The sequence below is a fragment of the Diaporthe citri genome (genome assembly GCF_014595645.1).
Source record: "Diaporthe citri strain NFHF-8-4 chromosome Unknown scaffold_8, whole genome shotgun sequence".
Taxonomy (NCBI): domain Eukaryota; kingdom Fungi; phylum Ascomycota; class Sordariomycetes; order Diaporthales; family Diaporthaceae; genus Diaporthe; species Diaporthe citri.
The window spans coordinates 5,001-117,143 of record NW_025064853.1 but is presented as its reverse complement, the minus strand read 5'-3'; the positions used below and the strand labels follow the sequence as shown (position 1 = coordinate 117,143).

Below are 112,143 nucleotides of genomic sequence, written 5' to 3'. Positions count from 1 at the left end.
GCCTATATTATAAGGTGGCTAGCTATAATTAAGATGTATAATTTTACTATTTATTATATTAAAGGTTTTAAGAATACCATTATAAACGTACTTTTTAAAAAGCTATTAAGGTTATTAAATAAGGTAAACTATAAATTTAAAGAAGATATTAAGAATTAATATAATACTTTTCTTAATTAATTATCTTAACCTTAATTATTTAATTAAGAATCATTATTGTTTAATAATTATTTTTAGTTAAAAGAATTACTTAAAATTGCTTAATATTTCCGTTATAAAACTTATTTTAAAAACTTAATACTATAGCAGTAATTATTTTTTTATAAAAAGGCTTATTATTTCTTTATTTATAAAGAAACTCTTTAAAAATAACTTAAAAAGGATTTGCTATAATAGCAAGTTATTAATAATTTTAATTAAAAATAGGAAATTATTAAAAATTACTATGCTCCTTTTAAGCATTATAAAAGGGATATTACTTATTTCTAGATTTAAGCTAACGTGGTTTACCAGGAAGTGGCGAATATTAGGAAGTGGCGGATTTTTATAACTTTAGCTAACTTCAGCCAGCCATAGCACTTACCCAGTGCAAAAAGATTTATAAGATTTAGCACCAATTAATGCCAATTGCAATTAAACCCTTATTTTTAATTAATTTCATTAATTTAAAGGCGTTAATATAGTTGCAATGCTAATTTAAATTAATTAACTTTTAATAGGAAATATGCATTTAGCACCATTTAATGCTAATTATACCCTTAAAAAGTCGATTCATTATAAATTATTAATACCTATATATTTACATTAATTAATGCTAACTAAGCTGGATTTGCTATAATATAGTTAAAATTTAATTAAATAAATTCTTTTTTATCTTTTTTATAAATTCTTACATTATATTTAATCTTATTATAATTACCATACTATCTTTTAATTAATCCGCTATAAACCAACTCCTTGGCATTATCACTAATTTTATTAATTAATTGCTTTTCCTTTTATTTTTCTTAAATAAAAACATGGGATTTCTTAATAGTAAATACTCCTTTAAGCTATACTTAAGTTCTTTTGGCCCTTTAGCATTTTATAAGCGTTATATTAGCCTTTTAAAGTATATGAATTTGCTTGCTTATTATAATAAGTAAGTGCATTATTACTTATGCATTCTTTATTAATTAATTAATAACGTTTATAATTAATATAGGGAAGCTTTCTTAATAAGTAGAGATCCTGCTCTTAATAAAACTTAATTGCTAAATAATTTATTAAGTATTTAATAATATTTAAGACTTTTATTTTTAAAGGGAAATAGGAAGGGATTATATAAGAGTTTGCAAGCAAATATTAAGCTTAGAAATTATAAAATTAAGGTCTTAAGGGGAAATTTTAGCTTTTTTAAATATAAACTTAATGTTTTTTATTATAAAAGTCTTATTATAAGCTGCCTTAAATATAAGAAAGAACTTAAACTTAGTAATATAGTTAATAAAGGCTTAAATAAAAAGGTTAATTTAATCACCATATATGCGCTTTAAAGATAAATATAATGCAATATTTAATAGCTAAAGTAAATAAGATAAATGTAGCGATATGCTAATAGTAATAATCTTATTATCCTTGTAATATTAATTAAACTTAGCTAATATATAGCTTTTATAACTATTTATAATTAACATTTAATAATTAGCATTTTTCTTTAGTTTAATATACTTATTAAAATACTGAATTTATTTTAAATTAATCTTATTATTTATTTATTTATTAAAAGTAGGCTTAATAACCTAATTATTTAAAAAACCTAACTTTATTGCTTAGCTAGTAAGGTAATAAGTACCTTAAATAATTATTAATGATAGAATTTATAACTTGCTTATATTAATGCATTTAATAGCAATTACTTATTTTTAATTATTAAGCTAAATTAATTTAGCCTTTTTATATTTATTAATATATATAATAATTATTAATATAGTAATTATGCTTATTATAAAGCCAATCTTATTAAAGTTATAAAGGTTGTTATTAATAATCCAGTATTTAGCTATTATATTGCAAAGTAGTTTAAATTAATTCCTAATAATCTTTAAATTTTTATAAAAGGCCCTTTAATAGTTATAGGGATAATTAAACTTAATTTTAAGGCTAAGTTATTAATTTATAAAGCATTAAGCTTAATACTTATTAATAAGTTTAGCATTTTATAATGCTAGCAAAAGGTTAGCCATATCCTTTATATTAAAAAGTTGCAAAAGAAATCCTTAAATATCTTAATTAATAATGTATTAAATAAGTATTTGCTCTTTAATTTGGTTAAGTTTATGCTTATTAATGCATAATTTCTTTATATAAATATTATTGGTTTATTTTACGGCATAGTGTAGTTTTAGGGATGTTAAAGATGCTAATAGCTTAAATTATAGGCATAAATTTTGCATTATTTTTCTTTAAGTTTTTAATTATTTATATAGCTAAAAAGATTTTATTTTCTTTAAATAAAGAATATATTAATGGTTATTAATTTTTAATGTATTAAATATTTAATTAGGCGGATTAAAGCAAGATTAATATGAAAAACTAGGATGTGATTTATATTAAAATAAGTTCCCCTTATTAAAAGTTAATTATTTTAAACTTAAATGCAACTATATTAATCCCTTTAAATTAATTAAATTAATTAAAAATAAGGTTATTAAAATAGTTAGTATTAATTAATGCTAAATTTAATTAAATTATTTATATTAGGTAGGTGCTATGGCTAGCTAAAGTTAGCTAAAGTTGCAAAAATCCGCCACTTCCTAATATCCGCTACTTCTTAGTAAACCACGTTATATATTATTAAAAAGGAATGTATGCTAATATTAAAAAGGCTATTATTAGCTATCTTTATTATAATAAGTAAAATACCTAAATTTATAATAATGAAATTATTTTAACTATGCTAAATTAATTATTTATTAAAATTTATATTAATATTTAATATTTACCTTTTAATTAAGAATATAATAAGTTAATTAAAGGATAATATAACTTAATAAAATAAGTTAAAGCTATGCCTTTTAAAATAGCTAACTTAAAAAGAATTAAAAAGTTCTTTATTTAAAAATTCCTTCTTAAATAAGGGCTTTTAATAAAGGTAATAATAAATAGGGGATAAGAGAATATAGGTTAATTTACTTAATATTTCTTAATAATTAAAATTAAGAAAATTATAATTTTAACATATAACCCTTATGCTAATAATATTATTAAATATAAATACTTTACCATTATTATTATTATTAAGAAAATGCTTAATAAAGGGATTAAAGGCTAAGTATAAATCTTACCCTATGCCCTTTTTGCTAATTAAACTTTATTTAAGAAATCTTATAAAAAGAATTCTTTTTATCTTTTTTATAGCTTTAAACCAATCATTTTAATTAAGACTATTATTCTTATATAGCGTATTTAAATTTAAACTTTAAATATATTTACTTAAAATGCTTTTAATTCCTAGCTTTAATTACTTCTTAATCTTTTATAAAATATAAAGGCAGTAATTAAATTAATTTTAAACTATAAAAAGAAAGCTATATAATAAGATATATATTATAGTTTCCCTTAATTTATTCCTTTAAAAAAGGATAATTTAATTTTACTTATTAATAAGCAAAGGAAAGCTAATTATTTCTTATTTTAAAAACTAACCTATTATTAGTTTAATCCTTTTATTATTTATAAAATTTATTATAATAACATTTATAAACTTTAAATACTTAATAATATTTACCTTTTAAGCATATTTTCATTAAAATAATTAAAAAGATTTATTAATTATTTTAAGATATAGGAACTTAAACCTTATTTACTTTAGGAAACTAACTTTATAAGTATTATAAATAATAACTCCTTTTTAAATATTTTAATGGATTTTAATTTATTTAACCTTATCTTAAATAACCTTAACTTTAATTATTATTAAGATTAATTAAATATATCTTTATTTACTATTTAAGCATATTAATTATTTATAACCTTAAACTTATTAAATTCTTTAAACTTTAATATTTAAAATGCTGGATTTATAATATGCTTATATATAAAATAAAGGAACTTAAGAAATAAGCCTTTATGGTTTATTAACATTCCTTTGCTTTAATTAAATAACTCTTAATATTTTTAATATAATTAGCTTAGCAATACTTTTAAATCTTAGCTTAGGTATTTATTTAAGGGGGGGGTTTATCTTTTCTTGCATATATATACACACACATTCATTATAATATGGAATTTTTTTTTTTTTTTTTTTTTTTACATGCATTTATTTACCTAATTAAATTTAGCCTTAAGTTTAAATATAAAATATTATATTTTTAAAAAACGCATTGCAAAATTTATTATATACTTATTTATTATTTTTTTACTAAGATTAAAAACTTTCTTTTTTTTTAATAACTTAATTTACTTTTCCCTTTTTTCTTTTATCTTAATTACTATTTATACCTTGCTAAAAGCTTACTTTTATAATTAATATAATGAGAATTTTGCATTATAAAGTTATAATTATTAACCTTAAATAATGCTAATCTCCTTATTTTAAATAATGTTAAAGCTAATTATTCCTTTAAGTTATATTATCTTGCTAATAGTAATTATAAAGCTAGGCATACCTTTAAACTTTACCTACTTAGCTATTATAACCTCTTATACCTCCTTTATATTACTATATTTATTAAAGATATAATTAAATCCCTTAATATAATAAATATAATTAATATAAGCGTTATTATAAAAATTATATAAGGAGCAATAATTAAAGAAGGGAATTATAATAAGGATATTCCCATTTATAATTAAGGAAAAGTTATAATTTATATGCTTTAGGTAATACTTGCAAGGGAAAGTATTTTAATAGTTATAAAAAGCTATAAGTAAAGCTATTTAATAATAATAATTAAAGTAATTATATATTGCTATTATATACTTTTTATAAAGAGCTTTATTACTTTCCTTAATGATAATAATATTTATATAGCTTTTAATTAAATTCTTAATATTATTTAAAAATTATTCTTTTTATAGCTTATTAAGAAATCCATTAAATAATTCCTTAACTACCTTTTTAAAGGTAGGATTAATAAATTGCTAAATAAGGTATTAATTTTATTTAATATTAATAATTTTATATATATAAATACCTTTTATAAAAGTATTATAAAGGATAGTTTTAATAAATTAACTTTTATTAAGGATGCCTTTTAGCTTAAAGGAGGTATAAATGCCCTTAATTAAAACTTGCTTAGCTTATAGGTTATAATAAATAGCTTAAAAAGGGAAAGGGGAATCCTCTTGCATTAAATTCCTTAATTTTAATTAAGGAGGGTTTAATAATAAAAATATTATTATAAAAAGATATTTAAAGATAAGAAAATTATAATATTTTACTTTAATTTTAACTTAACTTAAAAGCTAATTAAAGTTAAGAAAATATTAAAAAAAAAAAGGAAGAAGAAAAAACTTAAGGGAGGAAAGGAAATTTATATATATAAAGTTGCTATAATAAAAAAAAACAGGTAATGCTAATAATAAGCTACCTTATTATTAAAAGAAGTAATTTATTACTTTACTTTTAATTAAGATTAGTTTATTATTAAGAAGAAGTTACTTACCTTTAATTCCTTACTTATAAAGAAATTATTTATCTTTTTGTTATAAAGAAATTTTAATTAAGTAATTTATTTTAATTTATGCTTAATAAACTTATAAATTAAAAGGAGAGTACTTTATAATTAGCTATTATTTAAGAAAAATAGGAAATTATATACCTTTTTACTTTAATTATTAATAAAATAATAAATTAATAGCTTTTAATAATAACTTATATGCCTTCTTATTATTTCTTTTTTTTAATTAATGCAATTATTTAACTTAAGGGTAGTAAGTTATTAGCTTTTATTACTTTAGCTTATATATATTACTATATTTATTTATTTACAGCTAAGCCCTTTTCTTTTCTCTTTCTTCTTCTTTTTCTTCTTACCTTTATATTATTATTAATTAAAGATTAAAGGTTAACTATTATTTAGTTATTTTAATAATAATATGCTTTTAATATATTAATTTTTTCCCTTATTTAATTTTTATTTAGGAATAAGCAATAATTATTTATAAAAGCTGCCTTAAGCTATAATTAAATATTAATTATATTTCTTTTTTATTTCCAACCTTTTTTATTTTAATTACTTATATAATAATTCTTAAAAGTATAAAGCTTTTTTTATTATTATACTTTCCTTTTTTATTACTTAACTTTTATTACTTACTTTTTACTTTACTACTTATTTTCTTTACCTTCTTTCTTTATAATTAAAAGCTAAGATATCTTTTAATTAAAAAGGTAAAATAAAAAAATACTTTTAATTACTCTTATATTATAAAATACCTTAAGACCTTAATGCCTTAATTTTAATAATTAAGCCTATTAATTTAAGAAAGAATAATTTAATGTTAATAATTTTAAAACTTCCTTACTTTAATAACTTTAAAGATTTATTTAGCAAAGTATTATAATTTTTAAATATTATAAATATTTAAAATTAATAAAACTTTACTTAAGAAGTAAATATTAACTTTTTTAAAAATCCCTTTAAAATAAGAATTATTATAAATAAAGTTTACTTAAATAATATTTAACAATCCTAAACTCTTAATTAGCTATTATTCTTTAATATAAAATAAATAGCATTTAATAATAAGTTTATAAAGATAATGCAAGAATATTTTTTAAGTATTAACCTTTACCTTAAGCTAAGAAAACTAATTAAGTTAATAAATTTAATGAAATAATATTAAGCCTTCCTTATCTTTAATTTCTTTAATATAAAAGGGATACTTTATAAATGCAAAGAATTAAGAACTTAGTATATTATGGCCCTTATAACTTAGCAGCTTTTTAATTTTTAAAATATTATATTTTTGCTTAAAAAACCTTTGCATTATAATTATATCTTACTTAAAAAATATTAATAATATAAATTAATAAAGGATTATAAATTTATTATTATACTTATTTATATACTTAATTATTAAATAATAGCAATTTTTAATAAGATAGAAAATTATTGCTTGCTATAAAATAATCTTATATTAAGAAATAAAAAGAGTAAGATAAATAAGGATGCTAAAGTGCTTATTTATAAATATTTAATGGCTGCCTTAAAAAATAAAATATAAGATTTTAGCAAAGAGTTTGCATTAAGATTAAGATAAATTAATAAAGTGTTTTATAAATGGTATATTACTAAGTTTATTAAAAATTACTTTAAGGAGAATTAAAAAAAAATAATTAAAAGGTATAAAATTAGGCTAAGGCTTTTTTAATTAAAATTATATATTATAAAATACTTAAAGCTATTATTAGCATTATTATTTAAATATTTATTATTTAATTAAAGCTTAATAGAATTAATAAAGCCATTTAAATATTTATATTAATTCCCTTTATTAAGATTAACGGCATAAAAGTAATTAAAGCAAGAAGTAAGCTTTTATTATAAAGGAATATTATTTAGTAATAGCTATTTAAATTGTAATATGCTAAGATTGCTATTAATTATAAAAAGGGCATAAGGGAAATAATACCTTTAATATAAATTAATTTAATAACTTAATTTTAAATATTTAATATATAATAAGGCATAAATTTTTAAATAGCTTAAAATTAGCTAAATATAACTTTAATTAAATAAGCCTTTAGCTTAAGCATTATGCTATAAGATATTTTAAAGCTAGCAAGAAATGCTTACCTTAATATATATAAAAATCTTTCTTACTTGCTTATTTTAATAATAAATATAAATAAAACTTAAAGTATATTAATTAATTTAAAATAATTAAAATAATAATAAAGTTTGCTTAAGGATGATTTAAAAGGCTTATAAGTAAGCTAGCTAAGTAATTAAATATAAGGCATAAATATTAAAAGTAAAAGTGTTATAAAAAGTAAAAGTAAAAGCAGAAGCTTTATAAGAAATAAAAGCAAAAGTTAGCAAAGCTAGCATATTATACTTAATATAATAATTAAAAAAAAGAATAAATTTACTTTTTATTTTATAAAGGTATTTAAATTTTTAATAATTATATTAATGCTAATTATTAAAGTAAACTTTAATAATTAAAAAGATATAATTAATAAATATATTATTAAGTAAATTTTAAAAATATTTAAAGCTTTTATAAAAAAGTAAAAGTTATAATAAAATAAGTAAGTAAGGAATTAAAAATAATAATAATAATTAAGATTAAAGCGAAATAAATTTTAAAATTTATAAGCTTAATTAAAGATAATAAAGTTTTATTTTAACGGTTTTTGTAATACTTATTATAAAGTACTTAAAGAGGGGTATATTAATAAGTATAAGGAATTATATAAGAAATAATATTATATTAAATTTCAGCTAGCTATAAAAAGCTAGCTTTTATGTTTATTTTAAATATTCTTTTAAGAAATTAACTCTTTTCTTTTTATATATATTTAGTGCTTTAATTAAGCTTTTCTTATTTTTAAGAATTTTTAAAATATTTATCTTTTCTCTTTCTTTAATTCCTTTTTATTCCTATCTTCCCTCTTTATCACATTAAAGCTCTTCCTTAAGTTACCCTTAAGAGGGTTTAGCAAAACCTATTCCCTATTGTTTGGGTGGCTTGTTTTCACTATGCAAGTTTATAATATAAATTATAATAATATTTATAGCCCTATAGCACGCTATGATAGTTTAAAACTAATTATTGCCATTACCGCTATAATAAGCTAGTAGCTTTAATAATTTAATATTAAAACGGCATACTTATATAGCTATTTAAAATATAACGTTTATATATAATTACCGCAAGGGTATTAAATATTATTTAATAATTAATAAGTTATTTTAAAACTTCTTAATGCCTTATATAAATTTAAATAATTAAGCTGTAAATAATTTAATACTTTTAAAAAGGAATTAATTAAATATTTAATAAAAATAATATTTAATCCTTATATTTTCATTAAAGATTAAATTATTATTACTATTTATATTAATAATATTCTTATTATTAAGAGTCCCTCTTAAGTTAATAAATTTTATACTAAGCTTATATAATATTTTAAATACAAGGATTTTAATCTTTATAAATACCTACTTAAATTAAAAATTATATAAATTAATAATAAAATTTGCATTTCCCAAAAGGAATATGCTTAACGGATTTTAAAACGCTTTAATATATTTAATTATAATTAAAAATAAACTCCTATGGATTTAAATTCATTTTCATAATAAAAGGAACCTAATAACGTTATAATAAATGCAATAATATATTAATTATTTATTAAATTTATTAATTTTCTTATTATTAAAATAAAACTTAATTTTACGTTTCTATATATAATACTCTTAATATTTAATATAAAACCTATAATTTATTATTTAAGCATTATAAAGGAAGTACTTTAATATATTTAGCATATATTAAACTATACCTTATAATTTTTAAAATAAATATTATTATTTTAATTTATTATACTTAATATATATATTAACGCCTCTTATAATACTAATTTAAATAATTTAAAAGCATTTAATAAATATATATAACTCCTTAATAGCAGCTTAATTACTTAATTATTAAAGCGTTAATTTATTATTATAAAATCCACTTATAAGGCAAAATATATAGCATATTTATTAGCATTATTATATCTTTATTAAATAATTTAAATACTAAAAGATTTAAACATTAAGCACATTAAATATCTACTTATTTTATATATTAATAATTAACTAGCATTAAACCTTGTTTAAAATCATAAAGTTAACGCTTAATTAAAATATATTACTATTTACTATTACTTTATTTATAAAGAAATTAAAGAAATATATAATATTTATTACATTGCATTTAAAGATAATCTCGCTAATATTTACATAAAAGCATTACCTCGCCCTATCCTTAAAAAGGCTTATATAAAATTAAAATTAAGATAAATATAAAATTTATATTATTAAAAGGGCATTTAAATAATTAACTAAAAATAATATAAGTAGAATATATAAATATTAAATAATATTTATATAGTAATCTTAATATAAATTATAGCGGAATATTTAAATTATATTTTTAACTATTAAAACGAAATATTTCTTATTATCATTAAGGCAATGATACTTACGATAAGGGGTGTATTAAAAGGTACGAGGGTTATATGCCCATACGCTAGCGCTAACCTATAAATAGGCTCCTTCTAAGCGTTTAATAGCGGGGAGATTTCTCTCCTTAACAACCACAATTAACTATCATTTGCTTCATTGCTTCATCACTTGCATCTCTATATGTCTGTGACAAGTGTGTTCTAATACCACATACATGGGCAGGATGTGTTGACTCTTCGACAGCCATGCATACCAGCCGTCACGCATGACGCTCTTGCACTTGAACCAGACGTTCAGATCACTAAATCTGCTTACATTTTATCACCCGTCCTTATCTTGAGAGCCAAGTCTGGGGTTATTCCAACCTCTCGCGACGCTGTCATCAAGATAATAGTCGAAACAAGCAGGCCATATCTATACATACAATATTAGACACGGGAGTACTGTGATCCTTTCTCACAAAACCAATGGCACTCCTCATGAGGTATTCACAGATGTGGACTTTTTTTATGAATTAAGTCCATAGGCAAAATGTACAACATGCTACATCCATCGCTTGATGTCCAACAAAACCTCCTATCCCTGCTCCGAACACCGGGTGAACCCCTTTTCAGCCGCGTCCCAGCCGCGTGTCGACTCGGACAGCACCGTAGTGCTTTAAGAAACGGCCCCAAATAGGCCCCATCCTGTTCTTCTCCCTCTCACCTCCATTGCTACCCTCGCCCATAGCAATCGGCCACAGGACCCTTCCTGCTCCATCCTCCCAGCCAAGCGGCCTCTCGCCGCCGTAGGCTTTCTCGTATTCAGGTGCCGCACTCATGTATCCAGGGTCGACCGTGTTCATGCAGACTCTGTACTTCTGCCATGCGGTGGATGCTTCCGTCTCCGTTATCATGTTCAGACCAGCCTTCGACATGTTGGTATGGACGTGTTTGCCTTTCTTGGCCCCGTGCTTAGGGCTAGCTTCGAAAATGCCCTCGCGAGAGGATACATTGACGACGTGGCCAGTGTTTGGCTGCTCAGGGTCGTCATGTTTTCGGTGGCCAATGATCGGCAGGAGCTCTCGGATGAGGATGAGTGGCACAAAAGTGTTGATACTATGCGCGGTTATCACATCCTCGTATGGGATGTCTGACAGTGCCTGCACCCATGAAGACGGCTCTGGTCGTTTGATGATTTCTCCAGTTCCGACCCCTTCCTCTCCCCCGGATTTCTGCCCTAGAGTCAAATCTTCGAGGCCGAACGTTTCTGAAGTCGCCTCTTTTGCAGGAAATGCCCCAGTGGGGCTCTTGGCTTTGGCTTGAATGTTTTCCTCGCGGACGGCATCTTTCAGCACGTTGTTTGGCGACGCACCACGCCAGACCCTTGCTTCATAACTGCCCTCAGCTAGCATAGGCATCACTCTGCCTTTTAGAGCAGTCTCACGCGTGACTGCTGCCTCTTCCGTCTCCACGCTGTCGGTCAATGTCTGCGCAGCATTATTGATGAGGATGTCCAGGCCCCTTCCCCATTCCTTAAGAATGGATCTCGTTTGACCAACCAACGCAAATGCGTCATTGGCAGTGCGAAAGTTAGCTCCCACCACCCTCAGACGACCCATCCAGTCCGCGGAATCCGGCTGTTCCTGATATCGCGCAACTGCGTCCCTGGGATACCTTGTCGAGGCGATGACAGAGGCGCCGCAGTGAAGAAGGCGCAGGACGACATGGAATCCCAAATTCACCCGAGCTCCCGTGACGAGAGCTGTCCTGCCCTCAAGCCTCAGGTTATGAGGCAAGGAGGCGCTAGAGCCTGCGAGGTTGAACTCGCCACAGGGCTCACACATTGCCGAGAAAATCTTGTGCGGCTTGTGGATTCGCAGACGGCAGATGTAGCAGGTCTTCTGCACCCCAGTCTTGGGCTTGTTCAACGCGGTAGCTGCGACGTACTTCTCGGTAGCTTCATCAAGCCCGTCCTGACCAAGCGAAGCGTCACATGCTAAGACATTGCCGTCCTCATGTTCTGCCACCTGTGGTGCTTTCGCGAGATGAAGCTTGAGCTTGTGAACCGCGTCTTCCCAGTAGATCTTCCTGAGTTCCTCGTCCACCATTTCGGGCCATATGTATGAAGCTACTTCACGCGTTCGCGTCGACGAATAGGATGGCATGTATAGCGCGGTCAAGCTGGGGAAGACGGTTCTGATGCACGAATCGTTTTTTGAAATTCCGAAGTCCGCCAAAAGTTGCTTGCCGATAACCTTCGGGTCCTCGGCCTCGATGTATCGGCGGTAGTCAGCGGGCTCCAGCAGAAGCTTGGGAGCATTTCGTCGATAAGGGGCATAGGCCCATCTGACGCACTTCAGAAAAGACTCCAACCGGTCCAGTTCTGCCACGGGGCTTGCGTCGGCGCGTCTGTCCTTGTTGTGTGTGGCGTGGCGTACTTGCATTGTCTTCCTGTCTCGGGCGCATCGAACCTCATCGCCCATCTTCCCGTCATGCCCGTACACGTACCACAAACACTCCACCGCCCGTCTTGCATCATGGAGTAGATATGACGGAAACGGCGAAGACTTGCCCATAGTAAAGAGCTGCAGTGCTTTATCCGTGGGTATCAGGGTTGGATGCGTGAAGCGGAAACGGTACCAATCCATGGCTCTGCTAGTGCTGCGAACTTGGCGACATAGGGGCATTTTAGAACGAACCCGACGGGCGTCGTTTCGTAGACTCTCGCTGATATGCCGCAGATTGTCTCTCGGGGCTGGCTCTTGAGGTCCAAGAGGGACCTTCAGCCAGGCGGGATAATTATCGTAAAGTGCAGCCAGCCGCAGAAGCTGCTCGGACTTGACTTCATTGAGTCTATCAAATGCGCGTATGAAAAATGGTAGGAAGGCCTGAAGCTGCGCTGCGTCCCAAGCCCCGGCGTACCATGTAGTGTTGAGGAGGTATATGTGTGTTTGCCAGAGGAACCATCTTGCAGTAAGGAAGCATCGGGAAGCTCCCCGAGGTTGTGGGCGTCGATCGATGTCAAAACGTCGACCGGAATGGAACGACAAATGCCATCCAAAAGCGCCGTTGTCAGACCCAAAGCACGCCCATCGTGCAGACCAGGGTGCTGACCAGGGATCCGCAAGAGCTGTGCGAAACCCTGCATGAAGGTTTTCTCCAGGTCTCTGACCACTGAAAGACCAAATTCCGACCCACAGGCACGCACAAGCTCACCAGGAGAGAGACTCAGCCTGGAGTGGTTGAGAAAAGCTACTTGCTGGACATTCTGACGGTTCCAGGCCCATGCGAGCTGGCTGAGCGACCTCCAGATGCGCTGCGGCTGGTCGTTGCCGGTATAAAAGACGGTCCTCCAGGACAGACTCTTCTCGATAATGCCCCTCAGCCGCGACTCGGACGGAGTGGCCGAGGGCGTGGTGGCGAGCTGGAGAACACGATGGAGGCTGAGATCCTTGAGAACGGGCTCGACAAGCTCCACAGGCAAGTCGGCCAGCCGGGCCGCAACTCGGACGATTCGCTGAGGAGGGGACGGCGGCAGGTCCATATTCGTGGAATTTGTGGGAAATTGAGCTGGAAAACAGAATCGGTAGGTATAGGTAGTTGGTGTTGTTTGAGGCCAGGGGTCTGCCACTAATATATACTGGCCTGGCTCAGCCTCGTAAGCATGGGTACGAAACTCAGATGTGCCATAGGTGCAAGGAAAGAAGAAATGAAAGCAGCCTGTGAATTATCCACACGGCGCATGCCACGATCGCCTTGAAAGTGGTGGTTGTGGCCCAGCCACTGAACCGTTGTGACGCATGGTCGTTTGCCTGCCTAAACAACCAACGCGCAATTGAGCACCGCCCTCCACTCACCTACGAATCCTTTCCTACAAGCCTTGAGATTCTTGCACGTCAGTAGACAAGTCATTAATTGTTTTCTGGAATCCAGTGCTTCATTCGCATCTTCAACAATAACCCAGGCAGCCGTGTGGAACTCATTAACAAGCCTCGTGATCCCTACAAGAGGGATAAAAACGTGGAGCATCCAATCCATGAATGCGAATGCCTTTCTCATCGTGAAATTGTTCAGCGACCACCTTTTACTTCCCGGTCTGTGGTAAGCCTCTTACTCCCCGTCATCCTCCTAGCGAGTGGTGTTGCAGTCAGTCTTGGCTCGGCCTGACCAACGGTCTATGTGAAATGAACAGAGAAATGGCAAGGCTTGTCTAAGTAATGAAAGGAAATGCAACAATTTGTAGACAGTTGGCCTGAGACCCTCGCCCAATGCGTCCTACGCTCACGCCAGCTCATTTTGGCCGCAGAGGCAAGCTGCCGAAAGCCCTGTCCAGCTGGGCTCCCTGATCGTCCGGCGCAGCCATCTCGCTCAGCCCATCTGGCCCCGCGTGGCCCTGCTGCGCAGCCAGGCTCATCCCTCTCAGCTGGTCACTCGCACTGCCACCGGCAACGTCCCCCGTCATGAGATCCATAGCACCCTCCCCGTTGCCACCGTTGCCACCCGTCCTCTCCGGCTCCAGTAGTCTCGCATCGCTATCCAGCCAGCCGGGAGCGACCCTCCGCTTCTCCGCCAGTTCCCTCGCCTTGATCCTGTCGTCGAGCTCTCGGAGTTCCTGCTCCGCGTCGCCCTGCAGTTTGGTGAGATGTGCCTGCAGGGCCCGACAACTGGCAATGATGTCGTCTGGGTGAGCAGCGTGCCCGGACTGCGAGACGACGTAGCGGGGCTTGTCGCTTGACTCTGGATCGGTGGCGGATGTGACTCCCGTGGCCGAGGGGGGTAGCGTAGATGGCATGGCCTTGTACGTGTAGGGGAGGGTGATGGATGTGGGCAGGTTGGTGAAAGGGGATACTGTCAGAGGCACTTGGGCCAGGAGCGGGTGGGTTCCTGGAATAGATAAGTGAGTGCTAAGACGAGTGAGTGATGAGGCTGTCCACTTACGGTTGTCGTGCATCTTGACGAGCAGTCTCGTTTGGTGTGCTGCTTTGAAACTGGACCGAGAGCAAGAGGGCGGGCGATGACTTGTTATATTTGTGCAAGAGGGACCCGTGATGATGAGGAGACAACGCTATGAGAACCAGATGGATGAGGTGACAAAACAGGGTGATGACATGGGTGTTGAGACGTTGGGTGGTCTGTATCACGGTGGTCACATGCCGATAAGGATCCCGGACACAGCAGCTCCTGGCGGTGCCTGGGACCTGCCTGGGACCTGCGTCTTATCGGAGCTCCCCTCCAAGGCCAAAAAGTTGCCTTGATCGTGACAACACCCAAGCTTCCTCAGGTTGCCCAGTACCCCTCCACCGATCAATTCGAGGCGCGCGAGAAGACCCGAGATGTTGCCCACCACGATTCACGCGTCGCCGTCTCTGAGCGACTTCACGCCCCTCTCAGAGTACCAATCCACGACCCCAGAGACTTTCCACGGCGGAAAGCCCGTCCTCCACTACCACGCGACCGGCGCGAAAGCATGGCTCCCAAAAGACCAACAGAGCACACTGCCCATCTTTCCTGCCGACTCCCCGGTGTCCGAAGGAGATTTGGGTGAGATCATCTCGCAAGATGACGTCGAGCTGTTTGTCAACTCAGAGTAGGTCTGACCTGTTACACCCGGCGTCTGTTACATCGAGTTGCTGACTGCTTTCTAGGACTTTTACCATCTTCAACCGCAAGTCGGGCTCTGGCGTGCAAATACCATTTCCTTCGATAGCGCTACATGCAATGCAACACAAGGCCGAGCCTGCCTCTACCGGAAACGGAACCAGCGAGAGCGAATCGACCAAGGCCCCGTGCATCCTCCTGCAACTGGACCTGTCTGACGGCGGCGCAGACGATGAAACTTTTGACACTGTACAACTCACGATCGTCCCGCCACCCACGTCCACAGACCTATCCTCTGCTGCCCAGGCAGGCTCGAGCCCGAGGTCTGAGCAGGAAAAGCTGTTCGATGCCATAACCGCGTGCCAGAATCTCCATCCCGACCCGGATGAGGACGATGACGAGGAGGACGGAGAGGACTACGCAGACAGGATCATCTTTGAGAGCAATGTGGATGCTAGCGGTGAGGCTATCGAGGGCCTCCCAGGTGCATTCCGGGGGAACGCGAGCGGCGGACTGCCGCCGCCCATGCCGGGCAGCAGCGGGTGGATCACGGCGGAGAATGTCAACGAATACTTTGACGAGGACGGGAACTGGATTGGCGATGGTGGCGAGAACGGGGATGCGGAGGGTGAGGAGTTGGGAGACGGCGCGGGCACGGTCAGGACTCGCGACCATGGTGGCGTCGAGGAGGGCGAGAACAAGCGCCCACGGACAGAGTGATCCGCAGGACTGTTGGTGCGATCATCATCGTTAAAATCCACTTTCCATGCTACAGCTGTCAGAATCCTCTGTGGGAGTCCTTGACGGTCATACAGGGCTCTGGCTGCGACCGAAAGTGTTGTGTCCAGCCCAATGAGAGTGGTCATGCTCCCTTCAGCGGCTTCGGTAAGGCTTCCCAAAACATTCTTGGACCAGGCTGGAGCTAACCGCAATCATTTTCGTCAAGATGTCCTAATCCATTCTCTCACATGTATTTCTGGATGGTACCTGGCTAGTGGCACAGCCCTTGCAGGACCGCAGCCTCTGGACCCGAACACCCGCTTGGGACTCGAGATCAGGACACAATATAACGTGAATACTTATGGTCCAAATGGCTTCATGAAAACAAAGAGCTCTGTGTCCCAAACTCTGCGAACTGTCCTAAACTTCTTCCACCGTGACTGTCTCTCAATGATATTATCAGTGTCCTATTTCACCAGCTGAATACTACAGTTGGCCACGACAATCAAACCATCAAACTATCGTGGCAGAATTACGTGGCTCAGGGCGTAATCAAGGCCGGGTGCCCCATTCTTTGTAGCCTGGCGATGGGTGACCTTTCAGCTGAACTACCCTTGTCAGATGTATCGAAATTGTTGCCATTGAATTGTCTTCATCATTCTCGTGTTCAATGACGGCTATCCAGTATTGTCGACGTAACTCCTAAACACCCTGCCTTGCCCTTGTAATAGAGGGGAAATGAAAAGCATGCAGACGCCAATGAGTCCCAGTCCAACACACCCGCAAACAGTATTCTCAAGGCGCGCAATAAACTCAGACATTATCGCGTTCACCTAATGGCCTTCTTGCGTCGCCCTCTTCCTCGACCCACCTCCCCTTGTCATCTCCAATCTTCCTTCTAAACAAGCCCAAGTCTTTGAGCAGTGCCTGCATATGCTCCTGCATCTCATTGTGTCGTTCCTCGTGGTCATCCGAGTTGTATGCCTCATCTTCGTCGCTGTCCTCGTAGAACGTTTGGTCATCTTCCGGTGCGTTCTCGGCCTCAACTTCACCCTCATCATTCTCCTCATCTTGCTTGCTATCCGGCGTCCCCGGCCGGCTGTTGAGTGTGACGGGTGGGATTGGATTCTTCAGACTGTCCAAGGCAAGTTTCAAATGTAACCTGAGCGCCTCGTTCTCAGTCTGTAGAGACCGGATCTTGGTCTCGTACACCTGTCCCCTCTCTTCCATCATGCGCTGCATGCTGCCGACACGATCCTGGTACTCCTCCAGGCGCTCCTCTTGGTCCTTTGCATTCTTCTCCCTCGACCGACTCTCGGAAACAGAAAGCTGCAGGGCGCGGATCTCCTCCGCCATGGCAGCAATCTGCGCATCTCTCTCTGCACTTGAAATTTGGTCCTGGTTGACCACGGCGCGTGTGCGGATCCGCTTGGCCTGGTCTGCGTACCGCAGAGTGGATAGCGTCTCTTCATAGTCCGAGGGCGCGATACATGCTATCATGGCGGTCTTGGAGTTCCCGCCCAAGGAATCTTTGAGGAGCCATGTGAGAATCGAGTCACGGTAAGGGACAACAGCGTCCTTCCCACGGCCACCCTTGCCGGAACGCTGGGACTTGGGGTCCGCAAGTGCGGCGATGACGCGGCCGAGGGTCGTCAGAGACTTGTTGATATTACTACCTTCACGAAGCCGCTGTCCAGTTGCCTCTGTTGCTTTGGCGCGCTCACTGCCGGCCAGATCGACGAGTCGGATGCGGCTGCTCCGCTCAGTGGTCTCGTCTGTCTCTACGTCGTGGTGGATTTGTTTCAACATAATGGTGAAGACTGCGTGGCTGCGGCTAGATGTGTCGTTCATCTTTGTCGACGCTGTCGTCCGGGAGTTGTCACCCGTCTTCATGTACCGCAGGATCTCGTCAATGCTGCGGACCGGTACCTCTGTCAGATCCTTGACATAGGGGCCCTCTGTTGGTGATTCTCGGATCTTGAGATAATAAGGTGCTTGGTTTGGGATGACAGGAACGAGCAGGTCGCGGACGTGCTCATTGTATACCTCGAAATAAGACACCCGCACATTGTAGCTGATGTTTGGCGTCTCGTTCTGCGCAGCCTCGATACGCTCGAAGAGATCTTGACAGGTCCGGGGGATGAGTCCAGGGTGATCTGGCGAGCCCATCATTGTGTAGCTCTTCCCCGAGCCGGTCTGGCCGTAGGCGAAGATGCAGGTGTGATAGCCTTCGAAGTTGTGGTCCAGGAACTCCTCGCCAAGACTGTTGTAGACATCCTCCTGCGTGGCATAGTGAGGGTCCTTGGTGTCATGGCTCCAGAACGAGCTGTCAAAGGTGAAGGTCTTCTCCTCGGTGATCTTGCGTGTCTTCGTCCGCTGGTTTGCCGGGTCATGATCATTAGGCACGAGCAGAGTTGTGGCCTGGCTGATCGGGTTCATGTCAATTAGGCATTCGGCCCCACGCTCCGTTTCTAAACGTCGTCGCGACGATCATTAGCAACCGATCGGACCCGTGGCACCGCCGAGGTGCAAGATGAGAGGCTGGAATACCTCGAGGCAGGAATGCGCGCACGCGCACGACGACGCGCACGTTTCCACCGTTGTCCATCCTAGCGTGCAGCGGCACTGTGCCATCACGAGAGCGCAGCGACGGCGTGGAAGCCGATGAGCGGATGGTCCGCGGGTCGATGGCGGGGGACGGCATGAGTCGCGGTTCGAAAGAGATCCCGAGCAGTGTCTCCGAGATGTCGTCCACAACTTCACGATATCGCTGCCTTCTTGAGGAATGCATCTGTCTGACAGCGCATTGCGCCTGCCAACGCGCGTGCTGCAAGTCGCTGGTGTTGACACGGATTCCGATTGGGGAAGGTGGGTCGGACCCGTTTCCCTGGCAATTCAATACGTCAGCCACCCTTTTTTTCCCGCCAGCCTCTCAATTCAGTTCCTTATCGACGTCCGATAAGCAGTCAGTCCTTCGCCGAATCTTACTGACAAACAGGCGGGTATGGTTGTGATCGACACTTCAGTGTCCGCCCAGCGATGATTCTTTCCTGCTGTGGCAATGCTCAAATCGGACTATGAGATTTGATGGGTGGAGTTTACCTGAGAATTTACTTTACTACATTGTGGTCGATTACGCTCAAATAGATGACATTAGCAATCTCACGAGCCCGCCGTAGCCTTGCCCTGTCAAATGTAAGTGTGGCATTTTTACTATTACACAAGCTGTACCACCACCGCTTGATAGTGAGCTCGAGTCAATACAAAAGGATGAGAGAAAGGAGTCTACACAAATGTACTGCAGAAAGATCAGGAGGGCACAAGATTACGAAATGAAGCAGTGCTTGTGGCCGACATAGTGGTGTTAATTGAAAACGGCTAACCTATCTACCCGAGAGTGCAAAGTAGCAAGAATTTGTATGCCCAGACTTCTAAGACATATTTTCCTACCGTATCTAGACTTGCCTCAAGATTCCACGGAGACTTGGTAGTCAGCGTCATACTTGGACCTACGATCTTCGTCGCAGAGGATGTACTCGATCTCTCGTAGAAGGATGCACTGATTGTACACAGCGGAGTCTTCGGAGTCTGTATCGAGTAGAAAATCGATCCTTTCATGGACTGTCCTTCGGATTTCATCAATGGATGCCGTTGATGGAAGCCCAAGGACAGCGTAGTAGTCCACAAATTCGGTAAGGGTCGACATGTTGGTTTTGTGTGTAAAAAGTGGAGTATTGAGATAGAATAGTGTTTGATGGATCGGGAGGCTTGAGATGTTGATTTGTAGATGCAAGAATGATTGGCCATTTCTGTCTGAGGCATGGAGTCATTATGTATGTTTTCAAATGTTGCAAGTACTCCACAAGACTTTGTTGAAGCGGCCCCGATTCAACAAATGCCCTTGTGAACAGTGATTGTCTTAGAAGGTATTGTCTGCTTCAGCACAACAATTATCGAAAGAACTTGCGAATTACATACCCACGCTGAACAAAGCCGTTTACTCACTGCCTTGTCTGTACTCTTACGGTCAAGTACGGACTGGCTCGAGTGGCTACCGACCGACTGAATTGTGCAGTCACAATTGCGGATCCACATGTTCTCTTGCTGTTGTGAAAATGTGGTAGCTCATTCGGTTTGACATCTCTCAACAGCATTGATTTCGCAAAATATGCGGGATGTTATGTCTCAAGAGAGGAGGAGTCTATAAGTCCACCATTTCAAATGAAATCTCTACAGGTGCCCATGTCATTTGAATCTGACAGGGCCAAGGAAGGAGGTTGAGGTCTGTCCTTGTACGTTCTCGTGCCATTGAGATCGTAAGCGCCGAAGACAGACAAGTAAGGGTCGATATATGTATGCAACAATCTCCCGTGTTTGCTGGCAGGTAGGCAGGTGGTGATTTTGAAAGGAAGGCTCGACACTCTACCGTTCTGTTCCGTGCTCGCTCGTTGCCGCCGCTTTGGGCCTGGTCAAGTTCCTGAGAAGGCACAGTCTGCCCCAAGCGAGGGACTCCCGCTCGACGCTGCCCAGGTAGATGCATGACATTGAGTAGTATGGCTGCAACCCGACGAAGTGAGCTGGAGAATGTGCAGGCGATGATGAGATATTACGGTGACGTTTGGCTGGTTAATAAAGCTTGCCTGCCACAGGGCTCCGAAGGTTTTAGGCACGAAAGGGGGGCTCTGGGCTGCTTGCGGCCTAGCTCGCGGTCCGGCGGAACGAAATTCAGTGCCAGGGATCGTCCGTCTGTCACTGGATTGACGCCTTCGTCTTGACGCCATGCTTGAAATTTTCATCACGTCCCCCGTCAACATCCACCTCCACCAACCCCAAAGCTCCCCTCCAGCCTCACTCACCCCCGATCGTGCTACATTTGCTCGATCATCTTCGTTTGTCGACACCTTCGACAAATCCACCCTTCAATGCTGGCCCGCCTCTTCCCGACTACAACGCGTATCATTGCTCGCATGGCTGAATCCGCCCCCTCCCCCACCGCCGGTGCTCCTGCATCCAGGTAAATCTATCTCTCATGCTCATTGAGGCTCCCGTCGCGCATCCCAAATCTTGATGCCCAGCACTTTTCCGTGCTCGTGCGACAACCGCGCTCCGCGTCTCAACATGCTTGGGGCCTTTGCTGCCACGTTCAGGCACAGCGCAATCCTTCCTGCCCAGATGTACTTCTATGGCCAAATCTGCGCCATCCCATCGCATTTTGGGCGCATGAGTAGAACTGTTCGATCATCACACACTAATACAATCACTTCCAACTCCAATCTCCTTCCTGCCATCTCTACTGCTCTACTACGTGATGCTAGCGCCCCCGGCCTTGCCGGATGTCCACATCTTCTGCCGCTGTGAACAATGAGAGTTAAATTTTGTCGCCAGGTCATTTTCGGGTACCCCTGCCGCCAGGACGACCACCATCTATGTCGGGTGAGTCGAGCTCCAGGCATCTCGCACGGGAGCACCCACTAACCGATACCAGCAACCTGTCATGGTCCACCGACGACCAGGCCCTTGCGCAGACCTTTGAGCGGTTTGGCGACATTGAGAAGGCTGTCAGTGTTTCACTGCACCATGAGGGGAATTGAAGCGACAAGTGCTGACCCAACGCCACAGACCGTTGTCATGAGAGACGGCAGGAGCGCTGGCTTCGGCTTCGTTGACTTCAGCGATGACCAGGCCGCCAAGACTGCCATCGATGAGATGAACAACTCTGAGTACGTCCATATAACACCAATGGCTGTTGATCTCTCAAGAGACCTCTCCCATCGTACTTTCCGGGCCGTATGCTAATACGTCTTGTGGCTAGACTTGATGGACGTACCATTACCGTCCAGGAGCGGATCCAAAGGTCCGGTGGCTTCGGCGGTGGCCGGGGACGTGGTGGCGGCTTCAGCCGAGGCGGACGTGGTGGTTTCAACCGTGACGGTGGTGGTGGTTACGGCCGCGACGGTGGCTACGGCGGCCGCGACGGTGGCTACGGCCGCGACAACGGATACAGCCGTGGAGATTCGTACCGCGGCGGCGGACGTGGTGGCGGCTGGGGACGTGACAGTGGCCGTGACAACGGCTACTCTGGTGGCAATGGCAGCCGGGAGGAGCCTTACTAAGGTGCCTACGAGGGAACGAGGAAACGATGTGGCCCTCAAGACCGACGAGCTGTTTAGGAATGCGCTGCTGATGTTGTCTTTGGGGCGACAATTGTTCTGATACATTCAACTGCCGAGTCTTATTTGGGCTGATACACTCTGGCCACAACACAACTTGTTATCATTGTCTTCTAACGTTGGGTGGAAGACTTGTGCTCCTTTACTCATGACACATACATTGTCACTCGACCTGCTTCATCTGATACTATGCAGGATGAGGAGGAACATGTTCTACGCTGGAATGCCGGTTGTCATGCTCAGAGGAGCACAAGGCTGCGTGCAAGGAATTCCTGGCTGGATGGTCTGCCGGGACGGTAGGCCTGGCAATGCCACTAATGCTGTTGGGCATTGATCTATCCTATGGGACACTGCCTTGAGGAAGCGAACACGCCTAGCTATTACTAGGTGGACGAGTAGCTGGCTGGCTCTAGACATAACTGTATGACAACAGACCGTCTTTGGCCATCTGGCATACATTGGAACTGAGAACTGCTGTTGTATGTCAACATGGACGGTAGCTTTATCATCGCTAACTTTGCAAACATCTACTTCTTGTATTCATCTTCAATGTGGGAAGGCATTCCATCATATCACCTTGGTCCTTTTGGGGTTTCACCAACCCGAGTATCACATCAAAGATGACCTAGGCTGTCAAAGGTACTTGGGTGCCCCACTCTCTGCATTTTAGCGCCATTCCCTGTTTAGTGGGTCTCAGCATGTGAGATGGCAGGCAGTAGATGACTACACTGTAATTTGGTAGTCTATCTGCAATGTACGCTCGCTGGCAGGCTGACCAGGGCATCCAGGTACGGCTGCCACACCCTTGCAGCTGCTTTCCTCGCCCCCAATTCATGGATTCATGCCTGTCACTGGCTCGAGACTGGCTACTGGAAGTGCTGCAGCAGTAGCGAGCAGGAGCTGAGCAGTGCTGAGCAGGGCCGACTGGGCAGAGAGGCATCGCAATCCAGATCCCAATTCGCATCCCTGGGCTAGGAGGTCCGGCCTGGGTTTGGGTCTGTTCGCGCGCCGCCAACTGAGCCGAGCACTGAATCCCTTTCTTCCACCTTTTTGACTTTTACCCCATCCACGAAACCACCTTGCGTCTTGCGGCAGGGCTCCTTGACGTTCTCAGCTTTGTTACGTGCCCATTATTCTTTTTCATTTTCTACACCCAGAAAGGGGGCGACACTCGGTCTGCTGCCTGACCTGCCGTGCAGCCCTGGTTGCTGAGTTTTCTCAGCTCCCGACCCTTCATCAGCTAGCCATCCAGGCAGCCAGCCTGTCTTCGCACCGCAGAAGTCAGATTTCTCCAACGTCACTGGAAACTGGGCCCAAGCAATTTCCCATTCGCCAGCCGCCAGTCCCCAGCCGCCGGGCCAATACTCTCCCAAGCCTCCCTCCCTGCCTCCCTCGCTCCCAGCCGTCGCGTACCCCGACGCTTGACGCGCGACACCATCGCGACATTGCCTTCCCTTCATCGATCCACCCATGAAAGGTGTCATTTGCTGCATCAGGAAAGCGAGTTATGATGGTTGGAGGGCGGTGGAAGTGGTGAAGATATAGCTGTCGGCTTTGGACACGATGACTCGCCCCTCGAGTGCGAGCTTCGCGCAGTTCTTCCCCGCGGCTCCAAAGGCGGCCAGGGAGAGGGCGATGGAGCGCGAGAAGGCGAAACAGGAAGCTACAGAGTCGCCGTCGTCTGCCCATCTGGACAAGGCCATAAATGGTCACCAAACCCCCAGCGCGCGACAAGACGATCCTGCCACCTCGAGATCCCGCCGGGACACCTCAGTATCAGATCCATCGCGAACACCCGCTGATGATATCGACAACATACCAAGGGACATCCCCAACACAGTTGGCTCGGAGACCTCGAACACAAGCATGGCGTCCTCAATGACGAACGGTTCATTGCGACCCAACGGTATTACCGCCCCCAAGAGCTCATCCTACTCTCATCTCACCCCTTTGACGACCATCGACTCGCCGTCAACGGCCATAAACTCGCAACCTTCAAAGTCAACCTCACGCAACATCTCATATTCCGACAAGACCAACGGATCCACGATGAACCTTGATGGCGCCTGTGAGAAGAACCCCACGGTGGACCAGGCCGGCCTCGTACATCGCGTACCGGCTCGAGATCCTTCACTTCGCATTCAAGTAATCAAGTCTATACATGAGCCTTCCACCGATCGATCGTCGCGGGACAAGAAGAAGCCAAAATACAAGGAGTTTGGGTTGGTACGTACACATCATACACTCGACCCGGCAAAGGGGAGCGTCATCTTCTGAGTTTTGAACAATCTGGCTAATAAGTTACTGTGTGAACAGGAAGATGACGCTCCCCCTCCAGCCGACCCGCGACTTGCCAAGGGCAGTCGCCTCGACTACATCAACGTCGACTACCACCTTCCCAAGTCTCGCTTGCGGCAGTCGCCCTACAACGTGAAGCCGTACCCATGGGACTCCAGGACGTCTGTTGGGCCTGGGCCGCCGACCCAACTGGTGGTCTCTGGTTTTAATCCCCTGATCACCTTCTCCAAGGTTGCAGCCATTTTTGCCTCATTTGGCGACGTCGCAGAAAGCAGCAACAAGATGCACCCTGAAACCGGCAGCTTTCTGGGGTTTGCTACTTTTCGGTACAAGGATTCGAAGCCAAACCGCTCACGGCCTCACCCAGTCATGGCCATTGACGCTGCAAAACGCGCTGTTCGAGCCATGAATGGGAAGAAAATAGAGTCTAGCGTCGTTCGGGTGGAATTTGACCCCGAGGGCAAGAAGAGCCGGCGCATGTTGGAAGAGGTCTTGCACAAGGAGCGGGAGAGGTCGCAGCCCCTGATCACGAAACCCATACCCACGGCCCCCAGGACGACGGGAATCATTCCAGGACCGCCTCCGACGGCGCCTAAAGGCCCTGCTGCGTATCGACCGACACCCGAAGTGCGGCCCTTGCCCGTCGCGCCGCGGGTATCGACCCTGATCGAACAAGTACCGGTTGCCACCCAACTCAAGAGCGAACCGTACATCTTCGTCGCCCACGAATTCGTTCCAGTCATGCCGACGACAATTGCGCACATGAAGAAGCGGCTGAAAAACTACCGGTGGGAGGATATTCGCGCCGACAGGCTTGGATACTATATTGTCTTTCGAGATTCCTCATTCGGACGCACCGAAGCTGAGAAATGCCAGGCGTCAGCAGACGGTACCGCATTCTTCACTTACAACCTCAATATGAAGCTGCACTTGTTTGGGGCCGAGGGCAAACCGGCGGTGAACTCGACGTCGCTGACATACAAGCGGCGAAGTCGCAGCCCGCCCCGCCGCCCGGTCGCAATCGAGCCCCCGAAGCGAGATGACAAGGAGCGCGCAAGGAGGGAAGACTTGAGGGACTTGGAAGATGAGAAGCGCGAGCGAGCCAACAATTTTGACCCGGTCAAGGAAGCTGCTGAGGTCGTGCGACGAGAGATGGTCGAGCACCTCATAAAGCATATTCGCCAGAAAGTTGCTGCGCCGAGTCTGTTCACGTTCCTGGACCCTGCTAATCATGCTGCCAAACGTCGAAAATTTGGAATCGAGGATCCAGCCGGGGCTAAAACACCTGCCTTCCTTTTCGAGGACACGGAAGAAAAGTCTCCTGCGAGCACGCCCAACTCACGGGCGGACCCGATCGAACGGCGTACAAAACACCTCGATGTCACTGCGCTCCCCCGGATTCGCAAGGCAAAGAAAGGCAGCCTCATTCGGAGACCTGGGTTTACGGACCCATTTGCTCGAGAGCGACCGAACTCGCATCGGCCAGCGTTTCGTTCTCTGCACCATCGCCTGCAACACGCCGAAAGTGATGCGGAATCTGAGGACGAAGTGGAGAATCGTGACTCTCTGGCGAGAGACACTGAGGAGCCCGAGTCTCGGCCTCGCAGTCGCATGAGTACTGATGAAGACGCAAAGGATGACTTCGGACAGTGGGGTCCTGCCGAGGATGACTCGATGACCGAGGCCAGCCTGGCACAAGACGGGCCATTGCCGCGTATCAAGAAGAGAAAGCTCGACCTGCAGGTAGAGACTGCAATCAAGCGTCAAAAGAAGAGCGACGAGGAGCTATTCGGGGTGACCATTGATCACATTGAGACCGAATACCCTCTCCGGGACGCGTCTGAGGATGTTGTCTTGGACGACGCAGACTCCATGGCGGTCAATATGGATGACTCGTCTGTAGCTACGCAGGAACCGGTGTCCAAGGCTGCAAAGAAGGCTCTGAACAAGCCCAAGAAGAAATCCAAGAAGCAGCTGTTTGAGGAGCGTGAGGCTCTCAAGCGACAGCAGGAAGAGATCTTCGAAGAGGAAGCCGAGAAGAAGTCTGAATCTCTCCATCAGCCCACACCACCTCCTGATCCAGATTTCAAGCCCACCCCGCCTCCTGAAGACCCAGATAAACCCTTGCCAGATCCAGCATTATACCCGGAACATGTCACCAAAGCTCTCGCCCTTCCTGCCAATTTCAAGCTCGACATCGAGTCTATGCGACCCATGCTCCCTGGGGATGGTGACCAGCCCAACGTGACGAAGCTCAAGAAGAAGTTCAATGTGGAAGACATTGGCGACCCACAGGCGTGGATCTGGAAACGAGACCGCATCAGAGAGCTGAATTCATGGGATGGCTCTGGGGAGATTGTGGGCATCGGAGGCTACTACGTGCCGAACCCCACAGGCTGCGCACGCACGGCAGGCATCAAGAAGATTCTCAACTCCGAGAAGTCCAAGTACCTGCCGCACCACATCAAAGTGCAGAAGGCTCGAGAGGAGCGTGAGAAGGCTGGTAAAGGCGGCAAGGTCAAGGGTGCGCTTGCTGAGGTTAGCAACACGAGAGTTGCACCCGACCACGTTGCCTCCCAGAGCAATGCGCGCGACACGCGCGCCAAGCAGCGTGACCACAACTCTTCCCTCGAAAAGACACAGAAGGTGTTTGGGCAGGCGTCGGACGTATTACGCTTCAACCAGCTGAAGAAGCGTAAGAAGCCCGTCAAATTTGCCCGCTCCGCCATACATAACTGGGGCCTGTACGCCATGGAGAACATTGCCAAGGACGACATGATTATCGAGTATGTCGGCGAGCAGGTGCGACAGAAGATCGCCGATCTCCGTGAGCAGCAGTACACAAAGAGCGGCATAGGCAGCAGCTACCTGTTCCGGATCGATGATGACACCGTCATTGATGCCACAAAGAAGGGTGGCATTGCGCGCTTCATCAACCACAGCTGTGCGCCAAACTGCAAGGCCAGCATCATCCGCGTGGAAGGGAGCAAGAGGATTGTCATCTATGCAGAGAGGGCCATCGCACAGAGTAAGTAAATCTCCGGGCCTTTGGGTTTGAATGATCTTGTTACTGACGTATTCCTTGCAGACGAGGAATTGACATACGATTACAAGTTCGACCGCGAGATGCGCTCGGAAGATCGTATTCCCTGTCTGTGCGGCACGCCAGAGTGCAAGGGCTTCCTCAACTAATCCTTTACTCTTCCGCAATGTCAAGATAGTCAGCCAAGCACTTCGCGGTGTTTTCTCAACATACCCTCAGGGAGAACATAGCGACTTGTTGGTTGCTGGTATGAGTGGCAGCATTGATAGGTGGTTGTTCTTCACGCGCATCTGTTCTCATCCGCTGGGTTAGAGGTGTGGTTCTCTTCTGGTTTCTGGTTATATACCTGCATTTACTGTTGGCTTTGCATGCCAGTGGAAGGGGGGCAAACAGGCAGTGCCTCTGGGGCAACGCAAGAAGGCCCCCAGACGAGGAAAGAGAGACACGTCCAATCCCGTTGAGGGGGCTTAGGAAGTGCTGGGAAGGGGGAGAAAACAATTTGGGCAATCAGGTGAAATACGTAATCCCAACCTCACCCAAGGAAAGCTAGGACGCCCGTGCTAGAGAACGGGCAGGGTGTCCATCCAGCAAGTCCTCGGCCAGCCCAGAGTGATAAAGTTGAGAAGAGGAGAGTTGCAGGTGCTCACAAGGAGAACCTACCTAAAAAGATAATGTGGACAATTCCAATAATCTGCATGTCTTTGCCCAATGACTCGATGTTTTCCACGCTTCACTTTGAGACGCCAATGGTGACTGTCCATGGTGCACAGTAAGATAATAATACACAAATCAACAATGCGCGTGGTATATGACATGCTTGAAGCCTCAGCTAACGTGTGCTGATGGTACGCTCAAATAACGAGCCATGGACTGACAGTAAGACATTCTCAGAAAGCTCTGGCCATGCTTATCCTGCTCATGCTGTAGTCGTACCTCTGAAAATACTCGCTTCAAGGCGACATAAAGAGCCGTCCAATCGGCCTTGGGTATCACCCTGAATCCTTGACTTTCAACCCGAGGAGGCGTGAAGGCCCTCCTTCATGTCCATACCGATCCGCTGCCAACCCATAATCTTCCAAAACGCCAACCCGACTTCCAAAAGAACATACGGTGTGATCAAGGGCTCAACTGGAGCTGAAAGTCGTCCTCATCGTGCTCGATTGCACCGAATAGATCGTCAGCGCCACCGCCGCCGTTTCCAAAGAGATTGCCACTCTCGTCCTCGTCTGGCCTCGGAGTCACATCAAAGATGGAGACGAAGTCAGGCTTTGGACTCGCGTTATCCTTGGCGTAGGACGCCGGCGTGACGGTCGAATCACTTGCCCCGCTCGCTGTCCTGGAGAAGACACGCGACCTTGCTTCGGATCTGCTGTGCACGTGCTGCTGGTCCTGGGCAGCGCCGTCGTGGAGGGCCGAGGAGGCGCTGCGGCCTTTGCTGTAGCCAAGAGTGCTTCTGGAGGCAGCCAGGCCTGCTGTTGAAGAGGGCCTAGGCCTTGAGGTCACGGCTGCTGATGGCGGTGCTGGCCTGGCCCTGGTGGGCTGCATGAAGCTCGGCAACTTGCTCGCATTGGTAGCTGCAGCCGATTTGGGGGGCAAGTGGCTTTCGCTGAAGGTTCGTCGTAGACGTTGTGGATGTCGTAGGCGTCTTGCCCGCCATCCCCAATGCTGAAGCTGCCCGTCTTGAAGCAATAGTTGGAGGGGCTCTCGTTGCGCCAGGTCGAACGAGAAGTTTGTCTGTAGCCTCTAGATCCTTCACAGGCACCACCTTCTTCTTCTTAGGAGACTCCAGAAGTCCCAGGTCCCACTTGAAGCCCTGCTCCATGTCCTCCTTGATTTTTGCCTCGGCCTCCTTGTGGCGCCTCACCCTGGCAGCCTCCATCTCTCTGTCGAGCCTTGTCGTCCCATTCTCATCCTTCCGATTGTGGTAGTATTCGAAGTGCCCCTTAAGACGGTTCTGAGGCCTGATTCCATCGAAGGTAAGGACGCCATCTGGCCAGACATCGGACTCGTACGGGAGGGGCTCTGGAGGTGGTGCATTGGTGTCCGGTTCCGTGGATAGTGGATCGGAGGTAATGTCTTGGAGGATTTGCAGCTTGGAGGAATCCACCTTGTTGGCTGCTGGCTTGGGCCGAGACACGGTGGTGGGTTTAACTTGGCTTTTCTCAATGTCACCGATGGCAGGAGTCTTGCCAATGGCCTGCTGCCTCGCCTTGGTGTTGGTTGTTTTGTCCCCTAGCACTGGCCTCTCTGTCCGAGGTTCTGCTCAAATCTGGTAAGCAACCATATTGATGGTGATCATCCCACCTGCAACATTGGTTTCTGGAGTGTTCGCTTACCTGCAGGGGTCTGCCATTGTGCCCTGTCGCCTTTTGTCTTGTTTGTGAGGATGCTCTTCCCTCCCAGTCCACGCACCACGTTCTCATCATTAAGGGGAACCTTGAGAGGTGTCTTTGGGTATCGAGCTCCAGGAGTCTTTGGCTGAAGGGTCCTGGTTGTGCCGTGCTGCTTGGTGGCTGCATTGGCCTGGTGGATGGAGACCAGGTTCTCTTGGTCTTGGTGTGCTCTCAGCATGGTGAATAACTGTAGTGCAAGGCGCGATGTGGGGAAATTGGTAATCTCGAGACACAGAGCCCTTTTAATTAGTTGCCTTCTGATTTCGCGCTGGTTCCGTAGGTTTTAATTCCGATGGTTGAAGAATACGGTGCACTGTGTGCTCTGTGTGGAAAAGGCGAGGATGGGACATCAAATTCATATTGGAATGACAAGTTTGGGATGTTGACCGTGTTGTCACAGCAACATCCAGGCAAGGCGGGCTCAGTGATTACTACATCGGACCCCTGGACCTGTGGAAGGATGGGCAGACAGGCGGCATTTGGTTGGGGTCACAAGCCACGGCAGCAAAGGAATGAGCAGGCGGGCAGGCAGGGTGTGGGCAAGCAATGACGATCCCTGCTCATGAGGGGGCCAGGCATGGGTAGGTACGGTGGTACTTGCGCAGGGTGCTCTTTCAACTGGGTGGTCTAATGAAGAGAAAGAAGCCCCCTAGAAGGCCAGCGAATCGGCCAGGGGGATTACAGAGGGGCAGCTGTCAGTACTATTTCAGACCTCCACCAGACCTCCTCCCAGACCAGTCTGTCACCTTGCCGTGGTACTAATACCCAACTGTCCTGTCGCCAACCTCCTTTCTTCTGCTCCAAGTCCATTCCATCCACCGCCTTCACCTCCGTCTTCCTACTTTTTTTAGCCTTTTAAATTTGCTGCCTTATTCACCATGGATCGCATCAAGGAGGTAAGTGTGACTGACTGTTGAAAGGGGGGGAGCTTGGGGAGGCGGGGGCTCCTGCTGCCGATGTCGTGGTCTCTGGCTGTGTCTGTGTCTGTCGCTGTTGCTTGGTGTTGGTGTGTCACCTCTGCTGCCCCTCCAATGCTATATTCACTCGTGGCATATCGGTGTCCGTTTCACTGCAGGCCTTCACTGCAGGCCTTCACTGCATCGCGGTGACAAAGGCCTGGGGCAGCAGAGCAACCAACTCGGGGCCAGCAACACGCAACACGCAACCTTCTTTGACTTGGCCCATCAGCACACCAGCCTCAGCGAAGTCTTCCCTCCAGATATCCTCCTTCCCTACAAACATATCATTGCCATTCGAGAAAATAACCGTCAAGATGTCGATACTGAATTCTGTCACGCAGAAAATGAACCAGCTCCGTCTGGAGGCCGACGATTCCGCCGCTAAGGTCGAGGAGCTCCAGTCGAAGGTCAAGACGCTCGAGCAGGAGAACCTGTCCAAGGAGCAGGACATCACCTCCCTGCAGCACAAGAACGGCCTGCTGGAGTCTGAGGTCGAGAAGCTCGAGACCGCCATTAAGGACTTCAAGAAGGCGGCCGAGGACGGCACTCAGCACTCCACCACCAACGAGAGTCTCACCCGCCGTCTCCAGCTGCTCGAGGAGGAGGCCGAGGAGGCCGACAAGACGCTGCGCGAGGCCAACGAGAAGTGGGTAGCCCAGTACTACACATTCAAGTCACACGATTATATGACTTGGAGGTGCTTGCCACATTGCCTATTTCCTTTGCTTCCTGACCAGCCCGTCCCTGCTCGATTGCCGCTGAGGCCTATTTGTTCGTGGACAACCGCTGATACTTCGTGCTTTGTTCTCTAGGCTCCGGCAAACCGATGTCAAGGCTGGACACTTCGAGCGAAAAGTCCAGGCCCTCGAGTCCGAGCGAGACCAGTGGGAGTCCAAGTACGAGGAGATGTCCAAGAAGTATGCAGACATCAAGAAGGAGCTGGAGGAGTTCCAGGCCGAGATCGGCAACATCTAAGATGCGTTGGGAAGGGGATATTGCCAGTACAGTTACCTTTGCCGGATGTTTGCTGCGGAGTCGTATCGGGTCTCTCGTCTGCGCGGACGGAACGGGGGCTCGTCATTGCAACCGCGCGTTATCAATGCACCCCAGTGAAGGATGTAGCATTCTTGCGTTTAGGAGAGGTGTTCTCACGGATGCACTTTAGACAATGGTTGGACTTGGTCACAGCACATCGCGTTGATAATGGAATTTGTTGATGTCTCGACAACTGTCAACGTTCTCGTGGCTCGGGTATCAAAACTGGTGTGTGGCCGGTATCCCAAGATGCATGGCCACGCCTCGACATGCTCTAACCTCTTGACTTTCTCGCCTTGTTCTTCCTGTTCGTCATTTGCCTGACGACTTTTGTCTCGTACCTGAATTTCTTCTTTTTCTTCTTGGGGTGGTCTTTCCTGCCCTCACTAGACGTAGCGCCCTTCGCATTCTTGGACCCCATGTCGTCCGCTGCGCTGTGTTCATCGCTGTCGTCGTCCACGGCCTCCAGTTCCGATTTGTTATGCAGACCATCCCGGTCCACGCGGACTGCCTCCACCTTGACTGTTGTGTAGAGATCCTCATCGATGTACTCCTCCTCATGGTCCACAGCCTCCAGGGCTGGCGTTTGCGGAGCCTCGTCGAATCCGTTCCAATCATCTTCAACCTTGTCTGAGCCGTCCGTCTCCGACTCTTCTTGGTCCGAGCCCAGGCCGGCCACCCGCGAGCCCTTCATGATAGCCTCGATATTCTTGACATGTTCCTCGACCTGCTTTTTCCTGTCTTCTCGCAACTGTGTTGATCATGTCCCTCGTCAGCGCCAGCCCACGCTCCACATTCCACCCCCTTAAAGGGGACCAGGACTCACCTGCTTGCGGAACTCTATCTTCTCCTCTCTCGCCCTCTTGGCAGCCTCCTCCTGCGCATGCTTCTGCCTCTGGACCTTCCTCTTGTGGAACCCCGTCAGGTATTCTTGCCTTGCGGTATTGTCGAAACTGATCTCCTCGACAGTGTGCGTTGCCTTGCGCTTTTTCGAGGGCGGGGGAAGTAATGACTTTTTCGGGCGTGGTTTGGCGAACATGTTGGGCAGTGAGGACAGCTGAATTATGCTGTGTAAGCAAGTGGACGTCTGGGAAGGAAATATTACAATTCGGGAAATTTTACTTTTCGGTCTGCCCTGGACCCCTGAACATAAGCTGCAGCCGCCTATATTTTAGTGACGTGATACGCTAACTTTGGATACTCCCCGACTGGGATGCGGCGTGCGCGGCTCCAAGCTGCAGCTTTGCTGGGCGGATCTTGCCGACGGCAACTGAATCGAAGGAGCTGCTGCGACGAGCTTCTCCATCATCAACATCATCATCACCTGGGCTCCTGTCTGTTGTCTGGATACATCGAAGACCTACAGGCGGCGCTTACTTCCCACTAAATTCACTTCTACGGTTGCCACCTCGGACACGATGCGTTTCTCGACAACGACAGCCAGCCTGCTGGCTTCTACAGCCGCCGCCTTCAGCGACTCTTCACCCCTTGTGCTCTTCTCTACGTCCAAGTATGCCCACCGCCCTTGATCTTGACGCCTGTCCTCGTGTGTGCTGACAAGCCCTACTGTTAGACTTTCTATACCAGCCGGCGAGACCTCCCAACTTCAATCGACATCCCGCGCCTTGCACACCACCCACGACATCCTGGCCGGCTGTCCCACAAGCCGCTACGTGCTAATCGGCCAGCCCAACGTGCACGCTTCGGACCTGCGGAACCCCCAATCCGGAGTATGCCACTCAGCGAACCTGTGCTCTTCCGTGGACGAGAAAGCTGTACAAGGTCGCTATGATGTTGCCGAGGTCATAGGGGATGATATCAGCCTCGACGGCCTGAGCAACTACATCAAGGCCGCCTGTGCGGAGCAAGGGAAGAAGGATGGGTTGACGGTCGAGGAGCATCGCCTGGAGGCCTTGCCAGCTCAGAAAGGCGAGGCCAGAGCGATAAAGCTTGCTGAGAATGGTGTGCAACCCCCTCTCTGTTCATGAGCTGGAAACACACATGACTGACAGAAACGCAGACGTCGAGATCGGCGATATCCTCTCCAGCACGCAAGCCGGCGGTGATGACTACACAGTGATCTACTTCTCGTCCCCTCACTCATCTGCCGTCTACGAGTCCGAATACGTCGAGTCGGCCGCCATCCAGATGGAGCTGAAGAGACAGACGGGCGACATCGTCGAGCCCCGGGCGGCGGGCAACGCGAGCGACCGCTCTGCGCCCTTGTTCGTCAAGTACCAGTTCTTCACCCCGGGCATTTTCATGGGTATAGTTGCTCTGATTATCATGCTGTCCCTCCTCTACGTGGGTTTGTCGGCTGTGGCAAGCCTGGAGGTCTCGTATGGCGCTTTTGACAAGGAGAATGGTCCAGCCGCGCAGAAGAAGAACTGAGCAAACTGGCTGGCGATATCAGTCTGCAAAAGGCTTGGGAGTATGATGTGGAGAATGCGGTGGGTGTTTTGTTAGCATAGTGATGTATCATCTCGGGAGTTTAGTTTGCTTTTGGGCTGGTTCAATATTGTTCATCCGTAGAAATGGAATGGTATCAAGGAGTTCAGAGACCGCTCCCTCTCCAATGCTTCCAGTCTCGTGGGACCATTTAACGCCCATTTGCCCCAAAGTCTTCCACTTTGATGCCGGTGTCGAGGCTAAGTTTTGGTATTTTCCTTCCTGAACGCCATGCCAATCCATACGAAACCCCATGTCTTCGTCTTCCAGCCTCAATGGCCTCTCAAGAGTCCCTCGTTGGCCGAAGACTGTCATGCATCCCGTAAAATCTGTCTAACCAGCACTCTCATCGCCCATCATTCATCATGAATCCATGATGCCCACCCTCCGTTCTATCTCCCGAAAACTTTGAAGACATCTACTCATAATCCATCGTCACCCACTTCTCGAACAGACCCTATACCAGATGAGACGGCAGCAGGAAGTTCGCGATCCCCTCCCGCACATGGTACTCGTGCCCGCAGTGCCCGCAGACGAGCTTTCCCTCGACCATCTGCGTCTCCACGAGGAGCGAGTGTAGCTCCTTGAGCATCGCCTCGTTGCTCTCGAGGTCCTCCGCGGATGGCGGCTCGGCAGGGAGCTCTGGGAAGCCCAGCTTTTCGACACGCGGCGGGGTCAGCCTCAAGTTCCTCTTAGGTCGAATGGGTTAGAAAAAAATTCACCTCTCTTGATGTTGTCTTGAGCGCCGCCCAGTCAAGGCGGGGCAGGACGTTGATGAGGAACTGCGGGTTGACCTCGACCTCGTCCTGCGCGAGCTCGGCGTCCTTGGGGTGCAGCGGGAAAGACGCCGACGAAGACTTGCAGGTCTTGACCGCGCAGGTCAGGAAATTTATGCTCAGCACCTTCATCTTGACTGGGCTGAATTTTTATTTCTTAAGAGTGTCGGGGCGATGTCGATGCTGAAGCTTCACATGAAAATTTACTGTCCGGTCTTTTGTAAGTGGGGCACGTGACGGCGCCTGTTACTGTATCTACGTGCTTGGATCGAGCCCGTTTAGCAACTGCTCACACGGCATACATAAAGCAGAAGTATCATATCCATAACGCCTGCGCATGCGATAACTACTTTACATCATTGTACGTACGTGTCACTGTACTTGCAAAACCCCGTCTCTCGTGTATGCTAGGGGACTTTACGCCAAGGTCTTCTCATAGCCGGCACCTCTTGGGTCCCTCTTCCTCGAAATTCGCACATACAGAGCAACGCAGCCGACGATAACTGCAAAGATGGCGCCTTTCTGAACGTAAGACCACTCGCCATAGTCAGCAGAGCCGCTTGCCTGGTCCTGAACTTCTTGCTGGATCTCCTCGGCCGGCTCTCCCGCAGTGAAACCGGCAGCCCAGTCGGCGCTTCCGTAGATTGGCTCTGCAAAGGCGGGCAAACAAGGCGAATCAGTAAATAGACGAGCCACAGATGCACGGGCACATGAGATGTTATGACAGGGACCTGATCGCACTTGGATTGATTTCTAGGAATATGTGTTTGTGTGTATTTCTAGGTGTGCAATTGGTGTTGTCGGTGCTGATATGGTGGGCTCGCGCCACTCTAGAGCTCCACGTGAATACCTTCTTCGGGCACAGGCAGCTCCCCGCTCTTGGCGATCTTCACCGTCTCCTTGGGCTTGTCGCCAGGGTTCTTCTCGACATTCTCGATCTTCTCGACAATATCGTAGCCCTCGAGGACCTCGCCGAAGACAACGTGCTTGCCGTCCAACCAGCTACGAACAACTCATGTCAGCTGCATGCGCAGGAGCGCTGTGGGCGAGACTTGATGCTTACCCAGTGATGGCGGTGGTGATGAAGAACTGAGAGCCGTTGGTGTCCTTTCCAGCGTTGGCCATGGACAGGAGACCCTTCTTGGTGTGCTTGAGCTTGAAGTTCTCGTCAGGGAAGCGGTCGCCGTAGACTGTGGAAACCACACCGTTAGCATCTCGCGTCCACCCATCAATTAATCATCCATCGATCGAGACGTTGGCTTTCCTCGCCGTGACTACTTACTCGACTTGCCACCAGTGCCGTCTCCCTTGGTGAAGTCACCACCCTGGATCATGAAGTTCTTGATGACACGGTGGAAGGCGGAGCCCTCATATCCGAAGCCCTTCTCGCCGGTGGCGAGGGCACGGAAGTTCTCGGTGGTCTTGGGGACGGTCTTGCCATACAGACCCAGGACGACACGGCCAAGATCCTCATCGCCATGCTTGATGTCGAAGTAGACCTTGTGGGTGATCTTGGGGCCCTTTGGCGGCAGCGGCAGTCGAGCTGAAGAGCAGCATCGAGATGCCGACCAGCAGCGGCCGAGACAATGAAACGCCTCAGATTGAACATCTTGACTGTTGTGTTCAGAAAGGGCGTCGATGGTTAAGGAAATGGATGGGAATTGAGGTCGAGGAGCAGAGCTGACGAGGGATCCGGATCTCAATTGACAGCTTTATGGGGGCTGGCAAGTGGCAACCGAACGGAGACACGTTTCAACTCGATGGACTTGGAGTCGGGGTCAAACCAAGCACATGCCGGCTGAAGCTACAGATGTAACTCTCCCGCAGTGACCCCCCCCCCGGAACCTCTCCCCCACTCAGGGACCTTGTAGCTTGAACTCAGGGGCGCCGGCCGTGTTTAGCGCCGTGGGGCCCGGAGCTTGGGGCGAGTGCGTGCCCGCTCGGCCGCACAGGCACCTGCAGGCTGCAAGCTCCAATGCGGTGCTGACTTGCCAATCAGCTAATCTGCCAGGAATAGGGAAGCCAGCATTCGTCATATCCAACTCTCGAACAACCGCAGTGACACTTTATTACAAGTAACTCTCATAAGAAGCGAACACACACAGAACTACCTGCAGGTGTATGAAGGCTCGATGCTTCAGCTGATGGTCTTTCAAAGGCCAGATCCCCTCTGCCCAGCATGATGTCCTCAACGAATGAGGAGGACCCCTTCCTCCAGGTCCAGCAGTAAGCCCCCCTTGCTTGCGTCCGCGACGAGACCCCGTGTGCTGACTGGCTCTGGTCTCCAGAGATGTCCTCGCCCAGATGGAGCAGACGCGTCCCCTCTTCACGTCGTACCTGCGCATCCGCTCCCTGACGACGACCCAGACCTCGCCAGAACTCGCCTCCGCGCGGTCCGACCTCGAATCCGCGCTAGAGTCCCTGGCGGAGGACCTCGCCGACCTGGTCGAGTCCGTCAAGGCCGTCGAGGCCGACCCGGCGCAGTTCGGCCTCACGGCGCACGAGGTCCAGCGGCGCAAGCGGCTGGTGCAGGAGATCGGCGGCGAGGTGGAGGACATGCGGGACGAGCTGAGGAAGCACATCTCCTCGGCCGCCCCGAGGCGCGGCGGCGCGGGCGGGGGCGCGGGCGGGAGCGACCTGCCCGACCCCAACGCGTTCGCCATAGCGGACGGCGAGCCGGGCGAGGGCGACGAGGACTACGCGGCTGAGTTTGAGCAGAGGCAGCAGCAGACCATGATGCGCGAGCAGGACGAGCACCTCGACGGCGTGTTCCAGACCGTGGGCAACCTGAGGAGGATGGCGGACGACATGGGCCGGGAGATGGAGGAGCAGATGGAGATGCTGGAGGTGACGGACACGCTGGCAGACCGCGTGGGCGGGCGGCTGCAGACGGGTATGGACAAGATGAAGTATGTCATCAGGCACAACGAAGACCGGCTTAGTAGCTGGTGTATCGGGCTCCTGATCATGGTTCTGTGTATTCTGTTGGTTTTACTTTTGATTTTATGAGCGTTGGCGCAAGTCTGGTGTCTGGTGCAAAGGGGATAAGGGAACGAAAAGGACCCATGATATCAATCGGTTGGGTATGTAAGACGCGATGAGCCTATCAACTTTTGGGTGGGCTTTTGAATGATCCAGTCATATTCATATCAAGTTGTTGCTCCGACAAAGCGTCTCAGCCAACATGTCCAGCATCTATGTCCCTTCCTATCTTCGGGCATGTGTGACCATTCATGCCAGGCTCAACCCAACTCTGGTCTTCAGCAGCTCTCCGTGCACTGCAAGAGACTGAACCGCGTTATCCTTCAAACCTGCCTTCGCTGCCGCCGCCGGGAAGTCCACAAGTGCCAGTCTCAGTGCTGCGATAGCTGCCGAGCCGTAAAACTGCAGGAACCTTGCCTCATGATGATCAATCATGGACCTCAAAACAACGCACTGCGTGACTGACATCTGTTGGGGCGGCGTGTTGACTATCTTGGCCATCGACTCCCAATAGTGCGGCATGGGGTACGGATTCTCTTTCTTCGCTTTGGAGAAATCTCTCAGGGCAATTGCTGCATAACCCGCGGCAAGCCCCGTCATCCTGTCCATGTGCTCGGCTTCAGGGACCCAGGCGGTCCCCCTGCGCTTCCATCCCACAAGATCTCTACCCTGGTCTGTCTTCTCAGACCCTCTAGCGCCAAATAGCACTGGACAGATGACATGGAACTTTGCAATGAGTATGTCAATGAGCGGTTGCCCTCGCCATTGAAAGGTTGGATCTGAGAAGACGGCGGCGGCGCAAACCCCCACTGGATCGGCGGTCTTTGTATTCGACGCAGCTTCGTTGATGAACTGGTTGATGATTGCTTTGGCGAGGTGGTTGAGGAGGAACAAGAACAGCGATGGCAGCTCAGCATTGTGCATAGCACCCTCAACAGGCTGTCGAGGCGTAAACACTACGAGGCTGGGATCGACCATCTGGCTGCCGACTTCGTTTGCCAACGCCTCTTTCAGGATCTTGGTGACCTTTTGCATCTGCACACTGCGTTAGACAACCTTCACAGAAGAAATGGGACATACACTCACGACCACTCTATTGCCATCCTTGTCGAGAGACAATTGGCCAATGACCTTCCGAAGTTCTCTACGAAGGTCTCCAGCCCTGGATTTCAAGGGCTTGTTCTGTAACGACTGCGACGCGATGGCTGCACGGAGTTGCTTGAGACTTTTGTGAATTTCGACGGCGCGCTGCCGCTTTGCATCGTGAGGCACGGGCGCAGATGGGGCACTGGGAGTCGGGGCGGCGGGAGCATTGGAAACAGGTGGTTTGAGTGTCGCACTGCCATTGACGGCCGCAGCGGTTGGGGGCTTTGGTTGTGAGAAAGGTTGAGGTCTAGGCTGGGCGGGCGGTTCTGGATTCGCTTTCGCTGCCGGAGCCGGAGGGGCTTGAGGTTGAGATTGAAGAGCGGTAGGCTGCTGCTCAGGTTTGGGTGTAGGCAGAGGGGGCAGCTGTGGTATCTTCTTGGCCGCAATCTCTCGAAGCCGTTCCTGCTCCTCGCGCGCGGCCTTCTCAGCGCGCAAACGCTCTTCCTCGGCCTTGATCTTCTCTTGTGCTGCTAGAGCATTCGCTTCTTCGACCCTGGCTCGTTCCCGCTGTTGTCGTGCTTGCTCGAGCAACAGCTCCCTCTGCAAGTTCTGCTCGTGGACGTAGAGGGTGTGAATCCTTGCAGAGACCCGTGTTAGCAAACGTCACGCCAACAGTAAGGTTTGCGACAAGGCAAGGGCGAGGTTTTCCTGTACTCACGCTTTTGCGCGAATTCTGTCATGTTCTGCGGCGGCGGCGGCAAGGGCATCTTTATGGTTGGTCTCGGAGTTGCGGTCGGGGCTGAGGAAGTCTGCCACCGACGAGCTGGCAGGGCTCGGGGTGGGCGGATTGGCGCGCGGATATCGCGACGTTCGAGTCGCGGGCGACGGGGTTGTCATCTTGACTGCATGACGAGGGAGGCGACAAGATGCGGTCGTTGTTGCTGTCGCAGTGTTTCCGCAGGCTGGAGTCTCCTCGTCAGGGCCAAAACAAATCGAGCCTGGGACTTTGCGAGGGTTGATTTGACGCGACGGGTTGAGGAAACTCGATCAAGGGAAGGTAGCATGCGCAAGTCAGGGCCAGGCAAGTTCCTTGTACGACAATGCATGCACGTATGCATGTAAGTGGCAGAGGTGGGTCTAAGCTCTGCCGATTCTGCGGGCAGAAAGCGCGACCGCCCGCGCCCCACTACGGCGGGCGGTCTATTCACGATCGTCTTGGTCTTGGTCTGTTGCCATTGTCTTGCGGACAACACACGCGGCTACTAGTGGTACAATACGACAGTATCTACCGGGTGACTGCCCGCGCCCAGGATGTGCCTGCTACACGTTGCGACGACGGTGAGGGTGGTGACACCCACGCCCGAGTCTTGGGTTCAGAATGGCAGTTGGCAGCTGGCCCTGTGTTAGATTATGACGGCTGTTCCCATTGTGCTTCTACGAGGAGGTTGCGCCTGGTCTCAATTGCGAGTGAGGGAGGGTCGCTTGTGAAGCCTCTTGGACCTCGGATAGAGCAGCTCACACAGACCTTGGGCCGTGGGCCTAGGCTTGTCCCTGGCTTGTCGTCCGCAAATGGACGTTTTGTATTCACAGTGGTGGAGCCGACCCGAGTGAAAAGACGGCCCGCGCGCCATGCCCCTTTTCTCCCGCCTGTTTGGCTGGCTGTCACAGGTAAGCACTCCTTGAAGCAGCAGCCTTGACCGTCTCGAATCGCTCGAAACAGATGTCCTCAATGGATGAGGTGGCCTGGCTGGAGGAGCGTGTTTTACGAGTCGTGGCAATGGATCGACTGCGCAATCCTTCTCGCAGGCTTTGCGGCGATCATCACGCATGTAGGACGTTGTGGAGGCCAATCAACAGTGGGGGGACGCCTTCCAGCTTGGGGGTGCTCGAGATACTGTGCTAAAAATGCTGAGGTGACGAGAGACAAGGTGCTGACTGACCAGTAATGCCCCAGCAATGGTGGCACAAGCTCGACGGGGTTACGGAGGACCCCACTCAAGCAAGATCCCACATACGAGGAGGAGGAGGAGGAGGAGGAGGGACAGAGCTTGCCCATGGTCGAGGCACCACCTCGACGCACATACCATGTCATCGCTATCTCGGCCGGTTTGTCTGGCCGGCCGTCGTCACCAGCACCAGCTTGACAGGTATCTTCGGCCACGGAAGCCACTGCGATACCTGGCATACATGCCCACGAAGCCACGTACATGGGCAGACCGCCGTGATCGCCCTCGTACGGACAACCTGTTTCCAGGAGGGGGGAATGGAGTGAGCGAGCAGACTAGCAGCTGGAGCGCTGTAGATCTGGAGAGAGCTTGCGGACGCTGTCCGCATCCCACCCCAGTTTCGGCTGGGAGAGGCGGACGTCAAACCACCCCTGTAACCAATGATCTGGCCCCGTTTCAATAGTGGAGTCCTCGTAGCCGACACAGCACCTGGCACCGCACCTGGGCAGTCCTGGGCCTGGGCGCTCTGTCACTGCTCTGGGGCCCTGGGGCTCTGGGCACTGCTTGCCCGGTGCTGTCTGCTACCTGGTCTGCCGGGTAGGTACCTGGATACCTGCTGCTGGCCCAGGTATTTTCCTACCTAGGTAGCTTCCTCGCACTAAATCGGGTGCTAACTGGCAGTAGACTGAACTGACAGACACCTTCCCAGGTTGACTCGCCCTGCCCACCAGTCCAGTCCGGTCTTGGGCTCCAGCTGCCTCGGGGACTTCTCCTCTTCCACACCTGGACATCGACCACCATCGACCTCTCTCTCTCACCAACTCCAACGTCGCCGAACCCCTTCCATCACCAGCTGCTTGCCATCCTGTCAACTGCTGGAGGCGGAGCTGTGACATCCATCCCATCGACACACTCCTTGCACAGATACTTCATTCTCGTCCTTTCATTGACCTTCCTTTTGAGCTCCGTTCTCGAAACTACGCAATACCTATCCCACCAACGCCCACGGCCAATCCCACACGACCAGACAAGCACCACTGTCTTTCCGTCCCCTGCCCCCGTGTCGTGCAACAAGTCAAGTCGACAGACACAGACACAGACCCACGCTCACGCCCTCACACACAAGCTCCTCCACCACCACAGCCGCGCGTCTGCATTGGCATCCACTCCCGCCGCAGCTTTGCACACCACGTCATCAGCCTCTTCCGGCCTGTTCTGTTCTGGTGTCAAGCTAGCTCACCATGGAGGGGCAGCAGCAGCAGCAACAACAGCCCCCAACCGGCGTCTCTGGCCCGACCGGTCGGAGACTCCACATTGCCCATCGCCGGAGTCCCTCTGAGATGACCCCGTTGGTGAGCATGTTCACCGGCAACCCTGGAAGTAAGTCTCCCGGCCCCGTTGCCTTGGTGCCAAGCATTTCGAAAGCCGAACCGAAACGTGTTCGCGCCGAGAATACTGCGCTCTATTTGTTCTTTATGGTCATGACGTATGTACTGCAACAAGCACTGACACCTGGCTCTCTTGTTAGTGGAGCAAATGGCTATCCAGCAGCAGATAGAGCTGCTGCAGCAGCAACACCAGCAGATCCAAGCCCAGCAACAATACCTCAACATGGGCATGATGCCACCGGGCCAGGCCATACCTGGGTTCAACCCAGTCCAAGGCATGCCTAACATGTCGCCCCAAGCCGGCTTCCAGTTTCCCAACCAGCTACCGCAGCAGAACATGTCGATGGGTACCCCTACTCAACCCTTGTCACATCGCCGTAATCAGTCGGCTCTGCCCAACATGAGCATGGGCCCACCGCCTGCTCCTTCGTCAGGAGCTTCGGGATCTGCCTTCGGTAACTTTGAACTGCCACAGCAACCACAAGGTCGGGAAAACGCCGGTGCTTCACGTGGAGGCCGTGGAGGCGGAGCCGGCGCCGCCCCCAGTGGTCACCAGAGGCGGCACTCCTTGGCTCTCGCCGACGCGAAGAAAGCTGCTGAGCTCGCTCAGCAGAAGCGCACAACCTCCAGCTTCTCCTTCCCCGCAGCACCCGCTCCCGAGGATGAAGCAAAGCCCGCAACGCAGGGTTCTGCCGATGCCCAGCCTTTCCAGCCCGCCCCGTCCAGAGGCGGGCGTGGCGGTGGCCACGGCAGGAGCCAGAGTATGGCCGCAGGCGCCAACGGTCGCGGAGGCGCCACTGCCCGCGGAGGCTCCCAAGCTGCTTCCGATGCTGGCCAGAACAACGATTTCGGGCGTCGTGGATCCGCCCACAACCGGTCGTCTTCCCGGAACTTTGATTCGAATTGGCGCACCCCACAGGCTCAGAACCAAGACCAGGCTGGCCAGAACCAGGGCAATTTCCAGCCTGGCCACCGGTCCCGTGGCTCCATCAGTCAATCTGTGAACAACATCGGCGCCTTCCAGTATCCCGGTCAGCCCCAGCTGATGCAGGTGCCTGGTCAGATGATGATGCCTCAGATGTATCCCGGACAACAGCTTAACGCCCTTCAGCTGGGTCAGCTTCAGGCACTCCAAGCCGCTCAGATGAGCGGGCAGAACTTTGTTGGCTTGCAGGGTAGCCAACATGCGCCTCAACTCTCTCAACAGCCCCAACAGCAACAGAGGAAGACACTCTTTACTCCTTACCTCCCGCAAGCCACGCTTCCCGCTCTGTTAGGAGAGGGTCAGCTGGTTTCCGGCGTCCTGCGCGTTAACAAGAAGAACCGTAGCGATGCTTACGTGTCCACTCAGGACGGCCTTCTCGATGCCGATATCTTCATTTGCGGCAGCAAAGATCGCAACCGTGCACTTGAAGGCGATCTGGTTGCGGTTGAGCTGCTCGATGTTGATGAGGTGTGGTCGCAGAAGCGCGAGAAGGAGGAGAAGAAGAAGCGCAAGGATATCACTGATACTCGATCAGGCTCCACAAATGGTGGTGGCCAGAGCAATCAGAATGGCGATGATAACAACGCCAACGACGGTGGTATCAGGAGACGCGGCAGCTTGAGGCAGCGTCCCACACAAAAGAAAAACGACGATGTTGAGGTCGAAGGCCAGAGTCTGCTCCTCGTCGAGGAAGAGGAGATCAACGACGAGCAGAAGCCGCTGTATGCTGGACACATTGTTGCAGTCATTGAGCGTGTCGCTGGACAGATGTTCTCGGGCAACCTCGGCCTGCTCCGCCCTAGCAGTCAGGCCACAAAGGAGAAGCAAGAGGCTGAACGAGCTGCCAGGGATGGCAGCCGCCACCAGGACAACCGTCAGCAGGAGAAGCCCAAGATCGTCTGGTTCAAACCGACGGACAAGCGAGTACCTCTCATTGCTATCCCGACAGAACAAGCCCCGCGAGACTTCGTTGAGAAGCACCAGGACTATGCTGACCGCATTTTCGTTGCGTGCATCAAGCGTTGGCCCATTACTTCCCTGCATCCATTCGGCACCCTCGTCGAGCAGCTTGGCAAGATGGGTGACCTAAAGGTTGAGACAGACGCGCTCCTGCGCGACAACAACTTCGCCTCGGATGAATTCTCGGAGGCAGTCCTTCGCAGTGTTGGCCTTCAGGACTGGTCGCTCGCTAAAGAAGACGAGGCTGCCATTGCAGCACGCCGCGACTTCCGCGACGACAAGACATTCACTTTGGACATGGACGGATCCGCTGAACTCAGCAACGCCGTCCACGTCAAGACTCTCCCTGATGGAAAGATCGAGATTGGCATTCACGTTCCCGACGTCACTCATTTCGTTAAGCCAAACTCACTCGTGGACCGTGAGGCTAAGAAGAGAGGCACGGCCGTGCACCTGGTCAACAGGACATGCGCGATGCTCCCGCCCAAGCTGTTCTCCGAGCTCTGCTCGCTGACGCCCGGCGAGGAGCGCTTGGCTGTCAGTGTTGTATTTTCTGTCAATCCACACACGGGCGCGGTAGCCGAAGGCGATACTTGGATTGGCAAGAGTATCATCAAGGCTACCGGCAGAGTCGCTCTTTCTGAAATCGACAAGGCCCTCTCGGGAGAGACCGAGTTCAGCCACCCTGCCGTTGAACTCAGGGAGATGCAAATCCTCTACGTAAGTAGCCTCAGAAGTACAACGTTTGTCGCAAGCCGCTAACAGACAGTAGGGTGTTGCCCAGAAATTCCAAGAGTCCCGCCTGGGTGCTGGCGGTGAGCCCATCGCACCTCTTCGCTTGCTCCACCAGGTTGACGATGAGAATATCCCTATCAAGGACAACATTTTTGAATCGTCGCCGGCCATGGAGCTGGTGGAAGAGCTCATGCACAAGGCGAATGCGTACGTTGCGCAACGTCTTGCTGAAGGCCTTCCTGAAAAAGCACTGCTCCGCAGACAAGGTGCTCCAAACCCTCGCAGACTCCAGACGTTTGTTGACCGCATGACGGCCCTGGGTTATGAGTTTGATAGCTTGAGCAGTGGTGCTCTGCAAAACAGCCTCTTTAAGGTTGATGACAGCGATGTGAGGAAGGGCATGGAAACTCTACTGCTCAAATCCATGCAGCGTGCCAAGTACTTCATCGCTGGCAAGACCGCTAAGCAGCTGTGGCCCCACTATGCTCTGAACCTTCCGCTCTACACTCACTTCACGAGCCCTACCCGCCGCTATGCCGACATTCTGGTCCATCGGCAGCTCGAGGCCGTGCTGTCCGAGGGCAGCATCGAGTATAGCGAGGATCTGGAGAACCTTGTGAAGACCATCGAGAGCTGCAACACAAAGAAAGACTCTGCTCAGAACGCTCAAGAGCAAAGCATTCACATCGAGTCCTGCCGTACCATGGACAAGAAGCGACAGGAAGTTAATGGCGACCTCATTAGCGAAGGTATCGTACTTTGTGTGTACGAATCCGCATTCGACGTTCTCATTCCCGAATGGGGCTTCGAGAAGCGAGTGCACTGTGACCAGCTGCCTCTCAAGAAGGCTGAGTTCAGGAAGGAAAAGAGGGTCCTGGAGCTCTACTGGGAGAAGGGTGTGCCTAGCTCTGCTTACGTGCCCGAGGATGAACGACCCAAGGCGGCTGCCTCGGTCCGGATGTCCAACGCGATGGCCGCTGCCAAACAGGCCGAGGAGGCCGAGCGGGCGAGAAAGGAACGCGAAGAGGCAGCTCGCAAGCAGACCGAGACAAACACCATCTCGACCAACGACGTGGACGCACTCTTCGACGACGATGACGACAACGCGTCGGATATCACGGAGGCCATGGCAGGTGCGTCACTGGCAGAGCGTCCCACTCAGAGCGTCCCTGGGTCACCCACCCGCTCGTCCACCGCGGGCACCCTGCACCGCACCAAGTCGGACTCGAAGGTACCAACCGTGGAGGCTCCTGAGAACCGCCTGACCAACAAGGAGAAGTACCTCAACCTCTTCAAGTTGCGAGAGGAAGGAGGCGAGTACATCCAGGATGTGACGGAAATGACTCGGGTCCCCATCATTTTGAAGACAGACCTCAGCAAGAGCCCACCGTGAGTTACTTATCTTTCTGAAGTATGAAGCTGCCTTTGCTCATGAGCTAATCTCAAACTACACAGATGCCTGACCATCCGCTCTCTCAACCCTTACGCCTTGTAAGGTGAACCCGTGGATCATTGCTTGGAAAATTTGAGTTCGGAGGAACCATTCAACGGCTATAATGCCCATGAGTGCTAGGAGGATTGCTGAGAGATTGGGGGTGGGAATGTGGAGCTTTGGGATTGAACAGAATTAGGAAAGGCCGCAGTCACTGGGTCCAGCGAAAAGGTGAAGCCAGGTTCAAGTTGCTAACAAAGTGAACGTGACGCAAAGAGCATAATATAACTGGAGTCTAAAGCACAGAGCGGTATGGTATTTTACTATCTTAGTTGATTGGAGTGTACGAGGTTGACTGTAGAAGCCATGAGAGACATTAGATAGTCGGCCGATGCTAGAAAACTCTCGGTAGGAAAACAAGACAGCTTCAGTCATATCAAGACCGCAAATGCACACATTGTGATTGTGTGACGAGGCACCCGATCTGTCAAAGCGTATGGGTTGGCTTATTTTCAAAGCGACGTGCACATCCTGCTGGCATAGCTTATCCCTCCCTATATCCAGCTCAGATCCGGCAATGACAGGAGCTATCAGATGTGCCAAAGTCGGGCCAACAGACTGCTCCGCTGGCTGCACGGCGAAGTTGATCGATCCATCAGCTGCTAATCCAAGAAGCAAGGAGATGGGTGACGCTAGGCTACAATCCTTCGGTCCCACGCCGGTGGTTAGTTGGTGGCTTACCTGCTTACACCTGCTGAGTCCGGACGCGAATCTCGGGTCCGGATCGGGGTCGGGGTCGGGCTTGTGGCTTGCCTACACTACGCACGCCTCCCTCTGGGCCGCGTTACTGAGGAATCAGCACCGTACTATGGACAATATCATGGCTCTGAGGGTGTTTGAATGATTTGATGGTGAGGAATGCAGTCACGCTAATCTCGTCACCGAGCAGGATTCAACCTGCTCTTCTAGCTCCGTGTTGGGCATACAACGGCTCAGTATAAATAGGCACGTCTCGCGCCTCGTAGAAGATGAGCCTTGGGATATGATCAGCCAAGGCCTTGTGCTATTATTCTCAATACTCGTTTATTCTCACCACGATCACGTCTTACACCATGGCAGGTCTACCAGTCACGCCAGAGTCCGTCGCCAAGCGCGCTACGTCCATCCAGGAGGCCGTCACCCGCGTCAGCACAGCGGCCGAGGCGTACGCCGACATCTCAACTAAGGCACTGGCCAGCAGCGGCTCGCCAGCAGACACCGCCTCGTCGCAGGCGGAGCTGGTGAGCGAGATCAAGAAGCTCCTGGTCGAGGTCCAGGGGCCCTTCGGCGCGATGTTCGACCTCTTCGGCTCCCTATCCAAGATCACGGCCCTCCGTTGTCTCCTCGAGATGGGAGTGTTCGCAGCGCTCCCCGCCAGCGGCGAGCCCGCCACGGTGGACGAGATCCTGTCCCGGATCGAGGTCGACGTCGAAAAGGCGCTCCTCGTGCGCCTGATCCGCGTCACCGCCACTGACGGCCCGTTGGTCGAAGTGGGCGAGGAGACGTATGCCCAGACGGCCGTCTCGGGTCTGATGACGCATCCGGACCTGGCGGCCACGTTTAAGCACATCATCGACGAGTCTAGTCCTGCCATCACCCTGATGCCGCAATTCTTCATCGAGAATGGGTGGAAGCAGCCCACAGAACCAACGAACTGTCCCGTGAGTGATGCCACAGCAGTGATAGTGTCTATCAGCGCTCCCGCAAAATCTCACCGTCCCCGACATCTCCGAAGATCGCAAGTGCTAATTCGACATGGTGCAGTACACCTTTGCCCACAGGACCGAGGGCAGCGAGATGTGGTCTCACATCGCCAAGTTTCCTGAGAGACAAAAGAACTCCAACCGCGCCATGAAGGCTCAGTCGTTCGATGGAGAGTGGTCTGTGGGGTTGTTCCCCTTCGCTGAGAAGATCAAGGAGCTAGAAAAGGATACGGACGTATCGACACCCTTGGTAGTCGATATCGGTGGTGGTGCGGGCCACACAAGCGCCAAGATCCGCGAGCTGTGTAAGGTCAGTCAGCTTCCATCTATTCCTTTCACGGTGTTGTGAACGTGAGCCCCATCTAGGCGGTGTCTTCACAACTCTGTCTGTGGATCATCTTGGTCTCCGGATACGCTCCTCGACACATCATGGCTCTAGAAACTGGCCATGGACCAGGACCGTACTGATCCATCCATGCCCCCACCGGGATGCTTTGGTATTTCCAATGTCAGTTTGTGAACTGACAGAACCAAGGATATCAACGGAACGATTGTTCTGCAAGACCTCTCGGAGGTGATAGAAGAAGTCACACCGTCAGAGGGCATTGTAGCCATGGCACATGACTTCTTCAAGGAGCAGCCCGTGAAAGGTTAGTTCGGTTACAGCAGTTCGGACTGCTATGTCCCGACCTACCGCCAAGTCTCAAGCGCACAAAGTCATTAACACTCTCTCGCGTTCATCCAGGCGCCCCAATATACTTCCTGCGACGTATTCTGCACGACTGGGCGGACCCCAGCAGCGTGACTATCCTCAGGCGCGTCGCAGACGCCATGGACCGCGAGTTACCAAGTCGGCTGGTAGTAGCAGAGCAGATCTTGCCGACCCGGGGCGTCAGCGGCGAGAGCGCTCTGGTGGACATGCTGATGATGACTTTCACGGGCATGGAGCGGACGGAGAAGCAGTGGGAGGAGCTGCTGGCCCAGGCCGGTCTGAAAGCGGTGGACTTCTATAGGGCGCCCGGGACGCCATTCGGAGCTATCGAGGCAGTCTTAGCTTGAGGCGATTGCTGAACAGGAGCTTTGAGAAAGGAAAGGGCCAGCTGGGCGAGGTCAACGAGGCTACTGATTGGCTTCGGGTTTGAACTGGAATGAGAAGCATGACACTGCTTTGTGAAAGGCCAGGCCTTGCACACTGCGATACAAATCGCCACTCCTAGAAGATATTAAGAAGGAAAGGAATCGAAAGCAACGAACATACTTGTGAGACCCGTGACGTTGCTGCGGAAGGGGTCCCACGGGCTCCTGGAGGACCACTGCATGAGCAAGTCAGCAAATTCTCAGTCTATACGGCACGGTAGCCTCCGACGACGTTTTGCCCGAACACTGAATAGGACGTTTCCTGACGGTTGCGAAACACTGTTTTACATTCTCGGGTGATGACATACACATCGTCCCCTTGCCACTCGTCGTCTACTGAGAGTCGGTGAGTGCGTCAGGCTCGGGCACCGCTTCCATCCGAAGCAGAAAACGGCTGAAATAGGAAAGTCGTGACGCTAACCTGGAGGGAACACCGGACATCCGTGTCTGGTGAACTGCAACGGTTGGGTTGCTGCTTGTCATATGGTGACCAACCCTACCTGGGTACCTGAGTAGAGGACCACGACTCGTTTAATACATTTATCCCAGAGAGGCCATGCCCTTTTCCCCAGGAGATTATTTCATCGGGGGGTTAGTAGGCGAGTTACCTGTGGACACTTGGGATCCTTGTGACGTGTAGGAAGGGGTGCGTTAAGCCCGGTTTGAGGCCGGAAAATAATGAGACTTGGGTGACGCTGGGGAGGAGCCACAGATGGAGGCGGCTTGGACGGAAGGAAGTCGAGGAAACACGGGATATTTCAGCCGATCTTTGGGGCCCAGCAGATGGCCCGAAATGGTAATCAACAGCCCTGGGAAAGATCCGAGGTTGGTTCGAGCCAATCGTAACCGCCAGCTTTTGGGACGAAGCCCACCAAGGCTGCTGCAGTGGCGGGAGGCCGGCTTCAGGTGGGTCGAGGCTCCGAGAAAATATGCTCGTCCAATGAATCGAAACGACGAGTTGCCGAGGCCGAAGCGGCCGTGGCCTCCCATTATTTCATCATGGACGAGATCAAGCAGAAGACCGGACGAAGGAGAAACGAGGCGAGGGCGATTACCAAGCCATGTCAGTCGATGTCTTGCGAACCTTCCAAGGCGTCAAGGCGTCATGGCAGGATGACATGGAGACTCATGGATCGACTCCCGTACAGACTCTGGCAGACTCTCCTGTGGCTACTGCTGGACCATCACACGCTTGGGTGCTTAGCAGAAAGAGAAACGCAGACAGAGGAAGGGTGTCTTTGCCAAGTGACGCCCAGGAGCAGCCCAGGAGCACCAATCTCCGTCCGGCGACGGGGGGACGGTACCGAGCGTTTACGATTGCATGCACGGGTGCGGATGTGGTTGCGGAAGTGCAAGTCCGGGTGGTCACTGCTCAGGAAGTTGTCCGGGCCGGGGCAGGACAGGTAAGCAAGCCATGCAGATGTGCCATGCAGATGTGCCATGCAGATGTGCCATGCAGATGTGCCATGCAGATGTGCAGCTGTGCAGGCGTGTGTGCTTGCCAGGTCGTCCGAAGGGCATGAATTGCCCATGATCGCCGGGGCGGCATCCGTGAGCACATCATCCTCTCCCGTCTCAGCGGTGGAGGTCTTGACTCTCTGTAGGACTGATTTTCCAACCGGCTCGGCGGATCCGTGCTCGTGCTGTGGGCCGGGGGCCACGGCGAAAGACAGGACGAGAAGAAGCTTTACTTTTGGGTGTTGAGATAAGGTTGCGTGGGTCCCGGGACGCGGCTGCAGCATGTAGCTTACACGGCACAACGGCCGGGAGGGTACACGGTAGGGTGGCCACTGCATAGGCGTAGGTGGTTTGTGTCCGGGAGTGTCTAGCCCGTCGATTCAAACACAGATGAGACAGGATGAAGTTACGACCCTGACAATGCAACCCCAACCCCTGTGCCTGTTCACACCCACACCCCTGCCCCGCCGGCCCTCCTGCACGGCAGAGCTCCCCTGCGAGTTTCTGGGGTGGACTACATACAGACTACCTAGGTACCGAGGCGATATGTGGCAGGGCTCCAGGCACCTCCCTGCCCCTGCAAATCCCGTCCAGTCCCCATCGCAACGAGCTCCCGCCTGCCTCTGATTGGCTGGAGCTGACCTCACCTGCTCCTTCCGACGACCTGGGCGGCGGCTTCTTCGACGACGACCCGTGGGTTGCGGCTGCCTTCTTGCTTCTTACAGGAGGATTGGCAAACGAAACGCCCACCTACCTCCGGTTTCTGGCCCCTGCGCACCCAAGCTTCTCCTGCAGTCCTGCCCTGCATTGTGCCCTGTAGTCCTGCACAGATTGCCTCTCTGTACCTAGGTAGGGTACCTAGGCACTGTCTGAGTCCACCAGCTGCCATCTGATCCTCTGCATCTCCTCCCGGCTGGGGTGGCCCCTGGCTACACTGCGCGGTGCTCGACTACCCGTGGGGTCTCCCATGTCTCTCATGTAGCATGTAGCAGCAGGGACACCACCAGCCCGGCCACGGCTACTTGGCCTTCCGTGCAGACGAGCCCGAGTGTCTTCGAACACATCCGTGGCTTGGCAGTCCGCCTCCAGCATGTTTGATCACTGCCATCACAGCACGACGCCGTTTCTTCTTATTACCCCCTCCTCGTCCCTCCTCGTCCCTCCAGCATTCTCATCCATCTCTTCATCCGTGTGCAGCTTGTTTCCCCTTCGACGAACAGGATTCAAATACAAAGCACTGGTCTGCTTTCTTGTGAGGTCATCGAGCTCTCGCATCCCTTCCTTCGCCTGTCTTCCGTCAGTCCATGCTAGACTTTCATTAATACACACACACCACCTTAATCAACGGCAGGCCGCTTTGTACAATCTTCACGACTCGCCGGCTCGATCAACAAGGATTCCACACGAGAGTAACTAGGAAACAAAAAAGCATCGATTTAATTATCCGGAAATGGCTGGTATATCACTCAAGTCCGCCCTCGTGGCTACCCTGGCTGCCGTTGCCACCGCCATGCCCGCCGCTCCCAGACTATCGGAGCGCCAGCTCAAGATCCACCAGGCCATGAGGCGCCAGCAGGCTGCCGGCCAGGCTGCCGGTATCACCGATCCCGATATCTTGCAGTTGTAAGTTGCCACGAGGAAGCCATATAACTATCATGTAAAGAATATCCTTGCTGACCGTCTCATCCAGTGCCTTGACCCTGGAGTGGCTCGAGACTACCTTCTACCAGCAAGGCCTCGCCCAGGTGCCCCAGCAGCAATTCCTTGATCTCGGCCTCACCCAGCTTCAGGTCCAGGATCTCGCCCAGCAGGGCAAGGAGGAGGAGACGCACGTTCAGCTCCTGCAGGGTGCCCTCGCCCAGAAGGGCGTCCAGCCAGTGCAGCCTTGCCAATACAACTTCGGCCAGTCGTTCTCTTCCGCCACCGCCATGCTCCAGACCGCCGTCACCCTCGAGCAGGTTGGTGTCTCCGCCTACCTCGGCGCTGCACCTTTGGTTCAGGACCCCAGTATCCTGGGCACGGCCGCATCCATCTACTCGATCGAGGCCCGCCACCAGACCTTCACCCGTGTCGCCACCAAGGTCGCTGCCTCGCCGAACTCCTTCGACACCCCTCTGTCGCCGAAGCAGGTCTTCTCTCTGGCAGCTCCCTTCATCGCCAGCTGCCCCCAGGGGAGCAACCTGGCCCTGACAGCCTTCCCCAACATTACCATGACCAACCCCGAGGTTACCGCTCAGATCGCCACAGCCAGCCCCCAGCAGCTGCAGCTCCAGAGCGCCGGCGCAACCGGTGCCATGGCATGTGCCTTCTCCTCCGGCGACCTGCCCACCGGCACCATGTTCACCCAGTTCGCCAACGGTGCCTGTGCTACTCCTCAGGGCCTGTCTGGTGTTGTCTACCTCAACCTCGTCAACTCGATGCCAGCAACCGCCAAGATCTCTGACGACATCATCACCGCTGGTCCCATGGTCATGGTACTGTCGTAAGACAGGGACACGATCACGGAGCTCCCTTTTCTCTTTTTTTTTTTCCTTTTTCGCCAGGGAGATGGTGTTGACAGGAGGCCGAGCATGGACGATAAGAGGACGGACAGACCCCCAGCCCCAAGTTTTATTTCTATTCGTTTCTCTTATTATTGGGCGGACAACCTACAACGTCCACCTCTAATATCCCGCCTATCATGTGTTCACACATCTGAGTGGATGCTAGTTGGCAGGTAGCCTGTTTATACCATTATATATATATTCCCCTGGGGTTTGGGGTTCTGTCCTCGTCCGCTTCGTTTTCTCTAGCTGGTCGTGGGTGGTAAGGGGTGGGATAACTTCTAAAGATACCCTGATCGTGATCTCTACAGTAGCTAGCTGATCTTCAAAATAAACTATACATTGTTCCAATAACCTTTGTCTTCGCCTACCAATCCTCTAGTGCCCGTGAGGAAGTATGGCTAACAACAGTGGTAGACTAGGAAGCTCTCGTAAAATTTGCCCAGCAAACACCTAGCCAATGCTTAGGACGCCCAAACCTTGGAGGAACTCGGAAGACACACTTCCCAGCTTAGCATGCACGACTGTTTCTCAGCGCATTACTACCCACCTGCTCAGGCAGACGGACCTGAGTCAATCCGTACCGAAACATGGCAGCCAGTGCCGTCGATGATGCAGGTCGAGCGTGCCAAGCCCGTCACACCTCAAACGAGCAGAAGTCCGGGGTCGATCAAACACCTGAGAGGGGGGCCCAGCGCCCCTTCAGGTTCCTTGGTAGGGGGCCATCTAGCCAGCCCTTGTCACCCCGATGAGCTCGGGGAATTCTCGAGAAATTCTGCGACCGGAATAATCGGGAGAATGTTTTCTTCCTGTGTCAATTTGCCTGCGCGGACATTTTTGATGGGCGTTCTTCGTTATGCCGGTAGCCCTGCGGGGACATGTGCCTGCGGGGACGCTACCCAGATCGTCGGACTTGAGGCAGAAAGAAACAGGTTGAGAGGGAGGGAGGTAGAGTGCTCGTCCCTTTACATTCACCCGCTTAACTGTCATCTCCATGATCATCAATCATCATCATTGGCGTCCAATATTCCCATGTTCGACTGCAAGACGACCACGATTGGGGGAGCCGGGAGATTGCCCAGCGACCCGCGTGTGCATATTTGGACGAGAAAGTTGAGACTGGATGGGCCGCGGTCCTGATCTGCCTAGATTAGATTGATTGACTGATGGATTGATTGGGGGAGCAGGTTCCCGCTCTGGTCCAAGTTCAGACGGGGCGTAGGGCGCGGGCGATCTACCGTTCCGAGACGACGCCAGTCCTACTTGAGTGAGAGAAAGATTGAAAGCCCTTGGGTTCCGTTGTTTCCTCTCCGGAGGAAGCTTATTTTTACGGTGTTCACCTAGCCTTCTGCATTGCATTTCTATTATTGCCGGTCCATGACCAGAGAAGAGGTGGTCCCGGGCAGAGAGGGGGGGGAGGGCAAATATCTTTCGATACGATGCTGTACAACCTGGACTTAATACATGGTCCTCATGGGCAGGACATAGGCTTGGATCTACACATGTGGGAAAAAGTCAAAAGGCACCAACGAGATGTCGTCAAAAGTCATAAATTGGTATTGTGCACCGCCGCTAACAATGAGAAACCGCCATGAAAACAAATGGCAACCGAATACTCCAGCCCAGCCCACGGGATGAACTAACACAAAGGAAGAAGGAACTTTTTTTTTTTCGCTCCCCAGAATCATCACATCAAGGAAAACAGAGCTCAATGGTTTACCACCAGTCGCCCTGCTCCCTCATGGCGTCGGCAACCTTGACGAAGCCGGCAATGTTCGAGCCGGCAACGAGCGAGGGCAGCTCTCCCTCCTTGGACTCGACGTACTCCTTGGCGGTGTTGAGGCCGTTCTCGAACGCGTCCTTCATGATTCCGGCAAGCTTCTGGTCGACCTCCTCGCGGGTCCACGACAGCCTCGCGCTGTTCTGCGCCATCTCCAGGCCCGAGACGGCAACACCGCCGCAGTTGGCGGCCTTTCCGGGAGCGTACCAGATGCTGCCGGCGCCCTTTGACTGCCGCTCGGCCTCGAAGACGTCAATGGCTCCCTGGGTGCAGCCCATGTTGGAGCCCTCAGCGATGAACTTGCAGCCAGCGGCGACCAGGGCATCAGCCTCCTCCTGGGACACCTCGTTCTGGGTCGCCGAAGGCAGGGCGACGTCGACCTTGCCGACGTGGGTCCACGGGCGGGCGCCCTCGATGTACTTGAACTTGTTGGCGTCGGAGGCGGCCGCGACGAAGTCAGTCAGGGCCTTGTGCTTGAGCTTCAGGCCGGCAATGGCATCGATCTCGGCGGGCGCGAAACCGTTCTCGGCGACGAGCGAGCCCTTGGAGTCGGACAGCGAGACGACAGTGGCACCGAGCTCAATGCACTTCAGTGCCGCGTACTGAGCAACGTTGCCGGAGCCGGAGACGGCGACGCGCTTGCCCGCCCAGCCGCCGGCGCCGGCGTACTCAAGCATGTGACCGACGTAGTAGACGAGGCCGTAGCCAGTGGCCTCTGTTGGCGGTTTCGTCAGCATTAACTTTTTCTTCCAAATGAGCCGAATCAAAACATAAAGCAGTAGACATACCTGGTCGGATCAGACTGCCACCCCAGTTGAGGCCCTTGCCGGTCAGGACGCCCTCGAACTTGTTCTTCTCCTTGCGGTAGGTTCCAAACATGTAGCCGATCTCGCGGGCGCCAGTGCCGATGTCACCAGCAGGCACGTCGGTGTCAGCACCAATGTGCCTCTGCAGCTCGCGCATGAAGGCGACGCAGAACCGCCTGATCTCGCTGTCCGACTTGCCCTTGGGGTCGAAGTCGGAACCACCCTTGCCACCACCCATCATCACTGTGGTTACCAAGATTAGCTTCCAGATTCAAACTGCCTGTGCGGACATGTTCTGCACGCCCGTCGGCGCGGGATGAGCGCCAAGTAGCATGAGAAATCGAGAAATACTCACATCCGGTCAGGGCATTCTTGAAGATCTGCTCAAAGCCCAGGAACTTGAGGATGGACAGGTTGACGGTGGGGTGCAGACGCAGGCCGCCCTTGTAGGGGCCGAGGGCCGAGTTGAACTGGACCCGGTAGCCACGGTTGACCTGGACGTTGCCCTGGTCATCCTCCCATTGCACGCGGAACTGGATGACGCGCTCGGGGATGGCGGCGATCTTAAGAGCGGTGCGGTACTCGGGGTTCTTCTTGAACAGAGTGCTGTTCTCCAGGGTCGAGGCGAGCTCGTTGTATGCCTGCTCGAACTCGGGCTCGGAGGGGAGGTTCGACATGTTGGGCGGTATGTATGTGTGTGTGCTGTTAGGAGACAGGCGCAAGGTTGCTCAAGAGGAGGAGTGGAGGTGTCACGGCAAGCACGAGAATAATCTCTATTGAAGGAGGGAGTTTAAGAACTGGCAGAGGCTCGTGCTGGGCTGTGCTTGATATTCACGTGGGAAGACAGAAGTCAAGAGTCCAAAGGAGAGTGGTGTGAGTAGAGGAGAGCGTCGAGGCAGGCCGTCTTATTATACACAGAAGGAGCCCCTCACAGCACCGACCAAGTACGGCAATTTATGAGCTGAATCTAACGGTCACTGCTTCCCCAGCCGTGTGTGGTGCTCCTCGGGGCTAGCGAATTAGGACATCTAGTGTATCTCGCAGCTGGCCGACCACGAGGCAATCAATCAGGTCCTGGTTTCCGTGGATGTCATGTCACAGCTGCTGCCGGTGGGGGTCGCACTGGGACCGCCGTCTTCGCAGTCGGGCAATTGGTCGTGTGGACTATTCGACTGGTGGGCTAGGCGCACTTGTTAATAAGATTTGTGTTCGTTATCTTTGATATTCATCAGCCTCGTATGGGTGGCGGCCAGACGTACTGTCCTGTTACGTGGGAGGCCGGCCAATTCCATGGTGGGGCCTACGTAAGGGTGCAGGGATATAGCTCTCTCCCCAAGCTCTCCACCATGTGCAATGCAACAGATCAGACACGCCGATTGCGGCATTGAGGTGGTGGGCGCCTGCTCCGCGGTATTATTTTGTGGGGCAGTCTTGTCGTGCCTGCCTTCCCAGACACTGATGATCCATAACCTGCATACTGGAGGTAGGTGTGCCCCAACATGTCTATCTGACCTTCCAAATGTCTGACTGAGGTCATCATCTCCAAGGACTCCAAGGAGTCCGTGTCACCTTGATCGGCTCGAGAGCTCTGCCAGCTTCTTATCTACACGTATGTCGTCCGGGAGAGGCATAGCCTTGGACGTGTTCTTAGCTAACTGCCTAGTACCGTGGCAGGAGGCACGGCTCGCGGCAGACGCTCCCGTCAAGTTGAAACTATGTACATAGTAGACCACAGCAGACTACAATGCATGCAGTATAGACTGGATCTGCATCTCCCATGCTGCATACCACGCGGTGGCGCACCCTGGCCAAGAAAAAAAAAGATCGCCCCCAGGCCCTGACCAGATCTTATCGCCAGCCTGTGATTCGCCGCTGCGAGCTGTTCCCGTTAGCTGGATGAATTTGAAGCCTTTTACGCCATACTTTCCAGGGTCTAAACTGTCCCTAACATTTCCCATGCGCCGAGGCCACGGGGCAGCGAGCGATCACGGAGGCTCGACCCTCCCAGGAGAAGACTGGAGATGCTAGCATCGTTTGCAAAAGGCGACATCATGTATGGCCCGCTCGTTCACACTGGCCTGCGCTCGAGGCGAAGCACCGAGGCGAAAAATTTTCCCTGCATCTCCCGAACCACCTGAGGTCAAAGGGAAAACCCGGAACTGCTCCGTCGGTGTGCACATCGGCCCTTTTGAGTCCTGGCTTGTATGGCTGACCAGCCCTGGCTGGCCAAAATCACGAGGCGCGTACTGCGCGTTGACGCCCTCCGCACTCAATCCGGGGTACATGTCCTGTGCGTCCGTACACCCCCACACCCTCTCTTTACCCACGCGCCGTTCATTACTCTGCATGGACGACCTCATCCTCGCAGGGTCCCGGGTCGCGTTCATGACATTCCTACAGGTCGTCGGCTCCGACAAACTCCACGTCGGAAATCGATCCGTCCCTCGGAAATCACCCCTTCGCTGCCCTCCTGCGAAAGCGGCTGAAATGGATAGTCATGACTGAAAGAAATTATCAGTATATTATTCCCTGCCCTATCCGCATGTCACGCACATCATATCCGTACGCCAGCCTGGTCCTCATCGAAGCGCCCGGCCCTTCCAGAACGCCGTCTCAAAATCATTGCCCCTTCGTTCATGCATATACGTTTCCACAATAAAGATGCCAAACCAACCCTTTCGTAAGCGACCGCCACCCGCTCAAAACGGATGCCGCCCATCAGCATCGTGACCGCCTACCATATTGCCGCCTGGTCGAAGTCGAACCTCTGAAGCTCCTTGTTCCCATCCTCCAGGTCCTTCTTCGCCTTCATGCGCATGTAAAAGATTGGACAGTCCTTGCTGCTGCAGATGACCTCGCAGTGCATGCTTCCCTGGCAACGCTGGCATTGCGTCCACAGCCGGCCGAAACGCACCTCCAGGTCCGACACCTTGTCCAATGTCTTCTTGTACAGCTCGCCAACGCGAGGCGCGTCGTCGGCGCAGACCGCGCCCTGGGACTCCTCCTTGCCTGTCAGCGGCTTCTTGCAGCCCATGCAGGTCTGTGTCTTCTTGGCGAACTTCATCAGCCCACCGATCGTCGGTGCTGCCACTGCGATCGACCGCGTGTGTGCACCCGCCAGCAGCGACTTGGCCTTCGTCTCGCCCAGGATAGGCTCAAAAATCCGGCCCAGCGGCTTTGCCAGCTGGTTGTCCAGGTAGTATTTTGTGTCAATGGGCACGTTGTGCTCGAGGACGTAGATTGGGTCCTCCGAGTTCTCAAAGTTCTTCGACCCGGCGGCGCCCTTGACCATCACGTAGGCCACTCGATCACCCAGACCCGGTGCTGAACCCGCATCTCGCTTCTTCATTCGGTGTGCCAGCTCAACGTGTGCCTGCTTCGCGGTATAGTCGTCCTTCGTGAGAGCTTTGGTGATGACGAGCTTGGACATGTCTACCTTGTTCTGCAACAGGTCTGCGATCGTGTCCTTGACGTAACTATTCAAGCGTAAGTCAGCTGGGGATATGGACATCAATGTAATCGTGCTGGCACTCACTCTTGGGCTCCTGGGACGTCTCGGTCGATCAGGATCATTCTAAGCACCTTCTCGATGACAGTCTGAACAAGGAGACAGTTGTCACGTCTGACGGTCTCGATACCCTTGGTGTCCATCTTGTCCCACTTCTCTGGCTTTGTCCAATACAGTCCGGCATATCGCTTCTTGTTGATTAGGAGGTACGGGAAGTAGACCTTCTCGAACTCAAGCTTGATCGGCTTGACGAACTTGGCCGAGACGTATTGCGATGCCTCTTCACCGAGCTTCATGGCTTCTGCAAGGTCTGTAGTGCCGAATTTGACCATCACAGAATCCGTGTCACCGTAAATGACCTGTGCGTCATGCGAATAGCCATTGGCTATGTTGTACTTGGCCTCCACTTCATTCTTGGTCTTCTCGATCATCTGACGACCAAAACTAGTGGTACTACTCGCAATCTCCAAGCACGGCAGCTTTCCGTTGCTTGCACCCGTGAGACCATACACGGAGTTTGCGCTGACCTTCAAGGCCAGCTGGCGACCGTTCAGCACGGCCTTCTTGAAGGGGTCTGTCTCGGCCGCCAACTCTCGCTTGGCTTGTTTTCTTGCAGTCAGCAATTCCTCAAGAATCTGCGCCAAAAGTCCCTTTCTCTGTTTCGTCGTAACAAACAGGTCTCCGTTGGGTGTGACAATATAGTCCTCGTCTTTCTTGAGGTTGAACGCATCAACCGCTTTCTTCGAGACCAATGTCGTGTAGCACAAGTTGTGTGCTTGGATGATACTGGGGTAAAGTGAAGCGAAATCCAGAGTCGCGATAGGGACGTCGTAGTAGCCACGGGTCGGCTCAATGACTGTTGCGCCCTCGTACTGGTCTTCACTCCCCTCGCCTTTGAGGTCTGGGATCACCAGTTTCTGCTCAAGGGCTTTGCGGAAAAGCTGGCTGATGAATTTGACCTGTTGGCCGCGGGACAGCAAGAAATTAAAGGGCACACCTGTTACTCTTGCCATCTCAGTGTAGTTTTCCAGACACGAGAGCTTGTCCATCAATCTTTGTGGAAGGTACGCATCCTTCAGGCAGTACAGTGCCAAACGTCTGCGGGACTCTGGTGTGCCGTTGAAGAGTTCGGTGATCATGGTGTAGTGCACATCTTCCTTCTGTTCCCCGAGAAAATGCGATGACACGGAATTCAAGGTGTAGCTTCGCAGATTGTGGTCACGCTGAATCAGCTGCAACAGGTCCAGCTGTAGCCGACCATTCGTATTTGTGGCTTTGGTGTCACGGTTGCCCATTTGCTTGCTGGAAAAGTTTGTCTCTTTCGACACTGACTTTACCGACGGAATTCGGGACCAGTACTCGAAACCCTTGACTTTGAGGTGTTTTGCCCGATCGAGAAGATAAGGGAAATCGAAATTGGCAATATTGTAGCCAGTGATGATGTCCGGGTCCACTTTGTCGATGAAATTCCTCCATGACATCAACATATCTTCTTCTCTTCCGAACTCAAGGATCTGAGTCGCAACGATAGAGCTGGTGGTGTCCAGACAGAATACGTTGCGGATGAATGGCTTCTTCTCTCCATACTTGGTGACGACATTTGCAATCTGAATGACGGGGTCCTGGTTGGCTTCTGGGAAGATGCCCTTACGTCCAGCACATTCAATATCGAAGGACAAGATCCTCAGTGGTGCCATTTTTGACCACTCGCCGGTTGGCTTGTGTGCTATCAGGTCAAGGTAACTGCATTCTGCCTCGATCTGACAATTCGACTGCCGGTCACGCTCGGGAATCAGCTGATATTTGCTGGCGGGGGCTTCTATCCAGGACATGCCGAATATCTAAGAAAAGTCAGCTGAGCAACGCCAAGGGAAGGCATCTGGCAACGCACCTTGCAGTCCACCATGAACCTCAGGAGGTATTGAATGTTGTCAAAGGTGAGGATCTGGCCATCGGCAGACTTCCACAGGCCTTTCCAGTTGGCGTTGCATGATTGTATAGTCGTTCGAACCCTGTTGATGAACTTGGGATCTGTCACAGTGATCTTGAGAAATGGGTTCTGAGTATTGTTTTGGAATCCGTAGATATTCTCTCGCATGAGCATCTGCACGGAGTGGATGACAGGCTGGTGCTGGGCGACCTGGGTCTCCAGGTAGGCCCGGAATGGGATGCAGTCCTTGTCGGAGAATCCCACGGGAGCCGCGACGAAAAGGTAGTGCTTGAAGTCTTGGACGTGGAGCATTACCGAGTTGCCATCCTCAGTCACGCCGAATAGCTTGACAGTGGGGTTGCCACCATGCAGCGTGCCCTCCTCAGCATCGATCTGTTGAAAACACAGGCTGGAGCTCCTTGGATTGAAGTGCTCCGGGATGGGCGGTCGCGCCCATGACTGGTCCTTTTCTGTGTTGTTCTGCTTGAGCTCTGAAATGTCCTGGCTGAGCTTTTCCAGAACCTCGGCCTCAAAGGCGCTCTTCGGCTGGCTAGAGGCGACCTTTGCTGCCTGGGAACTGGCAAAGCGAGGGGCAGGAGAGGATGAGAAGTGATCAGTCTTCTGTTTTTTTGAAGCTGCTGGTGTAGCGGGTATGTTCCTCCGAGCGCTGGACGTCTCGCCCAGGATGCGCTTGTTGGACGTCATGGTAGCCGCAGGCATGGTGGTGGATGACGAGGGCGGCAAGTCGACACGGGCTGGCCGTGAGATGAAGTTGAAAGGGGAAGACAGGTACCGTTTTATTTCCACATGGAGAGGACAAGCTTCAGGAACCAAACGCGCGTGTTGGGCTTTCCAGGCGTCTTTCTGATGGTTTGTGGAGCACTCACAAACGAAGGAGGCAACGTCTAAAAGTAAAGAGCCCGAACGCGTCTCAATGGCAGCTCAAGGATGTGACGTGAACCGCGTCTGCCCCACTCAATTTATCAGGGGTGCTGCAATCGGATTGCAGCGAGACTTGATGACATAAAGCTGGATTGACATGGGTAGGTAGGTACCCACTGCGGCTCCTGCAGGAAGCCGCTTGTAGCTTAGTCATCTTCTTCACCCATGCTCAACCTCCTGCCCCCAAATGCAGCACCCTTCTTTGCCTTTGTCCGGAGGCCACGTCTGTATATTCAGGGAATTTGTATCGATCTTGATTCGGAAGGCCACAAAATGAGCCAGGTCAAATTATTGTGTTTATACCTTGATTCGAGGATGTATCACAATCCGTCCACACTCGGTAACAGTTCTCACCAGACCTATGGTGCTTGACGGGAGCTTCTTCAGTCTTTTGTGAGAGCATGCCTCGAGTGCTTTGTTACTCAGAGGCTCAGGCCAGTTGGTGCCGTCTGCTGGGTCTTTAAATACTGTGGCATCTTCGTCATGACCGTCTCGTTCCATGCTAGGTACTGTCGCAATGCCACATAAACCGACCGATTGCTGTCAAGCAAGACCTCATTCCGCCTAGATTCTCTGCGGCTCCTGTGCCTTGTCAAGTGTGACCCAGACCAGATGAATTCCTTTGCTCGCTTATTGGTCTAAACAAGTTCTCACAAGATTCGCAAGGCATGTTTCCAAATGAATATAGAGTGTAGTAGATTTTGCGCACTGTTTTTCCACATGTTGGTCTTCCCCGTGCTTCTACGAGGATAGTTCCTCAGCAACGCCAATGAAATGTGCAATCCGAGAACCTGTAATACTTTAATTCGTGTCGAATTGGCTTTGGATCCTTTCTGGAAGACGTTCATAACCTGCCATTGTCGATAATCTACCACATATCACCACCGGTTCGGGAACTTCTTATCTGTTCTTCCAGTGGAAGAACAGCCATCGGCCCAAACACTAGCCGCCGTTCTATTCTTCCATTGTTTGTTTAAGTCAGCGTTTGGATGAATGTGTTTGAAGTCAAACGATGTAGCACTTTCTCTCTACGTGCGCAAAGATGCCTGAGTCACAATCAACCTGGGGTAGTCATCCAAAGGTTGCCGGGTCATACCATCCTGGTGCAAGTTACCCGGCTCCCATTGCCTGTTTGAAGCCTCCTAGGTTATGATGAAGATCCTTCCAATCCAAGAATCTGAGCGGCATGGAAAGAAAGCTTCTCTGCGACATATACGACAATCAAGACACCGACATCATGACTTTCACCGGTATCAATTCTCGTAGCATCGGGGAGGCTCGTAGTGGCAACAGTGAGCCTGGCTACTTGACCACCCTGAACGGTAGAATGGCCATTGCACTCACTCTGTACTCTGCTTACTTCTCCTACAGGCTCTGCTCTGCGTAATCCCAACTCCAGCCAGCGAGTTGGCAACCAGCTTCGGGGGACTCTTCTTCTCCAGGATTTCAACCTCATTGAGCTGATCCAGTCCCTTGACCGTGAGCGCATCCCGGAGAGGTAAGTCCTTGTCTCACAGATTTGCATGAAGCCTTTGGTAACTTTGTACAGGGTCGTCCATGCCAGGGGGTGTGGCGCCAGTGGCTATTTCGAGGTCACCCAGGACATGACTGACTTGACATCTGCCGACTTTCTGAGCCGTGTTGGAAAGCGCACTCCACTCCTTGCGCGCTTTTCAACTACAGCTGGTGAGAAGGGTTCGCCTGAGACGGTTCGCGACGTGAGGGGATCTGCTTTCAAGCTCTACACGGACCAGGGAAATCTCGATTGGGTCTTCTTGAGCCAGGTAAAATACCAGGCCACTCAGACGGTGGTATTCGGGTATAGCTAATCATGACCAAAGCCTGTCTTCTCGATTCGTGACCCGGCCAAATTTCCCTCTTTCGTCCACGCTACGAAGAAGAACCCGCGAAGTGGTCTACCTGATCACTCGATGTTCTGGGAGTGTGTACCTTGCCCTTGTACACACCGCCCGAGTGTACTCGCTAACACTATTCCTAGTTACTTCAACAACAACCCCGAAGCTATTCATTTCTTAATGTTCCTCTTCAGTGACCGGGCTACCCCTGATGGATTTCATTATGCGGATATTTTCTCGGTCAATACCTACCGTTTTACAAAGGCAGTAAGACATCAACACAAAGACATAAGAAATAACTGATCCGTTATTGTACAAGGCCTAATCTAATTCCACTGGTAGGATGGCACATCCCAATACGTGAAGCTCCACATCAAGTCGAACCAAGGCAGCCAGTACCTCACTTCCTCCGAGGCCAAGAAACGTGCCGGTGAGGACCCCGACTACATGACGCGGTCTTTGCACAACGGAATCGAAGCTGGCTCGTTCCCCTCTTGGGACGTCTATGGCCAGTTCATCAGTCCTGATGTTGTGGAGAGCTACCCCATCAATATCTTTGACCCTGTAGGTTGAAACCCTCTCTTGAAGACCACTACTGGCGCGCCTCCTTGAAGGAACTCCTGGGACCTGTGACTATGGGTGCTGTGTGACTGATTAATTGACGTGTTGCAGACCAAAACGCTGCTGTCAAAAGACTTTCCCTACCGCCCGTTCGGTCGCATTGTTCTGAACAAGAACGTTGGGGACAACTTTGGCGAGGTTGAGCAGGCGGCTTTCAGCCCGGCCAACGTCGTACCAGGTTGGGCGCTCACCAGTGATCCCAGTGCGTCTTGTCTCTCGGTAAATAGAAGGCGTCACCGTGCTGACCACTTTGGCAGTTCTTCAAATCCGAGCATTTGCATACCAAGATACCCAGCGTTATCGTCTTGGTCCCAATTTCTACCAGCTTCCAGTCAATCGTCCCAAGAACAGCTTCGACCCTCTGCATCGCGATGGTGCTGGCAACTACAATGGCCTTGGGAACACTCCGTCCTACTACCCGTCCACCTATCAGCACTACGAGGACGCCCCTCAATATGCGTCTGCCAATGAGGAGAACTGGTGCGGCCCTGTTGTTGACCATGAGAGTAAGTTGACCGAGGACGACTTCGCGCAGCCTCGTGACTTCTGGGTGCGCATTCTTCCCAAGGATGCAGGCCAGCAGGAGAACCTGGTAGGCAACATTGCCGAGCATCTCGCTCAGGCTCTGCCTGAGATCCGCAAGCAGACCTACGGTATGTTCTGATGTACAGACCAAGGCAATTTAATGATATTGACAACTGCAGCTCTCTTCCGGCGCGTCCACCAGGATCTCGGGCGCCAGATCCGCATCGCCACTGAGAAGTGGGCAGAGGAGATCGAGATAAGCAAGGTCGATGACCAGTTGCGGAGCCTCAACCTGGACTTCCAGCCTCGCAGTGCCCGAACTGCCCTCGACAAGAACGAGGACCTGCCCTGCAGCCTGGATCTTCCTGCTCCGAACGCTGGCATTTTTTCAGGCAAGCAGGCTTTCCATTCCTAAGGGGCACCTTTGCGTTCGCATAGCTCCAAGGCGCTTCCTCGGCTCGGGACCAGACACGCATTCGATTCATCTCTTCTAGTGCATAGTGTGCGTACTATAACCGGACAGGTACGGAGGGGGAGGAACAAGGTGGGCGGATTGCTGAAGTTGATCTCAAGCCACGGGTACCTCGATCCGCGGATGGACTCATGGGAATTCCATCCTAAGACGTCGTTTAATAAGGTTGCTTGCGGGCAAGCAGGTCCCCACTGAGTGTTCTTTCCCCCCCCCCTTCGGGGGGGGGGGGTGTTGGCGGAACGTTGGGCACAGTCCTCTTCCGAGCCTGCAGTCGTTCGTCGAGTTTTGGCCCTAGAAAATGACATTTCTTTCCATTCCGTGAAGTCCCTCGTGTCGATCAGAAATGCAGAGTAAACCACCAAGTCCTCTGGTGAAGTTCTGATGCCCAAGGAATGGACTTATGTCTGACCGAAACAAATTTTGGTGGTGACGCTAGAAGCAACTGGGCTGATTTGGCTTTATGAATGGTGCTGGTGGTGGCCTCGCTGGCTGGAGATGGGTATTGAATACTTTTCTTAGGAGAACAAACCTTTAACGTCTATCACCACGACTGTGCCATCACATTAACGCCTCACCCTGGGATGCCTTAGTTGGGAAATCTATAGTATTCCGCACACATGAAGCCCTACCGTCTCCCATCCACCCCGGCGGCGGCATCTCCCTTTCCCATGCATCGCGATACACACAAGTTACGCTTGTAGGCTCCTCCGGGTCCACACGGTGCAAATTGGTCTCATTCGGCAAGATAGGGAAAGGGCAATCTTTGCGGCCAGGGCGGCTGCTTCCGACTCCCTGTCCACTGACCTCTTTGTTGTTGTTGTCAGAAAGTCCACCAAGGTTGTCTTTTGCTCATCTGTGAGCTTTGAGATCCTGTACGTGACCTGGTCACGGTCGGGGTGCAGATAGACAGCGTCCGGGTCCGACCCTGAGCGATCGAAGAGCACCACACCCCCGATAATGCGGGACTCAGCCCGATAGCCCGCCACATCCGCAGCGCCGTTGGGATAATGATCATGGTTGATGTACCAAGCGTGATGGAAGAGCGTAGGAGGCGGTCCATGAGGGTGGAACTCCCACCACGTGTCCCAGTAGCTATCTGGGTCCTTAGGTGGTTCCCAGGCATGCACCTTGTGCACAGTAGATGAGGATCCAGGAGCTAGATCAGGATTGTTCTTGTAGAGCTTTACAGCTATTTGGTGTATTGCTACAGCTAGGGTTTCGATGAGCCTGGTCTTGAAGACTCTCGATCCAGGTGCGGCAGCTTGAAATGCATTTAGAAGCGGAATGTCGAATCGTAGAAGCTGGACATCAAAGCCCTCGCGGAACGCACGAACCTCATCTAGACTCTTGGGGCTGAGCTCGGTGTGCTTGAAGATGGGATGGTCTGGGAGAGGCAGTCCGTCTTGGACCTGGGCGAAAGTCATCTCAGCAATGTCCGTTGAGAGGACGTTGAGAGGACATTGGCAATCGCTTCAGTGACAGCAACTCGATGAGGGTCATCAAGTATGTCGATGGGGGATTTGTGAAATCTGTTCCCCATAGAGGTGGTGTTATTCATGTGCTGGTCTGCAGATTGCTGTTCCATAACGACAAGACCTATTTTTCAAAAGGAAAATAAGGAATGAGGAATGGATGCTTAAGTAGATCTTGTAAACCTGAGGCTATGGGAGTAGTGTGTGGGTAGGTAGATACCTAGGTACCCAGGAAGGTACCCAGGTGGTGCAGGGGCTCTCAGGTCCGGCTGGGCCTACAGGGAACGCCCCGCTAGACCTCAGTTTAGAGGCTGTATCGCCGCATCAGTACCTCGAAGGCTAGTAAACAGATTAACAACAATTACAGAATACATAGAACAGCACGGCCTACTTACACCTTCACTTACACCAAGTCCAATACCTCATAACCAAATCGTTTTTTTTACCCTCTGTGGTCCCTGGACTCATAATGACAGATCGGTACGGTCACCCACGGCAGACCGTCTTCGGTCGGAGGCACGCGTCGGCAGCCGCGACCGTCTCATACTCAGACACAAGACAACCTCACCCACCCGCACCGTCCGCCGCGCAACAACCACAGCCAGGCGGCCCACCTCACCCAAACGCCTCGTCCAACGCTGGTGTCCGCAGGAACCTCTTCCAGGGCCAGCTCACAAGACGGCCTACGGCAGGACCTGGCAGCAGCAACCCCAACGAGGCGGGGGCGCCTGGCAGGAACGCGGGCGACCTCGGCGGCATGGAGGTAGAGGAGGACGAGTCTGCGTCGTCTGACATTGTGGTCCGCGACAAGAACGGGGAAGTAGAGCTGGACGAGCCGCCGACGCTGGTGGTGGACGATCCAGACGAGATCGCGCTTGACATGCGCCAAGAGAACGAGAGTGAGCTAGCTGCAATGATGATGCATCATGATTTTATGTTGTTGTCTAGAGGTTGGCTCGGGACGCTGATCATGGCTTGTCATACAGAGGAGAGGCAGAGACTCGCCGACGCGGTGAAGCACCACCAGAACATCGTGAACCAGAATAGTGTTCCGGCTCAGCCAGAGGGTGAGTGCTTACTACCATGCCACCTTCACTGCTTGTGGACGTCTACTTACACCGGACTTCCAAGAATTATTCGAAGCCGTAAGGGCCAGTCTCAGAGCCAAAGTCGCGGCCTTGTCAGAAGACAATTGGATGTATGAGAAGGAGGACGAACCACGGCTGGTCTGAGACCAGACGGGATATCACCTAATACTTTTCCTATGCCGAACTTGCTATGCTGTCTGTGGGTATCATGTATCATCCATCACCAACAGTACCAATATCAGCCAGGGTTATGGCTACCCGCCCCTCTAATCTAGACCCTCAGCACTTGGGGCCTCAACCCGCCTGACAGGCGGCTTCCTCGCCCCGGCACCACCCCCGCCGGGCGCGCCCCCGAACAGGCTGCCCATCATGTCGAGCAGTGGGTTGTTCTGCCGCGGTCTTTGGATGCCAAAGTACATCTCGGCAATCATCTCGAGCGACTCATCCCAAGCCCCGGCCTCCGCTATGTGCGCCGCGTACTTGGCCTGCAGCTGCTTGAACAGGTCCGGGCTCGCCTTCTGCACGGCGAGTAGCAGGAGGCCCAGGAAGTTCAGCAGCGGCAGGCTGGGGAAGATGCGCACGTCCGTGCTGCCCGAGGCGACGTCCTGCACGCCCAGCCCGGCGCCCTTCTCCTCGCTAAGCGCGGACGTGAAGGCCCTGTAGGACGTGTTGGCCGCACGCACGTTGGCGACGAGGAGGTACGGCAGCACCGCGCGCGCACAGTACAGGGCCGCCGTGTGGCTGCCGTCCTCCTTGTACCACTCGTACTCAATGCGTGTCAGCACCTCGGCCGAGTCGCGCGTGCCCAGGACCAGGTGGCGCTCTGCCTCGTAGGTCTCGTGCTCCGAAGCGTACAGGCTGCCTGCGACGTGGTGTAGTTCTGGGTCCCCCGCGGGGTACTCGCCAAACTTGGAGGACCATCTGCCAGGCCGTGCGTGTTAGCCATCGTGATCATCGCGGGTGGTTCTTTGGTGAGGGGCGTCCACAGGCACAAGTGACACTCACGCAATCATCTCCCCAACGAACTTCTTCCTCGTCGGCTCCCCGGCCGGGAACAGCCGCAGGCACGTCAACAGCCTGCCCCGCGAGGTGGCGTCTGGTTTCAGCTCGGCCTGCTTGTAGACGTCGACCAGGAACACGCAGAGATCGCCGCCGCTGCCGCCCTCGCCAGCCTTGAGAAGCGACTGCGCCACATTGTCGAGGATCTCGATCGCCGCGTTCCAGTTCGAGGCCTTGATGTACCGCGCTGCCACCACGCGGGTCTGCTGCTGGGCTTCGTAGTATTGCCCCTCACCGATGCGGGCTTGCAGCCGCGTGATGATTTTTTCGATCTTGTCGGCCTTGGGGTTTGCCATGTTCTCTGGTCGGGTGTGGTGAGATGTTTCTAGGAGACTGCTGGACGGGTCGACGGTGTGGGCAGGTTGTTGCCGAGGAGTCCGAGAACAGGTTGTGGGAGGCAAGCGTTTTAGATGTGGTCAGTGAAGCTGTTCCTGAGCTCGAAGCTCCAGCCCCTCCACTGTTGGCAGTGCCACCGGGCAAGAGAGGGTTAGGGTCTCGGCAGCTAGGGATGGGGTTGGGAGGGGGGTCTCCAGTCGGGTATTGGGAATTGGAGTCTACTCCATCACTCTCCTTACTTCACAAGCCATCAGAAACCATTGTGTGAGTACCAATTGCAGCCTCATGGGTTCCTCAGTTGAGCTCATCTCTATCCATATACTCGCTGTCTCTTTCTAAATGATCTGATCTAACATGCCTTCAGAGTCTGCGAGCGTTTGAGCCTCGCTCCAGTCTCTTTTCTGAACAGCACTTTCTCCTCACAATCCAGAAAGCCTCAAAAAACAACCAGCTCATCCCTATGAACAAGAGAAACGCTGCTCTTGGAGACAATCTTGATGAGAAAACCCGTCTCTGCCATCCAGGTTGGCGGCACAAAGAAATGCCTTGTGTAGCTCTTCGCATCGGGGAGATTCTTAAGCACAGAGCAAATCCAACCCCTGCTGTCCAGGAACAGGAGCGAGGACTTGTGCAAGCCCAGCACTCTCTTCACATTGCTCTCGAGCAACTGCTTGACACATCTTGTGGGGGCCTCCTCGCTGTCAGGCTGCAGCTGCGACATGTCGACGAAAATGAAGCCATCTTGGCCGTCTTCGAGGCGACCTGCATTGATGAAGAAGTCGGAATCCTCTGGGACCGCCCATTCTCGTGATAGTGATACGTAAGCCTGATCGGATATGGCTATGGGTATACCACCTTCCGGAGTCAAATACCGGAATGTTGTCCATTCATAGATTTGTATGGAATTGTCTTGAAACATGGGCAGTCTTGAGCGTCCTTTGGAGGGTCATTATCTAGTTGTCCCTCGCCCCATGCATAGAATGATGGACGTGCCGTCAGCCAGGAGCAGGTACCCGGACGCTGCTTCCCCGACATCGTGAGAATTTCAGCGTCTGGTCGTTCTTCGACGCCCAAGGAGGCTGATATTAGCCTCATCTCCGATTTGAAGTCGCCATGGCGGCGGGAATCATCTATTGCTGTTGTCAGAAGTGTGCGTATGGGTGTAATGGATGTTACTTGCAGCTCATTCCGATTTCTTCAACGGCAGTTAGAAGACATCTCTTCAATATCAGATAATTCGGGTGGTAGGGGCTGTCGAACTTGCACACACGTCGATGATCGGCGTCGAGGTACTGTGTGTGCTCGCCTGGGAGCCCTGCATAAGAAAATATCAGTGTGTAAATTCAGACGTGTGGTGATCTCGCGTTAAGCATACCCATAACGGCCGATTCTCCCTCAACAATAAGTATAGAGGTAACGCCAATTTTGGTCGGAACTCCCTCAAAGAAAGACCATAGTTGCAAGTCTTTACAGACATAACGGAACTCGTCATTGATTGCCTGAGATAGGGTCCATCAGTGTCATGTCCAAAGAAGCCAAGAAGGTCGAACCACTTTGGCCGAGCGTATTTCGAAGTCTGCCCTACCTGCAATGTCCCCGATCCAGGAAGAAGTTCATTGACAAAAGCTTTGCCCCCTTGGAACACTGCTGTGGAAAGAAACCTCGACAGAAGTTGAGGGCATCTCGTACCCTGCGCAATTAAACTTTACCAGTGAGTTACAAGCGACTTGCACGCAATGGTCAATCCGCAGGATCTGAGTAGGCACGTAGGAGTTTGCCCGGCCCAATGCATTTCCACTGTACAGTAGGTTGGTGCTGCGGGGAATCACCAGGGTGACACCAGCTTCCCGGCATATATCCTCCTACACTCCAGCAACAGGGGCTGTGCCTCTGCTTTGCACAATTAGCTGCGGATTTACAACCTCGATCCGTTGACAATCATGCAGTTGGCGGTCTCGAAGCACGCCGGCGCTTGCAGCTGGTGTTTCAATGGCCAGCAGGCCGCACTTAGCCTGACCCAAGAAACGACATCGTCCGTCCGGGTAGGCTATTTTCGCCAGTCACCAGCCCCCAACAGACATGGAGGGCTCCTAAGCATTTGATAGACTCCGCGAGACCACCAAATTGAGTAGTGCTTGTTAAATCTTGTCCCTTCTATCCAGAGTCTATTCAGAAGCCGTCGCGCAAAGTAATTCGACGAAGGCAGGGCTTCAGTATGGTCAAAATTGACTTAGCAGCTCGTTTGGAGGGCATTGATCCCTTTGGCGAGAATGTCCTCCTGGATGAGGGCATCATGGAAGGTATCTTGAGCCAGCCGCCCTCAAGCCACTGCTACACATGCTCTACTCGGTACTGACCAAACCCTGCCAGCTCTGCCTGCTGGATGCAGAGTGATATCGACATCTCGAGCTGGCCAAAGCCCTCTGGGTCGAGACAATGAGAATAGAAGTCGAGCTCCCCGATGGCAGTGTCCAAGTGATCTTCAAAAAGGTAAATCGTTCTTCTCGTGACAGTCCCCAAGCGTCCAGCTTACAAGCTCTCATCAGGGTGCAGCTGGAGCGGCCGGCCTACTCATGGTGAAGGGTACATTTGAGTCAGAGAAGACTTTGTACGACTTTCATTCCCGAGTATGTCGCCCGGCCAGTAGCCTTTGGCACTTACAAGTCTCTAACGGACGCGCATTTCTACATGTATGATCTGTCGATGCCCGTGTTCCCCGCGCAAGCTCTCAGATGAGCCGATCTGACATTATACAGAGCCGACTTCGTGGAGATGGACGAGGTACCCCCCAATGTCAAGGACTGGGCGACCTGCGTTTCCACATTGCATGCGAGAACTATGGGAAAATCCCCCAAAAGAAAATTCGGGTTTCATTCAACCACTCATTTAGGTATGTCCCTTTTCTAATTTACCTATGTATCATCGTGTTTGTCACTGCCCTGGCGATATTTCCGATGGAAACAGCCCCAACACCAAGAGCGTCTCCCAGAGCCAAATGGGGCAATTCCTTTGGTTGGCTTGGTATCCAAATTTTATCCGAGCCCTGGAATTATCTTGCTGACCAACGGAAAATAGCCAACATACCAATCAGCAGCAGCTGGAGCTCAACTTGGGAAGAATGTTTCTCCAACGTGATGAGCTCTCTGTGTGAGATAGAGGAGCAACAGCGAGGCCCCCAGGACGAATGGACCAAGGCGAAGAAAGTCCTGTTCGAAGTTATCATTCCCCGGTATCTGAGACCACTCGAGTCTGAGGGGCGGTCCATTCAGCCGTGCTTATTACATTGTGACCTATGGCCCGGTAACACCATGCCGCACTCAGATTCTCCAGACAAGTTGTGCATCTTCGATTCCGCGGCCATATGGGGCCATAATGAGAGTGAGCTTCCTGCACAAAGACAGACCAGTGACCTGCATGACTAAACATCGACTTCGTAGTGGATCTTGGCGTCACCCGCCGTGAAGTTTGGAACCTCGAACGTCATGGTGAAATCTATAGGGAATTAATGGGCGTATCGGAGCCTCAGAAAGACTATGACAATCGTCTTGAGCTGTACGGGTTCAAAGGATTGGTTCGTCGATCTGCCATGTACTTTAGAGAACCAAACCGAAGAGTACTGTAAGTTACAAGGACCCAGATGTCTGCACGGAGTCTTCAAGTCTCTAGAAGGCTTACTCTTCTTAGTGCTTTTCAAGCGATTCAAAAGCTGGCAGACAAAGCTTTGACGGGACCGTCCTCATTGCAATCTAGTCGAATTGAGCCTATAAAAATGGGAACAAATGCGGGCGAAGTCTCATAGAATGCCGGAACAAGCTCGTAGACCAACGCATCATTTTGTATCCGAGCACTTCTCGTCCACAGAGAGATTCCAATTCAAGGATTTGTGACAGTGCTCACTGCCGCAATTCGCTCATTCAATGTTTGCGTTGGATCGATCCCAGGAGAATTCCTTACAACCAATCACACTGTGTAAAAGTACGCGCAGAGCTGCAAATCTACGGGTAGCGGACCAAAAACTCGAAACTCTATTATAAGAACGGGCAAAGAGAAGCTGTATGTTTAATGGACTCCAGAGCGCATTACAATTTTTGTGTGCCCTTAAACACGCACATGCATCCCGCAGGATTGGCAGTCATTATTTCCGGATCTGCTTCAATAGTACTCAACACTGGATCTAAAATTATTTGACACTACTGCACCTTGTAAAAAGTTGGTCTGTTGATGATTCCCTGCGCCTCCGTCCCCGCTCTCAATGTCGCATCCCTGCCTGTTCGCCCACGAGTCCGACAGAAGAAGTCCATCCCACTTATTTGACGTTCCCTCGTTCTGCGGAGCGCCGTATATCCTGGGAAACATTTAAATCGACCAGTTTTTGTTTGAGTTGACCTAAGCGAGCAATGGAGTCCACCAAGGAAGAAAAAAAACATCAAACACCATCAGCTACGACGGCCGAGGTTGAGGAGGAGGAGGAGGAGGAGGAGGAGGAGGAAGAAGCTCGCAGAAAAGGAACTCGACAATGGTGCAGTGTCCATCGACGCTTCCACCCCAGAGCCCCCGTTTTCTGTCTTCACCCGCGGGCAGAAGCGATGGATAAGCTGGATGGCCTCATTCGGGGCCATGTTCTCTACTCTTAACAGTTTCATCTATTTCCCTGCCGTCGTGCCAATGGCCAGGGATCTGAACGTCTCCGTTGCCCTTATCAATCTGACGATCACCTGCTATCTGATTGTGGCTGGGCTGGCCCCGGCTGTGATGGGAGATCTGGCCGACCATGACGGGAGGAGACCTGTCTATCTCCTGATGTTTGTTCTCATGCTAGGCGCCAATATCGGGTTGGCTGTGCAAGACTCGTACCCGGTACTGTTTGCATTGAGAATTATACAGAGCGCCGGCTCGTCAGGGACCTTCGGTGCGGCACACGGGGTAATCTCCGATGTCGCCAAAATTGAAGAAAGAGGCTCATACACTGGCACTCTTATCCTCTTGTAAGGTCTTGGCTTTGTCGTTTCGCCCGATAAAGTGCGGTCTGGTGTGACTTTGTAAAAGCTCTTGCTGAAAATACTGCAGTACAAACACGGCGCCCAGCTTCGGCCCAGTGTAACGAGGCACACAAGGGCTTCTAGAACCAGATCAGGGAACTAAATGGGGTTACTAACAGCCAATTTAATTAAAGTATCTTGCAAAGTATGTGTATATAAGAGAAGCTAATGCTAAGCGGGCTATGAAAGGTATGATATATTAAAAGAAAAGGGAGTGCTTAGTTATCCCTTAATATGCCTAGCTTTTAAAAAATGCATATATCCTTATGCGCTTTAATGTAATTAAATAATCTTATAATTAATTCTTTATTAAAAGTTTTTAATCTTAATTTATTTATTATTTATTTTTATTATTCTTTTTATTATTTTACTTATTAAATTTATTAACTTAATTAATAAATTTATTAAATTTAGTAACTTATTTAATAATTTTATTAAGTTTATTAACTTACTTAAATTTAATAGCTTAATTAAATTTAACGGCTTAATTAAGCTTATTAATTTAATTAATAAAAGATAAGTTTAAATTAATAATAAATATATTTATAATAATTATAATTAAAATAAAGGCATTAATAATAATAATTTAAAGGTTTTAATTAATAGCTTTATTATTATTTATAATATAAATATTAATTTATATATCTTTTTTCTCCTTTTTTAAGCCTTAATAATATTATAACCCTGGCTTTTTAAAAGCGGTCCGCTGCAAATTGCTGCTTAATTCAAGGGGGTTGGAGTTTAATTACATAAGCTGCTAACTTAAATAAAACTTTATAACCATCCCAAACCTATTTTATAGCTCTTTAAGCTATATCTTATTAATAAAGCTTATATTTATTAAGGATAAAGCTTATATATAACTATTAAATTATTAATTACCTGCTTAATATTTACTTACTTAAACCTACCTGCTTATTATTATAACATTACATAGCTCTTTCCCTTTAAACATTAATAATATATTTAAATGCCTTAATTCACTCTTAAATATTAACTCTTTAAAGGAGTTAATACGTTATGTTATAAAATATGCCCTTAATTAAATATTATATTTATAAAATATTAATTAATATGCTTTTGCTTTAAAAAAGAAAGTTTCTTTCTTTTAAATTAAAATCTTAAATTACAACGCTATAATTGCTTTTTTATACTTTAATACTTTTGTTAATAAAAAAGTGTTTTATTATTAAAAGGGCTTATATAAAGCTATATAAGAAAAGATTATATAACTTAAACTTAAGAAGTTTCGCCTTTTAAATGCCACTACTTTTATTATATATATACTTAATATTAAACTTGCTTTTATTAAAACTTATTATATTAATTCCTTAATAAATATTATATTAAGAGTGTTTTTACTTATTTTTACCTTAAATTTAAGTTTTATTTAGCTTAATAAAAAAATTATTTAACTTAAAAGAGTTTAATAAAACTTAAAAGGATTTTTAATGCTTTATTTAATAAATTTATATTAAAATAAGTATTAATAAGGATTAATTTTTATTTATAATTACTTACTTAACTTATATAGCTAAATGTTTTATAAGAAAAGTATATAAGTTAATTTTACTTAAAATTACTTATAAAATTTCTTAATTTATTAATTATTTAAAGCTATTTATATACTTAAAAAATGCCTTTAAAAACTTTAACTTAATTTAAAATACTTAAAATTAAATATATTTTTAAAAGTAAAAAAACCTTAATTTTAATTTTTTTTATTTAAGTTTTAATAATTAACCTTAAAAGAAGAAATGATTAAGAAAGCTTTAACCCCTTTATTACTTTAAAGCATTTCTTATAAGCTTTAAAATATACTTTTTTATAACCTTACCTTATTTTAAAATTATTATAAGTTTATTTAATACCTTTAAGCATTAAATAATTATTAATATTAATAATAAATTTTATATATTTAAAGCTTAATTTAACGCCTTATTATACTCCTTATTAAGCTTATTATTACTACCCTTATTATTTTTACCTTAAAATTACTTATATAATAAACCTTAATTAAAAATCTTATAAACTTAAATTCTTAATACTATAATAATAATTATAAGAAACGTTATAAATATTATTATTATAGGTTTTTTAATTACTTTATAGCTTAATGCTTTTAATTAAATATTTATTAATTTTACTTATATAGCTTTTATTTTACTTTCTTAATATTATCTTTACTTTTTTATTTATTTATTTATATTATACCTTATTCTTTTATTTATAAATAAAGTAACTTCCTTACTTAAAGCTTAATAAATAATATAAGTTTAAGATAAGTTGCCTTTAAGCTTTTATAAAGTATTATCTTTAATTCTTTATTATTTATTATTATTATTATTATTATTATTATTATTATTATTATTATTATTATTATTATTATTATTATTATTATTATTATTATTATTATTATTATTATTATTATTATTATTATTATTATTATTATTATTATTATTATTATTATTATTATTATTATTATTATTATTATTATTATTATTATTATTATTATTATTATTATTATTATTATTATTATTATTATTATTATTATTATTATTATTATTATTATTATTATTATTATTATTATTATTATTATTATTATTATTATTATTATTATTATTATTATTATTATTATTATTATTATTATTATTATTATTATTATTATTATTATTATTATTATTATTATTATTATTATTATTATTATTATTATTATTATTATTATTATTATTATTAAATTAATTATTAAGGATAAGTAAAATTAATGCTTAAATATATTTATATTGCTTATATACTTAATATTAAAAGGAAAGGAAATACTTATTTATGCTTTAATTAATATTAAAATTAAAGGAAAGGTTTTTATTAATAAGGAATGGGTTTAAGCTTAAGGAATTTCCTTATTATGTTTAAAGAAATTATTTAGCTTAAAGGTAATTAATAAATAAAGCTTAAAGCAAATTATATTTTATTACGCTTATTTATTTTATTAAATTAATAATTATTATTAAATATATATAATAATATTTATTATTTAACTAGCTTATTACCTTATTATATTAAAATTATTATAATTAAAATAATACAACTTAATTATTTATTTTACTGCTTATATAATTATATTTAATAATAAATATTATTAAAGAAATTGCAACTTATTTAAAAAGCCCTTTAAAATAAAGGCCTTATAAAATATTTTAAAGATTAATTATTTTTATTAACTCTTATCTTATCTTAACATTTTTAAGAAATATAAGCCTTGTTAAGTTACTTTAAAAGCAGCTACTATTTATGCTTAAAAATAGCTATCACTTATTTTTAATAACCTTAAAGTAAATTAATAAGATATTTAAAATTAAGTTTAATATTTCTTATTAAAAGAACTTAAATCCGCTTAAAATATTGCTTAATAAATTTTAAGAGTTTTTAAATATTTTCTTATTTAAGAAAGTTAAAAAACTATCTTTATATTACTTATATAATTATTATATTTAGCTTATTATATATTATATTTTGCAATAAAATTATTATCTTAAAAGAATAATTAAATAAAAACTTATGAAAAGATTTTATTTACTTTAATTCTTTTTATATAGCGTTACTTATTTTATTTATATAAAATTTTTAAAAAGGCCTTCAATTTTATATAAATTACTGCGCCTTAAATAATATTATTATTAAAGATTAATATCTGCTGCTTTTAATTAAGAAGTCCTTAAATATTTTAAAAGAAATAAAATATTTTTTAAAGATTAATATTATTATTACCTTTAATAACTTATAAATATATAAAGAGGAAAAATACTTAACTGCTTTTTATATTTATTTTAAGTTATTTAAAACTATAATAATGCCATTTAAACTTATTATTACATTATTAACCTTTTAAAGATTTATTAATAATGCCTTAAAACTATACTTAAATATATTTTATATTACTTACCTTAATAATATTTTAATTTATAGCTATGTTTAATTAAAATATAAAGAATATTTATAATTAATTTTAATTATCTTATAAAAAGCTAAATTATATATTAAGCTAAAGAAATGCAAATTCTTATTAAAAGAAATAACCTTTTTAAGCTTAATTATAAAGATATATAATTATTACGGTTTAAGCTTTGCCCATTATAATTAGTTAATAAGCTTTGGCCTTATAAGAATAAGCTTTAATGCAAATGCAAATAAAAAGCAAACCTTCTCCTTTATACTTTAAATATAAACCTTATTTAGGTACCTTACGGTAAATAACCTAAGGTAAGCTTATAATATATATTTAAAATCCTTTTATATTATAAATTTATAATATAATTATATAAAACTTAATATAATAAAATTTAAAAAGAATAATAATAGCTTATTAAGCCCTTTTTTATTTTAAGGAATTCTTATTTTAGGAATACTTAGTAACATAATTAATAAAAATAAGGGTTAAGTTTATAAAAATAGGGAGGTAATTAATGCTAAAGGGGCTTAATTTTTTTATATATTTAGTTAGCTAAGAACTTTCCATAATTAATTTTTATCTTATATTAATTTTATAAAAATATTTAAGGGGTAGCTAAAAAGCTTTTTAAAAAAGGTTTGCCTTATATTTAAGGACCTTTTTAAGTAAAGATATGCTAAGCTTAGCTTAATTATATTGCAATAGCGTTATAAAGAGGAAATAATAAAATTTCTTACTTAATTTAATTAATTAGCTTATATAGCAAAGGCTTAAAATTAATTAAATAAATATAAAATATTATTAATAATTAATAGCTTAATCTTTATAATAAAAGCTTAGCTTAATTATAAGGAGTAATTAAATATATTTAAGGCTTTTTACTTTGCCTTATAATAATATAAAGGTATTTTTAATATTATAATAAAAAAAGATAATACTTAACCTTAAAATAATAAAGTAATAAATATTAATATTATAATAATTTTAATAAATAAAATTAAGTATTTTATATATAGCTAATTTAAATATTATAAGTATAATTATTTAAATTATTATAAGAAAATAAGGATATAATTTTTATTAATTAAGGTTAATAAGGAAAAAGAGTTTATTTAAAGGAGTATAAATTTTTTTTTATAAAGTAAGGTTTAAAAATATTATTAGCTTAATATTAGCTTAAGCTTAAAGTAAGTTAGCTATATGCTAATTAATTTAATTTTATAAAAATACTTAAAATTTAAAAAATCCTTATTAATAAAGTAAATTACTTATAATTAAGTATTAATTAATTATAAATTATATAATAAATTTATAATTTTAAGATTTTAAATAAAAAAAGCTTATATAAAAGGCTTGCATTAAAAAATTATAAAAATACTATTAATTTAATTATTAATTTATATTTAAATAATTATTTTTTATTAACTTACTTTAATTAATATATTAAATTATAAAGGCTAAAGTATATTAATTATAAATAATAAGCTAAGCCTTTAATATAATTAAAAGGCATTAAGATATAATTAAATAGCTAGGTAAAGAGTAATATTTAATTTATAATTAAATTATAATATCCTTTATTTTTTATTATATAACTATTCTTTAAAGCCTGCTATAAAAACTTAAAAAAGGAAAATATATTATAGTTTAAGCTTTGCCCATTATAATTAGTTAATGGGCTTTAGCTTTATAAAAATAAGCTTTAATGCAAATATAAATAAAAAGCAAACCTTTTCCTTTGCACTTTAAATATAAACCCCATTCAAGCACCTTATAACAAATAACTCAAGGCTAGCCTATAATAATAATATTTAAATAAACTTAAAAAAGGTTAAAATTATTATTAATAAAAGAACTTTAACTTATTTAATTAATATATAAGCCTTTATAAGATTTAATAACTTTTATTAATATTTTATTTATAACTTTTAAGAAATAATATTATTATTAATTTATTTAATAAGAAAAAAAGTATAATTTAATTTTAACTTTTTTTATAAGAAAGGTTTTAATGCCTTAAAGATAGCCTTTATAAAGGCCTTTATATTAACTTATTTTAATTAAGAAAAAAACATTCTTTTAAAAATTAATGCATTTAATTTTATTTTTATTAAAGTATTATTTTAATATAAAAATAATAAAATTTTATAACTTATTATATTGTTTTTTAAAAAACACTTAATAATTAAATATAATTATAAAATTTATAATAAAAAATTATTAATTATTATTTATTATTTTAAGAAATAATATTTTAAATTAAAAGGTGCTTTATCCTTTATTAAATTATTATAAATTATAAAAACTTAAAGTACTTTATAATAATAAAGCTATTTAATTATTATTAAGCTTATTAAGTTAAATTCTTATATTAATTTAACTTTTAAATTACTTATTACTTAAATAAATAAAATATTAAGCTAAATATATTAATTAAAAGGTTAAAAGATTTCCCTTAAAAAGGAAATAAAACATTATAGCATTAAAACTAAATAACACTTAAGAAATAAAATTTAAACTTTATATTATAACTTAATTAATTCGTTATAAATTAAGTTATAACTATTTTATTAATAATAAAAACTATTTTTTTTTAATTATTACTAACCGTTATATTAAACTTATTTACTTATTTTAAAATAAAGATATATTTATATTATTTAAAAAAGGCTACTTTAAAAACCTAATTCCTTACTTTACTTTAAAGGCTTTAAAAATAGTTTTTTATATTATTTATTATTAATTTTAGCTAAATGCAAAGATTAAAATAATTATTTATATTATAAAAACTATTTATATATTCTTAACTTACTTAAGCTAAAGGCTAAGCTTTTAAACTTTTTTTTTAATTATTAAATACTTTAAGTTTATAAAGACTTATAAGATCTTAAATTGCAAATATTATTAGCCTTAAATGCTATGTTTTATATAATAATAAGTTATAAATTATTATTAATATTATTAAGTAAAGCTAAATAAAAAAGATTATTAAGGCTTATTTAAGTTATTATTTATATTTAAATGCATTTAAAAGAATATTTTTATAACCTTTATTATATATTTATTTATTAATAAAAGCTATAATATTATTATAATTATAATAAATTACTTAATTAAGATAAAATACTTTATCTTATATAAAAAGATTTATAACTTTAAAAAAGTTATTTATTTATTTATAAAATATATTTTAAAATTATATAGCTTATTAATTATTATTATTTTTCATTAAAAACCTTAATTTATATTTAAATTTTAAAAGCACCTTATTTAATGCTTAAAAATCTTTATTATATTATTTATTACGTATTACCTTAAAATTAATAAATAAGTTAAGCAAATAAATATTGCCTTAAAATAATATTTATGCTTATATATAGCTTACCTTTAATATAATTAATTAAATTAATTATTATTAGCTAAATTTACTTTAAATAATATTATTTTTAAAATTATAATTATTATTTTATTTTTTTAAAAATTATAAGTTTTACTTTTAATTAAGTTTTAAATTAATCTTACTTATAAAAAAGCTTATTATTTATAATATTAAAAAGTTTATAATATAAATATAAAAGATTATTAAGTATATAAAAAGTAAAATGCTTATATTTTAAGCTTATTATTAAAAATAAGCTAATTAAAAACATTATCTTGCTTATTAATATTAAGTTAGCTAAGAAGTTTAATTAAATACTTATAATATTAAAATCTTATATTTTATTAAGAAATTAAATTAAAAGAATTATAAATTATCTAAAATTAAAAAAATTATAAGCTTTTAAGCTTACTACTTAATATTACTTAAATTAATAAAATTTATCTTATTTTTTATATTAATTTATTATAACTTATTATTAATAATTCGTTATTTACTTAAAGAAATAAATTATTATTACTTATTAAAGTAAATAAATTATAACAAAAAAAGTTAAGAAAGTTTTAAATCTTTATTAAAATTATTATAATTAAGGCTGCCCTTACTTAAAATATATCATTAAATAAATTAAATATAATAAACTTAAAGAAATGCTTTCTTTATATTTAAAAAACGCTTAAAAAGTTATATATAACTTTTATAAGAAATACTTATATAAGCTTAGCCTTTAAATTAACCTTTTAAGAGTTTAATCTTAAGGAAGGGGATATTATTATAGCCTTAGCTTTTTAAGAGCAATTCGCCGCAAATCACTACTTAACTTAAGGGGGTTAGGGTTTAATTACATAAGCTGTTAACTTAAATAAAACTTTATAATTATTTTAAACTTATTTTATAGCTTTTTAAGCTATATTTTATTAATAAAGCTTATATTTATTAAGGATAAAGCTTATATATAATTAATAAATTATTAATTATTTACTTTATATTTACTTACTTAAACTTGCTTGCTTATTATTATAATAAATAAATTTTTTTAAGCTTAATAATTTTCTTATTTATAAAGAATTTTTTAAAATTATTTAAGTTTTTAGCTTAATTTTATTTTTATCTTTATTTTTATTATTAAATTAATTAAATTTATTAAGTTTTATATTTTTTATTAATATAATATAAAGCTATATATTAAGTATTCTTAAGGCGTTATTTTAAAAGAATTTCTTTAATTAAGCCTTTAAGTTTAAGTTAAGTTTCTTTATTAATTTCTTAATTTTATTATAATTAATATTATTATTATTATTTTATTAATTTATTTAAAACTGCTTTTTAAGTTATATAAAAAGATTTATATTAAGGTTATATTTATTATTTTTTATTAATTATTAATCTTTTTATTATTATAATTTTACTTAATATTTTATTATAAAAGATTAATAATATTAAGGTTTATAATTAAATTAAGGAAATCCTTTTTTAATAATTATAAGTATAATAATTTTTAAATTATATAAAAGAAATAAATAAGCTTATTATAATCCTTTTAAGCAACCTTTTTAATAATATAATAAAGAATATAATATTAATAATAAATATTACTTTAATTATAAAAACTTTTATAATATATATTATAAAGTACTTAAGTTATTATATATTAAGCTATAATCTTTGCATTTTATTCTTTAAGCTTAATAAAAAAGTTTTTATTTAAAATCTTAATTAATAAATATTTAAAGCGTGTTTATATAATATTAATATAATTAATCTTAAAAAGGAATTTTATATTATTATTTTAAATAAAGTAAAGAATTATTATTAATTATTTATTATTTATTATTTATTATTTATTATTTATTATTTATTATTTATTATTTATTATTTATTATTTATTATTTATTATTTATTATAATTATTTAAATATAAACTTTAATAAGGTTATAATAAACTTCCTTATTAAATAAAGCTTAAAAATAAGTTTTAATTTTATTAACTTAAGTATTATAAGGTATAATAATGTAAATTAAAAGCCTTATTATTATATTAATATTTAAAATATAAGATTAATAAATAAATATAAATTATTAACTTTATTAATAGTTAAGCTTATATTATATTAATAAAGCTAATGTTTTTCTTAATTATTATAAATTAATATATTAAAAAAATATAATTACTTAAAAGCAACTTAATTAGTTTATTATTAATAAAATTAAAATTTATTTTAAAAACATATATATTATAAATAAGTTATTATATAAATATATATTATATATAAATTAAGTTAAAAAGCATATAAAAATTTAAAATAATTTATATATTTCCTTTATAAAAAATATAAATATAAGATTTTAAAGTCCCTTATAGGAATAATAAGTATTGTTTATATAAAGGACTGTTTAGGATTAGGCAGCTTTAGCCCGTTAGGATGCCTAATAAGCAATAGCCCTAGCGCTGCATATAAAATAGCTAATATAATTAGGCCTTCTACCTTTCTTCCTTTTATAATTAATAATAATTAATTACTATATTAACTAAACATTATATTATAATATATAACTTAGTTAATATTAATTAATAATTATAAAGGTAATTATAAATTAATAAGGCTTAAAGAAATAATCTTTTAATTATGCTAATTAATATTATTAATATTATAAATTTATATAATGCAATTTATAATAATAATAATACTTAATATATAAAAAAATAGTTATTATAGCAAGAAACCATAGCAAACTCCTTTACCCTTAATATATATATATTTATTATACCTTAAATAACCTTAATAATAACTTTTAAATTTAATAATTATAATTAAAAGAATTAAATTAATATTTATTTTTATTAATAATATATTTACTTATATCTTATTATATAAATAAATATAAAAAAAGGAATTAATTTGCTTCTTAATGGCTAAGTTATAAAAGTAACCCTTAACTTCTTTATTTTTCCCTTAATACTACTTATTTCCTCTTTTTATTACTTTCTTTTTTAAATTAAATATACCCTTATTATTACTTTATTAAAATAATAAGAAATAATAATAATATAATAAATATAATAAGTAATATTATTAATTAAAATGATTTATTAATATTAATTATAATAAATTATATTTTTATACTTAAAAGCATTATTAAAATACTTAATTTCTTAATATAAATAAATTTCCTAAGATTCCTTAATAATAAATAATACTTAAATATTTATATTTAAAGCTAAATTTAAGCTGTAATATATATATTAAGTAATAAAGTATATAAAGCATTTATTAAGGACTTTTATAATTAAATTAAGTTAATATTTAAGCAAGTTAATAAAAACTTATTATATATTATTAAGAAAACTTTTTAAGTTAAAAGTATTTATATTTAAAAAATAAATACTTTAAAGGGATTTATATATATTTTTAAAGCATTAAATTATTTTAAATAATTAATAAATTAAAAATAAAAATATTATATTATATTTAAAATTAATTAAATTTAAAATTATAATTTAAGTATTTATATTATTTTTAACTTTAATTATGCTTTAATAAAAGCTAAGGAATTACTTAATAATAATAATTCTTTTAATTTTAAATTACTTAAATTACTTAACTTATTTAATAATAATAATAAAGATAATAATAACCTTTTAAAACCTTTTAATTTATTAAAAGAAAGTAATAACCTTTCTTTAATTAATAGCTTTTATATAATATATAATTATTATACCTTTTTACCTTTAATAAATATAAAAAACTTTTTATTTAATTTAAATATAATAATTAATTTAAATAAATATTATTATAAAAATAAAATATTTATTAAAAAATTATATAATATTCTTAATAATAAGATTTTTTTTATAAGGTTTATAATAACTTATAAATTTAGCCTTAATAATTTAAAGCAATTCTTTTATATATATTTAAAGAATTAATAAAGATATATTATACTTAAATTATTAATTAAAAGGACTTATTTATTTAAGCATATAAAAAACTTAAGAATTACTTTAATATAAATAATAATTATTATAATTATTTTATAAATTAAAATATTTTAACTTTCTTTACTTTTTAATAAAGAAACTTAAATAAAAGTTATATAAATATTTTTTAAATACTTATTAATAAAATATAGCTTTATTATAAAGTACTTAAGTATATTACTTATAAGGATAAGCCTTTATAAAATATAATTTTATAAGTAATATAAGGTATTTTTAAGTTTTATTATATTATCTTAATAATATTAATAAATATTAAATAGCTTTATTTTATTTTATAATAATATATTAAGACATTAAAAGCTTAAAACCTTATATTATAATATATAATTATAAAAAATAATTAATAAGCTTATAAATAAAGTTATATTAATAATTATAATAATTAAAATAATAATAATTTAATTATTATAAATATTAAAAAGTAATATTATTTTAATAAGTAATATAATAATAATAATTAATGCTTAAGGTACTTTTAATCTTTTTTTAAAAATAATAGCTTTTAATTAAATTATTACTTAAGTTAATTTTATTAATTTAAAGGTAGTAATTATAATACAAAACCTTATAAAAATAGCTATAATAATAAATATTAGCTTAATAAAAATAATAATAATAATATATAATATAAAAAAAAGAAGTATTTTATATATTATAAAAAGAAATGTTAATTAATAAATTATTTACTTAAAAATTAATAATATGCTAAAGTTATATATATTTATATATATAAAGATATTAAATAATAAATTAATAATAATAAGTTTAATATATTTCTTATTAACTTTAAAAGTTTTAACTTTAAAGCTATTAATATTATAATAATTTTAGCTATTAATAATAATAAAAAGAAATATACTTATTATACCTTTTTTATAAATTAAGCCTTTCTTTATAATTTCTTTAATAATATAAATAGCTTTAATATTTACTTTAACTTTAAAGATTATTTAATAATAAAGATATTTATTATTTAAGATTAATATTTTTATTAATAATATTAAGGCATTATATTAAATATAAATATAATAATATTCTTAATAATTAAATATAAGCAATTTTAAGCTTTATAATATTAAGTATTTTTTATATATTTAAATATTATATAAGCTAATAAAGCATAAATATAATTTAACTTAAGCTTACTTATTAAGTTATTTAATATAATATAAATTAATACTTTAACAAGGCTATTAATATTTTATATTATAAATAAGCCTACTCTTTTTCTTCTTTATATTTAAGATATAAATAAAAACTCTTTTTTTTTAAAAAAATATTATTAATAAGGTAATTTAATAAAAAGATAAATACTTAAAGAAAACCTTTTTAATTATTTAAAAGTAAGGATATTTATAAATTTTCCTTAATATAAAAAGCAATAATATATTAATAATATTCTTAATAATAATAAAGCTTTAATAACTTTATTATAAATTTAAATACTCTTTAATTAATTATCTTTTATACTTTTTTATTAATGCTAATTATAATAATATTAATCTTTTTATTTTAAAAGTAATTTTTAAGTTTTATTATTATTATTAACTTTATTTTATAATATTATAATATTTTAAGTTTAACTTTTAAAATAATATTAATTTTAATTATAAAATTATTATAAATATTATATATTTACTTACTTTACTTATTTTATAAGTTATTAATTTAATAATTTTTTTAAGCTAAATATTTTCTTATCTTTCTTTTTATAAAGAATATATAAAAGGCTATTTAATAATATTAAATAAATACTTATTTAAAACTTTTAAATTATATTATTTATAATATTAAAATTAACTTTATTTTAGTAAAATTTTAAAGCATTATATAAATTATAAGTATTACTTATAAGTAAGTATTAATAAAAGTATATTAATTTATTAATAAAGTTAAAAAATATTATGCTTTACTTTAATAAGCTTTTAATATTTTTTATATTAAATTTTTAAGAACTTATATTAAAAAAGCCATTTTATAAATAGCTATTAAGGTAATAAATAATATAATTAGCCTTAATAATATTATTTTAATACTCTTTATTTTTAATATATATTTAAAACTTATAAAAAACTTTATATTAACTCCCTTAACTTTTAAAAAAAGTAGTAATTATTTAAAAAGCTATTAAGAAGCTATATAAGGTTTATGCTAAATAATAAGTTAATATAGCTTTAAATACTTATAATAACTTAAATATTATAAAAGTATTAAGTTTTTTATTATAAAGTAATATATAAATATAATAAAAAAAGTATAATTAGCAAAGATTATATAAGTTACTTAATATTAATAAATATAATCTTATATTAAACCTTTTAAATAACTTAATAATCTTTTAATTAATATTAATTTAGCTATATTATTAAAATAAAAATAATAAAGATAATATTTAGCTAATTTTTAATTTAAATAATATTATTAATAAGCTTATTTAATTTAAATTAAATTTAATTTTAATAATATTAAAATTATTATAATTTTAATAATATAAATAGCTTAAAGAATTAAAGAATAAGTTAAAATAAATATATCTTATTTAATAAGAAATTAAAAATTATAATTTCTCTTTAAAGCTTTAATATAATAATATAATTAATACTTTAAATAATTTATTTAAGGAATTTAATTATAAGGAAATTATAAAGTTAATTAATAATAATATCTTTTACTTTAAATGCTTTAATTTTAAGATATATAAAGATATTTAGCTTTTTAAATTATGCATTATTTATAAATTTAAAGATAAGATTAAAAAGTTATATAAGAAATTATGGCTTATTATTATTAAATATAATAATAAGGATAAGTATAATATCTTTATATAGTTTTTAATTATTTAAAGAGCTAGCTAAAGGCTTTTAATTATTTTAACCTTATTATTTTTAATATAAAGCTTTTAATTAAAGCTTTAAAATATTACTTAAGTATATTTTTAATTAAGATTTAAGCTTAAGCAACTTATTTTATATTACTTATTTTTTAAGATTTAAAATAAATACTTTTTTAAAATTATTATATAAGTTATTAAATTATTATATAGCATTATTAAATTTAATATATATTAATAAGCAATTTATTATAAGTTTTATTATAATAATTTAAGTATAATTATCTTAATATATAACTTATATCTTTTAATTATAAATTAAAGAAAGGATGTTTTTATTATTATTATTATATAAATTAATAATATATTATTTTTTAATATTTTAATATTTTTAAAGCTAAAAAAATAAAAAATTAAAAAGATAAATATTTAATATAAGCTAAAAGAAATACTTACCCTTAATAAGTTACTTATTTTTAATAATATAATTATAAATATCTTTAATAAAGATATTTTATATTTTTATTAAAAGGGCTAAGGTAAGAAAATTATACTTATTAATAATAAAGTTAATAATTATGCTTAATAATATATAAAGCAATATATATAAAGAGTATACCTTATTTTTATTTATTAACTTAAGGTAGCGTTTAACTTATTAATAATAATTTAAATTTAAAAGCCTTTTTATAAAGATTATAATAAGTTAAATTATTAATTATAATAGCAAGCTAATAACTTAAAATATAAACTTTAATATATATTTTTAAATTTATTTTAAGTTAAATTAATAATCTTTATTAATAACTTATTTATTAATAATAAAAATTTTAACTTATAAATTAACTTTATTATTATACTTATAAATAAAATATAAACTTTATAAGCTTTTAAATAAAATATTAAAGATAATATTATTTATTAATTTTTAATAAAATGCTAAAGAGTAACTTAAAGTATTTTAGCTTTAAAAATTTATAATATAATTAATAGCTTTAATATAATTATAATATTAATAGCTACTTTATATTAAATTACTATATATTTAAATATTATAATAATTTCTCTTATAATATATAATAATTTATACTTATTATATAAATATTTAATTAAGCTTAATATAATAAAAAAAAAGCGCCTTATAATTAATATTATAATTCTTTAATAATTATATAAAAAGCATAAGATTTTTAAAATTTATTAAATTGCTAAAAATTATAATTTAGCTAATGCCTTTATAAAAAGTACCTTTAATAATACTTTTTAATGCTTTATAAATATAAATAATATTATAATTAAGATATAAGGCTATATAAATTATAATTAAGAAAATAAGGTAATTATTTAAATATAATAAAAAGTTAAGAAAATTATAATATATTAAGGCTTAAATTTAAATCATTAAAGCATAATTTAATAACTTATTAATAAATTATATTAATATAACTTTAAATATTATTATTATATTATATATTATAAAATTATTATATTAATATTAATATAATTAACTTAAGTATATATATTATATAATTATAAAGATAAAAAATTATTAAAGGTTTTTAATAAGGAATAATAAAATAACTTTTTTAATAAAAGGTAATATATAATAAAAATATAAAAATTTAATTTATATTTATTAATTACTTATAAATTACCTTATAATATAATATAATTAGCTAACTTTAAATTATATTTCTTTTAAAAATAAACTTTATATTTAAGATTTTTATAATAATGCTTATGCATTAAAAGTTTAGGTAATAAGGGTTATTATTATCTTATAAATACTTAAGTTATTAGCTTATATTTAATAAGCATTTTTAATTAAATTTTATAATTTAATATTTATATATTAAAATTAAAAATATTATTATTTATTAACTTAATTAATAATCTTTATTTTATATCTTATTTTTCCTTTTATTTAAATACCTTATTTATTAATCCTTATAATTTATTAACTTTATTTACTTAATCTTTATTTTAATAATCCATTCTTTAATTACACTCCTTAATTTCTTTATTTAATAAGCAGCATTAAATATAATAAAGCTTAAGCTAAGCTAAATTAAGAAATTTTAATTATTTAAAAATTAAATAATTATATTAATAATTTAAGGATTTAATTTAATTCTTATTAAATTTAAGCATTATAAGTAATAAAAGCATAAGTTTATAAAATATATTATAAATAAAATATTTATATAATAATTATAACTCTTTAAGCTTTTTAATTTTATATAATAAAAATATTTTAATATATATATATACTTAATTATGTAATGGGCTTGGGCTAGAAGCCCAAGCCTTATATAGTGTGGCTAGATAATCCAAGGGAGCTTGGATTATTACATACCTTTTAGCTTAATGGTTAAAAGGTTGCTGCTTTGCAGCTTATGGAAAAAGGCGCTAACCAGCTTGCAGCCCTTTTAAGGCCAGCCCATAATAAATAATCCAAGCTTTAAGGTTAAGGGTTTAAGTTACGTTTACCGCAAGTAAATGCAGGCACTCCTTTCGTAAAGAAGAACCCTAGCTTAAAAGGCAATGTTGCGGGTAAGCCTTAGGGGTAATTATACCACTATATTAAGGGGGTCTTGGGGGAAGGGGCTATATAATGGGCTTAGGCTAAAAGCCCAAGCCTTATATAGTGTGACTAAATAATCCAAGGGAGCTTAAATTATTACATACCTTTTAGCTTAATAGTTAAAAGGTTGCTGCTTTGCAGCTTATGGAAGAAGGCGCTAGCCAGCCTGCAGCCCCTCTGGGGCCAGCTCATAATAAATTAACTTTTATTTATTAATTATATATTTTAATAAATTAATTAACCTTTAACCTCTTAATAATAATTTAAGCTTTCTTATATACCTACCTTTTATAATAATATAATATAATGAAATAATAACATACTTATAATTTAACTTATATATATAATTAATTAATTACCTCTTAACCTTAAATTTAATTTAACTTAATACCTTTCTTTTTTTTATACTTTTTAAAAGTAATATATATTTATAAAATAAAAATTGTTAATATAAGAATAATAAATATTATTTATATAAAAAACTGTTTAAAACTAAGCAGCTTTGGCTTATTAAGATGCTTAATAAGCAGCAGCCTTAGCGCTATATATAAAATAATTAATATAATCAAGCCTTTTACCTTCCTTCCTTTTATAATTAACAATAATTAACCACTATACTAACTAAACGTTATATTGCAATATATAACCTAGCCAACACCCTTATATTATTAATAGTTTTTTATAAAAAAAGTAATATAAATAAGTTTTATAATTATAACTTAATAAGAAAAAAGTATTAAAAGTTAATTAAGGTAAATATTTTTATATTTATTATTCTTATTATATTATTTATTAATAAATATTTTATTTTAATAATAATTATTAATAAGCAAAAAAAGGTAATAATTAAATATAATTTAAATTTTTATAATACTTTATTAATAAGTATAATTATAAGGTTTATAAATTTCTTATATATTAAAGATTAAATAATGATAAATATAGAAATAATAATCTTAATATTATTAATAATTCTTTTTATAAACTTATTAATATTTTTATTTAAGATTTTTATTTTATTTAAAGTTAAAATATTAATTAAATTATTAAGTTAATATAATAAATATATTAAGTTAAGTTTATACTTATTTTATTATTTTTAAAGTATAATGTTTTTTAATTTTTAAATATTATTATATTTATTATAAATATAATTCCTTAATATTATTATAGTTTAAGCTTTGCTTATTATAATTAATTAATAAGCTTTAGCCTTATAAAAATAAGCTTTAATATAAATATAAATAGAAAATAAATTTCTTTCTTTATACTTTAAATATAAACCTTATTTAAGTACCTTATAATAAATAACTTAAAGCTAGCTTATAATATATATTTAAAATCTTTTTATATTATAAGCTTATAATATAATTATATAAAACTTAATATAATAAAACTTAAAAAGAATAATAATAGCTTATTAAGCTTTTTTTTATTTTAAGGAACTTTTATCTTAAAAATATTTAATAACTTAATTAATAAAGATAAGAATTAAGTTTATAATAAATAAAAAAGTTTAATTTTTCTATATATTTAATTAATTAAAAACTTTTTATAATTAATTTTTATTTTATATTAATTTTATAAAAGTATTTAAAAAATAATTAAAAAGCTTTTTTAAAAAAGTTTATTTTATACTTAAAAACCCTTTTAAGCAAAGGTATATTAAGCTTAGCTTAATTATATTATAGCAGCATTATAAGGAGGGAATAATAAAATTTCTTACTTAATTTAATTAATTAATTTATATAATAAAGACTTAAAGTTAGCTAAATAAATATAAAATATTATTAATAATTAATAATTTAATCTTTATAATAAAAGCTTAACTTAATTATAAAGAATAATTAAATATATTTAAAGCCTTTTACTTTACTTTATAATAATATAAAAGCGTTTTTTATATTATAATAAAGAAGAATAATATTTAACCTTAAAATAATAATTTTAATAAGTAAAGTTAAGTATTTTATATATAATTAGCTTAATTATTATAAGTATAATTATCTTAATTATTATAAGAAAATAAAAATATAGCTTTTATTAATTAAAGTTAATAAGGAAAAGAAATTTATTTAAAGAAATATAATTTTTTTTATAAAGTAAGGCTTAAAATATTGCTAGCTTAATGCTAACTTAAGCTTAAAGTAAGCTAGTTATATATTAATTAATTTAATATTATAAAATACTTAAAATTTAAAAATTTCTTATTAATAAAGTAAATTATTTATAATTAAGTATTAATTAATTATAAATTATATAATAAATTTATAATTTTAAAGTTTTAAAAAGAAAGTTTATATAAAAGGCTTAAATTAAAGAATTATAAAATATTATAAATTTAATTATTAATTTATACTTAAATAATTATTTTTTATTAACTTACTTTAATTAATATATTAAATTATAAGAGCTAAAAATATATTAATTATAAAAAATAAGCTAAGCTTTTAATATATTTAAAAGGCATTAAAATATAATTAAATAATTAAATAAAGAATAATATTTAATTTATAATTAAATTATATTATTTTTTAATTTTTATTATATAATTACTCTTTAAAACTTATTATAAAAACTTAAAAATATAAGATATATTATAATTTAAGCTTTGCTTATTATAATTAATTAATAAGTTTTAATTTTATAAAAATAAGCTTTAATATAAATATAAATAAAAAGTAAATTTCTTTCTTTATACTTTAAATATAAACCTTATTTAAATACTTTATAATAAATAACCCAAGGCTAGCTTATAATAAATATAATATATAAAATTATATAACTTTTTAAATTATATATTTAAATATAAAATATTAAAGATTTTTAAAGCTTAATATTTATCCTTATTATATTTAAAGTAAAAGCTTTTTTTAATACCTTGCTTTTTAATTATAAATTAATAATATAAATAATAAGTTTATTAAATTATAAATTAATATTAAGCATTTTATATATTAATATTATAATATTATTATTATTTATATTTTAATTAATAATAATTATAATTTAAGAATTATAATTAAGGTTTTTAAGTTTAAGTTATTTAACTTATAAAGCTATTTCCTTATAAATATTATTTATAATAATTATCTTTTCCTTAATTTTTATAATTAAAGTTATATTATAAATAATTTTATCTTTAAACCTTATTATTAATAATATTAATAAATATTATAAATTTTAATACTTTTTATAAATTAACTTAATATAAATATTTATTATTAAAGAAAAATAATTATAATTAAAGTTTTAATAATAAATATTTTAAATAATAATAAATAAAAACTTATAATATATTTTTTACTTTATAATATTTATTTTAATAAATTAAGAAATATATAATAATTTTAAACTTCTTAATTATATTTATTAATATTATCCTTATATTACTTACTTTTAAATAATTAAGCATTATTATTATTATTTTAAAATATTATAATAATTAACTTAATATTATATATATATTATTTTAATTAAATTAAAGCTTTTTATTTAAAAAGCTAAGATTTAAATTATTTTTATTAAGGGTTTTTATTACTTTTAATTAATAAATTATATATAATAAATTTTAAATAAATAAATATATATAAGTAAAAAAGATAATATAAGTTAATATAATTTTTTATTATTTAAGAATACTTTTAATAATTAAAAATTTAAAGAGCGCTTTAATAAGTATAATTAAAGCTTATAAAATATATTAAATAATAATAACTTTATAATATTAAAATATAAATATAATAATAATAATAATAATTTTATTATTTATATTTTAAAGTATTATTAAATAAAAAATATTATTATATTTATTTTAAATATTATTTAATTTATAAAATAAAAGAGTTAAATTATAATAAAATTAATATATTACTTAACTTAAGATAAAGAAACTTTATATAATATTTATAATAATAAAATTGCTATTAAATATAATAAAATATTAAATTAAAAAAGTATTTTAAAATTTCTTTATTTTAAAAAAGCCTTAAACCTTTAATTTAACTATAATATTATTATTAATTTTAATAAAATAAAGATTAATTATAAACTTTTTTATCTTTTCTTTATTAAAATTAAAAGTTCTTATAAATATATTTAATTTATTATATTTAAAAAATTAAAATTACTTAAAGTTAAGAAATAAAGTTAAAGTTATTATTAATTTCTTTTTAAGCTAAATTATTTATTTAAGTTAATATATTATAAATTAAAAATTAAATAGCTTATTTAATAAATTATTATATAATATATAAATTAATATAAATTATAAAATATTAATTATTATATTTATTAATAATATAAGGTAATTATAATACTTATTAACTTTTTATATAATTTTAATATAATGCTTTTTTAAGATTTTATTTTTAATATTATTTTCTTTATTTATATAATATTATTAAAGCTTTTATAAAAGCATATAAATAAAGTTATAAATAAGCTTTTTTTATTATTAAACTTTTTTATTATTATAAATAACTTAATAATTATAATATATATATTAACTTATTATTACTTAATATTTAGCTTATCTTTATTATAAAAAATATAATAAAATTAAAGTTAATTATATATTATCTTTATAATTATATTAATAATTATTTTCTTAACCTTATTATTTATAAAAATAAAAACCTTAATATATAAAACTTATATTTAAAGTTTATATAAGGTATTTATAAGTAATATTAATTATATAAATTACTTTTATTAAATATTTTAAATATTAAAAAGTAATATAAATAAGGAACTTTAATTTTCTTTTTATTTTACTTAATAATAAATATTTAAATATTAATTAATATTATAAGTACTTTATAATTTATTTTATTAAGCTTTAAGATTACTTATTTCTTATAAGTATATTTATATATTATATTATTTTCTAAGCTTATTAATATTTTATTTATATTATAAAAAAATATATAAGCAAGTAATTTATAAGTATTATTAAGAAAGTTAATAATATAATTATAAATAATAATAAATTAATTATAAATAATAATTTTTAAAAAGCCCGTTAAGTTAAAAAGAAAGTTTATATATTTTTAATTAAGATAAAGAAATTAATTATTAAAATCTTTTCATTCCTTAATAATTAAAAAGATAAGCTATAAAGATTTAATAAAGAAAGTTATTTTAATAAAGTTGCAAAGCTATATAAAATTAAGTATATATAAATTATAAAGATTATTTATTATATATCTTTAAAAATTAATATTAATATTATTATTAATTATTATTATATATTATAGGCTAGCCTTGAGTTATTTGCTATAAGGTATTTAAATGGGGTTTATATTTAAAGTATAAAGGAAAAGGTTTACTCTTTATTTATATTTATGTTAAAGCCTATTTTTATAAAGCTAAAGCCCATTAATTAATTATAATAAGCAAAGCTTAAATTATAATATATCCTTTTTTTTTAAGTTCTTATAGCAGGCTTTAAAAAGTAGCTATATAATAAAAAATAAAATATATTATAATTTAATTATAAATTAAATATTGCTTTTTACTTAGCTATTTAATTATACCTTAATATCTTTTAATTATATTAAAAGTTTAGCTTATTATTTATAATTAATATATTTTAGCCCTTATAATTTAATATATTAGCTAAAGTAAGTTAATAAAAAATAATTATTTAAATATAAGTTAATAGCTAAATTAATAGCATTTTTATAATCCTTTAATATAAATTTTTTATATAAGCTTTTTTATTTAAAATCTTAAAATTATAAATTTATTATATAATTTATAATTAATTAATGCTTAATTATAAGTAATTTACTTTATTAATAGGAATTTTTTAAATTTTAAGTATTTTTATAATATTAAATTAATTAATATATAATTAGTTTACTTTAAGCTTAGGTTAGCGTTAAGTTAATATTATTTTTAAGCCTTACTTTATAAAAAAATTTTACGCCTCCTTAAATAAACTTTTCTTCTTTATTAGCCTTAATTAATAAAAGCTGCATTTTTATTTTTTTATAATAATTAAGATAGTTATACTTATAATGGTTAAGTTAGTTATATATAAAATATTTAACTTTGCTTATTAAGATTGCTATAATATTAATATTTATTACTTTATTATTTTAAAGTTAAGTATTATTTTTTTTTATTATAATATTAAAAATGCTTTTATATTATTATAAGGTAAAGTAAAAGGCCTTAAATATATTTAGCTATTTTTTATAATTAAGCTAAGCTTTTATTATAAAGGTTAAGTTATTAATTATTAATAATATTTTATATTTATTTAATTAACTTTAAGCCTTTATTATATAAATTAATTAATTAAATTAAATAAGAAATTCTACTATTTTTTCTTTATAATATTATTATAATATAATTAAGTTAAGTTTAGTATATTTTTATTTAAAAGGGTTTTTAAGTATAAAGTAAACCCTTTTTAGGAAGCTTTTTAATTATTTCTTAAATATTTTTATAAAATTAATATAGGGTAAAAATTAATTATAAAAAGTTTTTAATTAATTAAATATATAAAAGAATTAAGCCTTTTTAATATTAATTACCTTTTTATTTATTATAAACTTAGCTTTTATTTTTATTAACTAAGTTGCTAAGTATTTTTAAAATAAGAGTTTCTTTAAATAAGAAAGGATTTAATAAGCTATTATTATTCTTTTTAAGTTTTATTATATTAGGTTTTATATAATTATATTATAAGTTTATAATATAAAAGGACTTTAAATATATATTATAAGCTAGCCTTAGGTTATTTATTATAAGGTATTTAAATAAGGTTTATATTTAAAGTATAAAGAAAAAGATTTACTTTTTATTTATATTTATATTAAAGCCTATTCTTATAGGGCTAAAGCCTATTAATTAATTATAATGAGCAAAGCTTAAACCATAACATTATATTAAGCAAAATGGCGCCTTTTTATAGCAACTTAATAAAACCTTACATTATTAATAAGCTTTTTAATTATTCTTATAATATTATATTTATTTAAAGTATAATAATTAAGCTATTAAAGAAAATAAAAATAAAAGCAATCTTTATATTAATTATATTATAATAAATATTAATATTTATTTTAAGTTAAAAATATTAATATAAATAATTAAAAATTTAAATAATTATAATAAACTTAAATATAAAAATATTATTAATAATTATTATATTCCTTTAAATATATAACATTATTAACTTCCTTTAAATAAAGATAATATAAATAAAAAAAGGGGAAATATATTTAGCCTTTTTAATTAACTCTTTATTTATCTTTTCTTTTTCTTTAAGTTAAATAATATTAAGCCTTAAGTTTTAAGCATAAGTAAGCTAATATAATTTAAAATTATCTTTCTTAAATATTAAAAATAATAAGAATTATTTATTATAAAAGAGCTCTTTATTTAATATTATATTAAATAAAATATTATTTAAGGAGTTTAATAAAAAGTTTAATTATATAATTTTAAGAAAAGATATTATTAAAAGGTTAATATATAATAAAGTATTATTAAAATAATATAAAGCTATATTTTATATTATAAAAACATTTTAAATAAAAACCTTTTGCAATTTATAAATTAATTACTTTAAATTATAATTATTTATTAAATTAATAATATTATTAAAGATAATAATAAAATTAATATTCTTATTAACTTTAATTAATACTTTTATTATAAAAAAATTAAAATTTATTAATATATTAATTATATTATTATACTTAAATAAATATTTACTATTTTTAAAGTAATAATATATTTAAATATAATAAAGTTTTCATTATTAACGTTATTTAATTATTATTTAAAGAAATTATTACTTATTTTTAACTTATTTTTTCTAAATTATTAAATTTTAAAATTTAATTTACTTTAAACTTAATATAAGTTAATAAAGTTATTATAATTATTTACCTTGCTTTATAAGTATAATAATAAATATAATTTATTTAAAAGATTATTTATAAAATTATTAATATTTAAAATAATAATTATATAAATAAAAGGAATAATAATTTTTATAAAAAAGTAAATTATTAATTAACTTAATATATATTAATTAATAATAAATTAAATATATTTAAATTAACTATATAAAAGAAAGGAAGGTTTTAGCTATAAATTATTTAAAATTAATTATATATTATTATATATAATCCTTACTTATTAATACTTTAATATTAATTACTTATAATACTTATTATACTTAATATTATTATTTCCTTATAATATGCTTATAATTATATTAATAATCTTTAATTAAGTAATTAATATATATCTTTAAAAAGTATATAAAAAAAGAAGTTAAATTAAACTTAAAATTATTAAGTTTAAATTATTAATTAATTAAATTAATTAAAAATAATTAAAGAATTATATTTATTTAATTATATTAAGTATTTATAAAAAGTAAATATATTAAATAACTTAAATTATTATAAAAAAATTAAAAATTAATTATTTTACTAAAGTATATAATTAATAATTATAAGTTTTTTTAATATAAATATATATTAAAATATTTTAATTATATTAATTTATAAAGCATAAATTATTATAATTATTATATAAATATTTTATTTATAATGCATTTTATAAATTTATACTTTTATTATTTATAATGCTTAAATTAAATAAAAATTAAATTAAATCTTTAAATTAATAATATTATTATTTAATTTTTAACTTATAATATACTTTAATTTAATTTAACTTTAACTTAATTATATTTAATCTTTATAATTAAATGAAGAATAATTAATTATAAAGAAGAATTAAATAAAATAACTTATAAAAATTAATAAATAAAATATTTAAATAAAGAAAAAAAGTTAAATATAAGGAATTATTAAGAAATTATTTAATATTAATTAAATTAATAAATAAAAAAATATATATAAAATTAATATATAAGTATTAAATTATAAAATTTAATTAAAAATATTTATGAAATATAAGTTAATAATTTAAGTATTTATAAAGAAAATAACTTATATTATTTTTTTTTTTAAAGGTATAATTCTTAATATATAAGTATTATTATTGAAATTTTAAATATAAAGTATTATTCTTAAAAAGAATATAATTAAAAGTTAGCTAATTATATTATTTTATAATGTAATTTATAAATAATTAATAAAAGAAAATTAAACTTTTATTATTTTAATATATTTTTATTAATAATTATAAAAACTTAATTATTTTAATAATATTTTTTTATAATATTATTATAATTAAATTAACTTATTATATTTTCTTTTTACTTAAATAAATAATTACTTTTAATTAATATAGCTTTGCATTTTAATTATAATTTTATTTATATTTATAAATTATTTAAAACTTTTATTTAATATTCCCTTTATAAAAATATTTATTAAATTATAATTATTAATAATTTATTAAATTTTAAAGATTTTATATTTCTTATATAATTATTAAAATATTATTAAATTAATTATAAAATGATTTTCTTTAATTATATTAAGCTTAATTAAATATTTATATAATAAGTATAAATTAATATAAATTATTAAGAAAATAATATTAATATTAAAGTAAATAATAATTTAATATAAAATAACTTTTAAAATAATACTTATATTAAAATTATAAATTATATTATAAATCTTAAAAGTAAAACTATTTTAAATAACTTTCTTATATTTAATAAAGGATTAATAAATAATATTATTATTAGTTAAGTTAATGTATATTAATTAATAATAAATTAATTATATTTAAATTAATTATATAAAAGGAAGGAAGTTTATAATTATAAGTTATAAAACCTCCCTTTAATTATAAATTATTTAAAGATAATTATATATTGCTATATATAATTTTTATTTATTAATACTTTAATATTAATTACTTATAATACTTATTATATTTATTATTATTATATTTTTATAATATATATATAATTATATTAATAATCTTTAATTAAATAATTAATATATATTTTTAAAAAATATATAAAAAAAGAAGTTAAATTAAATTTAAAGTTATTAAATTAAGAATATAAATTAATTAAATTAATTAAAATTAAATGCTTATTTAATTATATTAAATGCTTATAAAAATAAATATATAAAAAAGCTTAAGTTATTATTAAAAAGTTAAAAATTAATTATTTTATTAAAATATATATTATGGGCTAGCCTTGGGTTATTTATTAAAAGGTGCTTAAATAAGGTTTATATTTAAAGTATAAAGGAAAAGGTTCGCTCCCCATTTATACTCATGCTAAAGCTTATTCTTATAAAGATAAAGCTTATTAATTAATTATTATAAGCATAAGCTTAAATTATAATATATTTCCTTTTCTTAAGTTAAGGCTATAAAGGGAGCTTTTTAAGGGATTAATTATATAATAAAAAATAAAAAAGGCATTATTTTAATTATAAATTAAACATTACCTTTTGCCTAATTATTTAATTAACTTATAACGCTTTAATTATGCTATTAAGCTAGCTTATATTCTTATAATTTTATTCTTTTTATACCTTATAATTTAATATATTAATTAAAGCAAGCTAATAAGAAATAATTATTTAAATATAAGTTAATAGCTAAATTAATAGCATTCCTATAATTCTTTAATATAAGCCTTTTATATAATCTTTCTTATTTAAAACCTTAAAATTGCAAATTTATTATATAATTTATAATTAATTAATATTTAATTATAAGTAATTTACTTTATTAATAAAACTTTCTTAAATTTTAAATATTATTATAGCGTTAAATTAATTAATACATAGCTAACTTATTTTAAGCTTAAGCTAATATTAAGTTAATAATGCTTTTAAGCCTTATCTTATAAAATAAATTTTATATTTCCTTAAATAAACTCCTCCTCCTTATTAATCTTAATTAATAAAAGCTATATCCTTATTCTTTTATAATAATTAAAATAATTATACTTATAATAATTAAGCTAATTATATATAAAATACTTAACTTTACTTATTAAAATTATTATAATATTAATATTTATCACTTTATTATTTTAAGGTTAAGTATTATTTTCCCTTATTATAATATTAAAAACACCCTTATATTATTATAAAGCCTTAAATATATTTAATTACTTTTTATAATTAAATTAAACTTTTATTATAAAAATTATTGGCTAAGTTAACGTACGTTGGTTAATAGCAAACTAATTATATTTAAATTAGCTATATAAAAGGAAAAAGAGTTGCAACCATAGGTTGCAAAACCTCTTTTTAGCTATAAATTATTTAAGGGTAGTTATGTATTGCTATATATAATCCTTGCTTATTAATGCTTTAATGCTAATTGCTTATAATACTTATTATGCTTAATATTGCTATTTCCTTATAATATATTTATAATTATATTAGCAATCTTTAATTAAGTAATTAATATATGCCTTTAAAAAATATATAAAAAATAAAAGTTAAATTAAACTTAAAGCTGCTAAGTTTAAATTTATTAATTAATTAAATTAATTAAAAATATATACTTATTTAATTATATTAAATGCTTATAAAAGGTAAGTATATAAAAAAGCTTAAATTATTATTAAGGAGTTAAAGATTAATTATTTTATTAAAATATATAATTAATAAATAAAGATTATTTTAATAATTATATATATTAAATTATCTTAATTATATTAATTAATAAAGTATAAATTATTATTTTTATTATATAAATATTTTATTTATAATGCATTTTATAAATTTATACTTTTATTACTTATAATACTTAAGTTAAATAAGAATTAAATTAAATCCTTAAATTAATAATATTATTATTTAATTTTTAACTTATAATATACCTTAATTTAATTTAGCTTAAGCTTAATTATACTTAATCTTTATAATTAAATAAAGATTAATTAATTATAAAAAAAGGATAAGTAAGATAAATTATAAAAGTTAATAAATAAAGTATTTAAATAAAGGAAAGAAGTTAAGTATTAAGATATTATTTAATGTTAATTAAATTAATAAATAAAAATATATATAAAATTAATATATAAGTATTAAATTGCAAAATTTAATTAAGAATGCTTATTAAATATAAGCTAGCAACTTAAGTATTTATAAGATAATAATAATTCTTATTATTTAAACCCTTAATGCATAAGCATTATTATAAAAATCTTAGCTATAAGGTTTATCTTTAAAAGGAAAGTAATTTTAAATATAAGCTATATTATATTATTTCTTAAAATAATTTATAATTAATTAATAAAAGGAAGATTTAAACTTTTATTAATTTTATATACTTTTATTAAATAAAAATAAAAATTAAGTTGCTTTAATAATTTTTTCTTTAATTTTATTTATAATTAAATTAACTTATTAACTTTTATTAATTTTTATTTAAATATTTTCCTTAATAATAAGTAATGCATTAAGTTTTAATATATCTTTTCTTTTTACTTAAGTAAATAATTATTCTTAATTAATATATCCTTATATCTTAATTATAATTTTATTAATATTTATAAGTTACTTAAGAGTTTTATTTAATATACTTTTTATAAAAGCATTAGCTAAGTTATAATTATTAATAATGTATTAAATCTTAAAGATTTTATATTTTTTATATAATTATTAAAGTATTATTAAGTTAATTATAAGGCATTTTTTTTTAATTATATTAAGCTTAATTAAGTATTTATATAAAGAATATAAATTTATATAAATTATAAAAGGAATAATATTAATATTAAAATAAGTAATAATTTAATATAAAGTAGTTATTAAAATAATATTTATATTAAATTTATAAATTATATTATAAATTTTAAAAGCTAAAATACTTTTTATAACTTTTTTATACTTAAGAAAGGATTAATAAATAATATTATTATAAATATTTAATTTTATAAAATTATTATCTTAAGTTTTATTAATAAAAATAATAATAAAGTTTATTTAAAAGCTAAAATCTTAATTATTAATAAAAGAATTATTAATAAAGATAAGTAATTTAATTATTATTAAATTAAATAATATATATTATATATTATATTTAAAATAATTAGCTTATTATTAAAGCCTTTTATTAAGCTTAATATAATTTTCTTTACTTAAATTAATAATTTAAGTAATTATAAATAAATTAAATATAGCTTTTAATTAATAAATAAAAGCTAAGTAAGTATTATAAGCTTATTACTTAATATATTATTATCCTTAATTAAGAAAAGCAATTTAAATAAAAGCAATCTTTATGCTTTAGCCTTTTTAATATATATTAATAATATTATTTTTTATAATAATAATCTTTATATTATTAAAGTTAAGTATTATTTAAAGAATAAATATTATCTTTAACTTATATTATATTTTTACCTTTTTAATCTTTTTTTTTATTATTAAAAATATTAAAATAATAATAAAAAAAGTATTATTTATTTATATAGCTATAATGCTAAAGTTATTTATATTATTATTTAAGATAAAAAAATATAAATTATAAATAAAGATAATTATGCTTAATTTCTTATAATAATATTTATAATATATTATTTATTAATATATATTAAACTTAATAATATTTTATAAAGATTTAATAATATATATAATAATATTAAAAAAATATTTATTATAAATTTTTAATAATAACTTTATAAATATTATATATTTAAGCTTTAACTTTAATTATAAATAAGCTTAAGTAATATCTTAAAGCTTAATATATATTTTTTATTAAAAAAGAAATAATATTAAAGTAATTAAAAGTTATTAATTTAATTATTAAATAATAAGAAATTAAGTAAAAAGTTCTTTTTTATTATAATTATTATAATTAGCTATTATAAGGCATAACTTTTTATAAAGCTTTTTAATTTTACTTTTAATTTTATATATTATTTAAAATTTAAAGAGTTATATATTATTATATATTTTTTTATTATAAAAGTATAAATTTAAAAATATTATATTTAATTAAGTTTAATACTTTTTTATAATTAAATTCCTTAAATAAGTTTTTAAGTATAATAATTATATTATTTTATTAAATCTTTAATATAAGTTTATAATTATTCTTTTTATATTAAATAATAAATATTTAATTAAGAAATACTTAAATAATAAATATTTATATTAAAAATGCTTTAATAAAAGTTTTTAACTTATTTTTTATTTTTAAAAATTATTTTTATTATTTTAGTTTTAAAGGATTTAAATATATATTTAAAGAATTTAGCTTAAAGTATATAATATATTATAAATTATTATTTAATTATAAAGTTTAAATTATAGTATTTTTTATTTTATTATAATAATATAATTATATTATTATAAATTAAAAGATTATTAAGCTATTTAAAAGATTTAAAGTAAAATTATAATTATTAATAATAAATAGTTTATATAAGCTTTATTATTTATTTTTTTTTATTATATTTTTATATTATTTTATAATATTAAATTAAGAGTTTTTATAATATTAAGTTTATTATAAGTATTAAAAGCTATATTTATTTATTATTTAATATTTATTTTCTTTAAAAACTTTATAATTATTTTAATAGCTTTAACTTATTTTTATATTAAAAAAGTTAAAGCTAAGTTTTTTATAAAATATAAATAAGCCTTAAAGATAAGTAATATAAATATAATATTTTAAGGGCTATAAGTATTATTAATAGCCTTTATTATTATTTAAAAAATAGCCTTTTTTATATAAATAATAATTAACTTAATATATAAAATATTAAATATTTATTAAAGAAAAGTATAATAATATTTAATTTTATTAATAAATTAATAAGCTTTTATTAAAATTTATTTATAAGCAATTCTTATTATTTATATTATTCCTTAAAATTTAATAAATATAAAGTTTATATTAATATTATAAAGAATTTAATTAAAAAAGTTAAAATAAGTATTAATTTAATATTTATAAAATGCTTTTTATATATTTTTAATTAATAGTAATTTAAGAAATTAAGCTACTTAAAATATTATTATTAAATTAATAATATAAAAAATAAGCTTATTTTTAAAAAAATATATAATATTAATAATAATTTTATAATTAAAGTTATAATTATCTTTTAAAATAAACTTAAATCTTTATAAAATAAAATTATAAAGTTAATAATAATAATAAAACTTTATAATAATCTTTAAAGTTTTTACTTTTATATTATATTTAATATTCTTTAATAAGTAATTAAAATATTTAATTAATAAATATTTAAAATATTAATATAATTAATATAATTTCATTTTTATAAAGAATATAATAAGGGTATATAAAGAATATTATAAGTATTTTTATTTTTAAGTAATTAAAAATATTTTTTTAAAGTTATTTAATTATTATTAAATTAATTTATTTATTATTTTCTATAAATAAATATATAACTTATTTATATTATTTATATAAAATAAAAAAAAAATATTTTTTAATAATATAAAAGATAATTAAATTAATTATAATCTTTATTATTATTATTTTTAAAAATAAAACTTATAATTCTTTATTAAATTTAATAAGCGTTTTTTTTATTTATAAAATATTAAATTAAATAAAAAGGTTTTTATATTAAAAAGTAAGATATTATTTATATTTTATTATAAAAAAGATTATAATATTTATATTAAGGATAATGCTTTAAAATTAAGTATAAATATATTTTTTAATTAAAATAAATTAAAAAATAAAAATAAATATTATATTTTCTTTATTTTTATTAATATTATTTTTTTTAATAATTATATTTTTTAAAAAAAAATTATAAAGAAAGGCATTATTTATAATAATTTAATAATATATTATATTATCTTTATAATTATTCTTTTCCTTATTAAAAGTAATTCTTATATTAAGTTTCTTATATTTAATAAAAATATAATATAATTAATATTAATAGCTTCATAATTAATATATTTTACTTATATAAATTATTAATTATAATATTATTAATATTTTATTAATTAATAATTTAAAAATTAATAATTAATTTTATTATAAATATAATATTTTTTATTTCTTAAGGTATTTTATTAATTATTATAATAAAAGTTATATTAAAAATAAAAGCTATTATTATTAAAGTTACTTTAATTAAAATTACCTTAATTAAAATTATTATAATTAAAGCTTTTTTAATTATATTTATTATAACTTAATAACTTATTATTTTAATATTAATAATTAATATAATATACTTTATTTTCTTTATTATTAATACTTTAATAATTTTTATTATAATATTAATTAATATTATATTAAAAATTAAATTTAAGAAAATATTTTAACTTTAAAAATAATGCTTTATATAAATATTTAAAATTAAAAAATATATATTATAATTTTAATATACTTATATAAATGTAAATAATTATTATTTATAAAAAGTTATTTACTTAATAAAATATATTAAATACTTATTAATATAATTATAATTTATTAAATATTATAATAAAAATCTTTTAAAGATATTTATTAATATTTTTTAAATTAATATATATTTTATTAAATATAATTAAAATTTAATTATAAAAGTATTATTAATAATTAATCTTTATATTAAAGTAAGCTTTAAGCTTTAAATATATATTATAAATAAAGAATTTTATATTAATATAATAAATATAATAAATTTTAATATAATTTTTAAGAATTAAAAGAAATATTATATAAAATTATTTAAGTTTAATATTTATTATTTAATAAATATTAAAGAAAATCCTTATCTTATTATTTAATAAATTATATAATTTATTACTTTAATTCTTATTTTTATTTTATATTTTATTAAATTATATATTATTATTAATATTAAAAAGATTATTTATTATTTTTTAAAAAAATAAATTTTAATATAAATTATATAATTATAAAAGTTTTAATATTATAATAAATAATAATGCTAAATATAAAGTTTTTATTAACTTTTTAAAGGAAATACTTATAAACTATTTTTTAAATTATAAAATTTTTAAATATTTTAATAAACTTAAATTTTATTAAAATAATATTTCTTAATATTTTAAGAAAGCTTTTATATTTAATTAATTAAGGATTTCCTTTTTATAAAATAATAATTATAATATTTATTATAAGAAAATTAATTAAATAAAGTTTTACTTTAATTTTATAAATAATTAAAAATAAAAAAATTATAATTCTTAAGATTTTTTATTATTTTTAATAAAGAAAATTAATTACTTTAAGTTTTAATAAAAAAAAGTAAAAGCTATAAATAATAAAATTATATTAATAGCTAAGGTTTTTTAAATTTCTTAAATAATAAGTATTTTTTAAGTATTTATTATTTTTAACTTTAAGATTAAAATTATTAAATATAAAATTTAAAGAATTTATATATATTAATTACTTTATATAATTCCTTTTCTTATTATAAAGAATACTTATTATATATAAGCAATACTTTTAAATTAATATATTATTTATTAATACTTTTTTTAATATTAATTTTTTTAAAGGAATTTCTTAAAGTTTTAAATAATAATTAATTTTTTAAATATTATTATATTTTAAAAAGTAAAGTTTTTTATAAAGCATTAAAGTAAATTATTATTTATATTTTAATATTTTATTATTTTCTTTATAAACTTAATAATAATAATATTTACTTAATTAATTATATTATTTATTTTTATTATTAATTTATTTTAATAATTAAAATTAATTTATTAATTTTAAAACCTTTTATTAAAATTAAAAAATAATTAAAGTTTTTATATAAAAGCATTATTAATATTTAAAAGTATTTCTTTAACATTATTATTAAATTTAATTATTTTATTAAGCTATTAAAATATTTAAATAATTTATATATAAGAGAAAAGAAAGAAGGTAATTAAGAAAATATAATAAGATTATTTTAAAATATAAAAAGAAAGTATTAATTATATAATAAAAAAGTATTTATTAAAAAGTATTTATTAACTTAAATAAATATAAATTATTATTTATATTAAAGTAAAATAATTATAAATACTTTTAATATTAATTATATAATAAAATGCATTATATAATTAATAAATTTAAGGCATTATTAAAAATTTATTAATTAATAAGTTAAATCTTTATAATAAAAAGATTAAAGCATTATTAATCTTTTTTTATTAATTTTAATTATAATATAATTATTAATACTTAATTAAATAAAGTTTTATTATTAATAATTGCTTATCTTTATAATATTAATATTAATTATTTAATATAAATATTATAACTTAATTATAATAATTCTTATTATTAATAATTATTATTTAATTAATAATAATATAAATTTATTATTTATTTATTTTATTATTTATAATTACTTATAAGTAATTATTAATTAATATTAGCTAAGTTAATATATATTAATTAATAATAAATTAATTATATTTAAATTAGCTATATAAAAGAAAGGAAGGTTGTAATTATAAGCTATAAAATCTTCTTTTAGCTATAAATTATTTAAGGGTGGTTATATGCTGCTATATATAACCCTTGCTTATTAATGCTTTAGTATTAATTGCTTATAATGCTTATTATGCCTAGTGCTATTATCCCTTTATAGCATGTTTATAATTATAAAAATTAAATTATTAATTATTAATAATATTTTATATTTATTTAATTAACTTTAAGCTTTTATTATATAAGTTAATTAATTAAATTAAATAAGAAAGTTTATTATTCTTTTCTTATAATATTATTATAATATAATTAAGCTAAGCTTAATATATTTTTATTTAAAAAAATCTTTAAATATAAAATAAATCTTTTTTAAAAAGCTTTTTAATTACCCTTTAAATATTTTTATAAAATTAATATAAAATAAAAATTAATTATAAAAAGTTTTTAATTAATTAAATATATAAAAAAATTAAGCTCCTTTAATGCTAATTACTTTTTTATTTATTATAAACTTAGCCCTTATTTCCATTAATTAAGTTACTAAGTATTTTTAAGATAAAAATTCCTTAAGATATGGAAAAGCTTAATAAGTTATTATTATTCTTTTTTAAATCTTATTATATTAAGTTTTATATAATTATATTATAAATTTATAATATAAAAAAACTTTAAATATATATTATAAGCTAGCTTTAAGTTATTTATTATAAGATACTTAAATAAAGTTTATATTTAAAGTATAAAGAAAAAGGTTTACTTTTTATTTATACTTATATTAAAGCCTATTTTTATAGGAATAAAGCCCACTAATTAATTATTATAAGCATAAGCTTAAATTATAATAATATATAATTAAAAAATAAAGATTATTTTAATAATTATATATAATAAATTATTTTAATTATATTAATTAATAAAATATAAATTATTGCTTTTATTATATAAATATTTTATTTATAATATATTTTATAAATTTATATTTTTATTATTTATAATGCTTAAGTTAAATAAAAATTAAATTAAATTCTTAAATTAATAATATTATTATTTAATTTTTAATTTATAATATACCTTAATTTAATTTAATTTAAGCTTAATTATACTTAATCTTTATAATTAAATAAAAATTAATTAATTATAAAAATAAATAAATAAAATAAGTTATAAAGATTAATAAATAAAGTATTTAAATAAAGAAAGAAAAGTTAAATATAAGGGATTATTAAGAAATTATTTAATATTAAGTTAATAAATAAAAATATATATAAGATTAATATATAAGTATTAAATTATATAATTTAATTAAAAATGCTTATTAAATATAAGCTAATAACTTAAATATTTATAAAAAAAATAACTTATATTATTACTTTTAAAGGTAAAATTCTTAATATATAAATATTATTATTAAAATTTTAAATATAAAATATTGCTTTTAAGAAAAATATAATTAAAAGTTAATTAATTATATTATTTTATAAGATAATTTATAAATAATTAATAAAAAGAAATTAAAGTTTTATTAATTTAATATACTTTTTATTAATAAATATAAAGATTAAATTATTTTAATAATTATTTCTTTATAATTTTATTATAATTAAGT

General features: G+C 37.4%; 25 protein-coding genes across 25 annotated transcripts; 12 read left to right on the top strand and 13 right to left on the bottom strand.

The window, feature by feature from the left end:
* Positions 1–10,779: 10,779 nt before the first annotated feature.
* Positions 10,780–13,694, bottom strand: INS49_014431 (uncharacterized protein; the record flags this gene model as incomplete). The annotated part of the gene is made up of 2 exons (XM_043175122.1): positions 10,780–12,743; positions 13,073–13,694. The coding sequence occupies 2 exons, from the start codon at positions 13,692–13,694 to the stop codon at positions 10,780–10,782; spliced, it is 2,586 nt and encodes an 861-aa protein (XP_043020079.1).
* A 747-nt stretch (positions 13,695–14,441) lies between these two features.
* Positions 14,442–15,101, bottom strand: INS49_014430 (uncharacterized protein; the record flags this gene model as incomplete). Its single annotated transcript, XM_043175121.1, has 2 exons — positions 14,442–15,034; positions 15,089–15,101. The coding sequence occupies 2 exons, from the start codon at positions 15,099–15,101 to the stop codon at positions 14,442–14,444; spliced, it is 606 nt and encodes a 201-aa protein (XP_043020078.1).
* Positions 15,102–15,483: 382 nt separating this feature from the next.
* Positions 15,484–16,468, top strand: INS49_014429 (uncharacterized protein; the record flags this gene model as incomplete). Its single annotated transcript, XM_043175120.1, has 2 exons — positions 15,484–15,737; positions 15,796–16,468. The coding sequence occupies 2 exons, from the start codon at positions 15,484–15,486 to the stop codon at positions 16,466–16,468; spliced, it is 927 nt and encodes a 308-aa protein (XP_043020077.1).
* An 813-nt stretch (positions 16,469–17,281) lies between these two features.
* On the bottom strand, positions 17,282–19,172 carry INS49_014428 (uncharacterized protein; the record flags this gene model as incomplete). Its single annotated transcript, XM_043175119.1, has 2 exons — positions 17,282–18,939; positions 19,019–19,172. The coding sequence occupies 2 exons, from the start codon at positions 19,170–19,172 to the stop codon at positions 17,282–17,284; spliced, it is 1,812 nt and encodes a 603-aa protein (XP_043020076.1).
* A 2,722-nt stretch (positions 19,173–21,894) lies between these two features.
* INS49_014427 (uncharacterized protein) lies at positions 21,895–22,581 on the top strand (the record flags this gene model as incomplete). The annotated part of the gene is made up of 3 exons (XM_043175118.1): positions 21,895–22,026; positions 22,088–22,188; positions 22,281–22,581. The coding sequence occupies 3 exons, from the start codon at positions 21,895–21,897 to the stop codon at positions 22,579–22,581; spliced, it is 534 nt and encodes a 177-aa protein (XP_043020075.1).
* A 1,620-nt stretch (positions 22,582–24,201) lies between these two features.
* INS49_014426 (uncharacterized protein) lies at positions 24,202–28,128 on the top strand (the record flags this gene model as incomplete). The annotated part of the gene is made up of 3 exons (XM_043175117.1): positions 24,202–24,864; positions 24,955–27,964; positions 28,025–28,128. 3 exons carry the CDS (start codon positions 24,202–24,204, stop codon positions 28,126–28,128), a joined length of 3,777 nt encoding a protein of 1,258 aa, XP_043020074.1.
* A 967-nt stretch (positions 28,129–29,095) lies between these two features.
* On the bottom strand, positions 29,096–30,550 carry INS49_014425 (uncharacterized protein; the record flags this gene model as incomplete). The annotated part of the gene is made up of 3 exons (XM_043175116.1): positions 29,096–29,409; positions 29,483–30,238; positions 30,316–30,550. The coding sequence occupies 3 exons, from the start codon at positions 30,548–30,550 to the stop codon at positions 29,096–29,098; spliced, it is 1,305 nt and encodes a 434-aa protein (XP_043020073.1).
* Positions 30,551–31,645: 1,095 nt separating this feature from the next.
* Positions 31,646–32,306, top strand: INS49_014424 (uncharacterized protein; the record flags this gene model as incomplete). Its single annotated transcript, XM_043175115.1, has 2 exons — positions 31,646–32,028; positions 32,144–32,306. The coding sequence occupies 2 exons, from the start codon at positions 31,646–31,648 to the stop codon at positions 32,304–32,306; spliced, it is 546 nt and encodes a 181-aa protein (XP_043020072.1).
* Positions 32,307–32,640: 334 nt separating this feature from the next.
* On the bottom strand, positions 32,641–33,405 carry INS49_014423 (uncharacterized protein; the record flags this gene model as incomplete). Its single annotated transcript, XM_043175114.1, has 2 exons — positions 32,641–33,117; positions 33,193–33,405. 2 exons carry the CDS (start codon positions 33,403–33,405, stop codon positions 32,641–32,643), a joined length of 690 nt encoding a protein of 229 aa, XP_043020071.1.
* Positions 33,406–33,784: 379 nt separating this feature from the next.
* Positions 33,785–34,757, top strand: INS49_014422 (uncharacterized protein; the record flags this gene model as incomplete). Its single annotated transcript, XM_043175113.1, has 3 exons — positions 33,785–33,876; positions 33,940–34,328; positions 34,387–34,757. The coding sequence occupies 3 exons, from the start codon at positions 33,785–33,787 to the stop codon at positions 34,755–34,757; spliced, it is 852 nt and encodes a 283-aa protein (XP_043020070.1).
* A 514-nt stretch (positions 34,758–35,271) lies between these two features.
* INS49_014421 (uncharacterized protein) lies at positions 35,272–35,722 on the bottom strand (the record flags this gene model as incomplete). Its single annotated transcript, XM_043175112.1, has 2 exons — positions 35,272–35,469; positions 35,537–35,722. 2 exons carry the CDS (start codon positions 35,720–35,722, stop codon positions 35,272–35,274), a joined length of 384 nt encoding a protein of 127 aa, XP_043020069.1.
* A 285-nt stretch (positions 35,723–36,007) lies between these two features.
* On the bottom strand, positions 36,008–37,199 carry INS49_014420 (uncharacterized protein; the record flags this gene model as incomplete). Its single annotated transcript, XM_043175111.1, has 5 exons — positions 36,008–36,240; positions 36,441–36,592; positions 36,654–36,780; positions 36,873–37,133; positions 37,184–37,199. The coding sequence occupies 5 exons, from the start codon at positions 37,197–37,199 to the stop codon at positions 36,008–36,010; spliced, it is 789 nt and encodes a 262-aa protein (XP_043020068.1).
* A 570-nt stretch (positions 37,200–37,769) lies between these two features.
* INS49_014419 (uncharacterized protein) lies at positions 37,770–38,599 on the top strand (the record flags this gene model as incomplete). Its single annotated transcript, XM_043175110.1, has 2 exons — positions 37,770–37,816; positions 37,879–38,599. The coding sequence occupies 2 exons, from the start codon at positions 37,770–37,772 to the stop codon at positions 38,597–38,599; spliced, it is 768 nt and encodes a 255-aa protein (XP_043020067.1).
* A 222-nt stretch (positions 38,600–38,821) lies between these two features.
* On the bottom strand, positions 38,822–40,555 carry INS49_014418 (uncharacterized protein; the record flags this gene model as incomplete). Its single annotated transcript, XM_043175109.1, has 3 exons — positions 38,822–39,607; positions 39,659–40,295; positions 40,377–40,555. The coding sequence occupies 3 exons, from the start codon at positions 40,553–40,555 to the stop codon at positions 38,822–38,824; spliced, it is 1,602 nt and encodes a 533-aa protein (XP_043020066.1).
* A 2,290-nt stretch (positions 40,556–42,845) lies between these two features.
* INS49_014417 (uncharacterized protein) lies at positions 42,846–47,167 on the top strand (the record flags this gene model as incomplete). Its single annotated transcript, XM_043175108.1, has 4 exons — positions 42,846–42,984; positions 43,133–45,657; positions 45,710–47,061; positions 47,128–47,167. 4 exons carry the CDS (start codon positions 42,846–42,848, stop codon positions 47,165–47,167), a joined length of 4,056 nt encoding a protein of 1,351 aa, XP_043020065.1.
* A 1,049-nt stretch (positions 47,168–48,216) lies between these two features.
* On the top strand, positions 48,217–49,905 carry INS49_014416 (uncharacterized protein; the record flags this gene model as incomplete). Its single annotated transcript, XM_043175107.1, has 4 exons — positions 48,217–48,804; positions 48,908–49,156; positions 49,382–49,496; positions 49,592–49,905. The coding sequence occupies 4 exons, from the start codon at positions 48,217–48,219 to the stop codon at positions 49,903–49,905; spliced, it is 1,266 nt and encodes a 421-aa protein (XP_043020064.1).
* Positions 49,906–52,891: 2,986 nt separating this feature from the next.
* On the top strand, positions 52,892–53,927 carry INS49_014415 (uncharacterized protein; the record flags this gene model as incomplete). Its single annotated transcript, XM_043175106.1, has 2 exons — positions 52,892–53,064; positions 53,132–53,927. 2 exons carry the CDS (start codon positions 52,892–52,894, stop codon positions 53,925–53,927), a joined length of 969 nt encoding a protein of 322 aa, XP_043020063.1.
* Positions 53,928–55,700: 1,773 nt separating this feature from the next.
* Positions 55,701–57,247, bottom strand: INS49_014414 (uncharacterized protein; the record flags this gene model as incomplete). The annotated part of the gene is made up of 3 exons (XM_043175105.1): positions 55,701–56,479; positions 56,553–56,813; positions 56,926–57,247. The coding sequence occupies 3 exons, from the start codon at positions 57,245–57,247 to the stop codon at positions 55,701–55,703; spliced, it is 1,362 nt and encodes a 453-aa protein (XP_043020062.1).
* Positions 57,248–59,304: 2,057 nt separating this feature from the next.
* On the bottom strand, positions 59,305–62,728 carry INS49_014413 (uncharacterized protein; the record flags this gene model as incomplete). Its single annotated transcript, XM_043175104.1, has 3 exons — positions 59,305–60,046; positions 60,106–61,919; positions 61,970–62,728. The coding sequence occupies 3 exons, from the start codon at positions 62,726–62,728 to the stop codon at positions 59,305–59,307; spliced, it is 3,315 nt and encodes a 1,104-aa protein (XP_043020061.1).
* Positions 62,729–64,187: 1,459 nt separating this feature from the next.
* Positions 64,188–66,367, top strand: INS49_014412 (uncharacterized protein; the record flags this gene model as incomplete). The annotated part of the gene is made up of 9 exons (XM_043175103.1): positions 64,188–64,242; positions 64,322–64,448; positions 64,500–64,734; positions 64,792–64,892; positions 64,950–65,073; positions 65,149–65,370; positions 65,479–65,629; positions 65,685–66,080; positions 66,132–66,367. 9 exons carry the CDS (start codon positions 64,188–64,190, stop codon positions 66,365–66,367), a joined length of 1,647 nt encoding a protein of 548 aa, XP_043020060.1.
* Positions 66,368–67,113: 746 nt separating this feature from the next.
* Positions 67,114–67,848, bottom strand: INS49_014411 (uncharacterized protein; the record flags this gene model as incomplete). Its single annotated transcript, XM_043175102.1, has 1 exon — positions 67,114–67,848. The coding sequence occupies one exon, from the start codon at positions 67,846–67,848 to the stop codon at positions 67,114–67,116; it is 735 nt and encodes a 244-aa protein (XP_043020059.1).
* A 517-nt stretch (positions 67,849–68,365) lies between these two features.
* INS49_014410 (uncharacterized protein) lies at positions 68,366–69,128 on the top strand (the record flags this gene model as incomplete). Its single annotated transcript, XM_043175101.1, has 3 exons — positions 68,366–68,795; positions 68,883–68,963; positions 69,028–69,128. 3 exons carry the CDS (start codon positions 68,366–68,368, stop codon positions 69,126–69,128), a joined length of 612 nt encoding a protein of 203 aa, XP_043020058.1.
* Positions 69,129–69,250: 122 nt separating this feature from the next.
* INS49_014409 (uncharacterized protein) lies at positions 69,251–70,339 on the bottom strand (the record flags this gene model as incomplete). Its single annotated transcript, XM_043175100.1, has 2 exons — positions 69,251–69,905; positions 69,990–70,339. 2 exons carry the CDS (start codon positions 70,337–70,339, stop codon positions 69,251–69,253), a joined length of 1,005 nt encoding a protein of 334 aa, XP_043020057.1.
* A 476-nt stretch (positions 70,340–70,815) lies between these two features.
* Positions 70,816–71,298, bottom strand: INS49_014408 (uncharacterized protein; the record flags this gene model as incomplete). The annotated part of the gene is made up of 1 exon (XM_043175099.1): positions 70,816–71,298. The coding sequence occupies one exon, from the start codon at positions 71,296–71,298 to the stop codon at positions 70,816–70,818; it is 483 nt and encodes a 160-aa protein (XP_043020056.1).
* Positions 71,299–73,687: 2,389 nt separating this feature from the next.
* On the top strand, positions 73,688–75,368 carry INS49_014407 (uncharacterized protein; the record flags this gene model as incomplete). The annotated part of the gene is made up of 3 exons (XM_043175098.1): positions 73,688–73,757; positions 73,817–73,950; positions 74,820–75,368. The coding sequence occupies 3 exons, from the start codon at positions 73,688–73,690 to the stop codon at positions 75,366–75,368; spliced, it is 753 nt and encodes a 250-aa protein (XP_043020055.1).
* Positions 75,369–112,143: the final 36,775 nt, after the last annotated feature.